The sequence below is a fragment of the Melozone crissalis genome, unplaced genomic scaffold (assembly GCF_028551555.1).
Source record: "Melozone crissalis strain CALT ecotype California unplaced genomic scaffold, PUWL_Pcris_2 ptg000018l_1, whole genome shotgun sequence".
NCBI lineage: Eukaryota > Metazoa > Chordata > Aves > Passeriformes > Passerellidae > Melozone > Melozone crissalis.
The window spans coordinates 44,140,256-44,284,434 of NW_026535796.1; the positions used below are offsets into that span (position 1 = coordinate 44,140,256).

The following is a 144,179-nucleotide window of genomic DNA, read 5'->3' on the forward strand; positions in this document are numbered from 1 at the left end:
GCACAGGTTTCACTGGGAAGTACACAAAGACCTTCCTCCTTGTCCATTGCCTCTTCCCCCTTCTTTTACCGCTAGCCCCATCCCTTCCACTGCAGCATGTCCAGTTAGAAAACCCTCCCCATCTCCTTCTCCCTCTCCACAGCAGGTCAGCTTCTCCTGGTTATGGGCAGGTGCTTTGGTTGGCCAAAGTCAGGCTGATCCCGAGTGATCCAATGCAGTCACACTGTGCTCACACCTAAAGTGGAGAATGGCCTTGCTCCCTGAAGCTTTTAGCTGGCCCACTGAAACCAAGAGAACACTTTTCACTAATTTAGGCAATCTCTGGGTGAAGCTTCTTTGGACGAAAAACCTAATTTCTTAGACCTTGAGACATAAAAAACATACCATAAAAACATGTCTCCCAAAGAATGTCCCTTAGGACTAAGGAAAAAGATCAAAACCTACCAGAGCTGAACTTGGAGAAAATGCACAAAGTTTCTGGTTACTTCACAGAATTTTTTGTATGACCTTCAACAAATAAATTAATCTTTCTGTGATTCAGAACCCCATTTATAAAACTATTATAATAGGTTTTTCTCTTCCTGTTTATACATGCTGCCCAAAGATATTAAGTCTCACAAAAGCAGAGGTAACAAGCTCCAGCATTGCTTTTCTGGGACAGTTATAAGTATATGGGGGCATTTCAGAGGCATCAGCTATAAAGTAGTTCATTTTCAGGATTCCCCATCTTTCACAAACAGGCTACATTTGCTGTATAGAATGCTTACAGCAGTGCTGCTGTCTTCTGTCAGCATTAACTCAGAAGAGTGGTCTGCTCAAAGCAGAGACAATTTGAAAGGAAAGAATAAATACACTTAATGAAACCTGACAGGTACCTTTCACACCTTTCCAGGGAAAGACATTAATTGCCCCCTTTGCTTTTAACTGTCCTATGCTGATATTTTAAAATAGATCAATATAGTAAAGACCAGTATCTTGATTGCTTGAACTGTACTTTTAATTAGACTAATTTGCCTAATTTTCTCTGAGTTAATTTAGGGGCTAAAATCAGGTCTGGTGAAAGAAGGGAGAATTCTTTCAAAGGTTATGTTGCTTTAGCTTACACCAGGTCTGAATCTGGTCTGCAGGTCTCTTTTTATGTTTGATGAAGCCTGGGCAAAGGCAAGATTGCCATTGAACTTCTCTGGTTAGTAAACATCAAGAAACCCAGAACCCCTTGCTCTTTTAAGATGCCATTCAAGGGAGCCATGATCACTAATTTGTGAGGAAAGGTTTGCCAAGGAAAAATTCTGAGAGTGACATAAGGTGAAATTCCTTGTGAAGATGCAGTGGATTTGTTTCTTCTTCCAAATACCATTGAATCATATGATTCCCCACAGAGGGGGAGAACACCTTTTCAACATTCTTTTTCCTGCTTGAGAAGAGTTATCTTCCTCCTTACTTTGGCTCCTTCTGCTCATATTTGGACAACAATCCAAATTATTCCAATATTTTCTCATCAGACATACACAGTTTGCTTTGCTCCCTTTAGGAAGCAAATGCAGTCCAGTAGGAAGGTCAGCCTTCCAACTGGACTGCATTTTTTCAGATTCTTATGAGCTGAACCCACAGCTGGATGTACAAAGTCCCCACCAGTGCTGGGCAGAGTGCACATCACACCATTTACAGGCTACTCTGGTTGATGAATGCCATGGTGGTATCTGTCTTTTGTGCAAGAACATTTTGCTGTCTCCCTATCACTTATGATCCTTCATACCCTTTTTATTTCTCTGACCAATGTCTGTTTAGTAAATTAGTCAAATATTAAGATCACTTTGAACACCACCATCAGCCTTCAACACAGAGTTGATCTTTCAGCACCTGGTTTGGTCTGCAAATATAATAAATTTTCTTCAGTCCATCACCTTAGGATATCATGAAATTAAATTTAATGGCACAGAACTGGCCCTAGTACTGACCCCTTACAACCCGCTCTATTTTGAGAGTGGCTCCTCCAAGATGACTTTGTTCCCCTCAAGCTGTATGTGTCTTTCCCTTCCGGAACAGAAAATGTGCCTTGAAAAGAAAATTGGGAGTGTGTAGTAATACAAGCAAACTGAGATATGATATTTGGCTGGTAGACACAGAGGCAAGCTGAACAACACTTCACTTGTAGGTATGCAGGTTGTTGTGGTGTCCTTTGTGCTCAGAGGATCTGAATTAATTTTCTTTAAGCTCCTATTTCACTTAAGCAGCTATTGTGTGGGACACCTGCAGAAGCAGATCACCAGACCCCTGGGCCAGAAGTGTTTCACAGATCAAGCAACTTCACTTGAGGCACAATTACCTGTACAAATTACTTCACATTAGCAGTTTGGGAAGAAATCAATGTCCAGTCTTGCCCAGCCAGAGAAAGAAGGACTGAAACCTCATCTGTGGGAAAACAGCATGGTGAAGAGAAATATACTGATTTTACATTGAGGAATCATTCATCACCAGGTTAAAGTGGTAACATGAAATCACATTGGAATAACAGCTAACAAAAGAATCAGTCTGAGTATGGAAAATCTTGTGAACTCTCTGGCCAAGGTTTTTGCATATCAAGGCAAGTATGTACTCCTGGGAAAAATTGCTTGAGAGATTACATCAGACTGAAATGACAAAAAAGTTACTTCATTCTGCTGGCTGATCATTCACATACCTCACAGAAGTTCCTACTGACATGACAGTAGACTTAATTTGCCAAGAGTTGCTGCTTTCCACTACTCACTCTTTTTTTGAGGATTGACTTATTGGGAACTGACACTCAGTATCACAAAGCAATCAGGTAATTTGGTCTAAAACATTTCTTACTTTAAAAAGTCTGAAGAACATGGTACTCTTTTTAAAAAATATATCCAATATTAAAGCCATTTACCAAGCTGAGTTGGATAGCACAAATTGTAAAATCACTCTCAGCTGAAAAGTAAAAATGCCTCTCTGCCTTGGCACAACACAGCAATGCTGATTTACATCAGCACATATCCCACTTTAGTTTGCTCCCCCACAAAGCAGAATTAGAAAATTCATTTCTCTAACTTACTACAAAAAAAGGGAAAAAAAATCAGTTTTAAAATCCACATCTGGGAAGACAATCCATCTTCATAGACACAGCCCCATCTCCACTGGTCATTACCACTGTTCTGCATACACCTGCTGTGGAGTTTCCCTGTGTGATGGATGCACAAGACATTCTACAGCCATCATCACACATAAAATGTAGAACAAAGTGTGCCAACTGAAATTGTACTGTTGAAGTCCTCTATTTTTCTCTGATTAGCTTGATCTGCCAGCAGAGAACTGGTTAATCCACCTGACTTTGCACTAGAGGGAACAAGGAGCACCTATGAGAGCTGTACTGCCAGTCTTTTATAGAAAGAATAAACTATGGCAGAGGAGTAAACTGCAAATGTTCACATATCAAATTTCAGAACTAGTGCATACATAGCAACATTTCCATCAGAGAACATTTTTCACGCAGCGACATGAATTTTTGACTAAAAATGTGTTTCCCTCAACAAGAAAGTTCATGTTTTTTGTCACTTGTAGATGAACCTCTAAAATGTTCAGACATTAAAAGCAATAATTTAAGCCATTTGAATATGAGCAGGATAATATCTATGACAGGATTTTTTTCTAAAATAGCTTTGGACCACTGCCCTTTTTTTAATATTCATTTGGAAATATAAAGGTTGTTAAAAATCAGTGGGTCTTAGAACTCAAGTTACCTCTAAAATGCGATTTAAAATCCCATTTCAGTTAGGTATTTTGAAATGTCTAACAGTCCTGATTCATCAGTGATCCTCCAACACATTCCTTTCATCTGAACATGATTACCATGTGGAACATGATTTTCTCCCTTGTTTATATCTCTTAACATCTCCTTACCTCTCCTCTTCTAATTCAGTAATTGTGTCATTTCAGTCAGTCATTTGGGAGTATTTTGCTGGAATGGTGCTTTTCTCTGTGAAGCTGCATTATGTTACATCATTGCTAAGAATTCAAAGTATTCTGTAATAAGTGTCTGGATTCTGATTAGATTGCTTCAGCCACATCCTGAATAGAAACTACTATTGCTATCAATATCAATTTTCCTTGGTTTTGGTTCTGGTTCACATAGGAAATATATTATATGAAGAATCTACTCCTTTGGCCTCCTTTTTCACTCCAACAATTCTTCTCAGCATCACATCACAGAGAGTTAAATGAGGAGAGTTTGTCTTGAGTTCTTTGTTCTGTGCTTCATGTCTCCTTGGCTTTCCTAATTTATTTTAGTTTCACTTTGTCTCTTTACATCTCACCCTGTTGGGAAGACCTATTTAATATTGTGAGTGAAGTCCCACATATAGTTTTATGTAGTTTTATCCCTCTTCACATATGAATTAATAAATAGAGTGGGGAAAAGAATTATCAACATACCTTCTAGTGATACTTTGCTACTGTGGAAATTTAGCATGTACCAGATTATCTTGGCTAGTCATTGAACTTTGCTTTATGATCTATTGGTTTCTAGTGAAAAATAGCATTTTAGATATTTTAATAGTGTCTCATAGAATGTTATACAGACATTGTTCACATGCAATGGGTGCTCCAATTGCGATTTCTAGCAGGAAAGCAAGGGGTCTTCATTTGTCATTGTAATATCCATTTTAAATCAGTCACTAAAGTGACTAGCAATCTTAAGAACATACTGTGGTGGACTAAAATAAGCTCAGTTACACTTTTCTGTTAATTAGGAGCAATTCAAATGAAACCACTATTATACTCTAGCTTTCTACAGGTACACAAATATCTAAGTCAGGCACAGAGAGATTTATGCAGTGTTTTTACATACTTACACACATCTAACGTGTTGCTCATTGGACATACTCTTTAAGCTTAAAACATTTTTGAAGAGCAATATTTTTTTTGCATTACTGTAATTCCTAGTCAGTTTTCAGGAACAATTAGGTCATCATTGTTTTCTTTCACATTCTCATTAGTTTTGTGTTCTCTGATGATACCTATGATTTCTACCATAACCAGCACAGGCACTTGCCAACTCTGTCTGAAAATGTGCAAGTGATCTTCACTTGCACCAGAAGTTTGTCACAAATCCCCTGACAGAATAAGAAATCATTTAAAAGATACACATAGAAGGAAACCTGTGTCTAACTTTTCTGCAGAGGAAGTAATTTATGAATCAATACCTTGTCTACTTATGCAATGGTCTCCAGATTAGTTTGGGAAGTAAAAGAATCAGAACAAATTTTTAAACTAGTTCCACCCTCAAACTGCAGTCCAACAAAGACCTGAATTGTGTGTTCACTCTCACTAAATTTGGTACCTGTTGTTAAAGCCATGGGGAAATGGACAGTGACAAGACTGGATGAAGAATCTTTTCCTATCAGCCATTTTTTTCCAGTGTACAATTACATTTGATTCTGTTCTACATAACAGCTTGTTTAGGAAATGTACTGAAAGAAACAGTCTTGCACTGGTAAAGCATTGGCAAATGGAGTGAACTGGTCTTTTCCATCTCTCACATGTGTGATCTCAGAGAATGGTCTGTCATCTGCCAGACAATGAAATGTATGTTGTCATTGAGTAGCTAAAGGTCAGTGTTTAGCTGAGCTAGGAAAATAATTCAGAGCAAATCAACTATTAGGCAAATGCTGCTTCTTTTTTGCTTACAAGTTGTCTGCAAATAGATCACAATTTTCTCAAATATATTCATTATTCAGAATTATTTCCTGAATGATTTTTGTGTGTAATTATTGGTCTGTTCACAAGCCTTTCATTTTGGGTGCTTGGTTTTCAAGCTGTTTTAATTGGGTGCACAGATCACATGGCATCTTTCTATCCTTTGGTAGGCTAAATGTAACTCTTGGACTCCACTTTCTGATGGAAAAATCTCAGTTACTGTCTTGGAGTTCAATGACCACTGTCATTCTGTTATCTGTTCCCATCATTTATGTAAGTTTTATGTACATAAAACCACTAAAGCAGATTCAAGTCCATGGAATTGTCCGGCAAATCAGGAATAAATGTATTGAATCCAAAGAGTAATATGGTGTACCACCAGTGTGAAGAATAAGAACCTTGAGAAATCAAATTTCCTTTATAATAGTTCTTCATTATAATTACAAAGCTTAGTTTAATTACCTCCCCCTTCATATCGAAGTTTGAATTCCATTGGTTTCATATGTATTTCACAAAGATTTTTCTTAGCCCTCTTCCTTTACCAATCATAATGGAGTTCTTGGATTACACAAGCATGTGTGAAACAGGAGTAACTAACCCAAGTATGTCACAGAGACTCACTTGGATTTAGTTGTTTGCAGCTTTATTTGTGTGATTTCTCACATTTTCTCTGTCAAAAAGGCCTAATTCTCCTTTGTCTCCTCATGCCAATGTGTGTGCGTAATCAGGGCTCTGACAGACAAGTTCTAGCATATCCAATGGTGATGAGTTAAGGCATTACAGCTTCCAGGACATCCAGAATTCTCCTTGCCAGGCAGATATCACTTTCCCTAGCAGAGGCACTAGACAGAGACCTCTTGTACCTCCATACCCTCCCATCCACAAGCTGCCATGCACAGCAGTGGCTGCTGCTGCTAAATCTTCGAGCACCACATCAACATCTGCAAGGCCTGCAGCGTCTTTACAGCCGGCAAAATGACATGGTGGTGTAAAGCTTGGCTGGAGTGAAGTCATGTTTATGGGGTGTCAAAAACACCCCATTCAAATGCAAACTGTACAAAACTTAGAAGTAAAACATAACAGCCCTTGCAGCTCACTTCAGAAGGCATCCAAAATGAAATGGCATTTGGGAAATTATAGCGTGAACTATTGCCCAATATAATTGTCAGCGTCGGGCTCTGATTTCATTTTCACTGTTTTTTCATGAGTGCAACTTTTCAAAGCCTGTAACTTTTATATCACTCTGAAGCCTTGATCCAGCAAAGCGCTTACACACACACCTAAATTTAGACTATGGATTCAGGGAGCCTGAGATCAGGAAGGGACCATCTGTAGGAGCTCTTCTGTAGCACACACCACTTAGCTTCCCCTCCTGACTTCTGAGTTGAGCCAAATACTTTAAAGTCCAGGAGCAGTTCCTTTGAAATGAATTTCAATTATCTGCCTGCTTTGAATCAAAAGCCTGCTACATGGTTTGTTGGACCAGGGCCTCCAGGAAACCAGAATCTGGTCTCCAACACCCCAAATCTTTCCTATGCTTTCCAGTAATGGTTTGAATAACAATTATCTTATTTAAGATTTCCATGCATTAGCTAACAGGTTGGTTTGATAAAGAGCATCAGGACAGTGAACTGCCTGTAGCTGTCAGCTCTATCCTCAAAATGCAAATTGTGCAAAATTCTGCCTTTTAATGTTCGTGTCTTTGTCCCTAGCTGAGAAGGAGGAGCAGATGTTTAGCTGCAGTTACATTTTGGTACTTCTCACATAATACAGTCTGTGGCCCAAATTCAGGTCCTGGTTGAATTTGTAAGTGTTCTCCCTATTTGCATTGGCATCCAAAAAGCAGAACATGGTAACAAACCTCAGTGCATACACCATACGGTTACATTTGTGGGGAGGGAAGGAAAAAACCACGAGCAAAGCACTTCTCAGCACCTTCAGAAAACTGAGATAATGGCCCCAAACATAGCATAATTCTGTATGAGAAATGTGTCTGTTTCAAGCATTATTCTACCACTTTCTCTGAAGACCTCTATTCAGGATATACCTTGCATTTTATTTAAGTCCAAGGGATGAAAGCAGAACTTGAGCATCTGCTTAGCATCATTCAGGTTCTCACATATCCTTCTCAAACAAGATTTTTCTCCTGATGGACTCCCATGAGAACTGACAGAAAATATGGCAGGAGCTCTGTCTTCTGTACTGAGGCTTCAACCCCTTGCTCCCTTCTTTTTCCCCTTCCCACCCCTCAGTGTCAAAAAAACAGGAAAGACAAGATTTGGAGATCAAGTCAAATGTCCAATTTATTTTTATAACTTGAAACTGGAACAAACGTTGTTTTGAACGAGCGTACAAATGAAATGGTAGACACATGCTGAACTCAACATTGTGACAGTAAGGGGAAAAAAAAGAGGCCAAAAATCTTGTACAGAGAATAAAAGGAACAATAAATATTTCACTAAGCCATATTGAAATGACCTCCAGCCATCTCAACATTTTATCCATAATAAAAAAAAAAGTGCTCTCGTTTTTTAAACAGAGCACAAATACCAAGCAATAATAAATAGTTCCAAACTTGTAGTAAAAGACAAAACCTCCAAGTAAACAACAAAAGCTCATACAATAAGTAATAGAAAAAGGTAATAAAAATATTTTGCCTTGCCGGTACAAATGCAAACAACTTAAATCAATGTTACTTTGCTTTGCAGTTCTAAAATACAAAGAGCACCATAAAAATGAGTTTGCCTGTGATAAACAAAACCTTGGACTGTCTTTTACATAGGACTGGGATGAAATGCTGATTTTTTTTTTTTGACCCTTTCCTTAAAAATTTCTATTTTTCTTTCCAAAACCAGGTTTCTGCACCTGTCCTGTTGCCAGGGAGTCAACTGGAGTTTTGTTCTGGACTTCAATGGCAGCAAGACTACACACAATGAAAGTAATAAATTCAACCTTAAAAAAAATATAAAACTAGAGGTGTGAAAAGAATTACGGCAGCATTCTAGCTATGTCCATGTTATATTGTGCTTATGGCCTAGTAAACTACGGCTCTTCTAAGCAAGAAGAAAAGGAGGGCCATTTCAGTATCACTACAGTCTGCAGAAACACAACCCTTGTGCTTTTGGGTGACTTATTGTTAGTTTCAGTGATCTAAGTCACAAAATTAGACAACTGCTGGTGTTAGCTATCCTGGATAATTAAAAATGACAGTGAGACTGAAACTCCTAAACAACTTACAATAAAATGAAAAGTGAAATTCTTTCTTAAATCAATTAATTATGGATTGAAAATGTGCAGTTAACTTCTGTTCTTCGTTGCACTGATGCAAGTCCAAGAGATTCTTCTGAGTTCTGTCGCATGACTGGATTTATACAAAAGCCAGAGATCTGAATTTTCACCAAAAAGTGAAAATGTGCCTTTAAGGGACCACATTCCAACCTCAATTATACTGGAATAATCCAGGAGTAAGAGTGATGAATAATTCCTGATTTATATCAGTTTAATTGAGATACAGAATTTGTCCAGAAGATTTAAGGGTGCGACATTCAAGCCAGGAGGGCATATATCTATCTGATCAGGTGGACCAAATTCTCCCTACTGTCACACCCATGCCTCTCCAATTGCTCCAGTGGTTCTGCACTGATGAAAGCAGAATAATTTGGCATGGCAATATATTTTTTTCTTGCTTTTGTTTTAAGTTTTACCGTCATTTTCTACAAGAGCGGTGATCATTTTCTCCTCCCCTTCACTAAAGCATTAGTGCCTCTTCTGCCATATCTTCCCCTCGACCCAAAAGGGAGAGAGTGTGAGAGAGAGAGAGAGAAAAATAACTGCAAAGAAGAGAGACATCAAAAGGTACAGGATTTCATCCCAGTCCCTCAAACATTCAGAAATCTATGGAATGTACAATTAGGAGTGAACAGCAGCAAAGCAGCTAATAACATGGACTGGCAAGACCTGTACACGGAGTCGATCCTGTTCTGACAGGGAAGAGGAGGGTTATGCCTGGACTAATTTTACTTCAACCCGATTTCAGCTGTACCAACAGCAGGCCATTTCACCATTTTATGTCAAAGTGATGCAGCAGCTCTCACTTTTTGCTATAAAAAGGCTTTCTTCCAGAGGGCAGCGGCAGGGTGTGAGGAGCAATGAGTGGGGGTTGGCCAGGAGAGGGAAGATGCATTGGACATCTTGTTTGGAAGGAGGGGAAGAAATCTCCTCTCTCTCTCTCAAATCTGCAGGGAAGCTGTGGGATGTCACCCCAGACACCTTTCCAGGAACGGAATTTCTTTTCACACAAATAGGCAATATCCATCCAGCCTGGTTCAACCATACCTGGTAAAACCTTGATGCAAGGGGTCCAGGCAACTTTGAAGTTATTTAGAGCCCTGTGGGAACAGCACTTTTTTGTAGGCCATTTCTGACAAAAAAATATATATACAACTAAAATTATTTGTGAACAACAACAAGAAAAAAAAAAGTAAAATAAAAAAGCACTTAATTATTTTGTTTTGTTTCTTTTACTCAAAGGTCGTCTAACAACCCCCTTTTTTCCTGTACAATAAGGACTTCACATACAAATTTTTTTTTATTTTTGCAATATTTTATCCTGCCAAATTAAAAAAATATATTATGGCAGCCTGTTTGTTTGTTTTTATTTTTATTTCCAAATTCACTAACAAAAAGGTACATTAAATCCCTTTAAAAGGACAAGCGTACAGTTAAAAAATTACAAGCTTCAGTAAAAATACAGCAAGTGCCTACATCATATGAATCAACCAATATCAATATCCATTCCAGAAGGGGAAGGGAAGGGGAGAAGGGGAGAAAAAAAGAGAAAAATAGGTACAGGTCAGAAACGTGATTTTTTTTTCTGCAAAGCAATAACAATATTAAGCACTTTTTTCTACGTACTTTTTCTACATGGTGTAGCAATCACCTTTTAATCCCCGAATACAAGATTCTATACATTTTTGAAATAAAAATTCAACACCCAAGGCAGAAAAAAATTTACTAAAACTCAAGACTTTACAGTTACAGTGACAAGAACAAATTTATAGACCCACCATTTAAATTTTACTGCAACATTTTCAAGGAAAAAAGAAATTTTTTTTTTTCTTTCTGGTTTTGTAAAATGCCCAGGCATTCTCCATTATTACAAATACTGGTCCACTTTTACAGTAATCAAGAAATTTTAATATATATAATATATACTAAAACCCCGTCACCAAAAGAAAACAATATACACATGGCCATTATGGCATTTTTTAATAACCTATTAAGCAAACTTTGAAAAAAAAAAAGATTGCTCAAACACACATACACACAATTTCTTTTTTACCCTTGTATGTATTCAATACTGTAAACGTATTTTAAGACAGAGTGCACTAAATTTAACTTTTAAAAAAAAATTAGCCGTTGTTCCTGAATTGTTTTTTCTCATTCAATGATAGCAACTTGTAATTTGTGTCATTTGAGTTTTAATTCAGCAGTAAATCATTTCCATTCCATTTCCTAAGCAGCGTTGTCCTGAAAAAAAAAAAAGGCTGAGAATAATTCAGCTAATGTATGTCCGAAGTTGTGCTGGGTATACTTCTTCATTTGATTGGGTCTTATGGCATTTTCATGTCCACTATCTTCAACCAGTAATTTTTTTTTTTAAGTAAATGTGGCTCTTTTTTTTTTTTCTAAAGAATGTACTTTTCTTGTTTTACTTTTTTTTTAAAAGTCTTTCCATTTCACAAAAACATTTTGCATTTGTCTCAAGAGACTCAAATAGGAAGATCAGTTTTCAAGGCACTCACGTCAAATTGAATGGCAGTAGAAAAACTGTCCAATAAATTATTTTTATTTATTTTTCTTTATAGTGCCAGTATTGTGAATGCCATGCTTAGCAACACTGACACTTAATCTCAGCTGTTCCTTTACAGTTTAACCCACCTTTGGGCCAAGTAGAATATGATGTAATTTCTTGTTGAGAAGCCATTTTTCTCTTAACCACAAACAAAAGATTTAAAGTGCGGGTCAACATAATTAAAATTTCTAACCCTAATTGTCTACTGTTTGCTAATATTAGTTGAAAAAGGCTTTTAAAAATTTGGAATTTGAAAGTAGAGCAGGTGCATTTTTCTTTGCTTTAATTTTTCTCTGTCGTAATGCTTTTATCTGAATACAATTTCATTCTGTTCCTAATTAAGTTGGAAAAAAATCTTACTGACTTCACTAGGAGCAGAATCTTGCCAAGACAGGTAAATCAACCAGAATTTATTTTTTCGCTTCTTTATAATAACATCACTGTACAGCATCTGAGATAGTTCTAATATTTCTATTCATAAACCAAATGCCTGAGTTGAGGCTTTTCATTGAGAAATTCACACTTTCCTATCTTTTAGTAATCAACTACAGCAAATATGGACTAAAGTAAATGTCCTAAATTCAAATTTAGGATTTTGTGGTTTTTTAAAAAGAAAAAAAAAAGAGATGGCATTTGGCTCCTCTGAGGTTTGAAAATAATATTAAAATGCTCAAGATGTACTTTTATTGTCTCTGGAAAGAGTCACAGGAGGGGAAGAGGGAGGGAAAAACACTCCAGAAAGTGACAAACTGGCATCATTATGTTGCTATAGCTTTTAACAAGAAGAAACTATTCTATAGTAATGCACAATTAAGAATGTTTCTGGGTTTTGAGTGTAGCAGCCTTCTGCACCTATGTCTTTTTTGTTGCCATAACGTTAGCGCTGAAATCCATCTAGAAAAGGCCTCTGTCTTCAGTGACATTGTCAGTGCTACGTATTTGATCCAATTTCAAAAGAAAGTGCTAATTTTAAAGATTGTTATCCGCTGTACAATTTTGTTTTCCCTAATCTTCAAGGTTATTTAAGAAGAGGAAAGAAAAAAAGGAAGGAAGGAAGGAAGGAAGGAAGGAAGGAAGGAAGGAAGGAAGGAAGGAAGGAAGGAAGGAAGGAAGGAAGGAAGGAAGGAAGGAAAAGAAAGAAAGAAAGAAAGAAAGAAAGAAAGAAAGAAAGAAAGAAAGAAAGAAAGAAAGAAAGAAAGAAAGGAAGGAAGGAAGGAAGGAAGGAAGGAAGGAAGGAAGGAAGGAAGGAAGGAAGGAAGGAAGGAAGGAAGGAAGAAAGAAAGAGAAAGAAAGAGGGAAAAAAGAAAAAAGAGAGATTTCAGTTTAAATGCTGGCTTCCTCACAAGAAATTACACACACTTAGCTTAAATTTCAACAAAGCAGCGGCCCAAAAATTATAATTTTAAAAGATATGTTTCTCTCCTACAATGCAAGTAATCTCAGGCTACGACTGGGTAAAATTAAAAAGGGATACCCAACAAAATTTTAAAAGAAATTTAAACAGAAAGAATAAAAAAAGTACCTGCACATGCCAAAAAATTACAAAAACCCAATAAATACAGAAATTATTGCACAGTTAAAAGGCTCCACAATTTTTACTGCCTTAATCAACCCTCGGGTTTAATAGAACTTTGTAGACACAGGTTATATTTAAGTGCCAAAGTCTGGCACCTTACCATAGTTATGCTAAGTTATGTTTACGGAGGCAAGTTAGGTCATCTTTTCTCAGTTGGCAATAGTTAAACTGTACAAATAAAATGTTACCTAGACCCCTGAAATTTAACCTAGTGGAGGTGGGGGTGGGGAGGGGATGGGGGGGGGGTGGTGTGGGGGGGGGGCCTTAGCTTCTTTCTGCCTGCTCAATTTTGACGTCATTTGTCAGCAAATGTTCTCCATGCCACTTTTTCATGTGTTTCTCCAGGGTGCTGTAAACACTGAAGGGCATCTGGCAAATGTCGCAGCGGTAGACCTCCTTCCCTATCTGGCCATGCGTTTTCATATGGCGCGTCAGCTTACTGCTCTGGGCACATGCATAGTTGCAGAGCTCGCATTTGTAAGGCCGCTCTCCAGTGTGGCTCCGACGGTGAACCGTCAAATTGCTGCAGTTCTTAAAGACCTTGCCACAGTACTCACATGTATCGCTCCTGCGTCCTTCCTTCGAGCTGGGTCGCCCGGGGCCGGGTCCGCTGATGTGGGGGGTGCTGCCTCCGCTGGCCGTGCCGCTGCGCCCTGAGAGCCCCCCGTCCAGCATGTCCCCCGGCGGAGTGGAGAAACGCAGGCTCCCGTTCTCCGAGGAGTGCTCGGAAGAGGTCGCGAAGGGGGATTGTCGGGAGTCTGTGAATCCGAGGAACGGATCCTTCATGAAGTGCCGCGATGCTGCATACCCTACCAGCCACTGGGAGTAAACGTTTTCAGAAGGTATTATCGTTGCTGGTGGCAAGTCCAAATCTTTCTCTACCTTTATTCTTTTAGAGGAATTGTTTAAACTGGGGCTCGTGATAGGTGTTGGCTTGCGGGGGAACAAGTTTGGGAAGGGTTCACCCGGGCCAAAGTTTCTTCCGTTGACCGTACCTTCCTCAGTGCGGTCCAGCTCTCCTACCACTGAGTCTTCGTCACCCGGATCTCTCTGACAGAGGTCTCGAGGACACAAGTCTCGCTGGTCAGAGGACCTTTTCATGAAGCTACTCCTCTTCTGTTTCTCAGCTAACATGTCGTTATATTGCTGAATGGCACCTAGACTTACATTCTCAATGACTTTTCCCAGGACGAGGGATTTCTCATCTGGCAGCGACTTGGAGCCGTTTTCTCGGTTACGACTCAGCTCTGAGTCCATACTAAAGCTTGACTCTGGCCGGCTCTCATTTTCAAGCTCCTCTTCCTCCTCCTCCTCCTCTTCCTCTTCTTCGTTGTCATGGCCCAGGGAAGGATCGCTCTCATTCCTGAAATCTGCCTCACTGGATTTCAGTCCCTCTCCAGTGAGCTCACTTGTGCCTGGCTCAGGGGAACTGGTGGTGGACAGTCCATCATCTGACCTGCCCGTCATGGAGCCAGCTTTATGCATATGCGTTTTCATGTGGCGTTTTAGCTTGCTGGCCTGGGAGCAAGCATGGTCACAGAGCTGACACTTGTAGGGTTTTTCTCCTGTGTGACTGCGCCGGTGCACGATAAGGTTACTCTGGAACTTGAATGTTTTCCCACAAAATTCACAGGACTTGCTCTTGGCCTGAGGCTGGGGAGGCGTAGTGCTGCTGGGGGGCATGGGGGGCAGTGGCGGGGTGCTCAAAAATGGTGATTTAGGACTCGGCTGGAAAGGATTCAACAGACGATGCATAGGGTTGGTGCGACTGGGTGAGACTGGCGGAGGGGTGGAACTGTTTCCTGCCAGCTCTCGAAGCCTTCTGGAGAAATCCATCGCTGGGGACTCAATTGCCATGGGGTTTAAACGCATAACTCTGTCAAAGGCACTGGGATGCTGGGCAACTAACCCCATTTCTTCGGCACTAAGGCGATGTGGATCCAGATGATGACGAGGCGGTGGGCTGAACAGCGGAGGCGTGTTTGGGAGCCGACCCTCACCAAAGCCAGGGTGTTCACGCAGGATGGGTCCTGTCATGCGCAAAAGGTTGAAGGGGTTGTTGTCTCCAAGAAAATTCATCAGCGGGGACTGTGCAACAGTCTCCGGTCCCAGAGGAGGAGGGATGGTGATGCGTGGAGTGAGGGAACTGTTTGAAGGGCTTGTTTCCAGGTAGATGCGGAATCCATGTGTGTTCTGGGCATGCTGAAGCAAGAACCAAGCGCTATTAAAAGGCTGCTTGCATGTTGTGCAAATATAGCTTGAAGGCTCATCTTTACCTATAAAAGAAAAAAACAGAAAGAACACTTAAAAAATAATACAGCGGAGAACATTTAAATACAGTTGGCATTCACTTTATTTTGTTAACACACTTCCTCCTTGGCATTTCTGAAAGAAGGATTTAATTGCAACGTATTGACTGATATAAATTGTTGAACAGCACATTTACTCACTGCACTTATTCACTTAACATGTATGACAAATATCACACATACGCATTTGTGCTATATGCGTTTACATCCTCTAATTTGCAAATAAAACCTTCTTTTATGACGTGTAAGGATCCAAATCCTTTCATGTGTTTATTCCACAAAAAGGAATTTGTTTCAAGGGATTTATGACTACAGACAAAAACCAAGAAAAATGCGGTGTGGTAGGTTTTACAAGGCACCTGTAAGGACCTTCAGCGTCATTTTCACTCTCTCATTTTATATACTCCATGCAGCAGTCCCCTGAGATCTTGCTGAATTTAATTTATACATGCTTAAGTCATGCCAGCACTTCCATTTTTAAAATATTATGTAGCTATTTAGCCACAAAAGTCCTATTCAAGTCAACAGCAGCTTGGAAAACATACCCTTGCATAAACCACTTTGACGTTCTTTTTGCCAAAACACCAAGAAGCCACTCAAATGAAACATCCGGTAATCAAAGCCGACAGCACAGTTGCAATTAACAGTAACAAATGTCGGGCCATGCTTGAACCGGGTCCCAAGAATTTCTGAGCCTGAGCCTGCCCTCCAATGCAGAAATGCTCACCAGAGCCAAAAACACTTCTCTGTTTGCTTTTCTAGCCTCTTGGAACAACTGCATAAAGGTGGAAAGCATTCCTTTAACCTTGATTCAGCTTTACATAAAGGACAGGTGTGGACAAGTCTGCATCACAGTCATAATTTTGCTAGCTAGAAAATTCCGGTCCTGGGCACAATGTAAACTATGTGGTATCTGCAAAAAGCACTTCCCTCCTTGCCCCCCTCCTTTTTTCAATGCCTCTGCAAGACTCTGATAAATTCATAAATATGTGTCAGCTTGAAAATCATGATCCAGGATTTGTTTTGTTGTTTGTTTTTAAATGAGTGGGAGGTTTCCTGAAAAAAACTGATAATTTTGGAAAATCAAAAATTAATTCCTTGCTTGCTTGGTTGTTTATGATAGAACATTTTGTCTAACAATGACCCCAGTGAACCTAAAGGCACTAAACTTCCTGAAAGCTCAATACTTGAACCAAGCTTCCTTTCTGACCCATGATGGAACCTGGACACAAGCAATGCCTGATTCGGCCCGTCCATGGGAGCTCAAATCCAAAGCTGAGCTAACAGATCCTTTCTAGATGGGACACTGCCATTCCCATAAGCCTGTTGCATGAGCTTGAAAATTAAAATGTTTATAAAGTGAACAGAAACATATTATCAAAACTACCTTGTAAAGAGGAATGACTCATAGCAGACCAAAAAAATCCCAAAAAACAAAAAACAAACATTTGAACTTGGGCATATCAAGAGAAGCTGATTGAATTCCCCTCTTCTGGCTGTTGCAGGAATGACTGCTGCTAACAAAACCTACAAAACCTTAGACAAGGAGGCTAGAAGATTATCTGCCTACCTATCAGCCTGTCAGTTTATTTAATCTTATCAACCAATATGCATCCATAACAGCATAAAGGAAAAAGCATGTATCAGATTGAGACATATTTACAAAGGTAGGTGATAAATGTGGTGCAAATCTTCATGCACCTATTGATTTAGTAGGGCTGTTGCTGTGGATAGCAGCTTCAAACCCTGATTTCACTGAAGCTGCCTCTTCACAGCCAATAAAAAATGTACACAATACAGTAGACATTTCTGCCTGGCTGATCTGGCCCCCATGCCCTGGCCCCACACTCTGTGTCTGTATGGGCCAGACGCAGTTGTTTTAATTTCTGACAATCAGTATTGGAAAAAAAAAGTTTGGGAACTGCCCTTGGCTTGGAAAAAAGTGCCTGTAACTGCTATTGACATTAATGAAAGCCACATACAAACATGGAAAGGAACTGATACATTATCCCTTAAAAATCTACTCAGCACTGAAGCAGTTAGGAAGTTTTATGTCAGCTTTGCAGCCAAAGCAACAGTAAATGCTCCCATTATTACTTCAAATATTTAAATTTCTGTTTCTTACAGAAATATTATGAAAATGTCTAGACCTTTAACTTTTCTTGCACAGCAACATGTGTAGTATAAAAAGTGACAGAAATCACTGAAGCAGACTAAAGTATATAACATACTCTGTCAAAAGCTTTTTTAAACAATATGTTTTACCTCAGTTCACCCTAGAATGGATTTTAATAAAGCCCCTTCCGAAGTGTGATCTAATAGCAAATGAAGTGCAGCATCTTACAAGGTCATATATCTTCAAATTAAAGAGTGCTCTGCACCCTTCACCTTCACTTTATCCACTCTAATTAATTGATTTATTACCCACAGCTGTTCAATTCTTTCATTTTTAAAGTCACAGCATGCACCCTTTTTTTGTTGTGGGGTTTTTTCTTTAAAAAATTAAAGACTGAGTGTCTGTGTATGTGCATGCATTCTCTTTGCTTAGCTCAAGAACTGACAGGAGGAAGAAAGCAGCTGTGTATTAGGCGACAACAACAGCAACATGTTTACTTCAGAAAAGGCACACACGTAAGAAGGAAAATTCCTGAGCAGGCTGAGGATCAAGGCCAACCTAAAACTGAAATGGCTGATTAAAAAAATTACCCTCAAAATGGCAGCTGACTGGATGCTTGCTATTACATGTTACATGGAACTAAGATATTTTGGCTTGTTTTGCTCTCCAAAATTTCACCTACATGAAATTCAAGAGGGGAAAGTAAGTCCCTACCTTTTTAGTTTTCTTTCAAAATGACAAAATTAGTGCTACTAGTGATCTAAGATTTATATGCTAGCAGCCATAGGTCTTCTCTCCCTTGTTTGTTTTGTTTAGCTTTCATGTTCCTCAGGGCTCCTCTTCAGGAGACCTCAGCACAACAGCAAAATTGACTGTAGGCTACCCGGCCACTTATCTCTGACTGATTCATGAGTGTTCATTTATGCATACCTATACATATATATTTTTACAGCCCTCAAAGTCTCTCCCCAGACTCCCTCTTTAAAAAAAAAAAATTTAAAAAAAAAATTAATTACCATATTATCACTTTTGGTTATCTTGCCTAAGCAGTGTAGATGCTCACTTTTAAGAACAGAAAAATGTCTAAAAGTCTTTGAAGATCCACTCTGAACATTTTTATGTTCAAAAACTTGCTAAATATTTTAAACATGCCCAGAAACAGCCATGCATTGCTCAAGAATGAGCCTTATATTTAATAAGGCACCTACACTATAAAAGTCTTTGTTATAAGGCTATTTTTGATATATCTATCTTAATCCCTTGCCACCTGCACTGAAGTCTGCCTAAATAGCCACTTTATGACAACTACCTATATAGTCTTTGCCATATGCAGTCTTTATCACTTTAGCATGTGATTCACTTTGAGCATGTGAGTAATCAACATCAGTGAAACTTAAGCATAGGCTGAAGTGCTCTGTTGGATAGTGATGAAATTATTCATGTGCTTAGAGTCAAACACAAGCCAAGACTTCATTAATACTGTTCAATGAATTGCACATGGTTTCAATCCTACAGTCTGTAACTAGGCTTGAATTTCAGGGCTGAGAGCTGAAGTATAATTTATTTTTACAGTAGTTTGTAGATATGTGTATGTACAGAGATGAGACATCCAGGTCGCAGCTCCTGAGCAATCAATTGTAGCTTCCAGGCTACAGTAAAGCCAAACAAATACTGCAAGTGTACACATGATAGAGGTTTGTAGGGCTGAGTCCTACTAAGACCTACTAAAATGGTATTTCAGGTATTCAGAAATACCATTTAAAGGCTAGGAGGGATTGTGAAATTAAGGAATGAGAAGACTGGGATAAACACTAGGGTATGGCCTCATCCAATTCCTGACCCAAAGGATAACAGAGTCATAGAATAGTTTGGATTGGATGGGACCTCAAAGTTCATCCCTTCTGTCATGGGCAGGGACATCTTTCACTAGACCAGGTTGCTCAGACTTCCATCCAGCCTAGCCTTGAACACTTCCAGGGATGGGACATTTGTAACTTCTCTGGGTAACCTGTTCCTGTGCCTCACTAACCTCAGAGTAAAGAATTTTTTCCTAATATCTTATCTAAACCTACTTTCTTTTAGTTCCCTCTTTGTCCTGTCACCACATGTCCATATCTATGAATCTATTCATATCTATGCCAGCTGCTCCAATATCCTGCTTCAAAGGCCACCAAATGGAGAGCCTACAATCTTTTTAAAGTCTACCTCATTCCTTCTCTCCTTTACCATCATTAAGATTCCCCAAGTGCCTAATCTAAATCTTTCTTCCTGCAATTTAAGATAGTATATTGTCCTACCCAGATGTACATGCAAAACACAGGAAACAAGTTAGTTTGCACCTCACAGTTATCATCCAACCCAAGGATTTGCAGCTGAACCACTTTGTGTCTTTTAGCATCCCCTTCTCCCAGTTTGATTTGAAAATGTTGAGGGAGAGTTCACTTTGTATTGGAGCAGTCAGTGGCCATGTTGACTATTTTCAGTATGAAAAAGAAAGCTGTCTTTCTGATTCAAATTGCTGAGTTCAACTCCCAACAATTAGATCTTGCTGTATTTTTACCTGGGAGATTAGAAATCTCTCTAGTATCTTCTCCTAAACCAGGTCATTATAAACTTTGAACTTATTGAACACTGTTGCCTTTTCTGCATATTATGACAAAAAATGGTCTTTTCCAGAAATATTATAATGTGTTCCCTCGATTAGTGCATGACAGATTATGTTCCATTCAAAATGCCAATGCAATAAGGAGCCTTTTTCTCTTTCATGAACAGCTCTAAACAAAGCTGAATTCAGACCCTGCCTCCCAAATTCTGCCCTAACAGTAGACAGTGAGAAAACACAGGTCAGAACAAGACTAGACGGGGTCTGAAGACATCCACCGCACTGCACCAGTCAGCCTGAATCCCTGACTTATCTGTCCCCTGCAGTCTGACTTGCATCCTTTAGTGATATGCAGATCTTCCTTGCCCAGTTGGTACATAACTTTATATGTACCCTGGATGCTGTGCGCCTTTACACACAGAGATAAAAATTTCCCTCAAAGTATCCTCAGTTATTCTGGATACCATCAAACAATAATCAGTGTGAGATAAGAACTGTTGAGAATTCATTATTTTCTGCTGAGCTACAGTGACATCCAGTGCCTTATGAATCCTCCCCTCAGCATGCCTGAGTAATTCCATTAGCAGTAGCAGGGAATGAACTCCCCCTCGTTTTAATCACCAACCCATAACCCCTGCCAGGACTGCAGGGAGGACCTGCAGCCAGGTCCATATAACCACTGCCATTCCTTACCTCTAGCAGTACTTTCCAGATAATGTTTCTGGTTCCATTTTACAAAGTTACAACAGCAGCAATAAAAAATGTTAGGGAATTTTAATGTTGGTTTGCTGCACCTTTAGAAGTTCAGGAAAAGTAGAAACTTGCAAGCTTTAAAGAAAGGACACCTTTTATTGTAGCACTCAGGAACAGACATGTATCAGGTTCCTACAGTCTTTCCTCCAATATTACTCTCTTCTCCACCACTTGATTTTTAATGAACATTTAAATAATTACTCTTTGTTATTATGATGGTTACCCTAATAATGCCAATAAAGGTAGCATGGATGCTCCATAAAAAACACACCTTTAATTGAATTATTATTAAATTAAAATGCCATAATTGAGAACACAATTTTAACAAGTCTCCTTATAAGACCAGATGACATTAAAGAGAAGGGCATTAAATACTGGAAATACTTAGTGTTGCATGGTGAAAAAAATATATCATCATAAGTGGTTTGACAGATGACCCAGACAAGGGCCAAATGCTTTTCAGGTGTCTGCAGTGTTGATCTGCTATGTGACCTATATCAGCTCATGCTTAGTGCTTGGTTTGTTCTGCAAAAATATCTCTAATATATTGAGTATAGTATTCAGTATTTATGCTGAAGGGGTTTTATAAGCCACATTATTACTTTACATTTTCCAAGTTAGCAAAAACTTTTACTCACCTATGTTTATAATAGAATAAACATTGTCTGAGCAGACACAATATTGAGAGTTTTACCCTCCATCCCTGCATTCACTGAGCTGTTTGGAAGTGCTGCTACCTCAATTTCAGAAGGACTGACAGTCTTAATAAAAATTAAGACAGAAATGTAAAGTAGGGTCCAAGTCTAGGTGTGAATCACCCCTGCCAGTCCAATGCCAGTCACTAGCTTTAAACAACAGACACAAAAGTCCCATAATCTCTTTCTACTTCTCTTAATATTAATTCTGTTTTGATGGCAGCAAGAACTGAAGATGAAAAACAAGCACAACTCCATCCCCAGAGTTAACACAGTTCATCCATCCCTATACTCCCTCATCTAAAGAAAGGGCTCAAGAGAGTCTTGCAGCACATCCTGCTGAGGGTTGCAGGGACTATCACCAACAGTTCATAAAGTTAGTGTCAATTGGAAGCTAAAGTTGGTATTTTATGACTTAACAAGTCGCCTGCAGTCTCACAGCCCACGCACCTCCAATTCTACGCTCAGATAAACAGCCCTGGTCTCCTGTAAATCTCAGCCAACCTGAAGTGCATCTCAGTCAAGAAGAGCAGATGAAGGTTTAGGTGTAAAAGCCCAAGCATGAGGGGCCACAGGGCCTGTCATCATCTGGAAATGGGGAATCTCAGGATGAGGCCAGTGAGAGGAAAGAATGTGACAAGGAAACAAAAATGAAATGCTTTTAAGAGGTGGATGGAAAATCAGGGGTGTCTGAAGAAAGAAGTAATCGTGAGGTGTTACTTCTCAGCTACAAAATCCTATTTCCTCCCATACAAGGCCCTGTTCTCTTTTCCTACCTTGCCTCTTGATAGCCTATCTCCTCCAGTGCCATCTTCAACAGAAGAAAAATCACGACTTCATGCAATATTCTTCTCCCACACACTGCCTGTACGTTTTACAGTTTTCCCCATCCACTTTCTACCTTGACTAGTGAGACTGAAAGCTCTCAACAGAGATTACACAAGAAGATTTATGCCAAGAGAACCTACACACCCCACAAGACCCTATCATTCCCTCCACTGATTTTGATTAGTGATGTGAATATTCTTGAGAGCATTTTCTACCTGTTGGAAAATATCTACAGTAGTACTGGTTGACACAAATATTAAAAAATATTAATACTACACTACTGTTAGCAATGAGCTAATAATTCTTCCTGTGCTAAAGTCAACTGCCAGGCCCTAGTTTCGGTGGATTAAGTGCTACCCCACTTTTGGGAAACTATTTTATTTTCTGAAGCCATTACAGCAGTGGTTTTTTCCTATTAGGCAGAACTGCAAATGATCTGTTTGTCACTCTTGTAATAATGAATATCTATTTTGCCAAATTAACTATTTTATTAAATTAGGGGAAAACCAAATGAATTAATTACCAATAGAGAGTTGAGAAGTCAGACTCTCATGCTATCTACAGCCAACCTTTCAGAACTCCAAGAACAAAGTGCACGAATCCTTGAAAGTCTTAGCGATATCAAGATGATACACCTTGCCAAACTCTGATTTGAATTACCCTGCTATGAATTCAAAGTAGCTGTGATGATCACCAATGCAGACTTTTTCAAAATTTTCCAGATAAACCATACCAGGTTGTCACTAACAAGGATCTTAACTAGACTTACAAAAATATACCAAGTTGCAATTCATTTGGTTTTTTTCATTGAACTTTCCCCAGAAGCATATTATGTGTCCTCTCTGGCATTTATGCTTATGAAAAAGGAGGAGGCTGCAGGCAGACTACAGCCATGCATAACACAAACAGATGCTTCCTGCTTCTTAATGGACATGGGCGACCTTTGGCTGCAGCAGCTTGCGTTCAATGGTCCCATTTTCTGTGAGACTCAATCATACCTCAGATCTGGACTGCCAGAGTCACATAAATGAACCAAATGCACAGCTCAGTTTAATTTCTAGTGCATTACAAAATGGTCATATTATATTTTTAGGTATAAAATGTCAATAGGCATTTTGGGCAACTTCCTTCTGGATGTCCAATTTCTCATTCCTTAAAAGAGCTTCTGGCTTACTGGAAGTTAATGTTCAGCCTACAGAAGTGTAAGAAATGCTTTCACTTAGTGCAGAAAAGGAAAGAAAAATGGGTTGCAGAAGTTGGAACTTGTGACACAGGGATTTTTACCCAGAAGCACCATTTAAATGGAAGATAAAAAACATGTTTGTCATCTCTGAACACCTTCTCCTAATTGGTGTTAAATCTAAAATGCAAAGGCAATTTATAAAGCAGAGGAAGGGAGAAGTGTGAAAAGTAAGGAGCAAACAGGAAAATCAATATTAAAAGATCAATAGTGAATGAGTTAACTTTTAAATTAGCCCTTTGTGATACAACAGTTTCAACTAACTCCACCTTTAGCATCTAAACAGCTTTGTGTCTTTTAGATAGTTTCTTTGAACCTAAAACATCAACTAGCAGACTGAACAGATGTTTTACAAACCTGCAGCATAAAATAAGTGAAAACTAATAGCTAAAATGGGGACAATGATACAGAGGGGCACCGTACCCACTCGTGAGATTAAAAGACCATAGGACTACCCGTGGCTGGTGGTTTAATATATAGGATCCCATTTACAGCACTCATGAAAAATCCTTGTACTGCTCAAGGACACTTTTAGGCCTTTTCTTTGCATAAGGTATTCAAATGCATTTGAAATAATGTCAGTCTTTTCTACAACATATGAAATATGCCAGCAGCTTCCCTTTAAATCGGTTTCCTGCAAGCAGTTTTGTTTGAAAACTGGCAAGTGCTGGGATTTTTTTTTTTCCCACAGACTTCTAAGGTGCCATTTTCTCATCTTACAGTCAAGAATTCTCAGTAATCTGAATAGGAACTAAATGGAGGGTACATGAAGGAAATTGTCCATGTCATATAATGGAAAAACAAAGAGTAAATTAGAAAACAATAAAAAAAGCCAAAGGGTGAAAACAAATTTTCCTAGGATTTTTTTCCCCAGGAGTACTTCTGTCTGTTTTACTACAGCTGTTTCTTAAGGGTATTAGGTGTCTATTCATAGTTACTAAATAAAATAGCATTTTTGTTTTAATTCATTGCTTCTTTAACAAATGCTAACTCCCATCTCTGCTTCTTTAAATCCACAAAATCTCCACATTCAAGCCTAAGAAGTATTGTAAAGGCTGTAAATCTTGTTTTAATGGAATGTACATTTAGCTATGAGGAGATAATTGACGTTATGGAGGGCCTAGATGCTGAATTATATAGGTTATCTAATACAAAGGGGACTCATTACCGAAGCACTACAAACAAGTAGTAATATATGTATATTGTTCTGAGTGGCGTTATAGCAAAAGTGTTCAGGTCTGCAGGGATTTATAAAACACAAGAAAACAGCAGACATGCACTTGTAAATTTGTCTCATTTGTCTCTGAAGTTAAAGGTTATTCCCTTGATCTGAATTTGTAATAAAAACATGCTAGACTAAGGTTTGTAGAGAATGTTTGAATATGTAAATTGTGTATAATGATAGGCAATTATAGGGTAAAAACTGGACCTTATGAATGTTAGAGAATTGCATGGAGCATCAAAGTATTTTCCTTCAGATGAAATATTTATCTTTTATGCATGTTATAAGCACTTTTTCAAAGGTATTCAGCAACCTATTTGAGCAGAGAGTTGACAAAAATCAAACCATTACAGCCAGCTAAGACTGTGGGCTTATGCACAGGAGAAGCCGCAGCTTTTTACAGAATATACATAATAAATCTCTTGAACTAATGGTTCTGGAGATGGATCCTCAAGGACAAGTTCCACTGATTTTCACTCCCTTAGATGAAAGCTGGTCAGATGTTCCTGGATTTTTTTTAAAAAGATATGGGGGTGGAAGTGTAAGGAGGGAGACTGCAGAGAATAACTAGGTAAGAATGTGAATTTTCTTGGATTGATTCAATGAAGCTCCATTTTCCCTCCAGTTTGTTGGCTGCTGTTTTCAGGGAATAATAATAATATTTAAAAAAAAGGATGCTCCATCAGGACAGAAAGGAGTAAAGCCAGGAGATGATACCATAGTTTATGCTACTGAAGATAAGGTTTTCTCCTTCTCTGAGCACGACAGTCTGTTCAGGTTAACCAACTGCAGTGTTAGAATAACTCCAGCCGACTTGTCACAGAGTACAAAAGTCATCAGCAACTGAATGTTCTTTTCTGCACCGCAATTAAGACGAATCAATACGACGTGCCACAAATGGTATTTTACTCTCAATAAGAACTCGGGCTGAGTTTATTCAGAATATTTTAGCGCTTCCCCAGGGGATTTTGGTCCGACGCAGATGGCAAATAAAGTACTCAGCCTAGGGCTAGAGCACATTATGCTAATTCTAATGTCAGATGTACTTTAATATACAGCTCTATTTAATCACCCCATTATTTCACATTTCCATATGAAAAACCTGCGGCACTTCTGCAGAGCTTTCACTCTGCGACAATGCCAGCTTCCTTCAACTAGCTCACTGTGAAAGAGAAAAGAAGACTGGTCATTCTCGCCAGTCAAAATGTTACAGTTTCAAAGTTTCAGTATTCCTGAATTTAAAGTGGGTCTTCCAGCGCAATTAGCAAATCGCTCGGCTAGAATGCTGATATGTACAAAATGCTAAGGAGGTGTGATTGAAAAAAAATAAAAATAACAACCCTCCCTTTCCAGCTCATCTGCTCACGCATGCAGACATAGGCAGGCACGTACCTCAAGCCCGCTTGCAGAACAGTAATAATAAAAATAATGAAAATATTTTCATAGTGCAATTCAACCAATATTCTCAACACTTGTCACTAAAACGTTGCTATTCCCGGCTGCGTGGCTTCCGTTACTCAGAAGAACAGACATGGCTGGCACAGCTGCCAACCTACAGATGTCTCTGAATAAAACCTTCCTTGTGTATCAATAATTTTTGCCTGCAACAAATTACACCTCTAATTAGGTTTTAGAAGGCACACACCTTCAATATGGGCCACTACCCAAATTATCTGCAAATTTACCTTGATGCCCCTTCTCTTGAATGTAAAATGATTTAAAACTGGATTTACATTGAAAGGAATGAAGGAAAAGACTTTGCTCTGGAGCAGTTTTTCAAGCCATGTAGGCTCTCAGTGTGCAGACAGGGAAAGCAGAAGCAGTTCTTGGAGCACCTCTTCAGCATCCAAGCTTCCCCTTCTAAATAATTTTGTGAAGGATCCTTAATTCAGCATGCATGTACAACCACCAGTGAAATGAGTTGCATGGTCTCAACAAAATCTTCCCTCTGTTTGGCATAACTGGGGCTGCATGACAACCAGCACTGCTCCTCAGCAAGAGCCAGGTCAGGCCTAGATTATACAGAGCTGTTATTAAGGAATGCATGAAGCTTAAGTCGATAATTTTTTAATCATTTCATTAAACCTAAAACATATTTCACAGGAAAAAAAAATGTATTTAGGAAAAAACATCCTTTTTCCTCTTCCAACCACCCAATCTGCATCCTTTAAAAATTGTTCAACAATGCATGCAGCAGCCAGCACCTGGGGCCAGATCTCACCTGGTTTCACTGCTATGCATCAACATTTAAAGACACAGAACTGCACTCTGTGCCTTGACATGACATATGCCACGACTTCCCTGTCCTAATTTGAACACAGAGGATGATATCCTTCACAGTCAAGGCAGAAATGATTACATTTCAATCTTTCTTTTATTTTCATATGCATACACATATCTAAATGTATGTGTGCATGTATGCATTTATGTGTGTTTATACATATATAAATATATTATTTTGTCTCTGTTAGACTGGCTATGAGTACAGCATTATGCACAAAGGAAAAGGGCAGCTCTGGACAGGGCAGAGGTCCATACTTCTTTAGCTACTTAAACTAGACCTTCAAACCCATGATCTTACCATGGGAGGAGTATGTGCAACAGTTTCACCTCACTGGAAGTTCTGTCTGAATGTTAAACACAGCCCAAGCTGATTTAGTAAATTAGGATGACTTTAAGATTTGTTTAAAGTGAGGTCTGTCACTCTGATAATAGTTAAATTAAAAAAAAAAAAAAAAAAAAAAAAGATGAAATGAATGTTTAATATCCCAATGCAAAGCCCACCAAAGTCAATATGAATCTTTCCACTGGCTTCAATGGGCTCTGGAAGCAAGTCTTCTTCCACACTGGGATTTGTTAGTCTCAAGACACTGTCCTCAGTGTAGGGATAAATCTGGTTGTGGTGGTGTAGTTAAAAGAAGATAACTGATTTCACAGCAGCTACAAGCCTAAAGAACTCAGCTGTAAATATTTTAGAGGAATAAATGAAGACACAGATAGTAAAGTATCTTATGTATATTTAGTTAAAAGGAAAAACAGTTGAAGTATAAGAAATACATAAACTGAAATTAATCCTTAGCAATTCTGTTGCTTTTTCTTCTGCTGATATTATGTTGATTTTTGGAAATAAAAAAAGGACAATAGTAGTTCACCCTAGGTCTGTCCTATTTCTTTAGCACACTTTAGATAAACTGCATTCTTAAACTCCATTTTTAGGAATTCTTTTGTTGCAACCAGCAAAACCATTTTTAATAACATATTTATTCCTGAAAGTACACAAATTTGTGGAATTACATTCAATTTCAATCATTACGGAAATTTTTGAATGCCAGAATGTTTGCAGACACATCTACACTAAAGGGTTCCTACAGGACTCAGAAGTCCTGCAAAGGAAAATCCAGCCTGAGTGAACAAAGAAGGAAAATGAACAGAAGATTTAAAAGCCTAAATGGGGAGGGGGCACAAGTGGGGGGACAGGGGAAGGAGGAAGGTATAAAATACTCAGATGAAAATAAAACCCATTAATTACAGAGGTAGGGATCTTGAGGGTTGCTCTAGATAAAGCAGTTAAATTGCAATCTATGACTATGAAGTTGCAAAAGATGTATCTCCAATCATACTTCTTGAAGTGCAAAGATAAAAATACAACTTCTGCTCCTTAAATAATAATCTCAATCTTGGCTAAAAAAGAACATCCTAAAAACTTCATATTTTATTTCTATGCAATCCAGATTGGTCACCTAAGAGCGGCATAATTAAACAATGCTAAGCATCCCAACCCCTCGGAGAATGTGCTGCTTGAAAATATTTTTAGAACAATCACTGTAGTAATTCTTCTTAGTTGTAGAAACACTCCAAATCAGAAAGTCAATTTTTCCTCTATTTGCAGAAGTGTGCTGGTTTTCACTGGAAAGGCGCCTGTGTTTTGTTTGGCTGCTGTTCATATACTGCCTTGGCAGGATTTCCTTGGATTGCTTACAGTGAACATTGCTCTTGCATACAGTAGCACTCCCATTTTAACCGTCCCAGCCACACGTTTTCTAATAACACACGGAGAGCTGCAAAATCCCTATAAGCACAGCTCTTTAGAGCAGCAACAGAAGGGGGTGGGGGCGGAGGACTGGAGAGGGGGAGGCTCTGCCCGCTCAAAATCCAGCGCTGCAAACAGAGGAGAGTCCTTTTAAAAACAACCAATGTGAATTGTGTTTAAGGAGCAGCTTTCCAGGGAAAGAAAAATCATCTCCGAGAAGATTCAGCTGATTCACCGAATCTGAGCTGCACAGGCTGGGCTCTGAGCATCACTGAATTGGGTCCTAAGCACTGTTTATGTGCTTTCTTTTTTTTCTTTTTTTTTTAATATTTTTCCTGCCCTTCTGAGGGGTGTGCGGATAGCTTAATAATTTGTAGGATTACCTTGCATTTTTGAGACCCTGCACCTGAGCCTGTGTTCCTTGTGTGCCCCAATTTTTTGCCACATCTTGGAGAGGCTGGGGTGGATGGGGAACACAGGGCTCCACTGTGAAAACCAAACAGGCAGGAGAGATGAAAAAGAAGGACATCTATCTCGCTGCAATAGGAAACAAATGCAGCATTTCTACCTAGGGCTGAGCAATAGAAAAAGCCAATAACAAAACCGTTATTCAGCTCCGTGCCCTTTACAAATAGGACTGACTTGTTAGTGGACAGCTGCGGCTCAGCCCCCCTCCACACCATTCCAACTTGCTGCCTTTGCCACCCTGCTTTTGGAGATCAACAGCAATTTGCATCTCCATGCATCTCATTTCTCGTTAAGTAAGTTGATTAATTTGGGCGAGGGAAGTTGTCATTCAAAAAAACCAGAAATTTCCACTTGCATAATTTCTGCCTTTCAAAACTGGCTGACCTCCTCCCCACCGATGCAGCCCCCACTTCACACCTCTCTTTCTCTGGGTCCCTTTCTCCTCCCCATTCCCGCTCCCTCCCTCCCTCTTTCCCTCTTTCTCCCTGTTGTTTACAAAGGTTTCATTATGTTTTCAACTAATCAGAAAGGCCTACTAATACACAATTAACATGTGACTATAAAAAAATAGCTTCCAGAAGAAGGAAAAGTAATTAAGTAGAGAATGCTTTTCAGTAAGTGCTTGCTTTAACCCATTGTCAGAGAACAGAGTGTAGGTTAGTCCACAATGGATGGAACAGATGCCAAGGGCGAAATGTTAAAAGCAAATAAAAAAGGGCATTATTTTCTTTGGGAATAATAACTATCAACGCCACAAAAACGTACATCACATTGCAGTTGTTTATATCTGACCTCCTCCTCTTTCCTACACTTTTCTGAAGTGCCTTTTCTGCCTATTTCATTAAAATAAATGCAAAAATAAAGGTATCATTTATTGCATCTTTGCTTCCAAAGTGACAGGAAACCAAGTGTCCTGGTTTCAGTTGGGATAGTGTTATTTTTCTTCCCAGTAGCCAGCACAGAGCTGTGTTTTGGATTTAGCATGAGAATAATGTGGATAACACACTGATGTTTTAGCTGTTGCTTACCCAAAGGACTTTTCTTCTTCTCGTGCTGCCCTGCCAGCGAGTGGGCTGGGTGTGCACAAAAAGCTGGAAGAGGAAACAGCCAGGACAGCTGACCCCAGCTGACCAGAGGGATATGCCATGCCATATGCCCTCATGTCCAGTATATAAATTATGGGGAAAGCTGGCTGGGGGCTGCTGCTTGTCTATAGTCTGGGCATCATTCTCTTCACAGTAAGCAGTGGGTATATATTCACATCACTTGTTTTTCTTCAGTTTTACCTCTCTCTGTTTTTGTTATTTGCATTTTGATTACAATTTTTCATTATTCTTTTATTTCACTTCAATTATTAAGCTGTTCTTATCTCAACCCACAAGTTTTCTTACTTTTACCCTCCTGATTCCCTCTCCCATCCCGCTGGAAAGGAGTCAGCAAGTGGCTGTGTGGCGCTTAGCTGCCAACTGGGATTAAGCTCAGCGACACTGAGTAATCATCATCACTATCAAAATAGCACAACACTGTGGTTTATTAAAAAGATCTTACTTCAAAATATTTTTGGCCTGAATGTACACATAAACTAAGCACCCAGAAAAATCAGTAGGAATTATGCCCAAGTAATGACAAGGGGTGTTGAACCCTTCTCAAGATGTGCTGTGTTATTACAACACAGGAACTGCAGGAAACTGTTTTAAAGGATGTAGTGTTTGCAACACTTTAGTTATTAACTTTAGATCTGTCTGTTGACACTGTCCTCAGGCTGAGAGCTGCCACACAGGTTGGAAGCCTGAGGACACTAGCATATATATGTGTGTGTGTATATTGGGGAGGGGGCTTTAATGAAAGTGTTATCTAAATAGATTCCGCTTGTTTTTTTAACTTTTTTTTTTATCAAGGGATTGTCAAAATATGTCCAAATGTTCCCTGTGTTCTTTATGCATTCAGCCAACCTCCACAGTAAAAATGGAAAATTATATATTCCTCTATATGTCTGTCCTTCAAGTGGAGTGTTTGGGATATTTTTTTTCTCTGTTCCCTTCCCTTATATGAGTTCTAAAGCAAACAAGACACTTACTTGTGTAATTTCAAAACCAAATTCTGCAAGGGGCTCAGTATTTTCAACAAGATATTAAACACCATTTTGGTCCCACTGAAATCAAGTGAGAGGTGTTGGGAGGAATAGGTCTTCCAAAGTCACAAAGGACTACACACAATAACAGCTCCTTTTCCTTATATTCCTCCCCCCCCCCCCACCCCATGAATTTATATTCCAAACTATGTATCACATACAGAGTATTTTTTACTATCCAAAATCCCATTAGTTTCATTGGCACTTTAGGTAATAAGATTTGCATGGTAAAAATTCCATTTCTATTAGATTGGGTCCATAGGACTCACCAGCCTGATATGATTGTCAGAGGAAAGGGAGGATGTGTGGGTTTGTTACAATATGAGGATTTGTCCACACAGAATTTGGCACCGGTTTAATCAAAAGGACTCAGTTTAACCAGTGCAAACCCCACTGTAGCCGCTATTTCTGTCAGCTTAAAACTGGCTGTATCAGGAAATTTCTCACTGTACATTTATATAGGTATGCTAAAACAGGCCAGCTGAACTTCAGTGGCAATCAGTTTAAATAATCTATGCCCTCAAGTATTCTGGATTATCTGTCTGAAGACTCCTTTAGCTAAACTAGTGGAAGGAGGTGTTCAGGCCAGACCCAAATGATGTTTCACACAGGAGAGACAGGTGATGGCCTTCTGGGCTGGATCCCAAGGTCTCTTTCTGGACAGAGTGAAATCAGTGAGAAAATATCAGCCAGACGCTGCTGCTCTTGCTCACGTAAGAACTAAAGCCTCTGGGTCATGCCCACAGTCAGGAACCCATTTTCAAGCATGGCCACCAGGAGAAGCTTAGGGGAAAATCTTGTGAACCAAGGTAGAAAAAAGTTCACAACGAGACCCTGTCCAGACCTCCTGGCAATCAATGATTTAGAGTACGATTGATCAGTCGTACTCTAGCCTGTTCATTATTTTTAGCCCATAGGGCAACCTGCAGCAGTGAGTTCCACATCTCTATTTGTTGTGAACAAAAAACTGCATCAGTTTTTGGTCTCCTGCCTGATTCATGGGGTATTAAACATGGACACTTGCACTGTCAAGTGCAACCTGAGCAGGTCACAGCAGCAGACCATCACAAGGTACTCTCTAGAGATATGGACAGAAAAATCACACTGTCTGCTTTTACACAATCCTTACTTTATTCTTTCTTATTGATCCCACAGGAGACTGAATTGTAACTAACAGCAAATGGAAAACTTCAGGACCAGGCATAAGTCAGATATGGTAGCTCCTTTCCAGCCCATCCCTCCCTTAGTTTGTTTGCTCTTGATTTCTGATTGACTAAAGAGTTTCTTGTCTGTTCCTAGCTTTATTGAGGCTTAAACAAAGGAAACATATTCACAAAATGCTAGGAGATGGTTTTGTAAGTACTTTGCTGAAATCTGGCAGTTTTCCACCTCTTAAGAGCACTCTACGACCTGAAAATGAGTCATGGTCTGGAATTTTTTTCTAATACTCATTTCACACATAGTTCTGTTACCTATTATTCATGACTATAGCTCTCATTCTGAAAATACACCTATGTGTAGCACCAGGCTGATACTGAAGTCGCCTTGGCTTCACTGACTTTGAAACCTCACTCCAAACCTTCTGAAAATGGGGCCTGGAAGGGCTGTCACACTACTGAACCATCTCCAATGTTCCTTGACACTTCAATCATAATTCCTCTACCTGCTCTTTATTTAACTTGCTCATATATTTTTAGTTTTTTTCATCTTCCCTTTTGAAAAAATCCTGTCAATATTTTAATAATTTTTGTTGTTCTTCTCTAAATTACTTCCAATTTAACAACACCCTCCAATTAGCAAGGTGCACAAAATCATAGGCCATCTTGGGTCTTTGTTCTGCAGAAAAAGTAGTTTCCCATTTAGTCTTGCTGTGGATCAGATTCTGATTTCAAGAACACCTTGGGATGCTGAAACTAAGGACTGAATTTGGCCCATGTACTTAACAGAAAAGTAAGATTATTTTCCACAGTTCTGTGTCAAGGTTCCTGGATGAAGAGCCTTCCCTCCTCTACCCCTGAGACCAGAAGACAGAGCTGTGTGACAGAGGGGTTGATTGACAGTGCTCAATCTGGACTGTTTTGCCTTTATCACTCAGGCAGATGTTTAACTCTACACAGAAGTTATTTTCTAACCAAAACATCATGGCACACCAGATTTACAGAAAAATGCAGTTGGGGGATATGGGATGCAAAGCAGGAAGAAGGGCCCTGGACATGCACAAATCAGACAGCAATCAGGCTGACTTATAACCAGAATTTGGTTGGAGACTCCAGACAATCATCCAGGAGTGTCTGACAGGGGACAGATAGTGAGGCTAGCAAGGAATTGTTTGCAGATCCCTCTGGGCTACAAGAAGAAGTAATGAGATTTAATTGGGCTACTGACAGTATAGCCTGATTATCAGGAAAATATTTCCTAACTCTGAGGCCAGCAAATCCTTGCAAGGAGCCCCAAGACGCTGACATCTCAGACGAGGAGGAGCACTTCAGAGCACACAATGATAATGTCCCATTGCCAAAGTCAGGCAGCATTATGAAACAGGCACTTTCTGCCTTCTAAATTTACAGTTGTGATTCACAAAAATGAATTGGGTTGATCCAAGCATCTCATTTAGAAACACTGGACTCAGCATGAGCTGCACACACCCCCTCCAACCTCAACAGAGGCTGTGCCGTATGGGAGCCTCAGTGTGCTCTAGAAATGAGTGTTATCAATATCAGTCACTGAGAGATCAGGTCAAAACTGTTAATATCTCATCAGTCACGCGAAATTCATCTCCTTTCCAACACACACCTACAGATTTATTATTAGGGTACTTCAACTCTTTTGTATTTTTAAATCAAGCTGATTCACATACTGTAACATTCGTTACATAATTAAAAATATATGATGGTAAAAGGTTTTTTCTTAACTCATTAGGAAAAGCATATGATATATATTTATAAATTACATATTATCATCTTTTTAGGCCTAATGATGTGTGCTGTCTCAGGCAAGATGACCTGTTACTCAGGCTAATTGATGCCATTTCATAGCTACAAGCACGAGGTTTTTTTATCTAAGCTTGGTCAATTGGCTCTCTCCATTAAACATGTACTTGGGGTTTTGCTAGGAAGGGGGATGGGAGGGAAACAAGATTGAACATTTGAGTCAATATTTATCCCTTTGTCAAGATGGATGAGGAATGGATAAATCTGGTGTATATGCTTTGTCTGCTGAACCTGGCAACATGGACTCTGCTCAGCAGACCCATCTAAGTCAACAAATACTCTCCCAATTAACTAACAGGGAATTCTAGGTATGAGGCAAACAAAGTCCTGACTGCTGCAGTGAATAACATGAACTTTCATGAAGACAAAATCAACTCCTCCAAGAGGTGAGATAAACACTCAAGGTAATTTAAGTGTTGGAAGAAATAATAAAATAATTTTGGGGGTGTCAATCCAAAGATATCAGTTTCTAAAACCACTTTCTTCACCTAAGATCCCCTAGAAAGAGTAGCCTTCAATTCTTCCAAACCCCAATGCTCCCACAGTTGTTCTCAACTGTATTCATATGTTTTTTAAAAAGAAATTGGAATAATGTGTAACTCTTGCCTTACTGAAGACTAAAATAGAACAGAGGCATGAAACCACCCCTAATTCTCTAACCTTCAAAGCATGGAAAAGGACTTGTATCATTTTAGTCCTCAAATCAAAGAGGACCTAAATCAAAGTGGTCACTCCTGCCTCAGCCAAGGGCTCTGACATTCCTCAGAGTGAGGGAGCATTTTGTCACATCCGCTGCACAGAGTGGGGTTCTCTGAAAACACAGAGCAGCAACTGGTGGAGTCTGGAGCCATGTTCCACAGAGCTGTGCACTGCCAGCTCTCCCTCTCCTGGGTACACCAGTGTGTTTGTGCTTGGCTCTGGAGCTGCAGGCAGACCGAGCTCCTCTGCACACCTTGGCCCTGTGCTGAGCAAAGGCCATGACCATGGCATGCACGGCTCCAGCAGGACAGGGTAGGGCCGGGAGGCAGCATGAGGACAGCAAAACTGCCACAGAGGTACGGCCTGTGACAAAGCCACCAGGCTCTGGTGAGGGAAGGCAAATGGTGGCAAGGGTGACATCAGAAAGCTGCCCAAAGAAAAACACTATGGAGCTCTATTGAAGATACAGGGAATGAGAGAGCTGAATTTTTCCCTTTAAATCCCACTCTGTGAAACACACAGTCCATTCATATCTTTCCTATTAATTATCCATCCCTCCTTTGCCAACTTCCCCTTTGTTTTACCTCCTGTTATCAAGCTCTCTTATGGGAGCTTCTGCTTAATTTTTCCACCATGGCACTACAAGTCAGAAACTAAGCAGACCAAATTTTTGCCCTATTGTAAAACTACCAGAGCCTTTTACCAGAGATAAATGTAGCCCTGCAGGCACAATAAGATGCAACAGCATGGTATATGGAAAGATCTGATTTTCATTACTAGAAGGATAGACAGTGCAGATATGTGGTGATTATTATATAATCCACACTTGTATAATGGACAAACAGGAGTCAAACTTGTGTACTTCAGTAATAAAGGATTTACAAATGGGCCTCTTCTATTCATGTAAATAGTTTTCCCCATATTATTAAGATCCATGGTATGATGCACTGGGCTAACAGGCAATCTTCAGTTGCCACCTCGCGTGTCTGCATTGCATAGTACAATTCCTCCTAGTTAAATATCTCAGGAGAAGCAGGAAAACAATTAAAACTAGAAGGTAATAAATGATGAAGGAGCCTATGAACAGCATGCTGGCCCTCTTCCCAGTCTTCATTCATGCATCAAAAAATCCCATAGCTCTGAGTCTTTGAGAGGGCAGCTGGGCAGTAGGGATGTCCACAGTAATATAAATGGGAATTAGATATGATCAAATGTGCTCATTGCATTTTCAACAGCACATGTAATATTCTCCCCCCTTCCCTCCAGTTCCCCCACCTCTCACCCTGCTACCAGAATAGATGACTAATGATCCTGTAACCAAGCAACGGGGCAATTGAAGAGTTTCAAAGTTCCAGTACATGATAATTTAGCTATGATCATTTGGGTGATCGGGCTCTGACTGGAGAACCCATCCCTGAGTTAAATACCTCTGCTCCCTCCAAATAGTTTTACCCTGGCAAGGGCTTGCACGGATTGGCGGAGGTAGAATTTTGTCCTCAGAGCTTGGCAGCTCTGTTCATTACTTCTGCTGCTCCCTGACACAGGCGAGAGGATGACGACCACAGCGGAAATGAAGATGCATCTACTTGACAGTCACCTGCATAGCAGCAATGGAGGCAGCCCAGTTAATACAGCCATTGTGAGACTCCATCAGTGACACCCCAATGAGATTTCATCCCCAGTGAGCTGTGCTCATCAGTAGGTACACTTAGCACAGTTTAATCCACCGCTGTTATTGTATTTTTTTTTTTTTTGCATAACACAAGAACATTATTTATAAGAATTAAGTCACTGAAAACATTTTAAAATACCTAAATCTTTTTCATGGGTCTATTCTAACTGCAGTAGTCCTTTCCACTGGGGAATGTATTGTGAGATAATTGATTTTGATGCCACCACGTGTGCCCTTGCTTTAGACTCAGGACACATAATTCACGTGGGTCAATTATCTCATAGTACAATCCCCAGTGGCAAAGTCTATGGCATGAAAAGATCCTATGCTAGAAAAAGTACACCATTATCACTGGCTGGCATTTGCTTCCAAAGAAAAATGTATTGGCAAATTTGTTTAGTGCTGGTCCACGCATACATACAGATAGAAGTGTGTGTATAAAATATATATTGAATATAAAAGGAATATGTTGAATGTTTATCTATTTGTACATATATGTCTGTAACTCTCACCACTACAGCATCTTTGATGTAGATGTAGAAAAATACAGTAAGGATTTTTAACTCTTGCCTTGCAAAGAGATTATCTCTAGTAAGGACATTCAGCTCTAGTCATTTGAGTAAACAAGGCAAATATCTTTAAAAGAAATGCAGCTGAGATTCTGCTAATTGTTTTTCAACTCTGAGCTATTAAGCCTTCTCAAATCCTGGACTATCCTGATAATATTGAGTTAGCATTCATGTATCATCCTTATTTGCCAACTAGCCACCACAGTTGAAAACTATTACTAATAAAACTTAACTCTATCACATTGACCCAAGATTAAGTTTTCTGGCTGATCACTGAATGGGGGTGGTCAGACACGCATCTATACATCTCCATTTAGCCACAGAGGCCCAAAAGAATGAGGCAGTATTCTAAAGAAAACTAGTCATAGGTAACTAAACCCCCCACAAAAGACTTGGCAAGCCACCTTAAGATCACACTGCCAAATTCCAAGGGAGTGAGTGCTTTCCAATCCTCAGTAAGTAGAGAGGCTAGATTCTCTGGTGACACAGAGCCTAAATCTGTATCAGGTAGAGAAAATTGGTGCTTACAGTGGCATCTTTACCAGTTTGGGATTCTAGGCTGAGCAGTAAAAGGTAGCTTGCAGAGAAGGGGATATGGCAGGAAAATCAGTCAGCTGGAAAACATCACATTCCTTTTCCTCAGCCCAGGTGCTTGGTGCCTCTCCATAAGCACATTCGGGTCCCAACCTCAGGTTTTAAGTTACTTTCAATTTCTGACCCCAGGTGAATGTTGAAAGTATTCACGTCTTACCACTTACAACTCCCATTGTTTTTCACCACCTTAAGCCCACACAATATAGCCTCAGCCATTTGAATACCAAACCTCAAGTCAATGTCAGTCCCAGTGAGAGATTTGCCAGAGGGACTGAGATCTGCCTTTAAGTGAAGACAGCAGAAGAAATTAGGAAAACTATCTTGGGAATGTGCAGCACAGGAATACTTTAAATCTAAATGAGACCTCTCTTCCTTTTCAAAGTCAGGCTGAAAAACAGTTTCAAGTAAGAAAACATACACTTTGGGAAATTAAGAGGTTAGTGCAGATGGAGTTTTTAATCACTGCTTCTTAGTGTAGGTTTATTGGCCACTGTTAAATAGAGAAAAGAATGCTTAGCAGAAATCATCTTCAGCACGAAGAGCTTCAAACCTGGAACTATTAACAACCTCTTCTGGGTAAATAATTACAATACATAAATTCACCCTCTTCGTCCATGTTAGAATTGCTGTGGCTATGAATAGTGTAAATAGGGTGCAGGGTTTTGGGTATTAACCCTGCTCACCACAGTGGTCCTTTTGAACTTATTGTATTGGGCAGTAATTTAGAAAATTAGAAATTTTTTTTTAATCATTTAAAAAAAAAATAGAAACACAAAACCAAACTAAAACCCTCTCCAGGTCTTGTGAACTATGTGAGTGAAGGAGGCCAAGTCCCTAAAGAGGCTGATGTTTAATAAAACTAGTAAGAAAACAACAGGGATAATAAGAGAGTGAGAGGGTTCAAGGGCAGAGAACAGAGTACCAGCCGCAGCACAACTGCCAAAGCACTGCCCATTCTCTTCCTTGCTGAGGCTCTAACTCCCAACAATTTGCTGCAGCAAAGAACAGATTTAGTGAAACCGCACGGACGCAGGGCTGTGGTGGCAGGAGGCCTGGCAGCCCGTGTGACATGGCACACGGCCACCTGTGCCAGGCAGCACCAGGGCTCCTCCCCACCAAAATACCCATCCTGGAGTAGCCATGCAAGTGGCAGAGCCACCCACTCCTGCTCTCCCTCCAGCCTTTGTCCTCTGAGGCAAACCCTGGGAAGGCAGCTTGGTGCTCCAGAGCTAGTGTGTGTTGGAAATGCTGGGGTGGGCTAAAGGAGAAGAGGAATGGAGGATGCTCTGTTGCTCACAGTGCTGTTGGGAGGTGCCTCACTCCTGTCTTACAAAATCCAGTTGGAAGCCTCCACAGAAGCTAACCGTGCTCCCCAAAACAGGTTGCTGATGGTCAGAAAGAACCCTTTCTAAAAGGGCTCCTTGGCAGCAGCCAGGGTAAAAGAACTCAAGCCGAGAGTGCCCAGCAAAAATCACTGGGAAGTTTCAATAGCTCAGTTTTTGACCCAAAATGTGCCCTCCTAAGTGTTAACAGGGATGACCAGCATGTCCTATGTTTACTGATATGATTTCTGCTTGATTTACAAACCTCTCAGTCTTGCTGAGCATGTTCTGCAGTCGTGCACGCTGCACTTGGAACGCTGCAGGCCCATCGATTCAGCCTGATTCAAATCCTCACTCTGGAGTGATGCTTTGCACCGGGCTATTGTCCACAAACCATTATTTGTAGAAAAACAAACAAAAGGAGAACATTGGAGATACTTTTACATGATACTTTTCTGATTCCTGAAAATGTGAGATAATGAATAAAAATGTTCATTACAGAATTATTCACTTTTCTTCATGATTCACGTCCTAGTAATTACCGTGACCAGCCTAATAAAAACTGCTACAAAACGAAGGTCAACTAGCAGTTAGAAGTGTTCATTTTCATTTCAATGTATTCATCTCTGGCTCCTAATGGCCTCATTTTCTCCTATGCTCTTTAATAAATACCACTGAATTACAGGTTAAATAGCTAAATTAAATTATTGCAATTACAGCGTGCAGAGCACTGAAACTGGTTTACCTTTCCCAGTTCAATTAGAGGGGAAGTTTCAACAGCCTGAGACTCCTGATTGCTGTCAATATTCTGAATCACTAGAAATCCTCACTAAAGGCCAGGTTATTTGGCTGCAGACTGGGTAATTTCCACACCCCTCTTCCCTCCTGTATAAAGAGGAATGACTTGAGTGCTCTCAGCTAAAACAAAATGAGGCAATCAAAGTATTTTGGGGAAAGTAATCGCAATGCATAATTGATTCTTTTTGACTGAAGAGAAGGAAGTCTTGAAGTGTTTCAGGCTGAAGGAGAGTATATGAAATGACAATCTCCTTCCTCTAAAGCAGAGGCAAGTACATTTTAATAAATATGAATGCTTAACCTGCCATCGGCCCACAATTATTTTACATGTACAAATTAAAGATGTTCTTCATTATTTAAATATATTCCAGCATTTGTTGATGTTGCCCCTTCCACGGGCTTAATTATTTAACATCCCTTTATAAGAATGAATATCTTAATAATAAGGACTGTTGGGATATAAATTTTAAAAATATAAAAAGGTTTCTTTCCAAAAGATCGCAAAGCATGCAGCGATATTTGTTGTGGAAGAGCTCCCCCTTACTTCTTCACTCTCATCTTTGCAAAAAGAACCAAAAAAAGCTATCAAGAATGGGGGATTCTTTGCTGCAACGATAACAGGACGTGAAACATAGGCACTCTCAAACACAGTTAGAACAAGAGACTGAAATATTTTGGCTGCTCAGTGCTATTGCTATTTCTAGCATCAAGGGAGAGGGGATCTCTTTGTCTTTCATCAAAATCCACATGTTCAAAGCCACATGTTCTGTACTGCACTTAAACAGAGAAAATATACTGTCACTGTGAGAAAAGTGAGCTGGGCCACGCAGGTAAAACACTCTACAGGCTTGGATTATTTCTTCTTAGGATACCTACAGGAAGTAGCAAGAAAGGGAATTACTTTGTGCCAAGTTGAGGAGCCACATTAAAACATTTCTACAGCCAAAGTGAAAATATATAAACTCATTAAGGTAATTGGAAGCATACACAAAACTCTGTTATTTTATTATCTCATCTTTGAGATGTTTTGCCATTACAAGAATTTAATTCCCAGTAATCAACTGGATGCAAGCAAGAACAGAAAACAGCCAAAACACTGAAATGAATTTGGAAATTATTATGAATGTTAAAGAAGGGGACACTGATAGGGGCACAGCTGTGAATTAAAAATGCTGCTGAGTCCTCTCATGTGCCATACCAAGGCTATGCAATATTAATATGATTTTGCCTGCTAGATTTTAGGCTGAGGTTTTCTCACATGTGGATCCTGCTGCAGTTAACCCTAATGAGCCACAATATTACAATGGTGAGTATTCTCAGTAGCTTGAGCAGAAGTGTATCCTACTGTATTTTTACAAAATATAACCCCCATTTCTCATGAATTTGGGTAGAGAGACAGATTCCACATGTGAATTACCAAGAGAAGATCAAATCACCCCTACAGCACAGAGCAGATCCTGAATGCATGTTATAGCAATGCAGGAGTTAATTAGTGGCAGCACCCAGGGCCCCAAAGGAAAGCACTGCCCAGCTTGTGAGTGACTCAGCAAAGACTGAAACACAAGTAGAGGGAAAGTATTACCAGGATCACTTCAAAGTCCTGAGTAAAGAGTACAAAAGGGCTCAATGCTCATAGGAGTAGAGGAAGACGAAGAGGAGTTCTGAAGGTGTGAATTTCTCAGGTTCATCCCTCTAAGCAATCTTGAAAGGTTTGCTTCTCCACCCACCCTTCCTCAACCTGAGAGCAGGGTTCAGTTCACACACAGCCTTGTGAACTGGACCCTGCAGGGCTTGAACAGCTCTAGACAAAACTGTAGCAATAGAAATGAAATGAGTGTTTTGTGATAGCTGACAAACTAGGTTACCTCTCTCCAATTGTGGAGTGCATCCACCCTACAAGGTATGCTTCCACCACTTCCCATACAGATCCAAGAGGGCATCCATAACACCCCAGGGCTGAGTGACCCATGCCTGGACTTTCATATCCTATTTGTAATCTAGCTGGGATACTCAGGACATGGAAGAGACAAGTGGAAGGCTTTTCTTATGTCTATCACATTAAAAAAGCTCTTTGGTGATAACTGTACCAGCCAAGCAACTTAGCCAACATGTAAAGGCCACTTCTCACAGAACACCACAGTTCCTATCTTAAAGATCTGACATGGTTAAAGTTAAAACAAGTTAGAAGACAACAAACTAGAGATGCTCAGAACATTTTTATCAAAGATCTTTGACAGCTAATATGACCTGTTTTGGGAGCTGAGTTTCAGTGGAGTTTCATCACAAAGACTGAGCGAGAGAGAGTTGCTTAGTGGTCCTGAGCCCCATGTTCAACTCCTCTTGTCAGACTACAAATCACGTCAGAGAAGAATGCTGAAATATTATTGGTACTTACCCAGAAGTCATCAGATATAAAATACTGTGTGTTTGCCTAACAAACTGAGAAGAAAATTTAATTTCTCAGAAATCTCCGCATGTGGGTTTCATTCCAGTAGAAAAAACCCACAAGACCTTAATAATTTTGCAAAGTGAACATTAGCTCTTTTCAATTCTTAGGATGCAAATCCTTATGAAAAACCTACAGAAGTGACCATGAAGTTTCTTGTGGGTTTAACAGACCACAGTTTCATATGTAGACCACGGAGGGTTTTTTTAGAACACTAGTGCTAATACATGAAAAAATGAAAGAAGATTATTTTTTTCTGGGCAATTTTAAGCTTTTATATCATTATGAAGTTCAGGTTTCCGCAGCAAGAAGCCAAGGCAGGAACATTAATGAATTAGTAACAGATAGGAAACATAAAATATACATCTACAATTCCTTGAATTACAGAGACCAATCAAAGCTCAGACAACTTGGAAACATGAACCAACACCAATTTCTTTTTTGCTCTTTGTTTTCATTCAGCAAAGCATAGTTTGTACCCTGTAGGGTGAAACTTTTATTATATTCCCTAGGGAAGAAGCACCAGCCTGCTGAAGTCACTTGTTCGCTTCTGGCTAAATCACCACTCCCTTCTTCAAGGTGAGGAGAGAGGGCAATATCACCATAAAGCACCATCGAGATCTCAACAACTTCAAGAGGCTCCAAACCAGCCTCTCAGGGCTGGTGGCAAACTGCATTGCCTGAGGGAGGGTAGCAATAAAATCTAGAGACTCCTTCAGGGCTGACAACTGCAGTCACATGCAATTACAGGGCTGGAGCAGCCAGCAGGAAAGGGGGTTGACAGTGACCAAGAAAGTGGAAAGGCCTGAGAGAAAGCAGACCAAACATTAGTAATGCAAAGTCAGTGCCTACATTGCTAAATCCGCGAGTTACACAAAGGACCTCCTTTGGCAGCCACTGCCCACGATGACTAACGTTTGCTCATGCTGACTCCAACGAAAATTAAGTGCCTGAGAAACTGCTACCTAGGGTGAGGAAGGGTATGTCTGCATGGCACCTGGCGGGCTGACAGAGCTCACCCTGCCTGCGCTCCAGCCTGGCCAGGCACAAGCCAGCACCGGTGCAGAGGACCTGTAGCTGTGGTTAGTACAACCCAAAGCCGAGGCTGCTAACCAGCCCTGCAGAGAGGCGGGGCTGGGGCTCCACATCCTCGCTCAGGCAGCTGTACAGCTTCCGCTGGAGCTTGGCTGGGCTCCAGTTGGCTCGAAGCATGGGCAGAGCAAGCTCGTGTCTGCTTGCAAAACACTGCTCACACCTACCTTCACACAGAGCTGACTCTCGCCCAGGAGGCTGAAGAAATGAAGAAGACTCACATAGAGCAGCCATTATGGATCCTTGGCTTCTGCAAAACCTGGAGACTCACACTCTAGAGCCAACCCTGGGTTGCTTTCTTAGCAGGCTTCAGGTATTAAATACTTAATCTCAACAAAATAAAATTCATTGCATTTAAATATTTCAGGTCCCCTCTTTTTTTCTTTTTTAATTTATTTCACATGTTCTCAATTACAGTAAAAGTTAAAACTCATTATTTGATCCAAAATGCTCCAGTATCTCCATGCCAAAGCAAGAATTGTAGATGTACATCTGTCATGCATTTCAATTCTGACTACCTTGGGCCAAAATAGTCTTACCTTCTGCAAGATAATTTGATGACTGCTGACCTGGATTATGGGTTTAATCCAAACCCAAAGCAAACCACTTTCAACAGTAAATTCATTTTATGCCTTTTGTTCATGCAGCAACGTGACCAGACCAGATTTCTAGAGGCTGGGAACTTATTAACCAAGTTTGTGCCCAAGCTCCTTGTTTTTTTCCTGCCTGTAAAATGGTCATATGCACCTGTGAGGGCTGATTAGGAGAAACCACAAAGAACTAGGCTACATAATCTCAGGCAAGTTGCAGCATTTTAAGGGATTATTGCTCCACTTCTAAGCCACCAAAATCCTATATTTCAGAGAGCAGAGCAATCAAGAAGCACTACACTTTCTGACCCATACATAGACTAAATCTTTAGAAATCTACATGTCAACGTGATGAGCAGTATAAGTAACAAAGCTGGACACTTTACCCTGGTGCTTTCCAATCAAACCAGGTTGCTACACCCCTTTCCAAAAATAATGACTAATGAAATGACTAAGAGGGATGGGTAACTGAAAAGAGGCTGCAGGAATGACACAATACTGTGAAGTATTATTTCTGTCAGAGAATCTGGCACTGTTTGAGTAATTTTTATCCTTTCTCTTTGGGAACACAATGTTAACCCAGCCTGGTCATTTTATTGCATTGGGGAGGGGAATTCCTCCTTGCAGCAGGAACCTCAGGACCACGAAGGAAAAAGTAAAGTAATCCAATGGAGAAACAAAATGTTAAAGCAAGCCTAGGAATTAGAACTTAAAATAGGACTCAGAAAGATGGCAAATGACAACTGCATCAGAATCTTCTCTTGCTGCTTGTGGTACAAAAGATGTGAGAGAAATGAGACAAGAGCATGGCAATTTTAAAAATGAATGCCAGACTTTCCCTTACTGCCAAAATGCCCTGTTGTCTCCTGAAATACAACTTAACAGCAGTCAGGGAGCAAGCAGCCTGACCTAATGCTTACTGAATCAATAGCAACTGATTCTCTGGGTAACTTCCACGGACTTCATCTATGCCCTGCCCTGAAAGAGTTCATTTATTCCTTCACTATTTGATCATATTTCTTCTTAGAGTGGATCTCCATGGGTTCGAATTCTCTGAACATACAAATCTATTCACAATAATCCTGTTTAGGTTCTTCCACTGGTTGCTTTATCCACAAAACTGTCTGCCTGAGATTAAGCCTCACACATCCTCATTGCAGCCACAGTACACACAGAGATGGTGTGGTGGGGGCAGCAGCAAGAAAACCATTTCCATTGTCTTCCTAGTTCATCCCTTGAACTACAAAACTACCCCTGCTATAAGGACTTGGATTTCATTGTTAATTGTTTGCTCACTCTTCAAATTAGAAGTGCTCTGGGCTCCTTGGAATGAGAAGTCCCAGCTAAGTACTTGTTGTAGTTGTTATCATCACGATCATTTATGAATAGAAGTGTCAAGGTAGATTCAGAACAAGTTCTTCTGAGGGCCATATTTCTTCCAGGCATCCATCCATGCTGTTATATAGTATTAAGGTGTGAACAGGGAAAACCATGTACCCAGTCAGTGCTGTGTTTAAGTGGCCTGCCAATTCCAGCTAATCACCAAGTTATTTACTTCCAGTTTATTAGGCCGAAACTGCCACTAGCTGTTGGCAGCCTCTAATATACACATCTCACTTTCCTGGGGTCTCTTCAAGCACTGCTGTAATAAAAAAGCCATTTCTTCCAGTTTCAGATGCAGGAATTAACACACAGAGCACCTCACAAGGCCAAGGCAAATTCTGATCTCAGTTACAAATGTGCAACCCCATTGATTTCCAGTGGCTTAATTTGCAATGGTCTTGAGCTGCTGTACCTGAGAGCACAATTTCATCCACTGTTTTCACAGAGAGGAGTAATAGCAGTACCTCTTATGTATTTGTGAGTATTTTAAACACAGTAACAGTTGGATAAACATCAATCACTATCAATGGCCCTCAGAGTCATTTACATCACATCCAATAAAACCTTGGACAAGCAATTCATCAAAAATTAGCCTAAATTATTTGCATTCATTTTATATACTTCAGTAGCTTTTTATTATTTTAGTATTTGAGCACCTCAGAAACTTCCACATCCTTATCCTCATAATATTCCCATCCAAGAGCGAAGAGTTGGAATTCCTTACTGAAGTGGGAGACTTTCCATGGAGAAATTAAAGAACTTTTCCAAGATCACAGGAAAAATTCAACAAAGTCTTGGATTTAGATTTCCCCAGCCATAGGGAATGGGACAAGAAATGCAAGAATCTTCTTCTCTTATCAGTGCTTTTCACTGGATAACAATAAAAGCATACAGTAAATTCTCAAATTCTCTCACAATATTTTTCAACTTGCATTTTCCTATTTTAACCAGATAAAGGGTCCTTACACTGGGATCACTGGGGACCCCTAGACAAGAATGTTTTATTTTCTCACACCTGTACAGAGAGTCTGCTGTTGGTATCCCAGAGTTGTTTTTTCCAAGGAACACTCCCTGTGCGGTGTTTTCCTTTGATTTTAGATGCATGATTAAACCTTACAGCCATGCCTGCAGTTGTGTAAGGCCAACAGAGTATTTGTCCATGCAGAGCAAACAAGAGATTCCTGATGCTAAGCCTGAGGTGTGCACTGAGCTGTGAGCACCACGTGAAGTTCCCAACCCCATTACACCTTCCCACTGCCAACATGAGGGAGTTCCACAATTTGCCCAGGGCCAGGCACACCTTCATTCAGAGGAAAACCTGCTAAGAAGCAGCCAGAGAAAACCAATACTTACTCATAGCACCTGTGTACTTGCTCAAGTGACCACTTCCAGGAACAGTAAAATACTGCAGACAAGCCCTGTCCTGCAAAAATTACACATTCACAGCTCATCCTGCAGGCTGAGTTCATTGCAGTGAGGAAAGCCACCATGTTATAAAATATACTTTTAAGAAAAGGGAGATATCTTCATAAAAGATATCTTTCCTTAAAGATATTTTCTCATACTCCACATAAAGATGCCAGAGCAACCAGACAGGAGACCAGATACAAAGAAATTGCCACATATATTGCTGACTGCATGGTCAGCTGTGCTCCATCTCTTAACTTCAGTCCTGGCTCTTCTCCAAAGAAATTAAGTTTGCTATGAACTACTGAGTGACCAATAATGATATCAGCTACATGAGTAACTCACCAGTTTAACTTAGGATAGTCATATTTGCACCAATTCCATTTCCTGCCTATAAGAAATAAAAGCTAAGAAGAGGGTGCAGAAAGTAAGAAAAGTAAAGACAAAGAGCAGATTTTGTTTTTTAGTAACTTGAAATTATGTCCTAATAGGGAGAGAGTTACCATTTACTTTAGTTTGATCCACTTTCTAATTTCCAGTCATTTTGTGAGCTATATCTGCTAGGAATTGTAGACATCATAGCACAGTCAGGTAGATATACGTTAGGGAAAATCATCAAGAACAATCTGAATGCTCAGGTTTTATGTTAGTAAAGTGTAATTACTTTAACTGAAATAGTCTCTCTGCTCAGATCAGTACTGTCTTTAAAAAAAAAAGAAAAACACCCCAACAACAATACAAATAGTTATATTTGGAATTATTGTTTTTATAGTTAGACCCCAAATGAAAAAACAGCTTGAAAAAACAGTCTCTTCTCTGTTCTCACCTGGCTGCTGTATGGAGAGTCCCACTGAGGGTCCAGGGGAACAGGAGGTGAAACTGAAAGTACTCTTCTTTGCTGTAATTTTGACGCGACTACCGTACAAAAGCTGACATAGACAGAGTTCTGGGATGCCAGTACCTGTCCTTCTCCATGACTCCTAATCCTTTCTCTGTGCCTTTTATCTTCCATCTCCCCTCCCCTCTTCCCTCTCCTGCCATATGCACATCCCAGGTCAGTCTGATTTATTGACATCAAGGAAGAGTTATGTTGGTCTTTACATCTTTGTCTGTCCATCTGTGAAATAGTTTTCTTGTCACAGACATTACCTGAATAGCAATTTAACAAACAGTAAAAATGCAAAGCTATTTCACACACACACACACACACACACACACACACATCAATGTGACTCAATCTGTTATGTTTTCTCTCTAACTCACAGTAATACTGGTGAGGATTTTCAAACTACTGGAAATATTTCTAAAAGAGGCTTTACAAAAAAAGTGCTCTCTGTTTTTTGGAAACACTGACAATCCTACTGCCATTATCAGAATTTCCTGCCCTTGGCCAAAATGTCTCCTCTGTGCACTGGCCACTACCCTGCAGTTACACAGTGGCTGGGCAGGGGAACCCCAGCAGCCCAGAGAGCACAAGAGAGCACTGCTTGTGAAAGGGCTCTAAAGCATCTTTGCTAAACTGAAGAGCCCATGCAAAAAGATCCTGTCTGTACCTGCTTTTATCTAAAAAGCTGTTGCACTTACTGTGTGCAGTGCATGTCAGAGTTGCCTGGATGATGCAGAAACTGATCTTGTGCCCACGTCATTTAGTATTTTGCTCCTTTTGCTGCCTGCTCTCCACAGATCCGCATGAGCTGAAGCCAGCAATCTCTGAAAAGCATTTGGCCTGGCTTGCCAGAAATGCCTGAGCACCTAGCCAGACCACCAACAGCAAAGACACCAGTATCAGCTTTGGTTTGATTGTGTGGGGTGGTTTTCCAGGGACTGGGTTAACTTCAGAATCAGCACTGTGCACACAATGCACTAGAAACTGAACTTACCAGCCCTCGGACAATATACCAACACTACTCCCTGAGTGAAAAGTCACAGACAAAGTCCTTCCTGTCATCAATTCACAGTGCCTTCCCCAAACCAGAGTTTGTCAAGTACTTCTGACAATTTGAGGATAACACGCTCTTGTGTATAGCTATTTCACAAGCAGAGCAAAACCTACCTGGGATATTTTATTTGCTAACTGTTCAGTCTGCTCCTGATAGGTGTGTGACTCTGAACTCTGTTTGGCATCTAACATCTCTCTTCTGATAGATAGCAGTCTCTCAGCAGCTTGCTCTCCGAGCCAGTGCAGGCAAGGAATGGGCAGCACACGTTCATCAAACTAACATCTGCTTTCAGTTCTCATTCATAGATATGGAATCCTTTCAACTGGACATTAATCTTTCTCTACAGCAGCAATTAGATACTTGAGACAGATCAGAACAAATCAAATTAGCCTTATTTATTAAACAAAAAAAAAAACATAAGGAGTAAATAAAAAGGATGGCAGACCATTCTGTGTGCATCAACAAAAAAAGAAAATTAAGATACTGACACACAGGAGTCTAAAAGCTTTCAGGTGCTATTTTCAAAGCCTCAACTGTAACCAAATAGCAGAGGGCTCTACTGCAGAATGCCTCATGGATTATTTTAGCAATAAGGTATAATTGAAAGGATTATCATGAATGTAATGTTTCCCTTCCAAAAATTCCAGGAATGCAAAAATTAGTCTCATGTGCACTGCATGACTCATGTTTTTAATGCTGGAGCTTCATTTTCACTCATGAGGAATTCAAGCTCAGGGAAATTTTACCACAGAAATTCTCATTCGATTGACAAAGGAAAACCTTTCTTTTGCTACAGTTAAACAAAGCCTAAGAATTGTATCTTTAGAGAGACTGGCTTGGTTCAGCTTCAGGTAATGGACATCCTGCACACCAAGAAGAGACACTGCCATCCCTGAGGGATCAAATGGATTGTCCTAAAGAGCTCAAATTCTGCAGATTTGTCTCAAAGCAAGCAGAGCAGCTTCCTCTTGCTGGATTTCCCCAGCTTTACATGGCAGATAGCTTTAAGTGAGCAGGGTGGGAGAGCCTGCCACATTTGCATGGAAATTAGAAACAAAACATTTGTAAGTCACAAGATGAATGGACTGATCATGGGGAAGGTGCACAGCTATCCACCAAGCACCTGATACTCTCCCTCTTTCCTTAATCTGCTTTTTTCCAAAAGTCAGTTTAATTTTTTATTAAGGAAACATTTCAACATATTCATTAGAGAAAACTAGCACTGCCTGAGTGAAGCAGAGTTCCCACCATCTAGAGTACATGTATCAGCAGCATTCCAGGGTTGTCTTTTACAATGGGAGCTAAATGTTAAGCAGATGAGAAGTTTCATGAAAGAATATGTTGGAGAACAGGAAACAGGGTTCTGCCATCCAAAACCAAAATGATCCTCATCTGCTGGTGCCATAGATCATAAAGCTGATCATCTGCTCTCATCCAGAAAGCCCCATCCCACGCTGGGCTGCCTTTGCTGCTGGAGAGCACGAGGGTGGGACAAGCAGGTCTGGAGGAAATGTGATTCTGCTGCATGTCTTAAAAAGCTGTGCTGCTTTATCGCCTTTGTTCTCAGCATCTGTTCAGGGTGTCCATGGGTGGGATGCATGGGAAGGAGGAGGACACGTTTTCCAGTGAACCCATCCAACCTCTCCTTCCATATCCAGAGCCACTCATGCTGATCCTTCAATCTCTCTTCCTCAACTCTACACACACCTGACTAATAGCAGCAGAGATACCATCTGGGGTTAGCTCATTACATGTTTATTATTCCTTTGTTTATTTCTTCATAAATATAAACTGTTGCTACCTGTGCAAGCCTGTGCATCTAGCCCAGTTCTGGTGAGCCTTAAAAACCCCAAATTGAAAATAGCCTAAAGATGTGAGAAATCTCAGCCAGCATCACCACCAGTTAGCCAAGGCATGGAGACAGAACCATTGCAACATGCAACATGTAAGGTTAGGTTTATATTTAAGATTTCCTGGCTCGAAGGTAGTGTGTTAGCTGGTTAGATGTGGTTATAAATGGAAGCACCTGCTCACATTAATCACAATAATTTGTGGCAATGTGGCTACCAATGCAAAAGTACGAAAGAGTCACCTCGAAAACCTAAGTCCAGTTTATCATTGGCCAGAGCAATTATCAGCCAGAGAAAATAACCTTTCCTCTGTGTTCTGTGATCTCATGCAAATGGAGATCTGAGGAAGAGAGGGAGGAAGGGACCATGCTTTTTTATTTGATTGGATTTTTTATTTGGTTCAATGTAACTTTAAGAAATATTAATCTGCTCCTTCATTTAATTTCATCTGTACCACTGGCCAAGAGAAATGTACTAATTTATAAGTTGAAGCAAGCCTTGAGATAATGTCACCCACCATTCATCCAAATTTGTCACTAGCATCCCATTAAAGCCATAATTATTTTTTAATTAAAACTAAGGAAGCTGGCATGTGTGTGCCTACTTTATACATCTGTTATGGGTTAAAATAGCTTTTAAAAAATGTTTCTTTAGACCGCAGTCTTTTGTGGCCGTGGCCTATGCCAAAGAAAACGCAAACTTGCTTATTTTCTCCATGGGGCGCAACACTGCCTATGTGTGCCTGAACAGATTCGACTGGCCGTGAAAAGAATTCTAAATAAAACACAAACATGGAATTTGGCAACGCCACAGAAGCGAGCTTAAGACTAATTCCAGCATGCGGACGGCTCTCACACAGCAAGTCTGGCTCCACTATAAATGAAACCAGGCTCTGTAAAATCGCCAGTAAAGTTTGAGTTAGGATTTAAAGAGACAGCACTCTTATTCCAAGGTCTAAGGGGGGAAAACACACACATGCACGCACACACACGTACCCCAGCTTATTAAGGGAATTCATGCTGGCTCAGTAAGTCTGTACATTGCAAACTGAGTTTATTTTCAGCAGTCATTTCCATTTTAAAAAATGTGAAGTTTAAAAAAAAGAACCACTAAAAAGAACAATTTCACTTTGGACTTGTTTTTTAGAAAAAAAAGTGCTGTAATTATGACTTCAGGGACTACTGGCAGTGACAGCAACGAATGAAGGACCTACCTGATGGAAAAATTGAAATGTTATATATAAAATAAGAAAGAAATATGAATGTCTAGGGCAGAGCAGGGGAAGGGAAAGGTGCAGATGGGCAGAAGCTCCATGGACAGGGTGGCCTGGGACAGAGCATCCTGTTCCCATCAGAGAGCCAGCAAGCAGGCTGGTGACTCACTGAGGCTTGCTGGGAGGGAGCTATATGCACTACAGCTCGATGCTGCTGTGGAGATGGAGAAAGCTAACCCTGGGGCAATGAAATCCCCTGGGAAACACCTCCCCAGCAGTGCCAGCCTGTCCCAGAGAGCAAAGACATCTGTGAAGGAAGAGTGAGGAGAAAGTGAAAAACAGCTTTCGCTCATCTTTACCTATTAAGGAGAATACAAATTTAAGAAATCTCAGTTTAAAATCACAAGACACAGCCTGACAAACTTAGACAGAAAGGGCAAGGAGCAAATTATTTAGGCACTGATGGTACTGTCTCCCACACTCTTTTTCCCCCTTACAGCTCTGGATGATACCAGGTCACTGCATTAAAATTATATCTCAAGTGCCCACCTCAAACCCCAGCCACTGTGGTTTTTCTCAAAAAGGAAGAGCAGAAGGGGAGATTTGCTGGCTAGAGAGCTCTAAATATGGGAAGAGCTCAGACATTTATGAGTGTGCTCAATTGCACTAATGAATAGTGACAGTGGTGATTGAGGCAGGAGCAGGATGGATGCAGCTTTCACAGCACTCTTCATGGAAAATGGGCAGGGAAAGTGTGAAGGAAATTGGGAAGGAGTTTACAGCAATCTCAGAGGATCATTTTACAACTATTCTATGTATCTATTGATAATGACAGTGAAGTGTTTGGTTTCAATAGACTGTGGAGCTTTTAAGATTCTACCTCAAATTTACAATGGAGGAATTAGTTCCATTTGAAGGGAAAAAAAAACAGAGAAAGATTGATGTTTTTTGAATTAGATTTTACAGGAAGGTAAAGTTATTCACTAGTCTTGTACTCACTGCATGTCCATAATGCTCCTGTTCCCTGTTTAATCGACAGTTCACACATTTTTATAAAGGATTTGGATTAATCAATCCATAAACACTCAGATCCAATTTTTGGACATACTTTACATTATAAGCCTGTCTGTGCCATAACAAGTTAACTTATTCTCTCCCTATTCAAACAGAAGAGATGAAAAAATAAACCAAAACTCTGTTAGAAGATGCAAACTGAAAAAAATAATTCCCCTGTGAACAGAAGGTAGAAGGCGCTGCTGCTATACCGAGGTCTTAGGAGATTCCATGAAGTTTTGGGTCTTACTCTCATCACGATGAACAGTGGTAAATTATATGTATTTCCCAACAACACTCTGACTCTTACTTAAATCTCTGTACATCCTGAGATTCCACAGGCCATGTTCACCACTGGCAGAGCAGTATAACAGCACTGAAGTCAGAAAGCACCTCACAGGAAGATGCTCAGCCAAGCATCCCTGGGCAGCCCCTAACCCATCTCCCAGTGGACTGTTGGCATGGCACAGCACACCCTGGCAGCTCCACATTTGTCACGCAGCCGTGGAAGAGATGTAAGGATCAGGTTTAGATCCCTGCCTCACGTGAAATAATCTAGGTCAATACAGGACATGTGAGGAGCCAGCCTGACACACAGGAAGGATGGGATGCTCCTCTCACATTGCCAAGGGGATGTACTGAAAATAATACATTTACAGTTGGCTTCAAATAGCCAGGTGAGGTTTAAACAAGAATTAAAGCTGCAGGTATGTTGTGCAAACCAGATCTTCTCTAACCAGAGGCCCTTTATGTTCATAGCAAAGGCATTTAGAAAGCACAATTTCATAGCACAATTCCAGTGACTGTCTCCCCATCTCCTTGCTTAGTGCCTGCATTAACCTCATTCCTGAAGTCCCAGGACCTCTGACTCATACAGCTGAATTCATAAAAAATGCAAGCCTTCCTATGTGGGATTTTTGCCTGCTTCCTTCCAAGTGCAATTTTTAGTGTCTCATTGAATCTGGCTTGCCCAGGCTGTGCTATGGCAAGTTACATTAGCTGGGGCCCAGAGAAATGGCTTGATTAAAGACAAAAACAAGAAGAAAATAAAGATACCAAAGGCATGTACCATACACTAGCCTACCAGATTTCTGTATGTACTGCAAAAATTCTTGGAAAAAGCCTGTCCAAAAGAAGGCAAACAGCATAAAAAGGTATGTTGCTAACAGTTGCTCAGCTCTTTACTGCTCAGCAGAAAGGAGGACCAACATGCAGAACACAGGAACACAGTGGGGCACACACAAGATGCATCAGCATGGCTTCTTTGACTCAAATCCCATTCTGAGCATAAAGCATCCCATCTGAGCATAGAACCCTTCCTTTCATCTATTTTTATGAATCATTCAGAAAACAAAAAAGCAGAGGTCCTCTGAATTAGCTCTGGAGGGACACATGCTACTTTTTTTGCAGTTCTCTGGCTTAAACCTGAGCCACCCCAGGAATAATTGATCCAATTCCTCTAAAACAAATAAAACAAAATTAAGTGATTTCACTACAAAATGTACAACACTTCGTTGTTCCCTCCACTTTTCCCCCTCTGGCTTGTGAACTAAAAAGCAGTTCTCATCTCTACTACCTACACCATACACCATAGTTTGCCCTACTTCCTTTGACACTGAGCATTATATTTGTGCACGAGAGGTTTATCTCTGTTCTCACAAACTGAACAGGCCAATTCACTTCCTGGCTCAGGCACACAAACACATCCGCACAAATCTGACAGAGAGCGAGAAGAAAAGTGATGACAAAAAGCTACTGCTGAAGGGGCAGGAGGAAACTCCATCCTGAATATGCCAGGTGAGGCTGTGCAAGTGAACTGTTTAGCATATGTTATGTACAAATGAATGGCAATTTGCTGAGAGAAAGAAAGAATAATTGCAAACATTTATGCCTTGTGCACGTGTATTTAAAAAAAAAAAAAAATCAGCTTTAGGAAGCTGGTTCAAAAGCATTGCCCAACTAAAAAGCAAGGCACCTGACAAGTACTACCCCTAATTTTGTTGCTTTTTAGGTGATTGCTTCCTTCCTTCTCTTCCTGCAGTTGATTTCTTCTCTTTTTAGGAAGTGTTCACCAAGCGGCATTTAACTCTCTGAAAATGGGTGGGAGAACAGCGGCAGCAGGGAAGAGGCTGGTCCCATCCTGCAAACCATCCCTGGCAGTTCCTCTGCTGCAGAAACATGAAAGCCATTCCCATCCCTTTGCTGAGCACGGACACACACCATGCTACAGCTTCAAAAAGAGGTCTGCTCCTCCTTCAGTCAACCAAGGTGTTTCTGGACAGAATGGCTGCTGAGAGCCATGGTGGTGCCCAAACCTTTCCTACACTGCTTAATTAAAACAGTCTTCACTTATGCTGGTGTGTGGTGGAAAGTACTGCCATGCAAAAAGAAGACCCTAATTTGTTTGGGTCTTCTGTCAGAGCAGCATAAACCATGTCATCAGTGGTGCCTCTGTAACCAAGCCTCTCTCTGCCTTCCAAACTACCAGTACTCCCAAATGTTTAATGGAGCAAGGGGGAGGGAAATGGGGTTATTACTAATGGGAACAAGAAGACACAACAAGGCATGAGAAAGAAGCCCTGCAATGAAAAGGAAAAAATCCTCTTCAATGAAATAGAACAGAAATGTCCTTCCCTTGCTTTTCCATAAGCTCCCTTTTTACCTCATCTCCCACCTGATACCACCAAAGCCTGTTTGTGCATTAACAAATACAGATCTGTTGCTATGTGCTCCTTTGGTCCTTACCTATATTCTGAAGTAACCTCTCCTAATTCAGCTATCACTCAGCAAACTCCAAAAGGACAAAAATTCATTCGTTCCAATAAACAAATTATAAAATCACCTTCATCCATCTTGTTCCTATATTTTTAAATTTGATTGTGGCCGGAGAATTGCTGGCTGGGAATTACCCTTCCCCCACTCTCACATGCACCCTTTAAAAATGCAAAATCTAGCCCTCTATTTCAATATTTCTGATGTCAGTGACCGGTGTCGGCTCTCCCCATACAGTAACTGCTTTAAAGCGCTGCATACAGCACTGCATTAAAAATTAATTACACATGCTATTTTATTGATAGTGCATAATGTAATGAGCACCAGCTGTGCTAAACATCCAAACTCCTTTTTAAGACAGCTATAAAAAAAGAAAGAAACTGCACTTCCAAATGCTTCTCCTGTCAGAGGAGAAAAACAGCAACATCTTGGATGGATTTGAAACAGGATTCTTTGATTTAGCTCTCCATTTGGAGCGTTTGAAGAGTTCAGACTCTCGGGCTCAGTGTAGTGGTATGTGATCGAGTTAACTCTCTCAATGTTGGAACCATTGTCCTTACTGCAGGCAACGTTGCCTTGAACCTTTTCCTATCAAGACTACCAGATTCAGTTCCACCCATTAATATTGCAATTAAGGGCTTTTCTTTTTTTGCTGGGATGTCTGGAAATGGCAAGCATCCGCTTTAAAGAACCTTTAAATATCACTATTGCTCCTGCTGGTTCTTAACTTGACATAATTAGGACTTACAAAGTTATAGTGATCAGCCATCTGTCTAGAACAAAGCCACAGCCATGCTCTCAGTGCCAGCGACCCTGCCCCATGCAGCACCCTCATTTTAGTCACCTCTTTGCAATTTTAAGGTCTCTTTGCTGCCTCTTAGTAAACACACTATTCAGTCAAAAAAACCAGTCTCTGTTAGATCCTCTTATTTTGAGTTTGGATCTGATTTTAATATCTAGTGAGACAGGGAGCTGCCTAGACAGCAGGTCACATATGATTTTAATACTTGGATAGGTGAATGAACACAGAGATTGATAGATAGGTGTAAAGATGGATGCGTGCACTCAGACTGATGTATTACTCTTTTTAGTGTATACATCTCTCACACATCCCTGCACTCTGTAAGTACTGTCCACAAAGTCAATTCTACTATAGCATGCATTAAATATTTCACTAAAATAAATAAATACACGACTCATAGGGACATGTCTCTTGAATGTTAGCCAGTATTTTATGCAAACCTCTTATTTATGCAGCAAAATGAAAAGATACATTTACAAAGGCTCTGAGGGAAACTGTAGATCTTTGTCTGTCCTCTGACACTTATACCAAATTCCTCTTTCTCCTCTCAAAAAAGCATCAGTGCTGAAGAGAAATCAATTTTTTTGCTTTTTTTTTGCTCTTTTTTTGAAACTCCACTCGGCAAAAAATGAATAGCAGAGTATCAGTCATTTTCCTGGGACATGATGAGTTAGAAGGTTTTTGCTGGATGAGTTTGTATTCTCTGCTCTGATTACTGTTTTGTTTTCCATTGATCCTCCTGTGCTAATAAAACCCAGGCTGGAGTGAACAAAAGCTTGCTTCTTGTTCAAGTAAGAAACGTGCCGAGTGCATACCATATCATTAACATAAAAGTTTTTGAAATAATACTTCTTTCTAGACAGACTGTATTAATTGCATCAAGCTTTTTACAGCAGGGTGGTCTAATCTAGCTCTTCTCATTGGCTGACTCCAGTTATAAAACCAACTTAAAATGAACATGGTGATATAATAGATGGAGAAAAAAGTATTCTTTTAAAACCTATGATTTAGTTACAGGGACTGCTTTTATCTTTACTGTCACCTTAACCTCTGCCAAGAAAACACCAGACTAGTTAAATGAAGCAGTAAGTAGAATTTCAGTAGCCAAGTAAATTGATATTAACTTTACAAGATGACTGTGATTTTCAGAAGGTCCTAATGACTAACACAGCTGATTCCTTGAATTAGCAGGAGCTTGTTCCTCTCTTCCAAGATATGGCCCCATGCCTTCCTCTATTTTAGACCTTAAATTTCACAGCCCTGTCCATTAATCACTGCTGTCCATGCCCACTTGCTGTTTTTATACATGCAGCTAAGTATCATAATTGCTTTCCACCTCCTTCCATCAGCCTACATGTGGGAAGGAAGCAGTTTCACTGCTTAGATGAATATATGTGTATTGGACAGATTTAATTATCTTTACAGGGGTATATAAAACCCTCATTTGTAGGCCCAGGTCCAAAGAATTGGGACCAGGTATATATGTGAATGCAGGCACAGGGGATTAATTATTCCCTGTGCCATTACAATCCCCTTTGTCTTATGCTGATTACGATCCTCTTCCTGGGGCTTTTGCACCACAGTATCTTCAAGGCAGGGACTTTTTTCTTTGGAGAACACACTGTAAAGTGCCATGCACTTCTGTGCTGAGATTTTCAATGCTCATTTCTCGTTAACTTTAATGGGAAATGGGCATCCAAATCTCTTAGGCAGCTTTGACAATTTAAGCCTTAATGTACAATATTAATAAATCAGCATCATAAAAAGAGCCTTATGAAGATGTATTGTGAAAAAATAGCCCCACAAAAAGCGTTGCAGTGTATGTGTGCATGCACACAGACATATACTTTTCTTTACATAATTATGTCTCTCAACAATCATTTGCATGTCTCTGTTATGCAAAAAAAAAAAAAACTGTGTGTGTTTTACAGTTACTCTGAGCAGTTGCAATTCATTGAAATGAAATAAAAAGCAGGCTCAAAAAAGCACCCTAATCTGGCAAGGGGTAAAGCAAAATGAATGCTTTGCCCATCCATATTTTAGGTCCAAGCTACATAACCCTGTGAATTTCATTACTCTATTCCAACTTCTAATTAAATAGGCACTAAAAACATTTGAACGGGAGAACCCAATTCAACTGACAAAAGCTTCTAGGGCAAAATATATAAATAAATAAATAGACCGAGAGAGATTGAACCAGTGGTAGGGATTTTTTTTAAAATCACATGAAAAAACATGGACTTTTACTTGCACATTCCTTATCCTGGGGTGCCTTGGACACAACGAATTGAAGAAAGACAAAGACCACAATCAGCACTGGCTGAGCAGCACAGTGGACATCCAAGCAGACCTCCCAGCACCATTTGCTGTGACTGAAAATATCAGCAGCACATTTTCTAAAGATCACTAACAGGTCTGGATGAGGCAGCACAACTTCCTCTGTGCATGACTGAACGCTACTCAGCATCTCAGACAATCACTCTTATGTAGGTCGGAGATTTCCAAATGCAGTTTTTACACATGTGTACCCCAAATCCCACCAGCAGCCAGACATTTGGATTCTCCAGCACAAACTGCTGTGAGGGACTCTTGAGGGTCCAGTTTGTGAGTGCCCAGCAAAGATTTTGGAGTAGCTACAGCTTCAAGCCATCAGTCGCAGTCTGCTTGAGAACTGCATGGAAAATCTCCGGGTCCTGAATTAAATAAATGCTGAAAAACAGGAAAGGTAAGAAATGATGAAGGATGAGGGGAGGCGGGAACTGCTGATGGCTTTTGTTCAAAGAAGTAACCAATTCCTCAGAAGCAAGAACAGGGCTGACAGAATAAAAGGCTAATCAAGTCAGAGAGACAAGCTGATCTCTAAAGCTGGAGCAAGTGACTGTTGTAAATGTCTATATTTAAAAAAAAGGCACAATGCAGGGATTGTCACTAGATTATTAATCAACACAAAGAACTCACTTTTCTATCATTTCCACAAAACATTTTAGGCGACAGAAAGAACGCACAACCCTTGCCTAGGCTCAGATACAGTGAATACTATGGGAGCTAAGAAAGGGTTAAGTAGACATAATCTCCTTTTTCAAGGGAAGAAAATGTTTCTTTCAAGCAGACCTTGACCAACTACTGTCATAAACATGTAGCATGCACTTTGATAAAGCCTATTCTCTAAGTGTGGCAGACTGCAGCAGTAATTACAGGAAGCCATGATAACAGGTCTCCCTCTCCACAGAGCTGGCACCGCTCTCCCAGCAAACAGGCAATTCCAAAGGCTCACAGCACACAACTCCAAAGTGAGAACTCCAAGTACACAAAGTACAAAAGCCTCACCTGCCCCACATTCTTCAATAAGTTACTCCTTCCTTCCTTTTCCATTTTTAGGTGTACTTGCTTCCATTCCCACTAGCTGCTGCAATCAGAAGCAAGATGGAACTGGGATGTCCAATTCAGTGTTACAACTATGTGCCTCCCAAAGGCATGCACATGCATACTACACCAGTGAAGACAGAGAAGACAGCAAAACATGAGACCAGTTCCAGTTTGATTTACTGGTTCCTGGGAGGAGAGGAGGCAGGGAAGCTTTCTGAATTTCTGATCCAACACTCACCATTTGCAAGAGCCTGTCTCGACATTGGTCAGCCTGCCGAGGCTGATGAAGCAGAATTTCAGTAAAACTGCATCCTCTGCAACACTGCATGCAGCAGCTTGGACAGAAAATGTAACCAGACCCTGCATTTACTGATGGCACCTCACCACACAGTACATTGCTACAAACTCAAAACCTGCGCGCCAGTGCAAGTGGATGGGTGTAGGCTGAGCATCTTCCAGGCAGCAAGGGAGCCTTCTCTGTGTGCCCTGAGCTTCACCCAGCATCTACACAGCACCCTGCAGAGTGCTCTTAGCCTCCTCCTGAGAACATTTTATCTTTCAAGACCCAGGGTTTCCAAGATACAAATTCAAATTTCTTGCAGAACTTTATATCTCACTTTATCACATCAATGAGAGATGTACAGGAACATTCTCATGAGATACAGCATACTGTAGCCAAGTGGTACCAGTGCTTGTGGAAGGAAAAAGGTAGCACAACAAAGCTTTGCCAGCTTCAGGGGAGAAATGAGGAGCCATTTCCCAAAGGCTTTACTCCTGACAGTCATTGCTGTCTCTCTGAATCCTTTGGTCCTCGCGCTTTACTTATCCAGCATCATTTCAGGAACTCCTTATTAAAACTGCATGCACATTATCATGAATGAGGGCTGTGGGATTTGGCCCACCACAGTGAGAGTCCATAAACTTTTGTGGATTTTGCCACATCTGCGTTTTCTTTTAAACCCTCCTCATTTTCACCTCACCAGCCCAGAGTTCATCATAGACCGAGTCTTGCAACTGATCCATGCTCAGAAACACCCACTGATTTCAAAGAGATCACTGGGTCTGAAATGATGGGGTCTGGTGACAATATGTCTTTGGCTAGCTTGGTGTGCCTTCATTTTCATTTTCCCCTCCTTGTGGTGATAAAAGTCAGGCATCCAAAGGGAATAAAGGCAAAGAAAAACTGATGGAGTAAGAGGCCAGGGGTGCACGGTGAGTTACCAAGGAGCATTTTCTCAAAGCAAGGGAGAAAACAGCATGGAGCACATACATCCTGCGTGCACATGGATGCGGAGGAGAGCCTTTAATATGAATGACTGAGGAGGACAGGCAAAAAAGAAGGAAATAAAAATGCCTCAGATGTAAAATGCTATCCAATTAAGCTTAAAATGAACAGCCTAAAGAGATGAAATCTTGATACTGGGGTGTCACATTCTGCAAGGAGTCTCAGACATTTGTTCACAACATGGCACAAACGGCCCAGCAGTGGCCGCAGGTGACAACTGAGGGTGGGCAGGCAGGAGAGGAGGGATGAGAAAATGGAGGGAGTCGCAGGCCCCTTCCCACTCCCCATCCTCTTCCAGGCTGGAGAGGGAAGGAGGAAGGGAAGTGCTGGGGAGGGCAGGTTAGGGCATTTTCTCTGCCTTCCCCATGCGACCCAGCAAAGGCAGCTCTCCCACAGCAAAGACGACATCACTTGGCAGCACTACTGACCTTCAGATAGCAACAAAAGAAAAGTATTTCTATTACCTGACAACTGACAATGACATCCAAATGTGCCTGACGTCTCAGTCTGAATCTCAGTCTGAGTCCCGCCAACTGAGACTGCACGTGCACCACAGCAGGGCAGGCTAAGGCAGGGCGGGAGGGAGGCCAGTGCGCGGAGAGGTGACGTGATCACGGATGTGTGAGGGTGGGAGGAGGCAGCTATGGGAGCCCCCGGCAGGTTTGCAGGCCTGGACGGCCCTGGAGAAAAAACAATAGAAAAAACTGTCAGTCGGATCTAAGTTTGAAGGGACAGAGGAGGCATCAAACAAGCGAAGTGGGGGCTGGCTGCCTAACGCTCAACACGCTTGCTCTGAACCCCTCTCTGGGGCCGGCTGAGGGCTCACACTGGGTCAGGGAAGAATAAGAAGAGACCTGGAGGACCTGCAAACCCAGGCTGAGGGCCTGTGAGGGCATGGAGCAGGGTGAAGGTGGGGGATGGCCAGCCCTGGCGCGGAGCAGAGCCAGAGGCGGCGGACGTCGCCACCAGCGCCTGCTCAGGGACCAAATCAAAAGGGGGATAATTGTTTTATGGCTGTGTTAATGCACTGAGCCGACACAAAACTGGGCAGCCTTTCTGCCGAGCCACTGCTGAAGTGGGCTCCACACACCAGCCCGGACAAAATGCAGTGACTTAGAGCTCAAATGGCTTCAGTGAGGTGCCAGGAGCCGAGCTCCCAGAAGGAAGCCTTGGCGGCCATGTGCTGCCTTCCCGCTTGAGCTGCGGCCAGTTGTGCATTTTGCATGCCCCGATTATGCAGGCTGATTCCCTACTGAGCCTGCGAGGAAGGGAGCAACCTTTTTCCTGGTAGCTAAAAGATGATATTGTAACCTACAACCTTATTATTTATTTTTAACCCCTCTAGGAATCACCTGCCATTTAAAAGCCGTATTTAAGAGTTTTCTCCTGCTCCACTGGAAGTGCTTGCTCTTGCTGGCACTAGTCCAAAGTGAACTCTGTAGCTTTGAAAAACTAAGATACAAGTCTTAAATATCAGCATACACCTGCACAAATACAGACACACACACACACACAGAATCATGCAGGAGTCACGTTTTTGGCTGGCACAAATTAGCAGACTTTAAAGGGAAGCTGAGTGAACGGCACCACTTTCCATCCCTTGGGAATCCCAACCTCTCCATTTCAAACTATTCCTGCCACTAAGTTATTAACTAAAGGGTAGCTACTAATCAAGGCCAGTTTCTACATGAAGAAATGTGGTGGAGTAGTCGCCATTAAAAAGTTGGCATTTGCCAACAGTTACCACACAGTGGTAGATCAGAAACCACAGTTTCCCCCTGTATTTAGATCAGGAAATATGTGTGCTAATTGTGGGGTACCTTCTGGCAAATGCTTTCTTACTAAATGGTGGCATCTCTGGCTGTGCATGAGTGTGCACCTTGCAAATAGATGCAAACACCATGGCAGCAAGCAGAAATATTTATCTGTGTTCCCTCCAACCCTAGAAAAAAACATTCCCTAAAGGAACCTACACTGTGGCAGAAAGGAATAATATTTATCCATGCTCCTTCTGACTCTAAACATGCAACATTTTCCAAGGGAGTCTCTCCACCTTGAGAGTCCCTATTCAGAAACCAGGCCTGTATGCTGATCTGACAGCTACACGTGTGAGGCAAATGGGGATACTTCATCCTTGGCACAGCATCCAGCGCTCCAGTCTGCAAGGACTGCATTTGATTTTGGCGTTTATCTTAAATGGCTAAGAGACCACCAGTGCAAAACATTTGTGTGAAGCTTTTGCCAAAACCACAAGTGAAGAGTATAAATTCCCTGTGTAAATACTTGAGCTTCAAGCATTGAGGATAAAATTTGTGCTGTTTTGTGAGGACTGGTTTTAAATAGAAGCCATCTCTGTGGCTTGTGGGACAAGGAAGGACTTTTTTTTTATTTTGGGAGCTCTGTTTGACTTTTGTAACTCTTTGATCTCTCAGGAAGAACTATACAAGCAGGTATGATAACTGCTATCCAGATCCTACCTAAGTTGCATTTCTGGCAAGACAGTGTGCTGTGTATGAGGAAACTGATGTTGGACATGGATTCTGTGTGTGTAGGCACCACTCTACTGCCACTTTAACAGACATGAATAATGTTTGCTTTTTTCATGGAATAAGGAAAGAATAGTACACATTCCCTCCAATGACTTAACAATTGTATCTTATATTCCCAATACAATAAAGATTGCTAGGCAGTGTTGAGCTGTCTGGGCATTTGTCCTTGCTTAGAAATTCATCACCTTGAAATGGGGACTTAGAGTAGAACCGCAGGGCAGCTACATCTCAAGTTATGCTGAGATGTGTCTGTGGTTTCACCATGACTAAGGGCACAGCTTTGCAGTCACTTGGCCCTCTCTATATCATGATGCCTTACTATGGGTTTTGAAGGAGATAATCACACAGAGAAACTACATGAAGTCCAGCAAATGCATCACCTGACTCCACTGCACAGGGCTTTAATGTGGAGGTCCATGGGCCCTGGCACACAACACTACCCTGAGAGTAACAGCCTCCTCTCCAGCCCTGGTGTGTCCCATACGTGCATTGGCAATGAATTTAATGCATTTTGCACAGCCCTGAGGTGTGCAAGAAGATGCAAAAAGCTCTCACCAAGGAAGGCCCTCCCAGATCTTACTCAGCACATCTCTAGTGTGGAAAGAGAATAGAGATCTCAAATAGGAGATTTCTCACCATCTGGCCAAAGGGATCCTGTAGGAGCCTCCCAACAGTGCTACTGGGGGCAAAACAGCAATCTGTTTTAGCAAGATAGCTAACAATTTTACCAGAAGAACTGTATGAACCAGATGCCAGTGAATGGTTGGAACTGAAACTGTCCCTCAGAAGTTCTTTTTTATGTCCTCACTCTGGAGAAGAGATGCTCTGGGGAAACCTTATAGCAGCCTTCCAGTACCTGAAAGGGGCTGACAAGGGAGGTGGTAAGGGTCTTTCTACAGGATATGTGATGATAGGACAAGAGACAATGGAATTAAACGGACAGAGACAGGTGTAGATTAGGTTTAAGAGAGAAATTCTTTACTGTGAGGGTGGTGAGAGACTGGGACAAATTACCCAGAGAACTGTGCTCAAGACCAGGTTGGATGGGTCTTTGAGGTGTCCCTGACCATGGCAGGGCATCTGTTCCAACTCAAACCATTCTATGATTCTATGATTTGATGTTGCCCAGGACAGATGTAAATTTGAGGAAATCTGAAAATTGCTAACCTGGTATTACAGAAGAATAAGGATTAGTAAGGGAGAAGAAGAGTGGACCAAGAGAGACTCTGGCAGATGATAGGGATTACCACCAGTGCTCCCAAGTCCAGCAGTAAGAGACAAATATTGTGCAGTTGCCAGACCAGGAGACTTAAGTCTGCCCCAACAAGCAAAGTCAAATCAGGTGATTTCTCCTCCCCTTTACTACCACTTCAAGGTTTACTTCTTTGGTACTAATCAGGACAGTCCTACAGAATCAGATCAAGTGGAAAATTATGAAGATGGAAATCATATCCAGTGGCCTCAAGGAAAAGCAGGGAGAAAAGGAGGGATCACCATTAGGTACATGATACCTCTTCATAGTTATATAAAAAAAAGCACTTGTGTTCAAAAATACTCAGCTTGTATTTGCTGGGAACATATATTCCCATTTCATCTCTTCATCTCCTCTCTGTGGGATCTAAGTGTATTTTTTATTCCACAAAGGGTCTATTTAAAGCTGAAAATGAAGATGGAGGCTCTTCAACTTAACTGTTACAGGTAGCGGACAAACACAAAATGAACAAAGATAAAAAGAGAGATAGATTAAGTAGATAGATAGATAGATAGATAGATAGATAGATAGAATCTTAAGGTGGTGCAGAGAGTATTTTGCTGAGCCCACACAGCAAGAGGCAAGCAAGTGGAGCTGATCTCTGGAATTCTACATCCAATCGACCACATCACATTTTCAAAGAGAAAACACACCTGCTAGCCCCTGACTGCTGCAAAGGGCATAGCCACAATCAGCAGCAAAGGGAAAGCAAACCACAAGAACTGCAGTGCAATCTTAGAGGCAAATATCCCATCTGGATGGGGAGAGCAGGCACACACGTGCAGCATTGTGCTGCCTGGACATCCCTGACACGATGTGTGAGGCTCGATTTTCCTCCTGGGTCAGCACTGGGAAATCATTCACCTGCACTGCAGATCTCAATTATATATTCTGCATTCATTCTGCACGGAGAGTTTTGCACACAGCATGAGTGTGAAACACGCACAGGGACTGTCACCAGGTAAATAAAACATCTGCATTGCTGATGGTAAAGGAAGATTTTGTTCTCGTGCATTAAACAGGCTCAGCATTTCCTCAGAACCTGTACATGGCAGTAGCTCACAGGTGATGTTGTCTCCAATGCACCACTAAGGGTAATTTTCTTTTTTCTCTCTGCTATTTTTAAACTTGCAAGGAAGAAAATAAGCTAAATTGGACATGACCCCAGATGGAAAATGGAAAAGCCTAGATGAACCTGACAAAAGCCACAATCAAGGCATAAATTGTATCCTTGTGTTGCCCCTCTCCCAGAGCCTAGACATGTCTGGCCATATGATATGGTGTATGTAAAACACCACACTCCTCTGGCACATCTGCAGAAAAGTCCCTGAGCAAAATACAAAGAAGGAGCCAAAGCAGCATTCAAAATGTCCCACCTCATCATGGCTTAGACCTGGGGAAGCAACCTTAAATTAAGAGACGTGGTTTTACATCTCATGTCACATGGAACTGCAGCCACACGTAGCTGGTGTGTGCCAGGGGTCTGTGTGGGTGCCTGGGTGTGTGTTCATGTACAGGCAGACAGGCAGGTGCACAGGCAGACGTGTGAGCTGCTTAACAGGGCACAAACCAAGTTTTTCTGTGCCTGTGTTTCTCTGTGCCTGTCTGGTGACAGAAAATCCAATCAATAGCTGGTTAGAGAATAAAGCTCAGCTCCATTATTAAAAAATTCTCTTTCAATAAAAAGAAAAACATCTGTTCAAACAGTCTACAGCTACAAATTTGGAGTGCGGGCTGAAGCATCATCCCTGCCCTGTGCCCATCATGTTCAGGGAAAATACTGCAGATGTTTTGAGGGGAGTTTTACATGAACCATTGCAGCAGGTTTCCAAAAATTATAGACAAATCCATCCACTTATCTCTCCAACAGATTTTTTTTTTCCCAAGCTTTTTCTAAAACAAGTGGTCTCACATGCATCACACCTTCTCCTGAGGACTGTTCCCACCTGATAGTATTGTCTCTCTGCCATGTCTCTTTTTGCAGACACCAAGAGGGTTGGGAAGTAAATACACACAAGCACACACACAGAGACACACTTCCAAATACACACAGGCGCAAACACTTCCAACAGCAACCAGCAGAGCAATGCCCCCTGCGAGGGGCAGATACACACAGCATCCCCCAGGAGAGCAGAACCTCTCCCTGGTGTGCAGACACACAACTGCACACACTCACACCCAGAGTCCAGCACTCAGGCAGACGCACCTGCACGCCAGCCTTCACCTGTCCCCCCAGCACACACACAGCCCCTTGGGAGAGGTTTCCACACACTGATTGTGATGCTTAGACTGAAACTTTGGTCAAGCTGGAAATGCAAAAGTTGCAGCAGGTAGAGAAGAAGGAGAGCAGGGAAGAGATTTCTTGTTGTATTTTGCTCAGGGATTTTTTCATTTTGGCAGACCAGGATTCCCTTTGAATTGATACATTTCTTTCTCCCAAGAATTTCGAATGATAATGCATAAATGAGTCATAGATCAAGAACACGACGTGGTGAGCAAGGAGGAGAAAGAGTGTGAGTGAGGGGCACTGGCACAGAAATTTGACAGTACCCCAACTCCCCCCCTTCCTCCCCCCATGCCAAGACATTAATTCTCACAAGTCGGAGAAAATTACTATGCATGAATGCAAAAAGCATGATCAGGAGTAATTAACATGGCTTCATATGCAAATTTTATTAATGCAGAAGTACAAAGTCATTATGCAAATGAAACTTACGTCAACTCTCTTGACAAATATTCATTTCTAAAGCTCAAGTTTCTCCCTTCTAATTTTTTTCCTTGATTTTTGGTGTAAAACCAAAAAAAAAAAAAAGTGATGAGGACTGCTTGACAAGTTTGCAAAGTTGTTTTTCAACCGGAGAAATTTTATTCTTGCATTGTTGATATATTTTTGTTGTTGTTGTTGTTGTTGGCAGGTACACGACAGCTCATGGAGGAGAGCGGGAGGATGGGGGACGCGGGCTACCAGCAGCAGGCAGCCAATCAAAACGCCAGCGGCTGTAATGAGCGCGATTGATGACTGTTTGGCTTTACTGCAGGGTAATGAACTAGAATCCAGTCTGAGGAGGGAAAAAATATGAATATTCATGAAGCTGTGCTCCTGCCTTTGATGATTAAAGAAATTTTTAATATTCAAATAAGCGCTTGCCAAGTGATTAACAAAGAACAAGCACGCAGGAATATGGAAATGGAGCTGTGGAAGATTTGGGAGTCACAGTCTGTGCAGAAAAGACAGCACAAAATTTCATAAACAAGATAGGCAGATAACCTAATTCAAATCTGAGCAAATAAAGGGGGGAAAATCACCTTCTTTTTCATCAGTTTGGATATTGTATCAGCCACTTTGTTTTAGAGTGCAAAGGAGAATTAAATCAACCAATGCAATAAGACGGGGGGAAATACCCAAACCCTGAGAAACACAACCCTGCAATTGCAAAGTAAGAATCCTGGGTCAGAAACCGATAGGAAAATGATGGCAAAGGCCACCTTCTGCTGTGGGCTATTGCTTTTGCAAAGCAGGACCCTGCCTGATGCTGAGAGCCTCCTGGCTGCTGAGAATCGCCAACTTGTTGTATACAACAGGCAGGAGTCAAAAGTATCCTGAAATCACCAAGACCAGTCCCTGCTGCTAAATCCCTTTCCTTGGATAAAGGGCACACTGCAGGGCTTGACTGCTGTCTGGGAGAGGAGGGAGTGCTACAGAAACAAGGAATATCCTTGCCAGGGAAAAGAAAGCAAGAAAATAAAAACTGAAAAGGAGGATGCAAGGAGGTCTCAGCTGCCCACCCTGGTAATCAGTTGGTAAAAAATGTGCTTTCCATGTCTGAGCCAGAAAGGTCCTCCACTCCCCACAGATTTCTGAACAAGGATACAAAAATTCAGGCACATTATAAAATGTCTGATAAGTTCAGGCTCTCACAGTTTAATAGCTTCACTAAGGATTCACACTGAAGCAGATAGTAACAATATTAGCTGCTAAAATGACTTTGCAGTTAAAATACATCTAATTAGCAGCCAGCTAATTTTTTTTTTCTTTGAAAAACAGTTAACTTCAGAGCTATATTATACCAGAATGAAATGTGATTGAGCTCTTTCTGTTACTCAAAAGCCAGAGTAAGGATATCTTCAAAGTCTTAGGGTGCTGGAAAACCAACTCACCTTTTTGTTATTAGATCCTGGGGTTTCACAGGCCTGTTTGCCTTTTCTGCAGACCTTTAAAAACTCTGATTAATTATTTCTTATTTAAAAATCTAAAGAAAGCATAGGCTAGGTACCATTTAATAATTAACTGCTGTTTTCAGAACGTAAAATTTCAACTGTACTTAAAATAAAAATAATAACAGTAGCAGCATGAGGACAATGCTACAAAATGCAAAAAATGGCCATGATAAGAACCTTCAAAGTTGTCATGAAAACACATTATGTAGCTAATGGGATTTTTTTTCCCCCTATATTTACTTCATTTTTGGAAATACAAAATTATTCACTATTGATGTATCACAGAAAAGTGCTGGGAAAAAAAAAAAAGGAAGGAAGGAAAGAAAGAAAAAAAAAAAAAGAAATGCCTAAATGTAAGTAAAGATAAGGTTAAACACCATGCCGAGGTTTTGCTGGGAGCCTTTGCTCTGAATAATGCCAAGACCTTTCGAAGATGTCTGTTGTCTGTGAGTGCGCGTGGGCGGGTGAAGTGTGATATTACATAACTCACACGCGGCAGCGGCTCTGCACAACCGTACTGATTGAAACGCCCGGCTGTGAAACTCACAGCTCCATTTCCTGGGCTGTTTGTAGCTCGTGTCAGACCCCTGAACAACGAAAATGTTATCCTTTGTCTGCAAGGTTCCTTGGCTTTGTTTTAATAGGTGCATTTTCTTTTTTAATGACAGAGGAGCAACTACCGGCTCCTACAGTTGGTTGCTTTGAAGCGCTTCTTAAATGGCCATTAAATTCTACCACACAAATTTGAATACTTAATATTTATTCCATATTTTCATTATTTCTTTAAAAGCACCCCATTTACATATTTCTGGAGAATAATGGTACTTCTGCAGGGCAGGTGAACACACATTTCTGCATATGGAGTCAATGGGGAAAAGCATTAAGAGTCCATATTGTAAAAATCAGCCCCTAAATTTAAGTGGTTTGAGTTGAGCATGCAGCTGTGGTTGCCTGTCAGTAGTTAGATGCTTTAATAATAATAACAACAACAATAATAACAATAATAATAATAATCTTTTCATTTCTCTAGTGCCTTCCACGCAAAGATCTGGAAGTACTTTACGAAGATAAATAAACTGAGTTTGGAACACCCCATGTGGTTAATAAATATCCCAACATATCTAAAGAGCATGCAATCCCTCTCACTGTGTAAAAATCCACATTATGTCATCCACGTATTTGCATATGATATTTTGGAGACTTGGATACCGAGGGCAGTCTGGGGAGAATTTTACTTACCTTGAAACCATGTGAATTCACAGAAGAATCCCACACTATGCCTGCAGGACTGTTTTGCCAAACCCCCTCTTTTAGAAAACAGGAGGGGATTGTCAGTGGCCCCACTCAGGGGCCAGGGTGAGTGGTCCCCAGGGGTATCCAGGTGCCACGTGGCAGCATCCCTCTGAGCCAGGTCTCCACAGGGGCTCCTGCAGGACCACCTGTACCCTCCTCCCACCTGATGCTCATCTAAACTTGTTCCTCACCCCTTGTATGTGCTATGAACATGAAAAGAGAAAAACTGAAACATCTTGGCTCACCCCCAATTGAACACACAAGAAAAAGAACTCTCGCCTACCCCAAGGCTGCATTCATCACCTCCTCCTGCTGCATCCTGTGCCCACCCCACCAACACAAGCCTTTGCCCCAGGAGAGCTGTATCTCTTTGTCATGAGAACAACTGGGTGCAAGAGCAAGAGAAAACAGGGCAGGTTTTGGCCTAAAAACACCTTAAGGCATGAGTAAATATGACATGAGGACAATAGATGTGCTGAAACTATAACACAGGGAACCAGGGATTTTCCTCATCTCAGGAGACTCGTCTTGCAGACCACTGGGCTGGGAAGAAGGCAGGGGTGCACAGCCCAGGGCATGAGCCACACAGGCTATGGCACATTCTCTCCTGGAGCTCAGCTTCCCTTCTGACCTTCCCACTGACTGCCTGTCTGGTTTGCTCAGCTCCAACATGCTCTCCCAGCTCTCACTCCGGGAATATCGAGTGTCTAACACAAGGGTGGCCTCATCTGAGCTGCAATGTCCAGAAGCTACCACAATAAACTAACAAACAATAATAATCACCCTGATTTGTGGAGGGTTGGGTTTTTTGTTTTTTTTTATTTCCCCAAAAGTCATAAAGGGTAGACAATAAACAGTTCATCAATTTTCCCAATTTTTTCCCCCAACTCTTGCAATTAAGTCCTGGGGAGTTTTCAGTGGTTGCAAAAATCCTTGTGGGTACTAAAAAATTTTGACCTGATTATATCATGAATATTTCTATCTACCAATAAATATTTCTGATGTAATTGAAACATATAACCACCCCAACCGACAACTGTAGCAATTTAACAGGCTCTGAAATTAATAAAGTAACTCAGTGGATGGAAAGAGCTGCTTCCAAAGGGCAAAATTATATATATATATATATATGTATATATATATATATATATATATATATATGGAGCTAGAGCAAGAAACGCCCCTACAAATAATCAGAGGGCTTGACCACAAGAGGATGTTCAAGAGGTTAAAACGAAGGAATTGAAGTGGCCAGGGAAGAGACACAGATAAGCAGGAGGCATTAACACCAGTGGACTTCTCTGCCTTGGCCTTTTGGAGCTGAGTCCCACACACTGGCAGATGCTGCATTGCAAACATATATCCTCAGGGTGGATATGGCCTCTGGAAAAGAAAACAGCAGGATCTGCTGCTTGGCTAAGTATCTGCCTTGCTCTGAAGTTTGCCTTCTACTAGTAGTTTTGTCCCTAAATTTTTTCCCTGTCTCTCACAATAAAAAAATAATCACAATTTTTAAAAACTTGGAGGATTTAGGCAAAATGAGGCCTTAGCAGCTCTTCAGCTGTTTGGCAGCAAAATCAGTTCCTGGAATGGGAGGGAACTTAGGGAAAAAGAAGCAGATGAAGTCACTCTGCCCCTCTGTGCCTCAGTCTCCCCATCTGTGAAAATCGGCTAATGACATCCACCTGATTTAGTTAAATGTCCTGGAAACTAAAAAGACTCTGTAACAGCAATATATTAAGCAGCAGCACTGTTAACTGCTTCACTGCTGGAAATGCAAAGGAGAGCCATCAGGTGATGCCATGTCCCTGCACAGCACAGATGGACAAACTTAATATACAGAAACAATTAGCTTTGGGGGAGAATCACAGCTTCTGGTTTTTTGGCTCACACCTTGCCAAAAGCAATGTAAGTGTAGACACTGTAAGTGCTGAATTTCAATGTGAAAAATAGTCTACCTGCCTAGTGTGAATGCATACACCAGACTTAAAGTAATATAACTTTGAAATAAGTGGGGGAAGGGAGGGACATTAACAGGCACATTCATGATTTTCAAATTTTTCCTTGTGCGTGGAGCACTTTCACACTTAGAAAAGAAATTCACTAACACCAAGCAAACTTGAAAAAGCAAAACAGAGCAAGCAACTGGGAAGGGAGGGAGAGAGGGAGCAGAAGAGATTTTTAAAATGAGGGTTCCCATTGAGTTTTGGATCTCTCAGGTGAAAACTACTCCAGCTATGTGTGTACGAATAGACCCAAGTCTGATAACTGAATCTATCAAATTAAATGAGCAGAGCAATCATCTGGAGAAGGTAAAACAATCCACCAAATGAGAATAACACTGAGGATATAAAGGTGCAGTCTTCAACCCACTGGACACCAGCACAACTAAGCAAATAATGCTCTGTGAATGGAAAAGAGGCTAGGAAAGTAACCAGCTTTTAAAAAATGAAAGAAAGCAGATGAATAAACCAGCAACCAAGACCTTAGTTCAGACTATAATGTAAGCCAAAAAAAGGAAAGAGTGAACCAGCATTTCATTTGCACGAGGAAGCATGCTGGAAACTTGTGCCCAATCCCTCTGCTAAATAGAACAATGAAGTTTTACCCAAAGACTTGGATCCAAACAGAATTTGGCCAGTCACAAGCACTAATTAGACAGGATAACCAAACCCTGCACCAGGAGAGGTAAAACACAAGTGCAGTACAATAAGAACCCTGTAATCCTTTCACTCTGACACAAAGTATAAGAAACCAAGAACCATTCTACGTAAAGAATTTTTTTCTGAGGTATTTATTTTCTGGACCAGAGTTCCCCATAACTCTCAATTTACCCATTATGTGTGCAGAACAGCATCTTTCTCCATAACATAAAAGCATGGGATACAAAAAGGCTTTTTGTTATCAAGTCTGCTTGAAACAGAAGCTGAATACACTTATCTAGGAAAGTGTATTCAAAAAAAATGAGATAAAAAACAGACATACTGTACAAGCAAGGTGAGGCAAGAGAATTCCTTTTAAAAATCCACAGTTAGGATGAGGAAGCAATATTAAATTCATACCTATCACCCCAGTAAAATAAGGCTGAGTAGGCTTGTTTTGTTTCTGATGAAAATGTCAATATTCTCCAATGACAGCTTATTGCTTTATATCACAAACTAACCAAATCTTTCTATAACCTCCTGCATTACAAGCAAAATCTCTAAAATGTCACCAACTAAAAAACTGAACCAGCCTGTAATTAGTTTCAACAAAGTCATCCTTTTAACCCTAATTTTCTAGATGTAGATGGTATTTCCATAGTAAGCATTATGAACCTTCCTTAAGGACAAGTGGAATCAAATTGTAAAATCATAAGCAGCGATCTAGTAGTTCTTCCTCGAAGCAAGCCCTTTATTTGCCTGTAATAAATTCAAATCCAGTCTTCAGTCTCTTAATAGGTGATCAGAGAAAATATGCATGCGCACCTAAACTGCCACAACAAACCTTATTTTTTAAATAACACTTCAATCGCTAATATAATAAAGATTGTTGTAACCCGTTAGCACTGGTATCATTATTCCTTATGATTCAATATTCTAATGACTGGCTGTAACAGAGGTTTATGTTCTACAGAGGTTTATACCACTATTTAATGTAATTAAGCAAACTGGCAGCCAGTGCCTCTATGGAAATATCATTTCTATCACAGAGTATTCCCACCAGAAATTCAGAGGGATCATAACATACAAACTTTGATTCTGTTTATTTTTTCCCCTGTTCTGAAACTGATCTGGCATTTCTTGGACTTAGTACTAAGTGGAAGAAGGAATTAATTGGGCTTCTGTAGACATATTATTATTGACAATACTAATAATCTATGACAAATGGGCCATCCCCACTCCTCTCTTCCGGCAGGCATTGCAGCCTGCAACATCACTTTGCAAAGCCCCAGAGCTGGACTCTCCTCATGCAGGGGGCCCTGTGAGTGCACCAGCAATGGGGTTTTAAGTAAGCCATTAAAATGCTAATATTCAGCACGGGCCAGATCCCTGTTACCACTGAAAGCAGAACTAAAGCTCCTCTGGAGACAGGATAAGGCCCTTCCAATGTGATCAAAGAGTAAATACATGCAAAGCTCTGATGGGAAAAAGGATCTTTTTTCTAATTTTAAAACTAAACAGGGACAGTCCACCAGGCTCATAATCCATGTTACAGTCACATCTGGGATCACTGACATCTGGGATAACAGCCGTGAGGAAGATGGGTCCAGGCTAAAAAGTTGCCACCCGGGGTCAAAGAGGAGCACTTAACATCCAGGATTCTGTGAAAATTGACTTATTTATCTTTTGGGCTACAGTCCCCTCCACTCTACACAGCTCTGCTGATGACAGCAAATATGCCACACTATATATATTGGTTTTATATAGGTACATATCTATAGATATATAAATGCACTATGCATTGCTTTGTCACATTTGCATTTACCCCATCTTGCAAAGGAAGCTCAACTCCTCACTCAAGCAGGAGGTTTATAGGGTCATCCAAGAATGCAGGGTCAGGAGAAGATTCAGACCAAAAATGAGAGTTCACCCTTTGCCTGCAACAGCAGAGCCAATTTTGTTAAATAAAGGCTTAGTTACCTCTCCTTCCCAGCTATAAAGCTCTCTGTAGAGGGACGGAAAAAAAAATAAAGCCAGAAAAATTTTGAAAGAAAACCCACTCCCATTTGGGGTGGGGGGGAGGGAAAGGGACTTGGAATGATAATAGAAAAGGAATAATGTCTGGTTCTTATTATTACTGCCTCCAGCACTTTCACCTCCACAAACAGCTTAAAGAAGGGCTTCTGGAACAGAAGTCCAACTTTCCTTAATCTGGGCTCTTAACTGCCAGGATCTGGTTAGATTTTCTCCTTTTCCAGATTTTAATACTTCTATTATATATTCCAATGGGGAGCGGGGGGAGGAAGAGTGGGAATCTCAGTGTCACTCTAAGGAAGAAGTCACCGGGTTTTGCGATCCAGCAGCTTCCTTGGCAGAGGGAACTGCTGGTTGGCATAATCCACTCATTTGACAAAACTACTATTTCTGGGCACAGGCTCAAAAACAGGTAGGAAGCAAATGCTGAGAAATAAGGAAGTAAAAACAGCCAACAGATTTTTCACTACCAAGAACGCCAAGAGTAAACATGATTTATTTAGCTGTGTTTAACATGTCTCTTCTGCACTAGACTGCAGAAATCTGCTTGCATTTAGAGCAGGAGGAGGAGGAGGAGGACGGGGGGAGGGGATGAAAAGGGAATCCATTACGGCGCTCCGCTGGTACTTTCTGAATTGTTCAGTCACACAGTTTTATGGAGTACAAGTATTTTCTAGCCCAAAATATATTCATGTGTCAGAAGAAAGCAGCACTAATCTGCTGTTAATTAACAAGCTGCTGCTAACAAAAGATGAAGGACCCAATTCATACAAACAATATTTACGTGGGTGTCGCATGATTTTGTCACAGATCTTTTCTCTTTTCCCCTCTTTTCCCCTCCACCCGCCAGTTCCCCCCCCCCCCCCCCCCCCATCCTCTTCCTCAGGACCCAGTTGCAGGGATACAGAACAGAGGAATGCCAGCTCCTCTTGGGACCAACACCCAGAGTGGAGGTGAGGGCACAAGCCGTGTCCCAACCCTGCCAAACTCAGACAAGGTCTCACCTGAGCCCCCCAGCTCTGGGGTTCATGCCCACCCACACGGGGAAGGGCCCTATCACATGTTCATAAGTAAATTTTCTTAGATCCTTCATTTATGAGGGAGAGGCCATCTCCTGGCACTGTGCCCACAGTGGCAATGCTGCTGAGGCTCCAGAAAGTGGCATGAAGCCTCCCATCCTCATCCATCCTCACCAACCAGTGCAGGCTGTGGGAGGGGATGGGAGACACCACTGCCTTCCCCGGTGCCTGGCCTGTGATTTCATTTTTGTTTAATCTTTGCCAAGGAGTTTGGGGACGGGGGGAGCACACTAACAGCACAGAGGCTCAAAGGGATTAGGGCTTGCTCAAAACTACCCATGCACACACAAATGGATGGGGCTGTGAGCAATGAACGAGAGGGCAGCTCTTCCAGCCACAGCTCTGCTGACCTTCCTTGCTCCCTGCTGGAATTTTGGACAGTAGCACCTGTGGCCTCATCCAGAAGGGTGCTGAGCACTGCAGGCTGCCCCAGGTCCCTGCTGAATGCAGCTGGGCACTTTGGAAAAGAAAACAAACCCATTCACAATCTTTCCTGCCTCCTGGGAAATGAGAGTGCATATCTCCTGTGGGCGTCTCAAAGCTGGTGCTGGCAAAGACATGGGAGAGTTAAAACCAACAGCAGCTAGCACTAAAAATTCCTGGACTTGTTCCCCTGTCAGGAACAAAGCTGAGGCCGCAGGGTGGGAAAAAGGGCTGATGCTGATAGTCCCCTGTGCTTCACCCATGAAACCACACCAGCCTGTCCTACAGAAGGGTTATGGGGGACAGGGTTTAGGCTCTGCTCCACACTGTCACCACACAGCCAGGGCTGGGAGAAGCACAGGGACAGGAGGGTGGGAAACAGAGGTATTTCAGTGTGATTCTGGAAGTGCCAGGGTTCTCCCATCATGGCATGGTGCGGTGGTATTTCTGCTAGCACAGTTCTCTGCACACCCTAGTTACTGTCTCATCCTCAAGGCCACAGCCTCCTCAGTGAGGAACAAACTCCACTGGAGCATACACACTTCTGCCCTTACAGGTTTTTTCTCTGTACCCTTACTCCATTCCCCAAATAATGGGATTTTCACTGCAAGAGTCACAGCCACTCTCTCAGCACATTCCCTAGGCACCCCGGCCAGCACCCAGCCCCACCACTGGCTCCTTCCAGGACCTGCTCTGGCAGAAGCCTCTGAAAGGGACCAGCCCTGAATGCAGGCTAGCACTGATTCTTCCTCACATCATCTCTTTGTGCATTTCCAGAGTGATCCCTGCCATTTCTAGACCAGAATTTTAACAAAGTCCTGGCGTGGGCATTTTCAAAGATCTATTTTTTGAATTATTTTTTTGTTAGCAGTGATACTTGAAACACTGACATCTACCATTTGAAGAGCAAAGAAAACACATTTAAACAAGCATCTTAAAAGAGCTAATGAAAGAAAAACAGATACATATGTATTGTATTCTCCACTCACTATCTCTCAAAGAAGTAAACCTTTCCAGATAGCAGGGAAGTCTCCCAAAAGTGAAGACAATAGCTGTTCCCAAGCTTCCTGCAGACTGAGTGAGGACAACCAGAGAATTGCCCCACCCAGTAACGCCTGCTGCAAGCTGCCAGCTGCCTGGAAAAACCCCTTGCCCAAGCAGCCCCAAGGCCCCAGCCCACAGACTTCATCAATCCTGCTGGTCAGCCCTTCCAAAACAAGCAGGTGCCTTTGCTAGGGGCCTGCAACCACCACTGCATCCTTGACCTCCCTTGCTGAATTATTTCTAATGAATGTTAACTGTCAGATAGGGAGCACTGAGGATTGAGGGTGCTTTTCCTTACCCAAACAGCAGACGGGCTATGGCTGAGGCCAGTCCGAGACAATGCATTGTCAAAAGCTCCCTGAAGGGATGGGTGCTTCTGGTGGCCAGTAAAAATGTCTTTTTGCTCCTGTGTACTAGCACTGCTAACAGAAAATCATGTTGTGCATCCCACTGGAGAATCAGCCCCAACCAGGAATCCTCAATCAGTTTCAAAATTAAAAATAACGTGCATCATCTTAAATTATGAACTTGGCACAATGAGGATAACATCCTTCAGTGGAGTCTGGGAGCTGGAGTGGGGGTTCAGGGGTTTTTTAGGAAGTTTTGGGGGCTTACCATTTTAACTTCCTTCTTGCAAAAAGACCCTGTACCATAAACATTAATCAAACACTATATTTTGCCTTTTAGTCTTGAACAATTATGAGTACAGTTTTGTGATCTTTAGCCATATTTACTGATACTCAAAGGCAGATTCTATCTTGTTAGATTGTTATAAATGGGACCCCAGGGAATCAGCACACAGGCGGAGGCAGATGTGAAAGAGCCCTCTCAGAGCTCGGGTGTGCTTCAGTTTTCTACAGCTAAAATTACAAATGTTTTGGAGAAAAAAAAAAATCCAACCAACTTCAGATTCCTCTGCCAGATCATGACAAAGAGCTGTCTGTAGATTACAAAAAAAAAAAAAAAAAAAAAAAAATGAAGCCGTTTTGCTGAACTTAATATTTTTTAAGGTTAACTGTTAAATTTCAAAGTGTGGTTTACATGTGTTGGCCACTTGCATGAACAAAAGTTTCAGAGGCAGACAGAGAAAAGGTTTCTGGTTATAAACAATTAAAGAAAGAAACCCACAAATTCTATCTCATTCTCTCTTACTTAGATATGTTGTTTCTGCTCCAGACCTGTTTCATAACACCATAAAATAGAGGCATGTTTCCGACACTAGATTTGAGAAGCTGTCACATTAAAGGTAAACTTTTAATCTGCTAGAGACAAACAGCACACATTTTTACTTCCCAAGAAATAGCTCTTGAGAAATGTTTAAACAAGAATTTAAGAGCTGTGTGGTAAAGCCACATACAGGGGTCTCAGACAGCTACTGGGTTTGAGCTTCTTTTCTGTGTTGTTGCTTTTTTAATCCTTTAAATAACCCACTAAAAAGTAGACTTCTAGGAACAAAGTAACCAAGAGGCATGGTAAAGTGAACCTCTAGGCTTGCTTTTATTTCTAGTTAATGGAAAAGAAATGTTTTAACTGAAACACAGGCCTGAATTTCTAGCTGTTCATCTCCATCTTTTTATTTTCTTGGGACTCACAATCAAATACTTTTAAGAAGTTAATTGTGTCACAATTAGTAACACATTAGTCCTCCGATATTTTTAATAGCAACCCAGGTTTTTCCCCAAGGCGCTTAAAAATGGCAGGCTCGGCTATATTCTCCCTTTTTTAAAACTCCCATGCACTTTCTTCTTTAAAAAACTCCCACATGCATTTCACTTGGTCTGAAAATACCAGCACAGATCTTAATCCTGCCAACGCTTACAGACATGCTTAACTTTGTGCACATCAGTAATCCCGCTGGCTGCAGAGGGCCACTGCCGCCCCTACGGCTTGGTGCATCTAAGGATGGAACCCGGCCCAAGCCAATGGCAAAACCCCCACTGACGTCAGTAAGGTTGTGCCTTGACATCCAGTTTGTTGCAGGATCGGGACCATCCTCATTTCAAGGTACTTTCCCAAAATCTATTTTGGTTTAGTTTTTTGTTTGGTTTTTTCTTTTTCTCTCTCTCTCGTTTTCTCTTTCTGCTCTTTCTCCTCCTCACCTCCCACACTCGCTCTTGTGGGGCCTCATATTGAGACCACTTGAAAACTTCTGCCTTTCAAATCCCTCCGGGAGGAAAACCCCCTCGCTGAGACAGGAAACATCCTTTGCAGGTAAAGCTGAAAGAAACTATTTTGCTCCACTGTGTGCATTTGAGTAAACTAATTAAAACCTGGGAACTTGGGTTCCAACTGATGCCAAGAAGCAATCATTAATATGAGCTGAAGTGAAATGGGAAGCTCCAGACATTTAAAATCAGCTGTCAGGGGAGAAAAAAAAAAAAAAAAAGAAAAAAAGAAAAAAAAAAGTGGAGGAAAGAGGGAAAGGATGTTTTGTAATTTTTGCCAAAAAGTCAACTCACTGCAGCTTGAACTGCATGGGGTTAAAAGACGTTTGGGGGGATGCTATACAATGAGGGCATAAGCCCTGGTGAAAAGCAGGGGAGGCGAGCAGCGGCTCGGAAGCGCGGCGGTGCTGTGAAGAGCGGGCAGAAGTGAGCAAACCAGCTGAACCGCTTGCAGAATTAATCAGTAACAAAGAGACTGGAGCTGTTGGCGGGCTTCAGCCCTTGAACCTGGACTCTGCTCTATAAATTTCAACTTGGAATGGCTCTCTACTTGTTGAAAGACAGGTTGGCTCCAGGCCAAGACATAGGGGGAAGAAAAAAAAAAAACAGAAGAAAAAAAATTCCTTCTTGCTCCGGAAACTTCCCTTCAGTTTCTAACTCTTTTTATGAGCTAGTAATAGGGTAGTCTAGAAAATGGAGAAAAAAAAGTGGGTCTTGAAAGGAAAAAATGAACCAGAAGTTGGTTTAATAAGGAAAATAAAACAAGTAGGTGCTAAGTTCAAATCTGGATTTTGTCTGCACACAAGTACATCAGCTCTAATAGAAGACTTCAGAGCACCTCGGCAATAATTCAAAGGAGACTTTTACAGTTACATTAGCTGACTACAGGTTTGACTCTGAAAATAATAAATGTCTTAAAAGAGGAAGAGGGCTGTTTAATCCTTGTCTGCAGCCTCATCTTGATCTTGTTCTCTCCTCCCCCACCACTCCACCTTGTTTAAATGACCATTACAAAAGCAGTGTGGTATAAAAAAACATGTAGAACCATCATTTATTCAACAGCATCCTTTCTTATTTTTCCCCTCTCCAAACAGGGCTGTGCAGGAGAACTGATGCTTTCCTCAAGCTCTCCTCACTGCCAAGGCAGTCTCAGCCACAAATACCCTGCTGCCGCCGTGCTTTCCCAGCACGAGAGACAAGGAGCGGGCTGGAGCAGAGTGAGGGGCTGGAGTGCAGAGGGGGGGAGCTGTCAAAGTGGGAAGAAAGAAGGCAAACATCTATTCAGAGGCCAGATGCGCTGAGCAAGGTCAGCTGCAGAGACACAGCCCTTTGCAGCAGCTATGCAATTACATCCAAAGGCTGCACAGCACAGAGAGCCCCACAACCTGCATGCAAGGGCTGGACTGCAGCGTCTGGGGCAGCTGGAAGAAGGTCTATAACGATTTTAATTGCTCTTCCAAGATGCTAAAAGGTAGATGAGATGCTCTTTAACTAGAGCAGAAGGCTGATGCTCTGTACCGCTTGCAAGAATACATGCAGATAAATTACCCTAACGAGAGAATGGAGAGAGAAACAGGGTAAGTGCCAGCGGTGATCAAAACATGAAATAAAATAGTGAAACAAGATGCAGCTTAATCATAACATGGAGGACAAGGATACAAGATCTTGTCACCAAAAGTGGCTGTTAAGGTAAATTAGATTAATCACTCCCAGCTCTCTTCCTCTCCAAACTCCCTTAATTTTAAAGAAGAGGCTGACTCCTGTGAGGCTGCACATCATCCAAGACTGCTGGACATTTAAAGCTATATACGTAGCATGACTGCTACAGACACACATCCTGTACTTCCACTTGCCAAGAAAATAGGGATCTGCTACTTGGTAGGTCTTTTCCATCTGCAGATTTTATGACTCTGCCGAGGGACCAGTGAGCAGTGTCCCCCTTTTCTCGCTCAAGAAATATGCTACCAAATGCCAGAAGAAGGAGAGAGTTTAAGAGCTGTTGGGCTTAACAGTGGTTTGTGCTGATCACACTTGAATCTTTCTGCAAAGGCGTACATGCAAAGAGAAAAAAACAACAACCACTAAGTAACCACTTCACATCTGCCATTAACGTTATTAAACTCCTTACAAGCAGTATCTACCCCACCTTCCCCACTACACACAAACATACACACACCCCCGAGCTCTGCAACACAGCAGCTAGGAGCCAAGACAGCTCTCCTCTCCTCACTGCAGCAACCACATTCATTCCTGTTAAGGGGTTAACGATTCATTTCCACTACTTCTCTCGAGAAAACCTACAATGAAAACATTGGCTCACGAAAGCGTTCTCACTGCCAGAATGCCACAGCGCGAGTGAAAAGTCCGTTTTGTTTTCATTACATCTCTGGGATTTCCGGCTTAACTCCTGAGCTTAGACACCAAATCCCTAGATACCCCACCCACCCAGTTTTTCTTCTTTTTTTTTTTTTTTTTTTTTTTATAACATTTCTACTGCACGGCCCACCAATTACCATTTGGAGGGTGGGAGGGAATGGGGAAAAGAAACCATGCGGAAAAGGATGTTCTCATTGGAGGGAGCACACGCATCTCCCAAGACAAGAGTTACCCAGTTTCTCCTGGCTTCTAGGATTTTCTGCTGAGAAAAATTTCTATACCTGGCCTCTCTCCTCTATTTCTTACCCTGCGGGCTCCCATCTTCCCACTCGGCCACTGAAGCCAGTGCTGAAAGTCAGCCCCAAATCTATGCCCTTTGAAGTTATGTGACATGACATAGAAATCCAAGCCTTTCTTGTACAAAAAGTATGATTGCTTCACAGAGTTGAGCCTCTTTTTTCTCTAGTTATGATAGAAAAATGTTCCAATCTCAGAAAAAACCTAGAAAGGTTCAACCTTTATGTCACAGCTGATTTGGTCACTGTGTGTATAGGCAGCACAGTTCAAACACTGGCTGAGAAAGAAAACCAATCTATGGAAAACACGTGAAGGGAGACAACCTCATGCTATAGCAACACTGCTGTCCTGCTCAAGCAAAGAAACCACTTCTGTGCCTTTAAGTATTTATCCACCATTGGAAAAGAGCATTGTTGGAGACAGCTTTTGCCATTTATAATACTTCCACACACCCGGCTTTCCTTTAGCTACATCCCAATCCAAAATTCCCCTGCAAACACATACAAATTCTTCCTTGCAGTCAACACTCCAACAAGCACGAGCATATTGCTATTTGTCACATCCACACAAATGCCAAAGCAGTCCACAAGCTGGTTGGGCACTACTTTTACTTTGCTCTTAAAAGTTGCTCACAAAGTTGTCAAGAAAAATGAGTAATGGCTGGCTGAACAGTGCCTTTTCACCATTCACTGTTACTGCTGCCTATGAAAATCTACCAATCTTTCCATGGTTAATAATAATCAGATATGCATACAGTTTCGGGACACATGACCCAAGTAATTTCACAAAAGGATTTAAATAAGGGCCAAAATGCCACTTTGTTGGGTGACACTTTTAGTGGGTTTTAACTCTGAGTAAGTCCAGAGTTCTTCCATTGAATTAAAAGAGGCTAACAGCAGTGCCAACGTGGTACAACAAGCAAGTTTTGCTCTTAAAGAGTGACTCCTCACATGCATTCACCCCAGAGCAAGAAGACCAGCTGTGTGTACTGAATGACCTTCTTAAATCCCCTCTCATCAGCCTGCAAAATGGCACTTCTGTCGGAAAGGTTTTACCCAGCATTGTCACTCATAAAACTGAAGCTGACTATGACTAGGAGAGATTAGAGAGAGAGAAATAACAGCAGCAAGCTCCTGTTTCTCAGTACGGCACACCATGCACTCGGGGGCAGGTCCTCACTCGTGCCACCCAGCCAATCCACCAGGGTCCTGCTGGTTTCAGGGGAATTACCCCAGGTGAAACAGGGGCACAGCAGGGTAGACTGGACCCCCATCACTCCTGCAGCCTTGTGGGAATTCTCCTAACCGCACACAGGGCACAGAGGATAACTTTGAAAAATGGGATGATGAGAAGAACAAAACAAAAAGCAAAGATCAGCAGGGAGAATCAAGAGCATAATATGCTCAGTATTTTTTTTTAATCTGCTTTTAAAACTCGGTGTGATTAATTTCACTCTTTACTGGCAGATGCCACAAAAGCCTTGGTGCCTGGCAGGGCCAGACCCTGGGCAGGACACAACTGGGACAAGCTGAGGTGGCAGCAGGGAGAGGGTGGTTGGTGGCCTCGGGCTGGGTCTGAGCTGAGGGTGCTGGAGTGGGGCCCCAGGGTGTGGTGCAGTTCAAGCAAGGGGAAGGAAGAGTTTTGTAACTGGCAGGTTTCTCACCTTTAACTCTTGCCGGGGTTAGCAGGGTCGCCTTGGTGACTTGCTGCCTCGGTGAGAGACACTGGAACCGCTGCCCTGCGGCTGCAGCCCTGGGGGTGGCGTGCTGACAGGCACCCTCCACACTGCCCTCTCCTAGGAGCTCCCACAGGGGCACAATGGTGTTCCTTGGGGAGCCCCGTGCTGACCTCCAGCAGCAGCCTTAAAACTGCAAGCCACCAACATTTCAGCAGCCCTTGTTGAAGCTGGAAGCCTCGGCAAACCAGGGAGGGCAGCTGCCACTGCGGGCTGCTCCTGTGGGCTGAGGGTGCCTTGTCCCCAGAGGAGAGCCAAGCTCCCCAGGCATGACCTCCACCCCCACCCAAGCAGGTGCAAGCAGGGCTCTGGGTGAGATCACCCTGCTTGTTTTTCTCTCCACACCCCAGCAAGGACCTCAACAAGGTCCCAGGGGCTGGAAGCTTGCTCGTTAACCCACTCTCAGGGCACTGTCAGTTGACACCTTCCTTGTGTCATGTGTCCTCCCCTCACTGTTCAGCAACACCAATTAGCAAAACGTGTTGCTAAATACCTGCTGAAGCAGCAAAGGAGTAGGAGGAGGTGACCAGGTAACTCCTCTGCACTCAGGAAAACCCTAGCAAATTCAAAGGCAGAAACAAGCCTGGAAAAGCCTCATGAAAAGGATTGCAGCTGAGTTTCTCAAGCACTGTCACCACACACTTCTAGAAGCCTCTTTTTCTTCACGTACTGTTTTCTCCTCACCTCGCTTTTAGAAGTCACCCCTGCAAGAGCCATTACCGCAGGGAGGTTCTGGTAGCAGCACCTGGTGCCATGACAGCCTTGGGAAGGGGACAGCCACCAAGCCCTGCTCCAGCTCAGCTTCAGAGCACCTCTTCCCAACCTGCCTGATGTCACCGTGGCAGTCCTTGGGCTGTTTCAGCTCTCCTTTCCCTCCCCGCACGTGTGAAGGCATCACGCCGGCTGTCTGAGTCCTGCAGTTAAATGTGGGTGCACGGGTCCATAATGGTGCATTGTAAGAGAATGTCTCAGGGTAGGCAGCAATAATAATTAGCTGTCAAGATTTGAAAAAAGGATAATCCATGCCATTGAGTTAACAGTCACTCACACAACACACATGGATTTAACTAATCTTAATTTGGAGAAAAATAACAATTCTAAATATATCAAATAGCCCATTTCATGGCAACCTGCAGCGGTGTTTATCTCTGGCTTCCAGCACATGCAAGTTATTTAGTTTCTCTCACTGGCAGTTTTACCATTCAAAAGCCTGAAATGAACATTCATGGAGCAGGGGTTGCAGTTAAATCCTGCCTCTGACAGGGAGTCTTTTTTCATGATGTACATCTAGTACAATGTATGGAGCCCAGCACTGGTGGCCAGGACAGGATGAATGAGGAATTCCAATCACTCCCCTCTCCTCTCCTAGCTCTATCTTTGCAAGAATTAGCTCACCATCTTAGTGAACCTGTGCTGCTGCTGTAGTTATATGCTTGTGAAGATCTGCTGGCCTGAAGGTGCAGACCTGCCAGTGAGTCTGGAGAAGGTCTGGTCCAAGTAGTGCCTGCTCCACAGAGGCTCCCTCCTCTTTGCTGGGGTGCTCAGCATTAAAACCATTCAGCATTAAAATCAAGCCGGCTGGTACTTTTTTTTGACTTTAAGTTTCAGAGAATCCTGCTAACAAACAGACCACAGGGCCACAGGGAAGAGATGAGATACCATTAGTGAAACGACAGTGGGAGCACCTTCCAAGGTCATTCTTCAGCCAGGACAGGTCACCTGGTTATGCCCAAGATCTGATAAATATGAAAGATAAAAAGAGGTATAAAATACAACAGCCGTCTATTTTTTTCCAAAATACCTGTCAGCAGTGAAATAAAAGAAGCAGTGACCGATAACTGCTTGCCAACTCATTGGCCTGGTTATGTTTTGCTGTGCAACAATCTGGTACATCTCTTCGATACTATCACACCCTCTGTACAAGAGGCAGAACTGATTCTCAAACAGGTCAGCCAATTTGAAAAACAGAAAAAAAAAGCCTTCACAGGGCAGACTGCTCCTAAGCAAGTCACGTCCTCCCAGTGCCAGCTGACATGCTACCACACATCTTACGGACAGTGGTAACTAAATGAAAACACCTCCAAAACTTGGATTTGCAAGTTACCAGTCAGGGAGAGATGACAGATTTCATTATCAGAAGATCTTTAAAAGCTGATTGCAGAGACAAAATTGCCTTTGTTTCCACTGGAATATAGAAATGTCTGTCAGAGATTTGTGTTGCATACATAAAAAATTCTCGTGGGCTCCTGAGTTCTGCCTCAACGTGTCCCTCAAAGCAGCACAAGGTCTGTTGTGTGGTCAAGAGGCATTCAGTGACTGGGGCAAGAAGAGCTACCAAGAAAGTAAAGAAAAGAGAGGGAGAAAGACCTGAGGAGCACACTGTGCCAGGATGAATAGTGAGCGCGGTTTCTGCATCCCAATATCCTCACACCCAGAGCGACAAGAGGTACAATGGCAGAGCCAAGCTCAGCACTTGACATACCCTCAGAGCATTCAGCCTTGGGAAGCTGCAAGGTCTGGTGGCTTAGTCACACCACAGAAGGCTTTACAAATCATTCTGACCAAATAAGAAGGTCTGCAAGAATAACACAGGATCAAGGAGAGGAGCTGAAACCTCTTCGAGGACAGCAGTGGTGGCAGCATATTTCAGGGAGCCAGAGTGGCGAGTGGGTGATTTCTGGTTTCCCTCTTCAAATATAAAGACTCAATTATCTTTGAACAGCTTGCTTTACACATGAATTGACACATTTATTTTACAATAAATAACTGAAAGTTATCTATGTTTCCTTTACTGTTAATCTACACAAAGAAATAATAAACAGAGCTTGTCTACAAAAATGCAACTACTGCAGTCCTCAGAATTCAATTAAGCTAAAATAATTAATGCTTCCACCATATTAAATTACTTTATACATTTGAGCCACTGAAGTTTTTTTTTTATTCTTTAATCTTTTTCGCCTTTTTATTTAATAAAAAAAAAAAGTTAGTTTCAAAGGGGGGGGGCTGGCTAGGAGGGGGAAAAAGAACATGATTTGCTGTTAAAATGTAATGGTCTCCTTTAGCTGACACAGCATGTAGAGTGTTTTGTGCCTTTGATTAAAATAACATTTTAAATGCTTTGAACAAACATATCTCCCCATACTTCTAAGGGATTATTTTACATATTTCTTGGTGGAATAAAGAAATTCATTCTTCCTGTCGCAGTACAGAAAGGCTAAGAATATCTTTCGTCACATATAAAGTAAAAATACTGTAGGCTGTTGCATTACTACAAAAAAAATAAAAAAATAAAGAGAGGGGGTGGCAGGGTAGGAGAAAGCTGCCTTAGAGATTAAGTTTCCCTTTTATGAAATCGTATTTAGTCTCTTTTTTTAACAAATCTAACAACAATGCTCTACAGCCGCTCACTGGGAAATACCTTTAATGTTAAATGCAGATTCTGATTTTCTTGGCTAATGCAGAAAGCCTTTCTATTGAAATATAAATAAGGGGTTTGGTATATCCCACTAAAGCCTTTCCAGTGAATGACTTCTGTGGGTTTTTCATGGCTACCCTCCATGGCTGTAATGTGAGGCTTTTATCCTACTATTGAAAACTATCCGCTGCTATTAAAAAAAAATATGGAAGGACACTGCACCTTTTTATCTCAGAGCTGGGCTCCTAATTGAGAAAGTATTATTACAGCACTGTTTAGTGGATGTCCCTATCTCCATGCACTGCTGAGAAAATGCCAATCAAATGATAAACCCTTTTATTTTTCTCAATTCAAAATCTTTCCTACATATTTTTCATTTGATATTCAGTTTAGTCTGAAAGAGATTAGGTGCTCCAGATTGGCTTTTAATTTTTTTTATGCCTTTTCCCCGTGTGAACATCTCCTTCATGACCTCCCAGCAGATTTTCTGCATGGCAAAAGCTTTGGTTATGTTGTTGCTGACCCCCAGAAGATGGGATGGGACAGCACCCTCTGCTCTGGGAGTAACCACTGAGGTACTGTAGACTGAACTTGGACATAGATTAGTAAGAGATGAGCTCTGGACTGCAGCTGCAGCAGAGCTCTCCTAAACCAGCCTTACTAAGCACTGCACACCCTCTGCAAGGGGCTGAGCGCCATCAGCTTGCACAGAGATCAACAGCTTTTGGGAGTGCTCAGCACCACTCAGGCAGCCTTCAGCAGAGGAAGGAAGGTCCTGAATATTTCCCTTCTGCTCCTACCAAATGGAAAGGAAATCTAGCCCTCAAATCTGCTACACCATGATGCAATCATCTCTACCAAGGAATGTATTCACGACTGCAAAAGGATGAGGAGAGCTGAAAAAGGATGAGGAAAAGACGGGGTCAGGTCTCACGGTAGGTTTGCTTCCAATGCTGCAGCACAGGCCTGCCACAGCTAATGCTCCCAGAGCTGACAGCTGCCCCATGTCAGGGTGGTGGCTGCACCCCAAAAAATACTCTTAGAAGGAGACAGTGTAGTCAATGGGCATTGTATGCCCTGTCCTAAAAGACAGGAGGTCTGAAGCCTGCAGCATTTTAAAGCCTACGCCCTCAGTGATGTGATGCCCAAGCCTGTCAGAGATGCTGGGGACTGGCTCAGACATCTCCAACACTAAAGGCAGAAATCTCTTAAGCTTCAGTTGTGAAGATGGAGCCTCTCACCTGTCTTCTGGGGATCCCCTCATGGGAGCATCTCTGCCACAGGCGGGATCCTGGACTGTCAGATCTAATCCCATAGGACAATTCCTAGATAAATCGGGATAGTGGCAGCAAAGGCAGATTGTCACTGGTCCTCTGTATGGGATGCAGTTGGTTTGAACAAAAAAGGCCCGTTTGAGGGGAGATCCTGCTGTGTAACATAAAACCCCCACTCACTAGCAGGGAGGAGAGTCATCCTTTCACCACTGCAGAGGGGAAAAACACCCTGCTTGATGGAAGCAACCCCATGCCAGGCACTCTGCAGGAACCACTGCACACCACCTCACCTAGGTGGATAATCATCACCTGCCTGCCCACGTCTGAGGGGGGGAGGCCCACTGAATCAACGTTAACCTCACCACATGTGAGAGTTTTAGAAAAAGAAATGCCTGCAATCTGCTCACCCAGGCCAGCCTGTGCTCTTGTATCCTTACTCAGAAGAACTCTTTGGGGTGTGCATGAGAGTGGACGTGTTACCCATCCAACCCAAGCCATCTAAATAAACCCAGAACAGGCAGCACAGGCAGCAGTGCAGGCCGGGAAGCTGACATCTACCCCAGGGAATGAAAAATAAAGGATTTAATGAAACCCTGCTTTAGCTCTCACAAAAAAAATATCTTCTTTCCACTACCAGTCAATGGGAAGAGGATTTTTCCTAGCGTCAAGACGCAGCCCTTCCCAGTGAGTCTGCATGTGACAAAGGGTATCTGGAACAGGACTGAGCTGGGCACCTCAACAAAGTCTCCTATCCCTCTGTCACTCCTACTTGCTTAAGGATGCTCCTGAAATGTTTTCTGACCCAAACTTTCTGCCTTTTGCCAGATGTACAGCCTGCCCCTTAGCTCTTCCAGCTGCCTGAGAGGCCCCTTTCTCCAGCAGCTGGCCCTGCACAGACAGCTACAAAGAATTAAACAGGGCACGGACAGCCCTGCAGAGCCGTGAGGATCCTCCAGATGAATGGCACCTATAAAGACGTGTTGCTGAAGCCTGTTTCATGGCACTTTCTAGAGGACTCTAGTTAAAAGATTACCTAGGCAAGTTGATTGAGTGTAAAACGTGCTGTACCTGCAATGTTCTCCTGCTTGGGGCAAATTCCTTTTGTGGGCGTGAGAAGACGGTCTTCTTCATCGGGTGTGACTTGGATCCCGATTTCCACTGGCTCTGACACTTTCCTGAGCTCGGCGCGTGAGGAGGGGGGAGGGCTGCTCTTATCCATGCTCTTTTCATAGCAGACACCACCAGTGCCATTGCACTGTTTTCTCTTGTGCTCTATAAAAACCAAGATGTCTCCCAGCGGGAAGTTCATCTGGCACTGTCCGCAGGTCAGCAGGTCGGGGTCTGTCCCGCCTGCGGCGATGCCGATGCCGCCTGGGTCTGCTATTGCCAGGCTCTCGTCCTCGTCGGCCAGCGCCGGTTCCACATGGTCAGCCTCTGCTTTGCATGGACAAGGAGAAAGAGGGAGGAAAGGGGCGAGGGGAAAAGAGAAAGAGATTGCTTTGAGTGTTCACAGACTCTGAAGGATGCATCACCAGAGGCCCGGCCTCCCCGCACCCCCCTCAAAGGAGCCAAGCCTGATTAGATCTTTCTTTTATTTTTCAGCTTTTCCGCTCTCCCAGAATGATTTCAATATATTTTGCAACCAAGCCTGCCTGAAACAAAATGGAAAGGCTGACCTGGCATAGCTTTCTTGACAGCTCCTTCCCACTGCTGCCAGCACTGCAAGGATATCAGCAAAGAGCCATTTTGCAAGCGTTCAAGCCCCGAGTCACATTCTGAAATAGTTCCTCTCTTTTTATCCCACCTTCTCATTCCCTCCGCGTCTCCCAGCCATCTGGCCAAGGCCCCATCCAGCAAAGCTTATGCACCCAAGTCTTTCCTTCTTTTTCAGGGAGAGGGGGAAAGCTTTTATGCACCCAACTATCAGGACTGGGCTCCCCACAACACACAAAATTAGCACCACCTTGTCCCATTACAGAGTTACCAGCAAGATTAAATGACCACCCATTAGCAGAAATTACAAAAAACTTCTAGCAAGACTAACACAAGCAGGGTATGGTCTCATGAGCAGTTAAGGGGTTTCAAAACTGTGTACAGTGGGAAAGGGAATGAGGCACTTATTTAACATACTGGAATATTGGCTGAGCCTGAAATATTCCACTCTATTTTTCCAATGCCAAAAACCCTGCCATTGCTACATAGGCTAATAAAAGTTTTTTTGTTTAAATCTTGTCCACAGACGTGTTGAATTTCCTACCTTTACCCCCAAAGACTGGGAAAGAATTTCTGGGTGACTTGAATCAGTTTCTAGGAAATATGTAACTTTTCATGTCACAATTAATAAAACGCAGTATGTTTTAAATCAGTATTTAGAAGATAATTTTTACACTATAAAATAATTGTGGATCACAATCCATTTTTGAGGCAAAACATGGTTTTTTGTTTGTTTTCTCTTATTCTGCCATGTAACTGCCAAATCATACAAACCTTGGACTTTACTCAGGCAAAATTTCCACTGACTTTTGCCTAAGGCTGGTTTGCCTCTGCAAGGACTATAGGATTTGGACTAAACAAAACAGAGGAACTAACAGTATGTAAATCAGAGACTGAGACCTCTAATCGAATCAGGATTAAAGGAATAGGAGGAAAAACGTTCTCTATTAGTTTCCTCATGGATTTCCTGGGAAAAGTAAGTAACACGAATATCTCAAAGAAGTAAGACTGTGATAGACAGATGTTATAATTCAGACCTGGACTCTTCTCCATTCTGAAAACAAAAGGGTTTTTGTTCCACTCTACAGCAATTAAAAAAAAAAATAAAATAAAAACAAAACAAAAAAGAATAAAAAAACAAGAAACACATAGAAAAGGGGCAAGAGGTAGAAGGTAGAATGCATTGCCTGGCAACAAAAATGGTTAAGCCTCGAAAAAAGGTAGTTTAGAAAAAGAATCACTCCCTTTTCTGCCTTCCAGAATAAATAACTGATCAGCATATCTACCAGCTGTATTACAAGTTGCATCAGAGCTCTCTAGCAGCAAAGCAGAGAGCGGCAGCAGCAGCGGCGGCAGAAAAGGACGGGGACCCCAGAGCAGTGCCCAGGCACGGACCATCCTGCTGGAGCCAGCCACGGGCACAAGGAGGCTCATGCTTCCCAACTCACCCATTCTGAAAATCATTAATTACCGTTTTCCTCTTAATCTAGGTTTAAAAGGAGTTTGAAGACAATGCTAAGCAATTAATTCACCAATTTATATCATGAAAAGATGTCTCCTTGCCTTAGTGAAAATGTGACTATAACCCTGTGCTGAAAAGGCACTGCTGGGGAAGGGAGCGGATACCTGCGAACAGTGTGTCACGATGCAAAAGGTAATTATTTAGTGCTGCAGTTCCCTTTAATGATCTAACATTGAGCAATATTGTTTATATTGAAGAGAGCTTGCACCTTTAATTACCAATTACATATACATCATTTTAGAGCCAAAAGAAAAGGACTGTGAAAAGGGTCTTTTAGAAACGTGCACGCAATTTGTAGCCAGAATTCCTATTAAGGGGGAAGAGTGTGTCAAAATATTTAAAAAAACTGTACAGAGAGGCACACACAGGCACGAAGATACACAAGTGAGAGATGGGACAAAGAGCTGGAAAAGACAACACGAAAACAGGAATTGAACCAAGGGTCGTAAGAATAAAAGATGGCACGGGGAAAAATGCTTGTTACTACTTTCACTAACATTCCTCTGAAGCCTTTTTATTAAAGTCTGTGTCTTAAATTACAAAGGCTGAATTTTGGCATTTATATATATGTAACAAATATAAAGAAAGCACGGATCTCAACTTTATTATATTTTTGATGTGAGGTTTTTGTTTTTTTTTTTGCCTGTGATTTAGATCGTGCTCTTCTGAAAATGTAGTAAAATTGCTGCAATTGATAAGGGTCCTGACCAGGCATCTGTGGAAACATGAAGGAGGTTTGAACAGCTAAACTGTTACGAATTCTTTCTTTTCAGTTCTAGACTTCATTTGAATATTAGTTAAATCCACATATGCCTATTCGCTTACACTCGCTCACTCTCTCTTTCCAAGGACTCTGCAATGGCACTTTTTTTAAAATAACATCTGGTATTCCTTCATATTTTGGCAGTCGTCACATCACCAAAAATCAGCTTTTCGTTTTCTTGGTACGCCGAGCCCTCGTGATCAGTAGTAATTGGGTTTCAAACTATCAAAAGATTTTTTTTTTTACTCAATACTATTTCTGATTTGAGCTTAATAAATCATCAATCATGCGACCAGCTATTCACCCAACAATGCGAAAGCTATATTACATCCCCTTATTCACAACATGGAAAACAGACATAAAAGAATGAAAAACAAAATACTGAATAGATCTTCAAATGCATTTTATCCATGTCAATTTGCATTTATTTTTTTTACTCAGAATAAAAAAAAAAACAAGAAAGAAAAGGCTTCCTATTGACAACTCAATTAAGCCATTAAAAACCTACATTCAAGTAACATTACAGGAGAGATTTAAAACCCACAAAGGGAAAGAGAAAAAAGCCTGCGAGTCCAGCCCATAACGCATTGGGTCATGCCTGGTTAATACAACAGCCAAGATCTTAGGCTGTTTAAGGAGCCCTTTAATACCAGTGGGGCAATTTAGGCCAGTCTCAATCTAAAGTTCTGACTCTGCTTGTGTCTGTGGGTTTAAAATGAGTCGCTTCACATTATTTGAATTTAACTCTGTGGTTTTATTGCTGTTGTTGGTAGATGGGTTTAGAGGAAGGAGGGTGTTTATTCACAAGTATTTATTTTAAATTAATTTTTATTTTTAAGAAGGAGAAATTAGGCCACACAAAATAGGAGGAGGGAAAACATCTCATGTCGCTTACATGGGAAAAGTAAAAAAAAAGCAAATGAGCTATTTCCAGCCAGGACTCGTGCCCTGCTTCTTTCAGGCGTGTTAAGGTGTGCCCAGTATTTTCCCTGCATCCAGAGATTCCTACACAGAGCATTGCCTTGGCACTGCTTGCCTAGGGAGCACAGTGAGTTGGCAATGGGCAATCTTTGGGGACATGAGTGACACAGTTGTTATGTGATGGCTTTCTGAAATTAAAGCAACTGGACAATCTAAATCATTTGCTTTACTCAAAAAAAAGTGTTGCACTTGCTGACTGGACTCTAAGCAGCATCTCCAAAGTCTCTGGCTGTCTATCACACCAAAATACAGTGGACAAACCCCTTAATTCCATAAAGGCACTGTCACAAAGCCACCAGCGCTCCTGCTCCAGCATGGTGACATCATTAGAGCATATGTGCCCCATGCAAACAATGCTCTCATGCCCAGTATTAAAGTGAATGCAAATGCTAACTACTTTCTGTCTGTCAGTTGTCTCAAAATCTTACCCATTAATAGTGGAAAAGACTGTTTTGCTAAAAGTCATTTCCAAGGCTTTAAAGGATAGACCCATGGATGCTTGTTCACAGAGTTTGAGTGAGGCTGGGTCCAGACAGCAATCATTTATTTTCTTGTCTTTTTATTGCTTTGCAGAACCAGGGTAAGAAAGGATCTAGAAGTTGCCAACCTATTCTTTTCCTTATTTTACTTGTTCTACAGTATCAAAATGAGGCAAAGGGGGCAGAGGAAATGTTTTGGTGTGGGGCCAAAGTGTTGCATGTGAAACTTCCCCCCCGTGGCTGCTTTCTGCACAAATCAATAATGGGGTGGTGAATGTGAGCGCTGCCAGTGCCTTCACTGCAGAGGTGCTGCTGGGTGCCCTGCCTGCCCCAGCACCCTGCCACAGCCACTGCCCACCCTTGTGCCCACCTGGGGGACAAGGCACAGGCTACCCCAGGGGCCACTCTTCTCTGGGACAAGCTGGGGGAGCTGAGTCCACCATAGAGACACATCTCCTGGTAGCCAGGTACAGGATACTGCCTAGAAATGTGCTGCAGCGCGTCAAATGCTCTGTTCTCCTCAGTCACTGCTGTCTTGAAGGCACAGCCAGGGAGAGCTCAGCCTAGTTGGGGAGCAAGCACAAAGGACTGACTTGCTCTTCAGGGTGTTGGCCCAAAGCAGGCCTGAAAATTATGTCCCTTCAATCAACACCCACATGTCACATTTACTGTAACATCAACATGCTTAACGGAAAGTAGCTCGAATCACACGCTCTCAGGCTGGGTTATCACCGAGATCGGTGTCAGGATCCTTGCTGCACAAAGACTAACGCTGCTCAGAGCGGGCAGCGCGGCTCTTTGCCGTCGAAGTTTATCAATAACCTGCTTCCAGAGCATCCCAGCAGCTCCCTGCAGCCACAAGGTGCACAGCTGAGATTACGCCTACATATTGCACCAGCATCATCACACTCAGCGGTACCAGGCACCGCTTATCGGACACCGGGTTTTAATTTTTCTGAAGACTGCAAAGCAGTTGTTTGTGGTATTTAAATTTTTTTCCTAAATACAAGTCTGAGGCTGAGTTTGCCGAAAGAGACAACTCGATGGAGAAGCCCCCAAAACACAGGGGACCGCACTGTGCCTCACTACTCCGGCGTGTGTGCAGAGCGCACAAAGGCAGCGGAGCAGCGGCGGGCGAGGCTGTGCCCCTCCGTGCCGTGCGAGCGCGGCCCCGGTGCGGCCGCAGAGCCGCGGTCCGGTCCCGTCCCGTCCCGGCGCCAGGTGCGGGCGGCAGCGGAGCGCGGCAGGCGCCGGGCCCGGGGCGGGATGCAGCGGCCGCCCCTCGGCACCGCACCGGCACCGGCACCGGTGGGGCTCGGAGGGTGCACGACGTGACCCGGCCGCTCCAAGGCTTCGGCACCCGCAGAGGGCTGCGAGGGGAAGGATGTGCTGCAGCACTGCTACCTCAGACACCTTCTGCAGAAAGCCGAATCTCTCAGAAAGCCGTTTAACCCTCACAGCAGTTTAACCCTACACACCTGAGGCAGAACAACCCCAAGCGTTGCCACAAAGAGACACTCAGCACATCAGGATTTAGGGAAAAGAAGTAGGGAAATGACATAATAACCACGCCGGAACCCAAATAGGACAAAAGACAAGAATATCCCAGAATCTGCACAAATCTCCAACACTTGTCAGATGTTATTTCTTCAGAAACTATGTACTGTGTTACGGAAGAGAGTAGTGTATCTCTTAAGTAAACGATACATTCATAAAAAAAATATTTACTGCTTTTGAAAGCAGAAAATGTATAGGCTCTTCTATAGACTGCAGAAGCTGTAAATCTCTGCAGATAAAATGGGATGTGATGATGTGATATAAAAGCAGTCTTTGTTCCCCAGTGAATACATTTGTTTTATTTAAAACTAAACGACAACCAAGGAGAGAAAGGAGTTCTCGGTGCCACAAAAGGAGAAGGAGCGGTATTTGGGTACAGGCTTTCAACTGGCATAGAAAAGAATACTGGAAGCAGAGATTCTTACCCAAGGATTTAAAAGGCATGATCAAAATTAAGTAATTAGTTCTGAGCATGTATTAAACACGCAACAGATCTGTTCTTTTCTTAAATATCAGACTCAAAAGAGACTGCATTTTTCAATTGTTTATGGCACACTGTTGCTCATATACGATTTTCTTAAGCCTTTTTTTTTTTTTTTTAATTTCATTGAAGCATACTCATTATAACATTCAGTGAATTTATGGCTTCTTCCAGTGGCTTAGTAAAAGGGGTCATAAAAAAGTTAAGTAAACCAGTATGTTTTTTTCCTCTCCCTTAACTTTGGATTCCTTTTTTGTACTGTGCTGTCTAGTGCTTAGTCTTTGGAAAGTACCTTGGGCATATCCAGCACACATACAAATTATCAGCTGCTCCAGGAAAAAAACAAAACGGAATTTCTTGCACTGAGGCAACTACACAAAAGACTTGCATATGTCAAAAATACAGAACTAAGTCCCTGTGAATGCTGCACCATTAATCAAATCCCCGATCTGGTGTCACTTTTGCCAGTAAAATGATTATATTCTTCTAACCCCCTTCTACTGGCGCGTGCCTGCAATGCATGAAGTGTGTCCCTCTACTTTAATTTGTTTTCAAATAGCCTGCTTTAGGCATTTTTTATATATTCTTTGAAAAAAAAAAAGAAAAAGAGAAAAAAAAGAAAAGCAAAGAAAAAAAAAAAAAAGAAAAGCAAAGAAATAAGCTGCTACTTAAAGCTCCAGCAAGGGTCTACAGCACTGAGCAAGCAACAGCTTTTTGAGAAGCAGGACAGACAGCAAGAAAATTTAACTGATGTTCAGGAGCCTCTGAGGCTGCAGCTGAGTGCCGAGAAATGGTGTGCAGCCTGCCCAGATACATTTTGAAAAAGTAAATAAACACCGAGGAGGAAGGTGCTATAGTACAAGCAGCTGAATGAATCATGCATTTATCAATGCACGCAGTTATTGATGCCTTTTCCCTCCCTCATTAAAAAGATACATACATATAAATCCATCTACAGACAATGCTGATGCTTCACCAAGTGCTTTAGTGGAATTGCTAACTTTAAAGCATGTGGGTAAGCCCCAGCCACTCTTTATTTTTCCACATGCTTTCTCTGGACGGTACCGAAGGGAGGCTAAATTCAACCAACAGCTGCACTGCAACCCTGGAGAAACCAAACTGCAACCAAAGAGTAGGAAATGCTCTGGTGAGGAGGCTGAGAGCCATTTTGGGGTAACAGGTCTCCGCAGGGAGGCTTTTCCACCAGGCTTCGACCTGAGGGAGTGGGAAGGGTGGGAGGCAGAGGAGGGAGTGAGAGGAAGGGGAGCGTGTGTGTATGTGCACTTGGTGGGTAGAGGAAAGGGAGGAGGAGAGAGGGATAGCTCTTTCTCTTGATAAAAGTTAACAATCATGCAATGGAAGGAAAGCCACAGCAAGTGAAGTCTGAGGTTTTGGGAGGGGAGGAGGGAAGGTTTTCCCCATGGCTGTGCAACACTAGCATCAGCAACGGCCCAGGCGCTGTACTCTACAGCTTACCAGTCTGCCAAATGAGCTGGCTGCTGTCTATACGCTTCCAACTACCTCAATTCAAACATTAAATGAAGTAGAGAAATCATCAGATAAATTACTGGTCCTCTCTACCCAAGAGTGAAGGGGTTTTGTACAGCTGATGACAGCCCTGATCCTTTGTCTGACCTAATTTACTTCTCTTGAAGGTTAGAATAAAGCACACTTTACTGTCACAGGACAATCTCCATGCACATATTGCACCGTAAAAGTAAGAAGACACTTCTGCTGTGTTAATAGTGCTGTAGCTCGATGGAGTTCTCAGGATGAGTGAAACACATATCCAAAGTTCCCCATGTGCACGCCACTAAATTATACATTTGGGCAGGAAAATGTCCTGCTAAAGTCTGCCCATGACACACAAGCCGACTGCAGCAGAGAACAGCACAAGCCCGTCGGAGAAACCTGTGAGCTGCTCAGCAGCAACTTCTACGTGACAGATGTGATTTTGTGTTTATTCCTCTAGAAAAGAAAGAATGCTTATTTTCATTTGCAGGAACTACAGATAGTTTGCTCTAAGGACCAAAGTATGTTAAACTGTCTCATATCAAATCCTCTCTGCAGAAGTACATGCGGCTTTCTGATATGTAATAGAAGCCAATTTCTGTACATGTGTGTCTGCTTTGTTGCTGCACACATCTTGCCCTACAACTCCAGCTTCTTCACTCTGTGTTTTCACATCCACTGGAACAAACATACGGATCTCCCTGGGTTCCCCCCACTCCCCACCACGCAGGAGCTCACTCATGTGCAGGTATCATTACCCCCATCACTATCCGACAACAACAAATTGAGAATTTAAACACTGTCTGTTGACAATAAAAAGCACCGTTAAAAACTAATTTTAATTAAAAACCCCTGTCCGCCCGAGTCAATTAATCAGCCGCGATTTAGTTAAAAAACAGATTCGTCTCGCTGTCAGCCTCTCTCGGCTAGCTCTCGGCACGGAAATCAATAGCACAACTTTACGGCGGGCGCAGGGAGCGCGGCGGCGGCGGCGGTGCGGGCTCGGCGGCGCATCCCGCGCGTCCCGCGGCCAGCGCGGCCGGCGCGGCCATCGCACGGGCTGGGAGCTCCCCCTAGTCGCCAAGCCCCGCCACTGGCGGCCGGGACGCGCGGCAGGCTCCGGCAGCCGCCGAAGTTTATTTTGGAAAGTGTTTTCCATCAACAAACAGCACAAAGGGCAAAGGGATCCAGGTAGGAAATGCGGGAGACGAGCTGAATGTCGTGTGCGAGGCGTTTTGGAAGCAAGAGAGGTTTGCTCGCAGCCAGCTCAGCCCTGGGATAGGCAGCTGAAGTCAAGCAGAGTCTATAAATGATATCAAAAATTTGTACTACTTCTTCGAGCGCGCACTTCTCTAAGTCATAATTATTGCCAAATATGCCACAAGACAACCCTTTGTTCTGCAGAGAAACACGCATTTTGTGCAAAACAAGGGCTCCCACCATTTCTATTAAACGCGGCCAGTTTGTGGAATCTTGAAGAGTTTTATTTCTCAGTATTTAAATAAGCCTGACAAAATATGCTCTGCATCTGCCGACCAGAAAAAAAACTGCAAAATGGTTTCTCACCCACTGTATATCTATTTAAGCCACCGGACACACCAACCAAAAAGGGCAGAACAACCCACAGGCACAACTTAGTTACTCTGCAGCAGTTTTAAAAAATATTTTTAAAGAACAGAAACTATGAAAATGTGCCAGTATTCTTTTGACTTATTTTGTAAGTCCAATACAAATATATTCAAATGAAAGACAACCTGGACGTCGACAGCATACAACCTTTATTTTCCCCTGTCCTAATTAAAGTAAACACACGAGATGTCTTTTAAAAGGCTGTGCTTTTCTGTGCACAGCCATGCAGGTATTATGAAAAAGTCATCCATCCTTAAAATAATAGTAATTTCCTCTCTAATTCTTCAGTCACAACTTACATTCTCTTTGTATTAGAGTTGATTACATTGGTGTGGGTTTTGTTCTGCAGGGAAAGTGCGTTAATTGCACTAAATCTAAATGCATTTTAAGAGACGCTCCTTGGAGCAATTTGCAAAACTTTGACATGCAAAAAATCATAGGGGTTTTTGTTATGATTTTTAATGACTACGTACAAAACAAAGTGATACAGGAAATTATTGCTCTTCCTAGGAAACCTGTTGACCAGGTACTGAAGACCTGTCTTGGGAAACCTGGTTCTCTGCCTGGAACTGTATGATATTCCTGTGCCTTTCCCTCTCAATCTTTGCTGCTGCTCTACAGAAATGTTCCAGCTTTGCCACCTTCTGCAAAACTGCTACCAGCGAGCTTTTCACATGCTCTTGCCTTTCACATTTTCTTCAAATGCAAAATGCAGGGCTAGTTTGAAAACAGATTTCTTAAGTTAAAAATGGAAGATCTTAAGCTGGAAAATCAGCAGTTTGAACAGAACCAAAATAACATTTCTTTGCACAGAGCAGCTCAACACTTCAGCCTCTTCTCCTGTACATAATCAGCTCTTTTGCATTGTCCACCCATTTAAATGAGCTTGGCTGCCAAGTTTGCTCTGTCCACCAGCAGTGGAGAAAGGTGCAGAGTTGCTTTTTCCTCTCCATGTGTTTCACCTCTTTCTTTTGTCCTGCTCACACACGGTTCAAGGCTGCCTGGGTGAGCCTGGCAAACACAGGCAGGCCACTCCGTTGTGCAGCCTCAAAGACCACTGTGCTAATGAGATGCTGCAACTCTGGAGCACAGCAACGTTGCACTTTCTCTCCTTTTTGAGTTTGTTTGTCTTACACTCAGGATCTAAACGTTTCTCCAAACACCAAGTGGAGGAAACCAAATAAACTCCAGCTGAACAGTGTCAGAAAACCCTTCCTTCTCTGTCTCTCTCCCCATCTCTTTCCTTGCCTGGCAGAAATCTTCAATCCATCCTGAAATGCAGCTCCCCTTACAGATGCTAAAAAGGGAGACAGGGCAAAAAGTGCCCAAGCTAAAGACAACATAAAAACAAGATTTCTGAAAACAGTATCACTTCATCCTGGCTTTGGGGGGCTTGGCTTAGGCTTGACTCTATTCTGTTTTAAGTGCTTTGGTTCCCTGTTCTGTTTGCCCACTACTTTCCAAACTCCCCTTTAGAGAGGACACTGCCTGGCTGCTTTTCCTCCATGAATGACACTTGCCAAGGAGTGCAGAGACTGCAACCCCCTCTCGTGCAAGGCTGCAGCTGAGGCTCAGACCTGTGCGCTGAAATGCTGAAATGCTGAAATGCTGAAATGCTCCTGCTCCTGCTCCTGCTCCTGCTCCTCTCCTGCTCCTGCTCCTGCTCCCCAGCCCCAGCCCCACGCTGCAGCTCCCCCCCGCCTCCCACCACCTCCTTCCCCTGGATACCTTCGGGTTTTCCTGCCTCTGTTCAGTATGCAGCCTGATTTCTCCGCCAGCTTCCTCGGGATGGAGAGATAGATAAATACAGGAGGGGAGGGAGGGAAGCTCGTACTGCTCTGCTCTCCATTCCTCCCCCAGCCTTCCCGCTAAACCCATTGTACGCGCAGCTCCTCGGCACCTTTGAATACTCTCCTGCCTCATGATTTACCTTCAAGTAAAGCGATCGGAAAAGGAGATCAAATTGGAATAACAGACCTACCTGACTCTCTTCTCCACCCCCCTTCCCCCCCTCCCCAGCAGCAACAGCGGCGAGAAAAGAAATGTTTCACCCATTGAAACAAATTCAGACGTGCGCAACAAAACAGATTTTCCGCACACCCCCTTTCAACACCCCACATCTCCTCTCAAGTGAGACAGAAAACAAGTGGGAGAAATTACACTGGACGATTTTGGTGAATGTTGATGCTTTTTCTTTTAAAAAGAATTTAAAAACAGAAAGGAGGGCAAAATAAGAAGCCATCAACAAAAAAGGATAAGACATTTTCCAAACCGGATGGTTAAAATCAAAAATGCAATTAACGAAGGGGAGGGAGTTGAGGAAGGGGGGAATCCACCTTTTATGGTGATGCAAATCTGGTTCCAAAATAACAATGAATTAAAAACAACCCCCCCCCCCCCCAGAAAAAGCTGAGTACCAGATGCATCTTCATCAAGGTTCCACCAGCTGATGGGCTGGAGGTGGGGTGAGGGGTACTTTTTAGAAAATAAAGACGCACATTTAAAAATACATATTTTATATATATATATATGTATGTGTATATATATATATATATATATATATATATATATATAGGAAAAAAATACAGAAACAGTGAAAGAATTTTATATTTCAGAACTCAAACCGTCCCCCAACAGCCCTCCGCTATGAAAAGAAAACCCCAATGGAGGTGGAAAAATTATATACACATATATATCTCGATTCCCAAGGAGATCTTACAAACAGAAATTTATCACCGGTAACAAAGAAAGAGAGGAGCTCGCAAGCACCAAATGCTCCTGGCAGATGGCTCCTATTCTTGGCTTTCAGGGGAGGGGAGAGAAGCCGGGGAAATATTTTATTTATTTATTTAAATTTTTTAAAATCTCAACATAAATATTCGGATCCGCCGCGGCTCAGGCTCAGCCCCGGGCAGGCTCCGTGCGAGCCGCCGCCCCCCGCAGCACAACAACTTGCGGGCTCGTCCTGCGGGCCGGGGGGGGCCGGGGTCCGGCCGGGCTCGCCGGGCGTTTTTTTACCACCCCCTAAACTTGTCCTATGCTATAGGGGGGAAACGGGGACCCCCCTGACCTCCCCCTTGCCCGTGCCCGGAGGCGGCGGAGCAGCGCGGGGCGCTGGGGGCCGCACGCCCCAGAGGCGCCCCCACATTTCCCCCCCGCCTCTCGGCACAGGCCCCCGGGGACGGGAGCGGCGGAGCGGGGCTCCCGCTCGGGGACCTGCCCCCTACTCTGCCTGCAGGCACTCGCCCCTCTCCCGGAGCTGTAGGGGTGGGAACGGGGAGGAGGGGGATTCTGGCGCTGGGGGAGGGGGGATGCCTCTTTCCCTCCCCCCCCCCCCCCCCCGCTCTATTTTTTCCTTCCCTATTTTTTTTTTTTGGGTAGGGGGGGCGGCGGGTGGGAGTATATGTGTGTATTTTCACTTACAATGGGAGCTTCAGCAAAGTGCAGCCTCCACTCCTGCCCCGCAGGCGAGCCCCTGCCGCTGCCCGACCCGCATTTCGTGCACTCCATCCCCGGTGCCCGCCTCGGCTTTCCCCGCGCCCCCCGCCACCGACGGACACTCCCGCCCGCAGCCGGCCCCTGGCAGCCCCTGCCCTGCCTCTAGCCCCAGCCGAGCTGGTTCTGCCTTGCCCCGCGCTTCGCAGAGCGCTTTTCCCCCGCCGGCGCTGCACCTGGGGCGGGCAGGGCGCAGCTGGCCGTCTACCTGCCCCGCGCTGCGGTGCCGGGGGGCTCGGCCCCGCCGCCGCCGGCCCAGCGTCTCCATGTGCTTCCCGCTAAGTCCCCCCGGCCGTTCCGCGTCTCCCTCCCTCGCTGCCCACCTTGATCCTCCTCCCCCCACCCTCCGCGGCTGTCACGCCGAGGCGAGGCTCTCGGCCAACTTTTCCCACCGCCCCGCGCTGCCCCCGGAGCGGGGGACGAGGAGCGGAGCCCCGGCGGGGCGGCCCGGGCCGGCCCGGAGCAGCGCCCTGCCCGCCCCGCGCCCCCCGCGCCCGCAGCCGCTGCCCGGAGAGCCCCGCGCCGCGCTCGGCCCGCCGGCCGCTCCTTCCCCGCCGCACGCCGCCTGCCCTCCCGCCCGGCCGCCTCACCTCCGCACCGCTGCACGAACGCACGGCAAACTTCGGGCTTCTCCCCCCCTCCACCCCCAGCCCATCCCCCCCAGCCGCACACCCCCCTCCCCTCTTTAATTCCCTTCTCCTCTCCCTCTCTCTGAAGTCATTTACCAGCTTTGGTTGCTCCTGGAGTTTCCCCCCCACACACTCCCCCCCTCCCCAACCGCTTCCTCCCCTTCCCTAATTTTGCTTCTCGATTTCGGCTCGGTCTCGTTCCAAGTTCAAACTTACGTGTGATAATCTCTCTTTGTGACAAGTGCTGCGGGTTTCCCTGCTTGCGACGGGACATTGCCCTGGCATTTACACTGGCATCGCCTGGAGAGCTGCACTGGTTTGGGGGGATGTGTTGGGGGGCCGATCCTCCTCCTCTTTTTTGTCCCCTCTTTATTCTTCTTCTTCTTTATCGAGTTCTTCTTTCAAAAAAATCAAAAACGAAAAAAAAACGCCTCCTTTTTGTTGCTGCTGTGGTGCACTGGTTGGGATTCCCTCTCAATTAAAAATCATCATCATCATCATCATCATCAGGAAAAGCTCTTTCTCGTTCTCTTTCTCTTTCACACACTGTCTTTTCTCCACTGCTTCTGCCACTTGGACTTCCAGATCTCTTCTTGAACTTAGGAGGATATGCACCGCCAGTGACACTTTTCTCTTTCCCTCTTTCCAGAGTGCTTGGCAAATTAGCAAGTGCGCTTTTCCACCAAGAGGGTAAAAAAAAAAAAAAAAGAAAAAAAAAAGAAAAAAAGAAAAATTTAAAAAATTAAAATAAAAAAAACTGTAGTAAAAAAGAAGAAAAGTACTAAAATTGGGATAGCCCCCACTCAAAAAAAAAAAAAATCGCCAAAAAAATGTTTCTCAGAGATTGACCCTTGCTGGGTAGATATATAGAGAGAATTTTTTGAAAAGGGGTAGCCGAAACTGTGTCTCCTCTTTCCCAGTTCAAGTGGCACTGCTTTGCCCTGGTGCTTTTGGATTGCCAGTGCTCCAGCACCACTTTGCACTCTTCCCCCTTCGCCTGGCACTGGGACTGGAAGGAAGGAAGCCCCCAGTGCAGCTGGGCTGGTGCTGGCTATTACTATTATATATTGCAATGTGAAGATGGCGGAGTCCTGGTTCTCTGGGAGCGCTCTGTCTCTCTATGGCTGGGGCTGCCTCTGTACAATGGGATAAAATTCAAGTTCAAGTGCGGACGTGACGTTTAATCTGCACTAGAGACAAAAAGACCCAGAGAGTAGGAGCACTGGGGGCGACTAGCGGTGGCTTTTTAACATTGTACCCTGCAAGAGAACAAGAAACGCCACTCGCACACACCGCACACACCGCACACGCACACACACCGCACACACACCAACTCCGGCACACGCAGGGCTCGCCGCCGCTCCGGGCTTTGTGCGCTGCCGCTTCCAGCGCCGGCGGCCAGGGAAACACGGCGGGGAAGGAATAAATCCGCATCCTCACGCCCGGCCAAACTTCCCCGAGCGCGGCGCCGGCCGCAGCGGGGGCGGCTCGGCCGGGGGCGGCCGCCGGGGTCCGCGGGGGGCGCGGGGGGCGGCGGCGCTGCCCGCCCGTGCCGCGCTGCCCGCCCGCGCCGCCGCCCCGCCGCCGCTCATCGCTCTCCGCCGCCCCGGCTCGGCGCTGGGTCGCGCTCCCTCCGTCCGTGCCCGCGAGCGGAGGCTCCCCGGGGGTCGCGGGCTGCTCCTGCTTCCCTCCAGGCGCCGCCGCAGCTCCTCGGCGGCGAGCGCGTTCCCCCTGCATTTCTTTCGAACAGTTTTACAACAACACAAATATCTGTGTGGGCTGGGGAAAGGGATTTTTTTTTCCCCCCTCCTCTCTCCCTACCCGAAGTGCGATGGTAGCGGGACACGCGCGCACACCCGATCCGCACACGCACACACGCTCCGACCTTCTCCCACCCCCCAACCCCCCTTCCCTTAAAATCCTGGCAGAGACTATTTTTCCTTGGAGAAATTAAGTCTCAGCCACGAACGGAGAGACGCCGAGCTCCCAGGAGCTGCATCCCAGTGCACTTGTCCTTCTATTTCACACGCAGGTAATTGCCCACAACTGCGTGCGTTTCTAACTTGGAAGATTCTTGGAAACCAACTTTTTCCCCTCTACCTCCGCTCTCCCGGCCCATCTCCTGAGATTGTTTCTCTCTCGCCCTCCTCCCCCGATAAGTAAACAACAGTTCGGTGCAAACAGATTTTCAGCACCGGGTCTGGCCAGGGCGAGAGGAGCGGGGAGAGGGGAGGCCTGGGGGCTCGGAGGCAGATGGAGCAGAAAACCGAGGAACCAGCCCGTACCCGGAGCCCACTTGGAGACCCGCGCCGCACTCGTGTCATTTACTTTCCACGTTAAATAAGTGATTTTCGTATTAAATCGCATGCGAGTCTTGAGGGGACCAGAATTCATCTCGGTGCCCTTAATCAGCTTTGAGGAGAATTTGGCTAAACAGCATCGCTCTCGCCTCCTCCAGCAAATCTGCCTCTCCTTCCCCACAGCCGCCCGCCCGCTCGCAGCTCGCGTTCCGGCGCTGCCAGAGCCCGCAGCCCGGCCCGGCCAGTGCCGAGGGCACCCAGCCCCGGCCGGGGGGCGCCGGGCCAGCCTGGCACTGCCCTCCGTGCCCGGTCCCGGCCCTCCGCCTCCACTAGCGCTCGGCTAACGCGTCCAAGGCCATTAAGGGCGCTTAAACTGCCGCGATTGTTCGCCCCGTGTGTTCGGTGTGTCCTGCGTGGTCCTGCAAAGGAAAATGACCGTGGTGATGGCAGGGGCGGGGAGGGACAGGTCCACGGCCCCGGGGCCCCGAGGGGAGCCCCCACTCCTGCCCTGCGGGGCAGCCGTGTCCGAGTCGGGGTGAAGGATGCGGCCCCATCGCGGGGGAGCCGGAGGGGAGAAGCGGCTCCCCTCGCTGCCCTCCGCCCCCGCGGGAAGGGGCCCGGGCCGATCGGCGGGGATGGAGCTGCCCTCACGGCTCTCCCCGCTTTGATGCCGCTCTGCTCGGGCCGGCGGGGCCCGGAGGCTTTTGTGTGGCTGTGCTGCTGCTCTCGGCGCGGCCCGGCCCCAGGCCACGCCGCGGGGCCCTTGCGGGGTGCAAAGTCCGGGCGCCGCCGTTCTCGGGCGAGCTGCAGGGAGCTGCACCCCTCGGGAGCGCGGCTTATCGGGAAGTTACTGGGCATCATCTGTTGATTAACCAGTGTCTTCCAGTGGGCACCGAGAGCAGGAGATAAGGGCCGGCAATGATTGACCGGCGGACTCCCCGGCTGCCCAGGGCAGCGGGGACGCCGCAAGTCCCGTCTCGCCTCTCCTGCTGCGGGCAAGGCTTCGGGGGCTGACCCCCAGCCTGCCTCCTCCTCCTCCTCCTCCTCCGAAAATACATCCCAATAGAGGGGAAAAAAAAATTCCAAAGTGATTTCTCAGTCTTCTCTTTCCTCCCCTGTCTGGCACTTGTGATCATTAGCACTGAAAGCTGTTAATGTCTTGTCTCACAGCTCCCCCTTTAGTCTCTCTGCTCTCCCTGTCTCGCGTTCAAAGCCAGATCAATAGCAGGCTCTTTCTAACCTTGACCTATCCCTCGACCTGCCTCCATCTGCAGCTGGCCCCGCGCTTCTGTCTCTTCCCCAGCCGCCGCAGCCGCCCCTTGAGAGGGTCGGGGGTCCCCGGGGGCTGCCCGGGCGGCGGCGGCCCCGGTGCGGCCCCGCTTTGTCCCGAGAGCGCGGCCGTGCTGCCGGCACCGGGGCTGAGCCCCCCGGCTGCCCCTGCGCTGTCCCGGGGATGGGGCCGAGCTCCGGCCCCGCCACCGCCTGCAAACCTGGGACAGCAGCTCCCCACGACAGCAGCAAAACACACAAACCCCCCCACAAAAATATGCCTAAAAGAAAGGAAAAAGGCCGAGCAAAATGGGAGCATAATCTGCAACAAGAAAACAAGATTTTTGCTGGCTTTGAAAGTACTATGGTCCCTTGTTTTAAATTAGGGGAGAGAAAGCACTCTCTTGCACTAAATATCTTGTATTAAGATAATAATATTTTCTGTTTTCATAATGTGTAAGGGATATGAGTTCTCATAAAGAAACACCATCCTTACAGGGAAAAACAAGCTCATCTGATGACAAATATTCCATTTTAGCCTGTATACAGCAAGGCATGCTGAGTCGAGAACTCTCAACACAGAAGCTTATCTTCTAGGTTTCTCTTTCTTTTTTCTTTTCTTTTTTCTTTTCTTTCTTTTTTTTAATCATGCAATGTCTTTAGCTAAAATTTGGCACGGATATAGATGCATAAATAACATCAGCGTCAGTGTAAAGAGGAAGTCCCAATATCCTCATGGAGGACAATCTTGATGTGCCACTTGGACATATTTCTAATGCATTTCCACTTTCTCTCCATTTGGTCAAGCAAGTTTTCAGTGGAAGAAAAATTGTAGCTGCAGATTCTGTGCGATGTCATTTTGGTTTCTGCTCAGTCTTTAATGTAAAATCTTATGCTAAGTCAGAGGTAAATTGGTTGTGATACAGGTGTGGAAGTTGGGGCAGGGTGGGAGGAGAGAAGAGAGGGAAGGAAGGAAGGAAGGAAGGAAGGAAGGAAGGAAGGAAGGAAGGAAGGAAGGAAGGAAGGAAGGAAGGAAGGAAGGAAGGAAGTTTGAGACAATCTTGCATAAATGAGGCTGCTGTCCTCATTCTCTTTGAATCTTTAAATGTTGCTGCTTGGGAGGGAATAAACAGAGGGCGTTGATCTGTTCGGCTTAGTTAGCCGCTCCACCTTGTGAAACGGCACAGAAACACAGGATCTAACCAGATCATATTTACATACATATTAATAAAGCTCCCGAGGTGGCAGTTCAGCCTTCACATACAGAGCAAGGATCTCTGCGAGTTCTCATTTTAGACTCATAAAAACAGATAAAAAGAGGTCTTTTGGGCTTCCCCGAATATTTTTCTGCAGTGGTTTTATATCATTTCTGAAAATTACATAGTTAAGTGGCATCAAATTTCTGGGTGATATAATAACTCAAAATGTGTAATTTTTTTTATCAAATCACTTTGCAGCCATAAACAGAGCTTCAGAACCTCAATTAGAGGAATGATTTGGTGGGGTTTTAATTTATGGCAAACAGTAAAATTGTTCTTGTTATCTATTCAAATATATATAAATTGCAACATTTATTCACTTGATTTTCTTTTCCATGACACTGGTGTATTTGAGAGTGCAGTGAAATGAAGGCTTAAAAGGATAATGTATTATACCCTGCCCCATTCCCAAGACTTTTTGGAGTGAGGCAAAAGGGATGAAGATTTTGCTGTGTTTTCGAGACATTTGGTGTCCCCTACTTTTTGGTGGCTGTGACTTGCTGATGTTTCTAGGAGTGAATTTAGAAAATGAGATTTTTCTCAACATCTACATTCCAAACCTTCCTTGGAGTCTCTACCTCAGTCAGTGGTCTGTGAATTCTTTTGCTGAGTCTTTTTGGTGTTTTTTTTTCAAGTGACATAGAGTCCCTCATTTTTCTAACTCTTTCCAACCAAGTGTTAAATGCACTAGATAACAGTCCAAATGCTGGGGCTGAGTTTTCCCCCACACCTTTTTTTTCAATAAAAATAAACAAGAGCAAAACAATGCCACTTCTCTAAAGAAAAAAAAAAAAAACACAGAAAAGAGAAAAACACCCCACAAAACCAAACCACATAAAATGCAAGATCATTCCATTATTTCCTTCTTTTAAGCATCAGACTTTCTGACAGCAGATATTCAGTTGTGTGTCCCCACTGAAATCACTTGCAGGACCTTAGGGACTGCAGAGAGAGCCAAACCTGCCCCCACATTTGTAACTTGAGGGTCCTTCTAAAAGATAACAATTCTGTCCGGCACCTTCTCTCATCCTGCCAAGGACTCCCTTCACCTGTGTGCACATGCTGACAGGCAGAGATAGAGGGGAACCTGCTTTATAAGCATCCAACACAAAAAGGAGTCAAGCATTCCATCTGCTATAAGTACTCCATCCCACCATGAATGCCATTTGTGCATCCACACAGCACCCGCTTTAGGACAAAAAAATATTTGAAGGAAGATGGGCAAAACCCGCTGTTGCTGGGGAGGCTTTTTTTAAAAAAAAACAAACTGGCACATCTTTTCTAGCTACTTCAGTCCAAGGATTGTTTTTGCCTTTGGAAAACAAATGCCATCATTTCTTGGTGCAGTAAGCTGAGTTTTGTGAAGCAGCACTAAATTCATCCAAAAAAAAATCTCTGAAAACCCCCTGAAAACAACAGAATTTGAGGGCTATTTTTGTCTGAAGAAGTACTTTTAAAACTTGGTCCATCACAGAAATGCATAACATAGTCTTGCATGAGAGATTGATGTATAAGTTGGCTGGCATGTGATGGAGACAAAGAACCCCTTTTCCTTCCACAGGTATTCCTCAGAACTCACACAAGCTGAAATTTGGTACAGCTCTCCTCTGTCTTCAAGAGCAAGTTTCAACCAATTTCTTCTCTTTCCCTTCTCAGATCATTTTAAGAGGATTTGAAATCTTTACATTGTTTAAAATAACAAAGGCCTCTAAGCTCTGAATGTTGCAATGAAATCTTCAGCTTGAACTAATGACAGAAACATTCCAGCCTGTCTCTTGTGAATCATGAAAATCTATCTGAACATCAGAAGAGAGCAGCAACCCATTCATTCTTGTTCTTTTTCCCTCTACCTTCATCCTACCTTATTTTATTTAAATAGGGTATATCCATAGTAACAAATCAGCATCGTTGTTATTATTATTTTTACTATTTTAACTTGTGCAACGGAACTCAAACAGGGAAATTCATCAGTTTCTAGGTTCAGTATCAGCCTCTGCAGTTTCATTATTCCTGTTGACAATTACGGATCGCAGAAATGTGGATGCCTGGCCGGGGAGTGCTTGTATATTGCACCCAAATTACACATTCCTGTTCATAAAGAGTGGAGCAAAATATGAATGTTAGCGTCATTGCTCGTGTCTCAGGCAACTACTCACATCTTAATTGAAAATGATCAAGTAGCAGTATTCCCTTTGACAAACAAATGACAATGTCTTGCCACGCTTGCTGAGGACAGTAGGGCAGGAAAGCCAGGGGCACAGCTGGCGTTGGCCAGAGCACACTGAGAGCACACACATGTGCACACACACGCATGCTCCAGCCCTGGATTGTGTTCCCTTCCAGCTCAGTTCCCCCAAGGATGCTGCTGCTGGCTCCAGGATCATGCTTCCCACTCTCCCAGCTGTGATTTCACCTTCTCCCCACGCACCTCGCTTCTGGCTTCTGAGTGTGAGCTGCAGGCCAGTGCCACAAGGACAGGTCAGCCCGTCCCCTCAGCTCCACTGCTGCTTTGAAAGGGAATTTTGGACGATCAGGGCAGCTCAGTGCTGGCTGGACCAGAGGTTTGACAGCACCCTAGCCAAAGGCTACCGAGAAGCAGAGCATGTACAGAGCAGCAAATGAAATCTTCTCTGAGCCAACTGTTCCACCTGGACCCCACTACAAATTACTGTTTTCAATTACCACCTGTGTACTCCTTCCCATGCAACTTATTGATGTAAAATTACAACAACACTGGTATAAATAAGTTATGCCGTGGTTGTAAAATGGAAGAAATTTTGTTGTAGCAATTATGTTCAGCAAGATGACAAAATAAATTTCCAGTGCTGTGCTTGCAGTAACCTGGGGAATTTAAACCTCATAATTTCCATTCATTTCAGATAATTTGGAGTAATTTCTATATGTAATAACTTTGTAATGAAAAACACAGCGGTACTGAAGTGATTTCAACTCTTTTTTTTTTTTTCCTATGGTATACATGGCACAAAATAAATAATAAAAATAATATTTCCTTTTTGTATGTGTTCGGTAATTCTTTCAGCAAAATCATAAACTAATACCAGGACTAAATCTCTGTCCATGAAATGAAAAATAAATTGAGTTAAAGAAAGTGAAAAAGTATGAAAGGCCTTGGATGTTTTATTGTGACTTTATTAAATTGTATCATCTCTATGCTCTATGGTATCCCCAGGGGTTACTGTGCTGGGGAAGGGCAGAGAGCTAGATAGATACATGTCCCTAGATCAAAAGCAGAGATGGTTGGAGGAAATTCATAAAAAAGTGCTTAATTCAACCCCTTAATTTTTAAAATGGAAACTGGAAGTACCAATTTAAAAAAAATATGAGAGAGGTGTGGTATGGTACAGGACAAAAGGCACAAGTTGCTTTGGGGCACTGATTTTCATTTGTGTATTTGATGGTAAGTTACTTAGAGACTGTAAACATGTGTAATCACAGAATGTGTTCCAATACAGGGGAATAGCATTTAATTAAAGATAAGAAAGAGTGCTGTACATTGCTGAAAAGTTGTATCTGTGTCCTACTTACCACCACAACACAGGGCTATTATTACACAATAAACAAGAAATCATGTGCTCTGATTTGTAGAAAACAGTGAATTGTTTGGGGAAAATAATAATGCAATACCAATAATCTTACTTTTGCATTTATGCCTCCCATGCATCTCCAGGTAGTTTACAAAGGTGTGTAATGATTGAAATGCTTGTCCCAGTAATAAGAAAAAGGAGGCATAAGAGGTGTTCCTATAACCTTGAAAGGTCACCCAGCCAAGCTGCAGGACTGAAGCAAAACTGCAAGATTACCAGGCTGAAAAATGGTTCTCTTAACAGCTAAAACCCACCTTCCAACAGCACCTCTACCTCTCTTTTTAAACCACAGCAATATGAAAATGCCATGTGATTACTCATGAGCTGTACAAGACAAGGGTCAGCTGGAGTAAATTCCCCCAGTGTCATACAGAGATGGTACTCAAGGTTTGCCCCTGCGCGCCCTTGAATTTTCTGGGTGAGTGCTCCATGGTCTGTGCTGTAACCCTGCCTGAAGACAAAATGGAACACAAGAGGACTGAAGATTTATGACAGCCCACTGGAGATGTTGTCTGGAGATACCAGAGCAATGCTGGGTAACCAAAACTCCTGTCTGCTCAGAGGGGAGGAAGGGAGAAGGTTAGAAAAGTCTAGAAAATACTCTGATTTTGAAGGGACAGATGAGCCACAGAAAAACAATGCACAAATTCTCAATGTGGTGCTTGCCTGATACTGAAACCAGTGGTCATTAGGCACCTAAATAATTCTTGAGACTCTATTGCCAATTTGATCGAGTCAGGATTTTTCATACAGCACTTTATGTCCCAGGTCACCAGGAGATGAGAGTCCAGAGGCCATACTCCAGCAGATACTTTGGACAACTTAGATCTACAACACAAGAGGAGATGTAAAGGAAGCAAAAGTCAGGCACAGTACAACAGCACACAGCAGTTGGCACCAAGGTTTTAAAAATACAGATCCCATCCCCAACCTTCACACTAAAGAAATGGAAATGGAAACAAAGTTCTGAAAGCTAGAAGCAGGTAGAGGTCAACAGCAACATGTAGTGGCAGGGAGCTAAAAAACTCTGATCCCTTCATCAAAAGCAACCTCAAAAGCAAGGACCGAAATAGAACCCACTTGTGGTCACAAAGTTGAGGGGCTGCATTTGAATAGTGGCTCCCGTGTCTCTGTATCTTTGTGTAATGATGTTGCAGCTACTGAGAAGAGGGAGCTCTGGCTGCTGCTCAGAGCCTCCACACCAAAGCCCAGGAATTTTTTGAAATCTATTTTTCAAACATATATATGTGTATATATATATGTGTGTCTGTGTATGTATATATATATACATATGCTCATTCTGTCTTTTGTGAATTTTCTGATTCCCCCTTCAGAATTACAAATAATTGCACTGCCTTCCATTAAATTGCTCAAGAAGTCAATAGATACTTTCCCAAGGAATACTTTTTAAGAGAACATGTTAATGCTTATAAGCAAAGCAAATAATCACATACTGAAGTACATATCTAAATTCTTCTGAGTCAGGTTAAAACAAATCTTTCCAAATGTCAACACTCTTGCATCTCAACTGCCATTCAAAGCATGACCTCTCCTTAGCCCTTCCTGAAAGACAAGGTGTCATTTATTGAATCTTAGCTGGGACAGTGCACAAGAGGATTCTATTTATTTTACTGAATATATGTAGATGAGATCAGCCTCTAAATTGAGGTTATAAAAAAAAATCACTCTTTTTTTGTATTAAAATTTTAGTCGAGACACTGAGCTCAAACTAGCTATCCAGAAACAGAAGTATACTGATAGGGGAAAGAAAAGAGATGAAGATAAAAGCAGGTGTCATTTTAAGCATATTAGTAAGTCCTCTTGCTTTTCAGATTATTCATGTGTTTGCAGAACCAGGCCCTTAGACTAAAGTACACCCAAGGCCATGTTTGCCTGTATGCACAGTGATGAGCACACTACCAGCGCCTGCCATGCAAAGGAGCACATCGAATAAGAATAAAACTATGCCAACAAAATCCCCCTCACCCCATGCGCAAATTAAATTCATGATGAGCAGGCCTGAGGGAGGGAAGCAGCAGTGGAGGCCTGGCATGCCATGTTAAACTGAATCTCCCTTCTGCCTACTCCTCCACCTCTTTCTTTTCCTCCTCCTCGCCATGTGGCATCCTACTCTCCTGCTGCTTGCCTGCTACGCCTCTGCATCCCCTCCATGAAGCGCCGCACAGGAGCAGGAGCAGGAGCAGCAGCAGGAGCACGCTGCCAGCCCTTGCCTCATCATCCCCCAGCGTGCCCTCCAGCAGGATCTGCTCACCCCCTCGGGCTCCTGCCCCACCCAGCACCACACACTGCCTGGGGGAGCCAGGCACTGCCCCCAGCCAGGGCACTGGGCACCTTCTGGGCCCACTGCCCTTGGGGACACGGGTGTCAGGCAGCTGGCAGAGGCTCTGTGCACCCAAAGCCCCCACCAAGGTGGCTGAAGCTGTCACACCTGCAGCACTTCAGGCAGTCCACAACCTTAAAAGAGCTCCATGGGGCACTCAGACCTGCTATCCCCTGTCCTTTGCAACAGCTCACTGGGATATTAAACTCCTCAGTGGCTTTTTCAGGATGAAAGCGCACAGACTGACTTTTCAGGATTGGTTTCACTATGGTTAACACTGAGCTGGTCATTCATGGCCATGGGTGTTGCTTTATCATTCTCTATCAGAGCCACGTAGCTCAGGCAGTGGCTAATGTTGGTGGGTGTTGCTGAACTTTTCCACACTTCCCTTTGGCTACAGGGAAAGGAGGAGCCATGGCACTGGCAGAAGGGGAGATGGGGTGCTCTGGACCATAGGTGCAGGCCAGCAGCACCCGTGACAATACTTTTACCACTGACAAACCAAGCCTTATCTCTGAGCCAAAGTACAGCATGTCTGCTGCTGCAGGCTGGACATTGTTCTGAGGTGACCAACCCATGCAAATCAATTTACAGTTTCAGCATTACACATTCTGATGAAATTATAAGGGTATAAAATACGAATACAGCACAACCATTGGACCTAGGAGCCTCTGTGTACATCAGCTTTCTACAGGCAAAATCTGCAGATACTCCCATGCCTGTACACACAGCCTTCTGGTGTTTGCAGAAGGGCTTTCAAACCCACTGAGGAGGGCTGGGCACGTCTGTGGGTTCTGCATAGGCAGCTTCTGCCTGTTGGCAGCCACGGCAGGCAAGCACTGCTCTTCCCATCTCGAGGCTGGACAGTCCTGCTAGAGATGCAGGGTCTGCCAGCTCAGCCACACACCCTTCCTGGCCCAAACTGCTGAGACCTGAGACCTTACAAACTCAGCATAGCAGAGCGTTTGAGATATTTTCATTGTGTGATGTGAACTTGCCCTAGAAGTTGTAGTCACAGGTCACAGCCTTGCTACTGTTTCATTGCTGCCACCTTCAGATTTTATTAAGATTTGGAAAATTTTGTGAAAAAAGTTCACTGTAAAAAAAAAAAAAAAAAAAAAAAAAAGCTTTTCCCAACTGCAGTGGGGAAAAGAAAAAAAAAAAAGAAAATTGAAGTGTGCCAAAACTCCAAACTGTGCCAATCAAAAGGCTTAGCATTCCAGAGGGAAAAAAGGACACTTTGCTAAACACAACAAAAGGAACTAAACCAGCAAATGCTTCTTCAGTCACATGCAGAGTGCTCAGTCTTACCTCATGAATCCAGAATGCCTGTGGTTACTGTCTCGCTCTTCTCTGTCAGCTTGGGCTTCATCTGCCTTTGAGATCAGGAACCCTGAAATCATTCCCAGCTGGCCAGCACCCACCAAGGCATCAATCTGCAGAGTTGGGGGTCTCTGGTTGACCAAAATCTTGTCTGCTGGGGCACAGCAATTCCAAGCACAGCAAAAACCTTATGGGTTGTGTGAGAAGTAAAGCCTCAGCCCTTCTTTCTCACCTTTGAGAGGTCAGTGGATGGGGTTCAGTGCAGGAAACCAGGAGGGAGGCCCAAGGCTGGCCTGGCCCAGCCTGGCACTGACCTTGTTTTGGCTTCCCTGGCCACTTGCCCTGCCTGGTGCTGTGCAAAATGTCTGCTGCTCCCTGATACAGAGCACAGGCACTTGTGTGCTGCTGACTACTTCTTGAATGGAGTCACACATCACAGGCATATTCCTGTGTGCTCGAGGTCTTAATTTTTATGATGAATATGTTGAAATGTTTGTATTCCCCAGGAGGGTGATTTGTGGCCATTTGGGACATTTAGTATTCAAATTGCCTGTCTCTGGGACATGTGCAATTCAAACCTTCCAACTCTGCCCACTGCTCTGCAGTGCCTGGATTAGTTGGTTTGAAGGCTAGAGGCCACTTGCATAATGCAGGCACCAGAACCTCACCCAGGCTGTCCAGCAACCAAGCCCACAGCTCCCATCTGAAATGTAGAAAGCTGCCCCATCCTGACTGAAGGACAAGTCCAAAACCACCAGAAGTGAATTGTTTCAATGAGGTATTTCTGTCCTTGTTAAAACCTAATGCATCTTATTGCCAGCCTGAATTTGTCCACTTTCATCTTTTGATCCATGCTAGGACAGAGAACTGAATGCTTTTCCCAATACTGGTCATTCCCAATTTCTGGTCATGAAATTCCTGAACTTTGTCATCAACAAATCAGTTGTGGTGCCTCAATAAAAGGTGAAAAATTCAGAATCCAAATCACCTCCTTACCTCTTCTCTAAGCCTTTCGCAGCTCTCACAAAATTACACAAGACTTCCTTTACAGTGCTAAAAAGAAACAAAGCTGGTGTTCTCACCTCACTTGCAGAGCCAAAGAAATCAGTCATCAGGAACCAAAATAGATTTATTGTGCATAAGAAACCTAGAGAGCTTGTTGTATTTATTTAAAAGGACCAGTGAAGGAAAGGCATTCAAAATCCATTGCAGAACCAGAGCTGTGCTGTAGCCAGTCTGCATCAAAGGCAGGTTTACTGAGAAGGATAAAAAGGCTCAACCTCGTCCTCCCTAATTAGCTCTAATCAGTGAGAGATATTCCTGCCATGGGCTAAAGGAATTGCCACATCTCTGCAGAGCCCTCATCTCCTCAGCACTGCTCCCTCCCATCCTGTTGGTTTCACTGTATTTACCCTTGTCCTCCCTCTCCTTTGGTTATCATCTCCCCTCTGTTTCAAACCAGAGATGCCCTGTATTATTCTGTTTTCATTGAAGCAGATATCAACCAGGAACTTGTGTGCTTTGAAGGCTCCTCTGAGGTATTAATTACATTTTTAAGAGATACATGTACCTTTCAAAATCCTGCTGGCCAGAGCATGAGGCTGGGACTCATGAGAGGCAGATGCACTTAGTCACAGCCACTATCAATGTCAGTATTCATTTTAACAAACTTATCTTTTTTCCCCCACTTAAATTCTAGCCTATTAATATTGCTTAGAACAGAATGCAGTAATGTCCCTAGTACACAAGACAATTATTTGTGCTAAGACCTTTCTGCACAGGATTGTGTTCTTGGATATTGCTTGTACCTTACCAGCACAAAAAATCTGCGGTTCCCATTGCACAGTATTGTGAAGCAGAATACTTCAAAGAAAATTAAGGCAACTGTATTTTTATCTACAGTTGTTGCACAGATGTCTCATCTCAAGTTGTACTTCAAAAATTATATTTACAAAAGAAATACATGTTTAAATGTATGTTTTATGCTTTTCCTTCTAGGTATTGGAATAAAAATGCAGATGTTCAATGGGATTATATTTTAAAGCTAGGTCATCGGTGCTGTCTTATATCTACTGGATACAATGTCTAGCTTAATATCTCTGCCTATTCCTCTCTTGTCATTCCCAAAAATTCTCGCACAGTCTTTAGCACAGGTCAGCTGAGTTATTTTGATAGTGAGAGGCAAGCTTCACATAGGTAAGGTTTTGTCACTCATTTTCATTAAAAGAAGAGCACAGCTGACTCCTCTGAAATTTCATCTGTCAGCAAGTGATGATTATTGTGTAAGTTATCTTTCTTTTATTGATAATTCCAGCATGTCAGTTACTTTGAAATATATAGATACCTGCATAGGAAGTGTTGGATATTTACACATCCTGATGCCAAACAAAGAGGCAGTCAGTCCCACTGTGACTGCACTTGAGCTCGTGTGGATGGAAGTACTTCAGCTGTAGGATGGCACCAGTGGTTTTAGATTTCAAGCCCATAGTCTGCAAGGAGATGTGTGAAAGCATGTGGCCACATGCCAGATTCTTGGCACAGTAGGCAAACCACAAATTTAGCTAGCTCTTAAAAATACAGGCTGAAGAAATAATTTTTGATGATTATATAAATTAGCAGTGTAAGATCTATTGTAAAGTATATAATGCACTTGGTGAAACAGGAACTTAGAAGCTTTGGGCCTGATCCATGTCTATCTGGTACCTTGGGTCCAAAAATGAGTGCCCAAAGCCACCAGATCAGAGTGAAATATTTTATCCACCCTTTACCCTTTGCACACAATGTGCAGGAGCATGCAGTCAGGAGGTCTCTGAGCACAGCGCAGACTGTGTCTGGGCCAGATTCTCTGGGCGATGTTATCTCTTCTGACATGGCACAGGGAGCAGAGCTATGCCCTTTAGTCCTGTTTGAGTCCTGGACGTGGCCCACAGAGACTGTCTGTCTCCTTGAACAAGCAGAGGGTACAGAGGGTTTGTACTGTGACAGGAGGAAAGCTGTGCACTGCCCCGTGCTCTGCCCTGGGTGGTGATCTTGAATGTCAACTGTTATAAACTCTGAGCAATAACATCTCTTGTTTCACAGATTTATTATCAACAGCCTGTGTTGCCCATTGACCTCTAGGTGGTTTTATTGTACATCACCATGCTGTGGTCACATATCTCTGGGTTACAATGAATTGCTGCTTATCTCTCCTTTCAACGGCATCGCAGCTTCGTGACCCAGCTGGCTCTGGCCTGCCTGTTGGTGCAGGGACAGATGTGGGGGCTGAAGTCTGCTGGCCATGCCCTGGCAGGTGTGTGGACCCCCAAAATCCCTCCTGCTGCTGCAGCCATGCTGTGGATATCTAAAAGGCATTCAGCTTTCTAATTCCTTAGGGGGCTGCAGGATTGAAGCAAATGTTTTGTTTCTTTACCTCTCTTGCATCTTTGCCCTTGCCAGGCATTTTCCTTCCAGCCTCTCTTGTTGTTTCACTGCAGAATTCCCACACTGGCCCCTGCTGTCTGTGTTATTGGTAGACTGTTCCCTCCTGCTTGCTGCCTTCCTTTGCTGTATTGGTTTGACCTTTCCCTGGGATAGCTAGCTGTTCCCTTGGTATCTGGAGGTGTTTCTCTAGGGCTAGATCTCCTCTTTTTATACATTTCTGTGAGAGGGACTCATGTCCTACAGATGATCTTGGTTCCATTTTAGGGAGTGTTTAACATCTCCAGAGTTATAGATTTTGCAGCTCTGTAAGGCAGACGTCTATCTCAGCTCCTGCTTCTTGAGGTGGGGTAAAAGATACAATATTTCTCCAGAGTTTCATTCTGTCTGCAGGGTCATGATTCTAATCAAACACCTTTATCAGCTATTCCAGTGTTTCAGGCATTATTCCCGGCAACAGCATCTCACTTGCTTCTTGTCCTTTAATTCCCAGTGGGACAGTAAAAATCTTTACCTTCATTTTCTCTTCTTTATCTCTCATGGTCAGCTCTGCATACAGACTTGGTTCTGGCTTCCCTGCTACCCCAGGTTTGGTGGTTTTTGTCTACCTTCACACCTCGTGTTTGCTCTCTTTCTATCTGTGCTCTATAAACCTGCTTTTTCTTGCTTGCCCTGGGTCGACTGCCTGGGTTCATGTGCCACATGCTGTGTGATCCCAGGAGAGGACTGTAGTACTTCTAGGTGTGGCTCTCTATTAAGACAATTTCTTTGTTTATGCAGATATGCCACAGACGCTGGCTTCCTGGTGCTGATAAATGCTTCTGTCCTGCAATTCTTGTCTGCCTGTCCTGTTCCCAGGGTTAGGCCAGAATTGTCCAGCCAGCATCCATCACAGTACCCTGAGCTGCTGCTGGGTGGGATGGGACATGCAGTAACAGCAACCCATTTGCTCTTTTTCTCTCTTCTTGAGCACAGTAAGGTGTCCAGACCTTTAGCAGCCAGCAGGATACAGCTGGACAGGCGTGGTGGGGCTGTCTATGTGCAATGGGCAGGACTTGTGCAGTCCCACACACACATGTGCAGGCCTTGAGCTCTATCACACATGGAACGAAACAGATGTGGCACAATTCAACCTAGCCTAAAATGAATGCTAAGAATTACTCCACAAACAAAAACAAAACCAAAACCAAACAAATAAACCAGCCAAACAAACAAAACAAAAGAGCTTAAAATGCTTGTTTCTCTCCTTTTGTTGTCATAAGAGCAGACTGCCTCCAAAATGGAGAAAACATGAAGTGTGCTTAAGAAAGAAGGAAGCTCAGAGAAACAACCGAGGGAAGAATATTGATTTTGCTTTGTTTTGCTGGGAGAAGGATAATAATTCCTTTTCTTTTGTACTTAGAAAAGGAGAAAACTTTGGTGTTTGCAGTAAATGTTCAGGATCCAAATCTCTTCTTTGATGTAGTTGCTGCTTTCCTTTACTAAGTGCAGCTATCCCAGTATAAGACCAGCAACAGAATAGAGAACCAGAATATGTTGGTCTTTTTTTTTTAATAGGTGAAAAAATAGATGAATGAAAAGCCCTGTTCTCCTGGTGCTAATGGTAGGCTTCTTTGTATTTAGTACTGCGGAGAAAATTTGTCCAAGAGCAATTCAACCAAATGTAAATATTGCCCCCTACTAGTACTGCCAAGATCAATGGGAAGCTGGATTATCTGCCTCTTAAGTGCCATCCTTTATGCTAGATCAATGCTGGGACTGGTTACATGTATACACCTGATTTTCCAATACCTTTTCTTTAAATTCTTTTTTAAATATTTTTTTTAATTTCAATTCAGTGATTGCAATGCTGATGAAAGCTCTCAGGTTGAGGTCTTTGGAAATTGAAGTCACCTGGTTATCAGAAGAAGACACTCTGGTGTGGCATTTTCCAATTCCTGAGGTGTTTTGAAAAGACATCCCCCAGGCAGGATCAGTCTGCTGCCCTCTGGTCAGCTGGTCTGACGAAGATACTTGCATTGTGCAAACTACATGTCTGTACCCCAAGGTTTTCTCACTCAGCTTAATGGGCTGCAGAGCTCATTCCTCACTGCTCATGTAAGCTTAGATCCTCATTGCTGCCTTGGGTTTCTCTATAAGGAAGTGGGAATTCATTTTCATTGCATACTCACACATTTTTATTCATTTTCCACAAACATTTATAGAGGAAATGTTTTTGTTTCTTCCATCCAAGAGTGTTCCCAGAAAGTCTTGCAGTATCTACCAAGAAAGTTGGACCCTGATCCAGCAAAGTAATTAAGCATGTGCTTAAAGTCACAAACTATTCCTGTGACTGAAGCAGTCTGTCATAACCAGGACATCTTTCTCCTGTCCTGACTTTTCATTTTGTGATTATAAATTATCAAAGTAAATGAAGACAAGGCAGTGACAGAGGGTAGGCTGCAACAAAAGTGCGCGAGCATCTTCCCACACAACCAGCCCCAGAGACAGGTAGCTGGCGGCTGGAAAGCACATTTGTGCTTTATGTTACTTCCAGATTCAAACTTTTGTGCTCACTTGGGACTGTCCCCCCTTGGCTGGACCAAATCAGCTTTGCCCAAGCCCCCTGGCACAGCTCCTATGCATGTGCCCACAAGCTCCCTACAACCCCAGAACTTTCCTTGAGGTGTTTCCTACACACAGACCAGGAGGAGACCAGCACCTATTCTTTGGGGAAATTCCTGTGAGGTGGAATCCCTGCAGCTCCAGCATGGCCACAGCAACATTTTTGAGCAGCTCAGGATGGAGGTGGTGGTGCCAAAGCTTTTACAGGAAATCTGCGCTACGTGGAGCAAAACTGTTTCAGGACACCCTGAGGAGCCTTAAAGCAATATGACATTTTGTCAAATTTAATCCAATTCCACATATTTTGCCAGTGCTTTCCAAACTTCGTTGTCCTACGAATCTGGCAACTCTTCCTTGTCTGCCCTTACAAAACAGGATCAGCTTTCAAAGAGAAATGTGCCCAAGCAAAATCTGCATCTTCCTTGCCAGCAATTACAGGAACATTTTCCATCTCCTTTGCCTTTCTCTAAGAACCTTCTCCCTCCCATTCAAAATTCACTTTATAGGACTTTCAGTCCTTCACCCTGATCTCCTCCAAGCAGACTTACTAGCTAAGGAATTTCCCAACCTTTCTCTTTGGGAAGCTGAATCTCCTTCTAGAAAATGAATGCACTTTGTAAAAGGAGTTCTTACTTATTGCTGAGAAAAAAATATCCATCTTCTATGATATGGATGAAGAGGTGGTTGCTCTGATTAGGGTAAAAGAAACCAAATAACCCTCATCTAGTCCAATAATAACTGAAAGAGCAGTGGGCTATATATGTAAACTCTTACCAATGCATTCAAATCTTGCCATCTGCTGAACAGAACCTGAACTGGCAAGCCATCTTGCCTAAAAGTGCTAAAAATTAAAGAAAATTTTCCTTTGGCTCATGTTGTCCAACTATTTGTCCTGAGAATCTGACAACCAGGGCCAGTGTTCTCACAGTACAGCAGCAACTCAGAAGATTCAATGAGCTAATACTCTTGTAATAGTTCGTATTTATAGTGCCTTTGCTTGAAGAGGTTTTTTTTCCTTCAAAGCCCATTGGTGAAGGGATTAGGTGGGGTGAGGGGAGAGATAACTATCCAAGAAAGTAAGAATATACATCTGTGAGTCATCACTTATCTTAACAGACCAGTCCTGAGAGCAAAGAGTGCTATGGAAATGTCTATTTTAGTCCAATTAAAAAAAAAAAAAAAGTTTGGAGAAGTGAACATTTCTGCACAGATTGTCACTACTTTGTGAATACTCACTGAAAAAGCCATGAATCTGGTACAGCTCTGCTGCAGACAACTTTGGAGGAAAGCTTATTCTCCGGCCGTGAATTATGCACAGATAATTATACTGTTCTTTTTTGGCAGCCCACTCTGTGGTTCCCATCTTGGCACATCATCTCCTGTTCCAAGTCGCACACCCATTAGCTCGAGCCTGAGAGCCCTTCCCCGGGTCACACGCACAACACCCTCCGAAGGAGTGGGACCACGATGACAATTTGTCAGATATGATAACTCACAAATTAGTGCCTCGCATCGCCGTCAACGTTTGGGGTTTCTGATACAGCGCTTGTGGAGCTATTCATTAGGCATGTTTGACAGAGGGTGGGAGGGGAGAGGTTGTTTTGTCTTCCTTCACTTTTAATTCTGACAATTGCAAAGACGCTGCAGGCTTCTCAGCTCATAAGCGCAGTGCACTATCCTGGCTAAATCCTACTGAGGAGAAGAAATGAGCTCTCTTGGGTGACCACTCCAGCGTGTAGGAGTGAAGCATCCTTTTCATATTCTGTCAGCACTAGAGCAAAAGCAAAAATCTTTCAAAACATCCTTCATGTATATATTCAGATTCCTCATACTTTTGTTCCACTTTAGGAACATAAGATCATTGGAGACGTCCTAGTTCTAACAAGTATTGTGGAAATACATTGTCAGAGCCTTTTAAAATGTTCTCTTAGATACCTCATCTTAAGAGGCAGCCCAGCAGCTGTGAGATACTGTAGTCAGCCACAACTGCTACAATTTGCTGCAGCTCAGCCTCCTGGAATAATTCCTGTCAATGAATCATTATGGATTAGGCCATACTTAAAAGGTTAATTTATATACAACTGCTGGAGCTTGTATTGACCCTTCTTACACTGGTCTAAGGCGCTGAATGTTTTATTGCCTCTCTGTATAAACAGAAGTTCCAGATAACTGCATATCCTTGACAAGATGTTCTTAACTCTTTCAGCGATGGGCAGCCTCTGTGAGAGAGCCCTGCTCATGAGGACACCAGGAGTGGTGTGTTTGGGGACACACCAACACCTCCTGCTTGGGGTTACTGGTGTGTTTGCAAGGCACTCCCATTATACCAGACTAGGTTTTGTAGTTTTGTATCCCTGATAAATATATCAGAAGGAAAAGCTGTGCAGAGAACACTAAAACCTTTCATTAGAGGAAATGGTGGGATTTGGGGATATGTTTATTGTTTGTTGCTCTCATTTCAGTCTGGAGGAAGGAGTTGTGTGCCTGGGAGGCTGTCCATTTCTATACAAGTCTACCATGTTTCTAGTGAAAACATGATTCATGCTTACAAACCTCATGTCACCTGATGCATGCTTAGCCACCCCACAGGTAGGTGTTAGAGCCTTAAGTGTTATTTGTGAGTAACATTAACCATATGTCCTGGACAATACTCCACTCTGCAGCCACAAGACGGTGGATACTGTTCAAGTACCCAAGGTATCCTTTAATTCCCAAACATACCTGGTGGTAGCATGGCTCAGGAAAACTGTAAACAACACACTCCCATAAAAGCTCAGCAGTGGCTCAAATGCCTCCAGTTGCTCTGTGCAGTAGAGATGGTGGTTGCAATCCATCATGGCCCAACCATATGTGATGGGAGCACAGGCTGACCTCAACCATCTCCTGTGTGTGCCAGCTGCTGCCCTGCTGTAACCTGACCCTCCCCACAGAAATGCCTGCCAGTGCTGCAGCCACAACCTCCACCATCCTGAAACCATCTCAGCAGAAAAATCAGAGAGACACTCCCTGGGCTGCATTCAGCATGGACATTTTGGGTTTCCAGATACCACTGGAACCTGCAACCACATCCCAGCTGCAGTTGTAATGACGGAACCACAGTGTGCTACACAGACTGGGCCTCCTCAGCACACCTTATGTGCATCTTACCTCTGATTCCATTGTGTTAGAGCACCCATCCACCATGTGTGCTCTCAGCCATCCCTTACTCAGGCATCTGCTCCCTGCATGTGGAAGCATCCTCTCTGCTGGCACTCTTGAGGGGCAAAGACACGAGATGCACGTCTTTGTCAAGGTTTTCCTAGATGGAGAGACCTAGCCCTTCTGAAGCCATTTCAGCCCATGTTTGCCAGAGAAGTTTCCATCAACTCTTCCTTCTGACATGTGCCAGGATTACAACTACGATCTACATTTTTTTTTCACAGCTTAGAATTTTTTTGGCAGGAAAAGGCCACCATCTTCTCCTCCCAAAGCAATCCCAGCAATCCCAGTGTGAATACTGTTGCTGCCATGGGTTGAGTGACTACAGCTGGGTGCTGAGGTCCTCAAACTCCTGCAAAACAGATGAATCAGGGCCAGTCCAAGGACTTTGTAAGCCAGCCTATCCATCTCTGCATATCTGGGCACAATGAGCCTGGTATCCTGATGGCCAGGAAATGTTCATGGCCATCTGCAGATACACAGCTCAGAGCTAAAACTGAATCAGTGTTAACATAAGGCACCTTGGGGATACTCAGGTTAAATTGGGCTACTTTATCAGCACTCACAAAACCCTACCCTCACAGATTTAGCAGTAATCCTCCCTTCTGCCAGAACAGTAGATCATTGTTCTCCTGGTATGAAGGACAGAAGCAAAACTTCTGCCTCCCCATGTACCCAGAAGGTACAAACACGCGGGCCTGATGTAAAATACAAAAACCATCCCTCATACAGAGATTGTTATCTTCTCTTCACAAGCAACCTGAAGATATAGAAAAATATTTTTCTCATTCTAAAAGAAACATTTTTTTCAAAGTCCCATGCTAGGAACTTTCCCTGCTTCATCTTTGATATTATCAGAGGGCTAAAGGCCCTTTTCTGCCAATGTTGTGTGTCAGTGCCATGTAATGGAGGCCCCTGTTAAACCCAGTACCACACCTCCCCGGGCAGGTTATCAGTACCTCTTTGCTGCTGTTTGCCCCTGTGTTTCTCCCCTGTAGAGATCCTCTATCTCCCCCAGGCTCAAGGGAAGCTGCAGCCCTGTGCTGTCCCTCCTGGGCTACCCACCCATACACACAGAGAAATTAAGAAACCTCAGGGACCTTCCAAGGTCCTCAGATGTAAGGAGGTGGCACACACTTTATAATGAAATGTACATTTAATATCAGAAGTTCCCTTAGATCAGATTAAAACTACCAGCTTGGCTTAGAAATAAATTCAGTACCAATCTGGACAACAAAAACAACTCAGTGTGCCCAGGGTGTCCTGTTGTGGTACCTTGCTGTTGTTAGATCCCTAGCAAGGCGGGATGGGCTGATGGCTGGGACAAGCAAACCTTGAGATATTTTGTCATGGGAGTGTGCACAAAATCTGTGCACAAAATCTGTGCCTCTTGATCCTGCTCCTATTTCTGCATCTCCCTCTCTGGGTAGCGGGGTACACAAGCTGACTGTTGGGGTCAGTTTTGCTGCAGGAGGGTTCCCCCACTGTTTGTTGCCACATCCACACCCAGCTCTTGGTTGCCAGAAGCGATTTATGATGTGGTGAGTTATTTTTGCTGAAATCAGAGGTACTTCTGCTAGGAAGAGAAAATAGATCTAAGTCCTGCCTTACAAAAGCAGATAAGGATCTATCTCCGTTTGAAATTAGAGGCTGCTTTAGAAGCCTAAAGCAGGTCATCATTCTCTCATAAAAACTATGTGGAGGGAAGAAAAAGTCTCCTCCCATGTCCCCTGGATAGAGATGCAGCACAGGAGGGGAGGCTTGCTTTCCTCTTTACCATCCTGCCTGAGCTCAAGGCCAGGTTTCCCCTGAGAAGAGGCACAATCCACCGTACTCGGTTTCCACCAGCACGACTCCTCTTGCAGAAACCCTTCCACTTGTTGTAGATTATAAAATATTTATTTGCCCAGAGATTTGGGCCTCTCTTCCTTATTTCACATTAGTGTGCTAATCGCTGGCAGCAGAGTAAGCCTCTCTCCCCCTCATCATGCGCGGGTGCTCTCCTCCTTCACTTCAATGGATATTTATTTTTCATATAAAGTAGACTAACTGGAAAACCAGAGTATCTGATTACCTGGGGGCAGTGCACTGTGCTGAAATGATGTGCAGCAAGCAGGCAAAGAGTTTGAAGGGTGGTCTCTGCTTTCCATTTTAGATGGTGTGGTTGCCATGGGGTAAAACAAGATACCTCTATGGCTCAGCAGCCTTCTTAACCCAAATACATTGGGCATCTAACAGTTTGAAATGTAACTCTGAAAGGACTTCCTTTACTGTAAAGTTTACTCCCTTGGTGAGACTGAAGTCACAGTGTCTAATATCAATTTTTTTTCCATAAAAATTGCACGGAACTTAAGGACGATGAAAACCCAAAGCCAGATCCAAAGCCTTATTTCTCCTGGCTTCTGACAAAAATCTCTTTGTGGGTAATTAAAGGGTATTATTTGAGAATTTCTCTCATTGAATTCTTGAGTCAAAGACCAAAAAAAAAAATTTAAAAAGTATTCAAAGATCATTCTGAAATTGCTTGGTATTTGTGATCCTGAAAAGAAACAGAAATTTCACCGTATCATGAATTCTGTGTTCTCCTTCCTATCCAATAATCTTCAAAATTCTCACATGACTACTTACATGAGTGGACAATTACAAATTTAAGCAAGAAGATCAGAATTTTTATCCTAAAAACCTTTTGAACTTTGACAGAGGGCAAGTCCTACCCCTTACCACCCTTACCCAAAGAAATCAGCCTCTTCAAACACTTTGAAAGTTGGCTGTACCTACAATGTTATTGAGAGCATTTTTCCAACATTGCAAGAAAAATTGTCATGACAACATATTATTAATAACTAAACCTGCTGCTGTTCTTCCTCTGTGGCACTGAAATGCTGGAAACTACTTAAAGCAAGAAAGATAATAATCTGTTTAATAAACATGTTTGATGGTGGAAGATGGAGCTTCTAGACCTTTTCTAGTCAAAGAACCACCTAATTTGTATTTTAAAAAATGGACAAAAATAAGTTTGGAAAATAAGTTCATTTATTTCTGCCAAGCTTTTTTGTTTCAATATTTGTGAATGGGGGAATCATATATAGTAGAATTTATGTTAATTTTTGCAGTGTGCCTCTGACTGGGACCAGAGTGTTGGTTCAGGGGCAGGACTGAGAAGATTGTTTGGCTTGGGCAACAGGATGCTTTGGTGATGAGAATTTCTGGTGTTTTTTCCTTCAGTGCCTGGTTCCAACACAGCCCTGGTGTGTTACCACCCACCTGTGACAGCTGCTCTCCATAAACCAATTTATACCTCGGACATGACCAGCACTGGGATTGGCTCAGCCAAAGCTCCCCAAGCTGGAATGGCTGCAAGGTGCTTCTTTTCAGAGTACACCACCAAAGCCACAGCTGTTAATGGCTGAGCACCCATGCAAATCTCCCCTAACCTTGGCCTCTAAACCGGGAAATGCACGGAAATGTGCTGATGGCCACCTGCAGCTGCAGGCCCTGCCCTGCACAGGGCACGAGGGCACTGCCTCCTGTGTGACTGTCCCTGCTGCCAGCTGCAGGCCCTGCCCTGCACCGGGCACGAGGGCACTGCCTCCTGTGTGACTGTCCCTGCTGCCAGCCCCAGGCTCTGCCCTGCACAGGGCACGAGGGCACTGCCTCCTGTGTGACTGTCCCTGCTGCCGGCTGCAGGCTCTGCCCTGCCCAGGGCACGAGGGCACTGCCTCCTGTGTGACTGTCCCTGCTGCCAGCCCCAGGCTCTGCCCTGCACAGGGCACGAGGGCACTGCCTCCTGTGTGACTGTCCCTGCTGCCGGCTGCAGGCTCTGCCCTGCCCAGGGCACGAGGGCACTGCCTCCTGTGTGACTGTCCCTGCTGCCAGCCCCAGGCTCTGCCCTGCACAGGGCACGAGGGTACTGCCTCCTGTGTGACTGTCCCTGCTGCCAGCTGCAGGCCCTGCCCTGCACCGAGCACGAGGGCACTGCCTCCTGTGTGACTGTCCCTGCTGCCGGCTGCAGGCTCTGCCCTGCCCAGGGCACGAGGGCACTGCCTCCTGTGTGACTGTCCCTGCTGCCAGCCCCAGGCTCTGCCCTGCACAGGGCACGAGGGCACTGCCTCCTGTGTGACTGTCCCTGCTGCCAGCCCCAGGCTCTGCCCTGCCCAGGGCACGAGGGCACTGCCTCCTGTGTGACTGTCCCTGCTGCCAGCCCCAGGCTCTGCCCTGCACAGGGCACGAGGGCACTGCCTCCTGTGTGACTGTCCCTGCTGCCGGCTGCAGGCTCTGCCCTGCACAGGGCACGAGGGCACTGCCTCCTGTGTGACTGTCCCTGCTGCCAGCTGCAGGCTCTGCCCTGCACAGGGCGTGAGGGCACTGCCTCCTGTGTGACTGTCCCTGCTGGCTGCAGCAGCCATGTGGGGCATGCACAGGGCTGCTCCCCACACCAGACACCCTCTCAGAGCAGGACTGAAGCAGGCTGGCAGGGTGTGAGACAGCAGCGTGCACAGATATCTTTCAACCTGCACCCAGGCTGGTGACTGAATATATGCCCTCGGGTCTACAGAGAGCAATATACAGCCTTTCCTTTAAAAACTATGTTCTATTGGAAAGCGTTTAGTGTAGTACAAAGCCAGTAACTGGGTGTGTCTGTTGAAACTCTGAGTCATTTCTCAAGTCCACTCCAAAGCCAATTTGAGTCCTAACGGGCAAAGGAGCAGTTAAGCAATTACTGCACAGTGCAGTCCACACTGCTGATAAAAGACAAGGGCTCAGGTTGTCACAGCTCAGTGTCCATCCCCGTTTTTATGTTAATCACCAGGGCTAAGGTTTTAATTCACACCCTTGTCAATTTTGTTGCAATAGGATGTAAAATAAAATTGGATACAGATTTGTTTCAGTCAATCCAAGTTATAATTATTGGTCAAAAGTCACAACGCCAGACACATTTATTGTTAGTTATCTCAGTAATCTTTAACCTTCCATGGCAAAAGATCTCCAAAGAGAAATAGAAAACAAACAAAGGTTGGGCATTAAAACATGATGACTCAACTGAACCTGCACTAGCCTAAGACTATTTTCTCTTGTTTTGTTTTAAATGTCCTTGCAAGATTACAAAGCCAGCTTGGCATCTGTATCAGGACACAAGAGTTGTTAACTTCCTAGTGATCTTGTCCATGGAGCATCTGTGGAAGTGTTAGGTTCTCTGAAATTCATGAGTTTTGGCCAATCAAAACCCAAATCATCCCCTACCACTGTGTGATAACTTCACACATTTCTTAAAACTCTGTGTTGAACTGAAGATGTTCAGTCTGTGCATAAATTCCAGCCTGTTTGTTAGGTGCTGAAAGGGTAGATACTTCAGATACCATGCAAAAAAGCTCTGAAAAAGTGCATATCACTGTACTGAATTCATATGCCACTTGATATTATGTGCACCAGAGCACATAAGGTATGTCCAGAGAGAGATCACTCACCTATTCTTTAAATATGCAAGCAGAATCACGAAATGTCATTGGCACAAACTGCATTAGACAGCTCTCTGCCAGAAAGGCAGATGAGCTCGAGTTTAAGGCTCTGAGGAGACCTGGGTTCAAACCTCAGCACTGACTTTCTGTTTGACCACAGGTCAATTAATTGTGCAGATAATCTTTGTAAAGTGATGCGAGACCTTTGAGTGAGGGATCATGTAAGAGCCAGGTGATGCGCTCTTTCATTAATCTCTGGTGTGTCTAAACAAAATACTGAAAAAATAGAGCTGTGTGAAAACATGATTTCATTTCACAAAGATTCATTTCAGTTTGGGCTGCTAAGGAATTGCACAACCGTGTTTTGGTTTGCCTTTTGGGGTTTAAAAAATCCAGTGTTTGCTCTAATACTGGCAATCAGGATTACTGAGACACTTCTGATGATGTTCAAACTCTAATGAACCAAGTCTGTGGCTCACAAATTTGCAGGGAGACAAAATGTGTGTCAGCTGTTGGGATTTTTTGTTGTTGTTTTTATTATTGTTTGGTTGTTTTGGGGGCTTTGGGGTATTTTTGGGGGTGGCATGTTGTTTGGTTTGTGTTGTTGGGATTTGGGTTTTTTTCTTGGAAAGAATTGTCTACTTTCACCTAGTTTTAAATTGACACCATGAGAGAGTACTTTTGGCAGGTTTTTTAGTCCAAACCTGTGAGTCCTCCTAGCTCCTGAACAGTGTGGAAATAGTTTTAGAAATTCAGGCAGATTAGAGAGAGAAAGAGAGAAAAGGAGCTCACAAGGGAAAGAAAGAGAGAAATTTCTCAAAGGGCTAGCAAATCTCAGCAACCTTTTGACAAACGTGGTCTGAGTTCCAAGCTTGCAATGAAACCTGAAGCCAGGCAAGTTTCTTGTGATTTGGGGCTCTGCTATGAACATTTTGCACAGCTCTAGCTAAAAGGATCTGTCCTGCTGTGCTGCACTCTGTGCCCTGTGTGCAGTGCATTTGTCACTGTGCAGAACAGAGGAGGGGAGTACAGATCAAAGGCATCAGAGAAAGATGGGCTCAGCAGCATTCAAGGATCAAGGTGCCCCTTAAAGTTTTTCTGGTTTTCTATTTGTTGTTAAATATTTCTATTTGGGGGCATATGAGGGGGGAGATGCAGAGAGAACTCTGCATCCCTCTAGTTCTGTGTGCTGCAGATCATTTCTGCATGTAGCACACCGAGCCTTGTCAATTAATGCCTTAGCACCCACATAGAAGCACATTTATGATCTCCATATACATAAAATCAGTCTCATTCCTTTCCAGAAAGCCTTGCCTGCTGGAGCAGACCAGCTCTAGAAGCCCACTTCTAAAACAGTGTTTGTGATGCTGCAAAGGAAGGATTTGGATTAATTTCTGTTGCCCTGCTTATGTGCAGAGATCTTCAGGCAATCAGAAACATCACCTGCAAATCTTCCTGACAGTACAATTTTGCCTGTAGCTATGAGGTTCAATCACACACAAGACATCTTCCTTCTAGTCTCACTGCTCTTGGAACAGTGGTGGGCACACTTTCTGTTTGCATTAAGCAAACACACAGACTGAGCATTTGGCATTGTTTGTAAGTCTATCATTACCTTTGTTCATATTGACATCGAAAGCTCCCTCCATGTGTGTGTCTGTGAGCTCAGTGAAGCCTCTCTATCAATCAATCAAACAACCAGGCAATCAATCAACCTACAACTATCTGAAGCTAAATACAACAAGAGAGCATGTCAGGCAGATACCTGGCTTCTAATTAGGGCTAGGTATTATTCTAATTTCTCTGACTTGTTCTGTACTTCATAGGACCTGGGGATGTGTTTTGTCATTAACATGTCAATAAAGCAATACAAATGAGGCTGGAGGCAAACACCAGCTCCCTGCACCACGGTGTCAGCCCTGGTCTCTGATGCATTCTTCTGCTGGGGGGTGGGAGGGGGAAATGCACTTTCAGATGTAGTTGATCAAAGAAATATCATATACAATAGATTTCCTTCTCTTCACTCCAGTGGCTGGGTGGCCCATTGCGATTGATTGAATTTTATGAATTAAGTGAATGAGTGAACACACAATGACAAGGAGGTTGTGCTACAAAAGCTAGGATGCCAAATTCCACACCCCTTAAGCCAAGGCCGTTTGGGAATAATCCCACTAACAGCAATGGAGTTACACCAGATTCCTTCTGAGGCGCTTGGTTTTTTTGGTTTTTTTGATTGCTGTAATTTAGTTTAATTATTTATGCTAACCCTTTGTGCCATGCTTTAAATGTGCTATGATATATTTTCTCAAGGTAGAGAAAATTTAGTAATATAGGTCATTACTGCAACATTAACGCTATTAAATCTTTGGAGAGAAGAGATCCCACTGCTGGCAGTGTGAAAATGATGAGGTATGTAGATTAGCACAGAGTGAGATAAAAATATTCAACTGTAAAAGAAGCAGGGGGAAAACAACAATTCCTCTTCACATCTCATGTTATTTGGAAATAGCAAAAGCATCTTATTTTATTTTCTATAGTATCATATTTGCAAAATAGGAAAAAAAAAAAAGGAGGAAAATGTAGAGATCCTGGAAATATTGCCTAGGATTAAGAGTATCCATCTCTTTCACAGCCTTAAGAGCATCCAACTCTTTCACAACAACGTACTTTCCTTCACCCTTGTAAATTTCTTCACTGCACTCATGACAATGAAAAAAAAGGATGTGATAAATAATGGCTTTGATGACTGCAGAGCCTGGATAAGCAGAATTATTGTACTTAGTAAATTATCAATCTCTATTCTTATGTGGTTGCATAATTCAGATAACTTAAAGGAAGAGCTGTTCTGTTCATGAGATTTAAGGATTGTTTAATGCATGAATGAGCTGCTGCCATCTTCTGACTTTTCTGAGTTCTGCAAATTAAAAAAAAATTCTACTGTAATCCAGTGCCCTGGGGAAAATACTTGCAGTGTTAGAACTTGGAGGCTCCTAGGGCTCCTTTAATAATTTTTAAATATGATAAAGGGCTTCAGGTAACTTTTACAAACATATGAGGAAAGATTAAAATTGGAGTTTGGATATATCAGTGGATTGCCATGAAGAGAAGCAAATGAAAACACTTTGCCTGGAAAATGCTCTTTCTGACAAAGCTAGACCCTAATTTTCTTCTCCACAGCACTATGGACAACTCTATTAAACCACTGGGCATTGTCCATGTGTAAATGGGGTGAAAACATGATTTAACCAGCTGAAGGTGGTACAGAGATTAGGATGCATTTGACAGTGCAAGCTCTAAGAGAAAGCTCATAGTTTACCCTATCTAAAAAAGAAGGAGCAAATGAAATGTCTGGCTGAAAAAAAGCCTTGAATTTGTGCAATTCAGTTTCAAAATTTTCACATGACTCTTCAGTTTTACAAGAGGCCAAGATGGAATCTCAGTTGTGAGCATCCACAGCCTTGGGGACATTTGAAATGAAGACCTGTATTCTGCAGTTTGAGTCTTTTTGAATATCAGTGCTCCTTCTGCTGTTATTGTTTTGAGGTTTTCTTGATGCAGTGTTTGCTCATAGAGGCTGGATATATAATCCTATTCATTTATCAGCCTCAGGGAAATCCAGGGAGATTCTTTTAAGTTTATTGTGAGAAATAAAGACATTATGGGCTACTTTAAGTGAACTGTGACTACTGCCTGGCATATTAATTGCTTTCTGGATTGTCTTCTCCTTCCTTATGGACCCGACTCAGGTAGCATTGCCTGAAGAGAGACTTTGTGCTGAGTCTGAAGACTGGCTATTCACATATTTCAGGAAGAAATAGGTGGATATGTCTGGGGAGAAAAAAAGGCTTTGAGAAAGAAACTTTAAGTCCAAGATTGGTCATTTTCATCTCCTATTTGTGCTCAGCACCAGCCATTCTGAGAGTTTACAGTTTATTTTCGAGATATGTCTGCACTCAGCCCACAGGTCTGGGTATCTGTACACTGATTTTGGTACCTGACAAAGTGAAGCCCCATCAGACAGCCTCTACCATCACACCATCGCACCCTGGCAGTGGAGGCACTCAACCAGGGTGAGCACATTCTGTGAGCACTCATCCTGCTCTGGGAAAGAGCCCTCTGAAGGTCCCTTGGAGCTCAGCATGCATCCAAAAGGGAAACACTGTAGGTAATTTAACAAACCCAGAAATTCACTGGGACTCTGCCCACAGTCCTGAGGAGCAGACTACACAACAAGAATCATAGATTCAAACATTACCTAGTCAAAGAGTTTTCCTTTAATTCCCTCTGTTGGATATACTGCTGTCCTCTTTAATTGCTCTGAGGGAAAAGAACAAGTTGACAAAATATGTTCTGATCTGCAAATCAATAAGAGTCAGAGGATATAACACATCTCTCTCCCATGTGCTCCTTTCTGCTCCAGCAGCAGCCCAAATCATGCAGAGATGACATGGCTTCAGGGGTACTGTCATACCCATGCTGGTGCATATTCTTGGGAGAGGTGGGTGGAAATGGAAGATTCCCTTTGCCATGTGAATGGATAGGTAGACCAGGATCCAGAGCAGGTACAGGACAGCAAGTACTCGATGCTACCTCTGTCAGGGGAGGGAGGAACCCCAGGTCAGACAGTTCCTCTGAGTGTGGATCTTCCCACAGTCCCAAGCAGAAGCAGCTCCTGGCTCCAGCAGCATATCAAAGCCCCAAAGCCTCCTGAGATGGATCTCCACACCCAGCAGCATCTGTCCCTGTCAGACCAGACCTGATCCAACACGTCTGTCACCCGCTGCACCCTTCAGCCAAAGAAGAGCAAAGCACCCCTCACTGTGCCTTGGTGCAGGAGGCTGGGAGCCCCTGCAGGCTTGGTGACCTGCCCTCACCCTGGCAGCCTGCCCCTTCGTGCCCACACAGTATTTACAGCTCCCCTGTGCCAGCCCCACTGCCAGCTGTGAGAGTGCCAACATGCTTCCTCCCCACTGCCTGTGGAGAGCCACGAGAAGCCTTCTGCCTGTGTGCTGAACCAGGGCTGGCTTATGGAGTGTATCTGACATCCAAAGGCCAGCTGTGCTCCATTCCATTCCTCAAATCTCGAGCTGGTGAATGAAATGAATGAAATGCAAGTGCTGCTTTATGAGCCTCTTTCATGTAGTCACCTCAGGCTGCACAGGTGTGCTAGGAGCTGCTGGGATGGGAGCTGTGTGTACGTGGTTAAGCCACGCAGAGACATTTCATCTTGGGAGCACGTGATGAGAGAGGAGAGCCTGTTCAGAGACACCACCAACCTGGGCCTTGAGGAGGTATGAGGCTGGAATACTGACCACACCTGGCTGTCAAAAATGCTCTCTCCTTAGCCATGGCTAAATTGCAGAGTGGGTAAATATTCTTTAAAAACTCACATTCTTTCTATATGTTCCAAAAGAAATTAGTGTTTTAGTCTTACTGTGTTAAAGTACTGGCAGCTCTGCCTGAAACACCTGTACCCAGGAGGGATAGCAGGTAATCAGGACATATATTTATGTCCCAGGGATGACTGCAGATTTTCTGTGCAGCTTTGCTGCTTGGAACAAAGTCTTCCAAATACTGTAACACATTTCCTAACTGCCTTTGGTTAGGAAAGGTGTTTCCATGATGTTGTAAATCCTAAATCCAAGCATCCTTGAGGAGATTTTTGTGTTATTAGATGATACTGCTAAGGGATGAAAGTGACAGTTTTTCCATATGCTGGTCCCCCCATTCTTACACCATTTTTTTTTGCTTTTTTGCTTGATGCAAATTTTTTTCATTCTCCCCAGTAACATGCACAGCTGCTGTCATCTCCACAGCTTGAGAAAGTGTCTTCTTGCTTGATGAGCTAAGATCAAATTTCCCTAAGACCCCCACGAAAATTTGTCTCCTCTTGCCTGAGAAATTTACTCTTTATGATACATCCTGCATTCACTGCCTGTGAAAGAAAAAAAAATTCGATGGAAAATATGCTAAAAGTTGGTGGGTTTTCCCACCCTCATGCCTATGATCTACAAAATGTTTTGAATCATGCCTTTTGCATTAACATATTGAGCCTTCCTAAAGAAGACTGGTGAGACCTTCTGGTGATTTACAGCCCTGGCTTGTGAACATGCAGACTCTGGCCTGTAAAGAGTAAGGAATAGGTGCACAACCTTGTGCGGGAAGAGCTTCCATGCTTACTGGGCCCGTTCAGGAGCAGATGCTGCCAAGGAGAGTGCAGTGGCATGTCCAACAATTACAAGTCCCAGCTTTGCTTCCCTTGTTCTCATCTCCAAGAGTGATTCTGACACAAGGACAAATTCTTTCCCCCACTGAAGAAAACAAAACTTAAATAGCTCTCAAGTTCATTTGTTGTGCCTTCTTATCAAACTCCCATTCCTGTTCACCCAGAGAAAAAAAATTAAATTTCTACTTTCTCTGCTAAGAATGGAAAATGGCTGGTCTTTAATCTTTAACCCAAGAGGCAGCTGCTTTCCAAACACAGCAGAGTCACTGCCACATCTATCTGCAGCTGCTTGTCCTGAACTTCATGCTCAGGCCGTTCTGGGTCCTGTCCATGAGGAGAGGGAGTGAGAAGGGTGAAGGGCTGCTCCACTGCACAAACCCTCTGACCCAGCTCCAGACTGACAGAAGTTCCACGGGGAGAAAGCTCCCTGCCCCATTGTGTTTGCACATAGAGGGAACACAGACAGAGCATTTTCTTTTAGTGCAGAATTCATTTGGTGACACTTTAGGGATTGCTAGGAATAAATGCTAATTCAGAACAGCCAAAATAGTAAAACTGGAAAATGAGGAGACGTTGCACAGCAGGAAATTTTTTAAGTGTTCAATTGCTTATTCTGTTGCCTGAGAAAGTCCTTTACCAAAAGGGAGGTGAACTTACATGTGATTGAATAACCCTGGGTGATGTGTGTGTATATATATATGTGTGTGTGTGTGTGTGTATGCTATAAATAAATACCTCAAAGATGAATATGTGTTTCTTTTTCCAGAAGATATTCCACAGTTGATGTCTCTTTTCACAGATCCCACCTACACCATAGTGTCACTCATTTATTTACCTCCATTTGGAATAAATGTACGTTCGGAATAAATTCAAACATAACTTGTATTGAAGGTTGTCCGGCAGAAACAGACTGAATGTTAGTTGTGATTGTTTGGGTTTAATGACTACAGCTCAATTAGTGTATTAAATACTGTGCAAAGTAGAAATGAATTCCACACTCTCAAGCACAAAATACTTGACTAGATCTGGCTTGAACCTACGTGGTGCACATTGGTGTTAGATGAGTGTTGAGTCAAATTTAATTCTTGCCTTTGAAATCCAGAGAAATTCAGGCTTTGTACACTCTTACTTTCCATGGAAGAATGCAGAAGTGTATTAAGGTTCTGACTAGTATCTCTCATGGGCGTTTTGTTCTAGAATAAATTGAACCCTCTTTTTACTCAAGGATTTCTTCCCTTGTGCTGCTGGTAAGACAGCAGAGTATTGCATGGTGCCCTGGCAGCAGAGGACCTTCTTGCTCTTGGTGCCTTGGCTCTGTCTCCCGTGTTAGCCTCTTTTCAGCCTAGCTTCAGTCTTAAAATAGTAAAATCCAGGGAGCCCAAGGCTCAGAGCTGCCAGCCATTCTTTATCTAGGAGGTTGAAATAATAGTCTGGATTTTTGGGGAGCAGTTTCTTGAGAAAATAGCTGAGGCTTGACATTCCCCTTGATGTTTGTCCAGCAGAAAACTAAAGATCATGGAAGACAACATATTTTTGATGATTTCTGCCCTGCTGTAGGGTTTCATACCAATTCTGTTGTCTTGTCGGGCATTTATCTAGACTTAAGATGTATATTATACATTGATTTTCAAAGGATGTGGGGGAGACTGTAAGCAACTAAAGTGGTAGCCTTGGACCAGCTACCACTTAGGTAGCTGGTCCAAGGACTTACATGAGGTTCTCTGGCTTTTCCTGGAGTTTCACAGCCCTCTGGGTAGGTAAAGTGACCTAATTACTAATGACCCCAAAGAGATTGTGAAAAGAAACAACAGGACTAAAATACTTGGTGTACATGCAAAAAAATGAAGACATTAGAAATTGTTCTCTATGTTTTATTGAATGACTCCTCCCCCTCACCTTTCAGTGCACAGGGTAGACAATATCTGTAAGAGAAAGCCAATGGTTAAGGGGTTTTTTTGTTTGTGTTTGCTTTCAAATTACAGTCTGAAATGTTTCTTTAATTAAATCCAAAGAAAAGAAGTTGCATTACTGATTTACTGATTTCCTTTGAGAGGTTTCTGGTTGATGCAAAGGCAGTACAAATCTGTGACCTCTTCAGAGGCTAACTTCAGGCTAACTTCTGTGTTGTCTTCTTATATAGCTGGACAGACACAAGACATGAAATAAATATCAAAAAGTTGTGCAGCTCCAGGTGTTCAGGCAAATAGCAACACAAACCACTGCCTAAAATCAGACTTAAATTCAAGCAAATGTAACTGTGCATTACTGAAACATTCAGCTCTTTCCTGTCTGCCCCATCTTCTGCCACCTACTTTGTCTCTCCCTAAGGGCATCCTCCCTCCTTTCCTCGCATTGTCCAACTGTCTTTTAACTATTGTTTTCAGAATCTCTCTCCTGATCTTGACCAGTACTGGAGGGACAGAATTATAAGCTGAGTGAGTCTCAGTGCTGGAAAATCACCTGAGAAACAACAGGGCTTCTGACAGCATAAAAAGTAGGAAAAAAATTGATATTTTCCGATTAATTTTGCAGTCCCTGTTGTTGCAGGCCAAAGCTACTTGGACAGCCCACATAGCCATCTGTGTTTCACACTGCTTACCTGAACTGAACTGTCATTATTTTATTTCAGGCTTATCATTAGCTTTGAACAGAACTTTGTCAGGTCTAGGAAGGGAAGGCAGGGACATAGCTGTTGGCCCAGTCTGTCTTCCAACCACCTTCAACAGAAGGGATGAACCTGTCAGGGGCTGATTTGCCTCAAGGTATCCTGTGGCACTTATTTGTTAGTCCTGTTACCACTGACCCGCTGACAGGGACTCTGGCTCCTGGTTATGGCCATACAGAAACTGTAAATTAGGGGTTGGAGACTCAGAGACAAGGATTATTTTGCAAAGAGACAGCTCTCCAAGAATGTGTTTGCGCACACACTTGTGATTTTGCTGTGAAGGCTTTCCTTGCCTGTCATTCCTATAGATGATGACCGCCAGTTGTCAATGAATCTCTCAAAGATCTGAAATTAATCTTTCAGAGACCTGGTCTGAGTTCTGTACTAGAACAGAATTTACAAAGGAATGCATTACAAGAACTTTCAGCCAGCAGTGGCTTGCAAGGGATCAAGTTTTAAAAGCAAAACTATTGTTTAATGGTGCCAAAATTCATTCATTCTTGCAAAGTCTCAGATCTTCTTCCTGCAGCACTTTCATTCTTAAATATCATACTCCATGCATGCAGCCAAATTTGGTATTTACATGACGAGCACTGCAAACCAATACTCCTTAATATAGTTTCAACCTTGTGATGGGATTATTTCCCTTGTGAAAAAGCAGAATATCAAGTCCATTAAAAGACATGTGAAGTATGGCAGCTACACAGTAGTTTTATAAGACCAAGGGAAAAAATGATGTATTGCTATGCTGAGTTGAGGCCTTTTCTAATTTTTGACAGTTTACATTTCCAACCTATCTGGTAAAAATCCTCTTTGGTTAGCACCACTGGAGCAAATTCAACTTTCAGCAATGTGGGTGTAGATTTGGAGTAATTCCATTCTGAATGGCAGAGATGCTTCAGATGTGCTCTAGTCCCTCTGTTGCATAGGTGACATGATGGAGAAAGGCTGAGAGGAATCCAGCTCATGGAATTATTATTAGCAATTACTTGACCATCACATGTGTTTATCCCCAGGGGAATTACAACTGGTGAAGTGAGGGACATATCCTATGAGAAGAAAGACTATTTCAGACTTGTTTTGTAAGAGGCAATCCAAAACAGAGAACAGAAACCTTGCTCAGAAAAGAACAACTCTGTGTCTAGCAGAGGATTATCCACAGGTCCCACTCTGGCTGCTGGGGAACTGGGGCACAGAGACAGAAATTGCTGCAGGGCACTGGGAGGCCACAAGCAGAGGGAGAACCAGACTCTGGTTGGGAGGAGGAGACAGGTGCACGGGCTGTACTGGGAGGAAGCACCGAGCTAAAGGAAGGTGTGTACAAAACAACAAGTTGGGCTTTTACACGGCATTGGGCAAACCCTTTGCAGGACAGGAAGAGTGTATGTGTGTGCGGATCAAGAAGTTGCTGTTTCATGCCAAGTTTCAGGCTGCATTAAGCCAAGTTCCTAATCTTCTTCCACCCCACTCCCAAAACAGATTAACAAGAGGGTGATGCAACTTCACACTGGCCAGGGCTGGATTCTGCGAGCCCATCCATCACAGCAGCCACTGGCTGCCACAGGAGGCCACAGAGGCAGCATGAGTGTGTTTTAGGGAGGTGAGGAGAGATGCTAATCTGGAAGGGAGCCAAGGGAGCCAAGCCAGCTGCCCCATAACAGGTGTCCCCATCTTCCCCATTCCTCCCCTTGCCTTGTTGTGTATCTGCTTATCAGTCAAGCTGTGATTTTGCTTTCGCAGGCAGGGCTGGAGTGGGATGTTGCTGTATGCCCTCCCCGGCTCCTGGTAGCTGCCTCTCATTACTGCCATGTTGCTAAGGCTTTCGTGACTTTTGTCCAAGCCCAGCAGCTGGATTTTGGCAGCCTTCCAGGCACTTCCACTAATGTAACTCAAAGTTACTGTAGGTTTTCTCAGGAGTTTCAGGTTGCTGCCAGACTCTAAGGGATGCTGGCTTTTCCTGGCTCCCCTTCTCCAAGGCTTTAGCTTTAATTCTGGGTAGTTTACATCTCTGGAGTCGTTAGCTGTGGGACCTGTGTGCTTCTCCCTGATTATGTATCACTGCAGCATTTCATCAGAGCGGCGCTGGTGATGTATGACACGGGAGCATCATCAGTCAGCCGGCGCAATAATGATGCATTAGCGTAATATGCCTTCAGGATGGAGTTGTACTGATGATGTATTTTCAAAAAGATGGAGTCCCAGAGAAAAGAAACAGTCTGAAGCTAATTCAGTATGAACATGGCCACCGAGAGCACACAGTGTGCAGATGATTGGGATAAGAAAGATGACTTTACATTACCCACTCTGACCCTGATCCTTTCTTTTTCTCCTTTAATCTTTCTTCTTTGTCCCCTCCTCACTTCTCTCCTCCACCAGCACTTTTCCCCTCTTACTCTCTTACTCTTGGTTCCTTTCTCTTCTTTCTTTTTTTTTTTTTTTTTCTGTTTGGGTTTTTTTCACACTGGTGACTCTCATGGCCACTGGCTTTATTCATATATTCCTGTCTCTCACAGTCTGACCTTGTGTCATGCTGTATAACTTAATATTATCCCACTAGAAACTTTTTCCCCTCTCTGAGTGAGATAATATTAAGGTGACCTGAAAGTGCAATAGATAAAAATCTCCAGGCCATCTAGGCAGTGACATTAAAAATCATCACAACCCTTAAGTGATGGAGGGGGTGAAATCTTATGGGATCTTTTCTTGGCAAAGGCAGCAAATGTGGGCTGAGGAGTGGCTACCCCTGGGATTTCTCATAGCCTTCAGCTTCTGGAAGATGAGAAGTGTGTTAACCCATTCACGCAGCTAACAATATTAAAACAACAAACAGCACTCAATCAAACCCAGATTGTCGTCTTTCATTGGATAAAAAGTAACCTTTCTAATAAACATTTCAACTAATAAAGACTACAAAAGTAATTAGACTATTAGCTTGCTAGCCCCTGACACCCAGACAATCATTTGAAAGTAACTTTCCTGCAGTGTTTAGAGCAAGACAATTGAATGACAGGAAGATATTATACCAAGATGAAACATAAATAAAATTGGCTGCAGTCTCGTCTGGAATTCAGGCTATACATGGAACTCAGATAATGCCCTCAGTCTAGTCCTAACATGTTGTTAGCATCCACCTCAAGAATAGATGAATTCTAGGAATTTGATCTTTCAACACTCTCAAATGTATGTTCTGTGAAATAAAGAATTTCACAATACCTCACAATACCAAAGAATTTTGTAATAAATATTCACCATGGAAAATATAAAAGACTTTTTTGTGCTGTTTGTAGTTGTTTTCAATTTTTGTTTTTACTGTAACTCTTTATTTATTATCATTGGTTTTTATTTAAATTACATTATACTCAGAGAGCTTAATCAAGACACAGCAACCCATTGTAAAAGGACCAGGGCACATACACTTAAAAAAGCAGTCCTTGCTTGGCCACTTAATCACTACATCCTACACAGTGCAGAATTTATGTTTAGAGTGAGTTAAAAATCCTCTGAAAAATGCAGGGGCTTGTAGCCCTGGTGGTTGAAATCATCTGTTTATTCATGTATAACTCAGGCACATCAGTGTGCCTCAGCACTGAGTTGAACTGACACAACAAGTGTTGATTTTCCATGTCTAGTTTGTGGCCTCACTGTTATAAAAGCTACTAAGCAGGTCAGCTGTGGAGACAGGGAGAAAATGGACTGTATCCCACTCTGCTCATTTCCCATAGCCTGCCACGCTCAGTGCAGTCAGGACCAGGAAGCAGTGACCTGCAAGCTTGATGTAGTTCTGCTCTTGCTGCTCCAAATTCATTTTCAGTTAAATTGTTCAGGAGGGAAACTGTAGTATCTCTGGAACAGATATCTTGCTTTTCATTTACTTCCAGCATGAGCTAATTCATCCTCAGCTCATCCAGGTGGAAAACCGGGTCGTTTTATTCCCTTTTTACAGGTAGCGAAATTGAAGCAAATTTAATTGACATATTCTGAGTCATAAAAAGAAGGAAGAGCATGGGTAGCTTAGAAGTAGGAGTCTGCTATTCTAAAGCACCAATTCTGCTTCAGTCCAGGAAAGCAAATTTTGCATTAACTTTTACATCTTCTGAAATACAACTTCTAAATATCTATTCATCAAGTATCAACATGAATAACATTGCAATTATTTTATGTTCTTTTCCCATAAATTGCCATGAGTTTCTCTACCAGTATTAGGTCAGAAAGGTTTGGCTTGCACAATGAATGCTGCCAGAGAGATGATCTCTGTTGCTCTCTAGCACCAAAGCTTTAATTGGCTGGTGAGATTGATTAACATGTGAAGCAAAGCTAAGGTCTTTAATCAATCTTAGAAGTCATTTATTGAGAGTATATGACAAAACCATAAAGGTTGTTGCAAATGACATATTTTAATATTAAAACCAGAATCTTCTGTCTTTGTAGGGGTTTGAATATGTTTTTCCCCTGTTTATAATAAATTAAGATTAAAATTAAACAGATACAAAATAAAAGGATGATTTGTGAATGTAACTCTCTTTATCACTAGTCAGTAATATCCACAGCACTGGAATTCCTTGCCCCAGAATGCCTCAGAGCCCAGCCCA

General features: G+C 43.0%; 1 protein-coding gene across 3 annotated transcripts; it reads right to left on the reverse strand.

The window, feature by feature from the left end:
* Window positions 1–7,985: 7,985 nt before the first annotated feature.
* On the reverse strand, window positions 7,986–105,226 carry BCL11B (BCL11 transcription factor B). 3 transcript variants are annotated; one of them, XM_054275301.1, is made up of 5 exons: window positions 104,141–105,226; window positions 90,232–90,597; window positions 61,832–62,047; window positions 13,688–15,406; window positions 7,986–11,229 (listed from the first exon to the last, which is right to left on the reverse strand). In XM_054275301.1, coding segments are annotated over exons 1-5 (2,361 nt in total). In that variant the 5' UTR covers window positions 104,199–105,226; the 3' UTR covers window positions 7,986–11,227. The 3 variants fall into 3 exon arrangements, with proteins under 3 accessions (XP_054131276.1, XP_054131273.1, XP_054131274.1); XM_054275298.1 differs by lacking the exon at window positions 7,986–11,229 and having other exon boundaries at window positions 13,390–15,406; XM_054275299.1 differs by lacking the exons at window positions 7,986–11,229; window positions 61,832–62,047 and having other exon boundaries at window positions 13,390–15,406.
* Between the last annotated feature and the right edge of the window lie 38,953 nt (window positions 105,227–144,179).

Coding starts and splice junctions, on each gene's coding strand:
- BCL11B (XM_054275298.1), bottom strand. CDS start 104,198: ATGTCCCGTCGCAAGCAGGGAAACCCGCAGCACTTGTCACAAAGAGAG. Junction 90,598..104,140: donor ACAAAGAGAGATTATCACAC/GTAAGTTTGAAC, acceptor CATGCAAAGCAG/AGGCTGACCATGTGGAACCG. Junction 62,048..90,231: donor CAAGCAGGAGAACATTGCAG/GTACAGCACGTT, acceptor TTTTTTCTCCAG/GGCCGTCCAGGCCTGCAAAC.